The 114,227-nt window shown below is 42.3% G+C and overlaps 1 protein-coding gene and 1 long non-coding RNA gene across 13 annotated transcripts; one reads left to right on the forward strand and one right to left on the reverse strand.

The window, feature by feature from the left end:
* Positions 1 to 7,140: 7,140 nt before the first annotated feature.
* MARCHF8 (membrane associated ring-CH-type finger 8) lies at positions 7,141 to 107,219 on the reverse strand. Of its 12 annotated transcripts, none has more exons than XM_052798500.1 (10): positions 107,028 to 107,185; positions 84,793 to 84,971; positions 62,501 to 62,632; positions 37,819 to 37,992; positions 29,459 to 29,509; positions 18,292 to 18,371; positions 17,140 to 17,985; positions 14,988 to 15,168; positions 10,990 to 11,137; positions 7,141 to 8,511 (listed from the first exon to the last, which is right to left on the reverse strand). In XM_052798500.1, the coding sequence occupies exons 2-10, from the start codon at positions 84,886 to 84,888 to the stop codon at positions 8,207 to 8,209; spliced, it is 2,013 nt and encodes a 670-aa protein (XP_052654460.1). In that variant the 5' UTR covers positions 84,889 to 84,971; positions 107,028 to 107,185; the 3' UTR covers positions 7,141 to 8,206. The 12 variants fall into 12 exon arrangements, with proteins under 12 accessions (XP_052654460.1, XP_052654461.1, XP_052654462.1 ...); XM_052798501.1 differs by lacking the exon at positions 107,028 to 107,185 and adding an exon at positions 106,453 to 106,605; XM_052798502.1 differs by lacking the exon at positions 107,028 to 107,185 and adding an exon at positions 86,650 to 87,400.
* Positions 107,220 to 107,379: 160 nt separating this feature from the next.
* LOC128146775 (uncharacterized) lies at positions 107,380 to 109,342 on the forward strand. Its single transcript, XR_008236835.1, has 3 exons — positions 107,380 to 107,707; positions 107,824 to 108,009; positions 109,205 to 109,342. It is a non-coding gene; the product is annotated as an uncharacterized LOC128146775 (long non-coding RNA).
* Positions 109,343 to 114,227: the final 4,885 nt, after the last annotated feature.

A 114,227-nucleotide genomic window follows, 5' to 3' on the forward strand; every position in this document is an offset into this window, starting at 1 on the left:
GGTACTTTGTGAGTTAATTTGGGATGCTCAGGGGTAAAGCAGTTATGAAGTCATATCAAGAAGTGTATGTAGTCATACACTCTCTAAGACAGCCGTGCTTTCTCAGTTGGGATCAAGTCATCAGCCTGAGACATTTCCTATTCTCTCCCAACCACAAGGATAACTTTTGCTTGACAAAGGAACCTGCTGTCCCCAGCACCAGACACTGTTAGATGGCTCTAACAGTGATGAATTCTTCTAAGCCTCCTTGTCTGGCCTTGTTTGCAGGTGGCCTTTGAGATAGAGGGTGTCAGAGCAAACCAGCACAGCAGGGGGCACTCAGCAAAAACGACTGGGAGGTTAATTTTAGTGAAGTCTTAAAATGTTAGGAATTACAAGCCTGATTCCTTGATGCTTTGGGACTTAACAAGAACACCTTGAGTGGTAATCTTCCCACTCTGCTCTGTGCAGCCTTCTGGTGTTTTATTCAGTTATTTCAAACCCTCCTCTGGCATTAAAGCCTTTGAGACAACTCCATTCATCTCCTTAACACTCTCAAGTAAGGTCTCCTCTCTGTTTTCAGCTTTCAGTTCCTCTGCCACCAATCTTGTCTTTTCCCTAGAATACACTTTAAAAGATTATTCTTAAAGTTTGCCATCACTTGACCCTGTCTGAGCAATATTACATTTCCAATTATTCTACCCTGTGTAACACACTGAACTTGCTTCCTGTTTCCTTTACCCAGAGCTCTTATATTTTTAAAAAAAAAAACTCCCCTGCCTCCTTTCTGAATTATATTCCCCTCTCTCTCCATTTAGCCAAGATGAATGAATTTTTCATCTGTTCAGTTCTTGTTCTATAATGAGATATTCTTGCCTGATTTTCAGATGTCAACCATCCAACCCAAGACTGTGAAAAAGCATCCTCTTCTGACTGTCTGTATTGTGGTAACTCAATACAACCCCAAAACGTCAGAGAGCATCCTACACAACAGAGACTGGAGCCTAGAGGATTTACAGGAAAAACTGTGGACATTGCAGGTGGACACTGAGTTGTATTTGCGCAGCGTCACTTTTGGGTACTTCCGTGGTCATTCCTATGAATCACCTGCCGATTGTAATTTGGTTCCTCCCAGCACAACCCTCTCTGCCTAGCCTTGCCCAGAGGCAAGCTGAATGACTGAGAAATGACAGGGGTGAAAGAGGAAGGGGGGGAAGAGGAAGGAAATGCTTGTTGCACAAGTAGTATGAATGGAAAGGGGCAAACACACCGTGATATGGGTGAATAGGCTGGGGATAGGGACATCTGAAATGGAGGGGGTGGGTGACAGGAGAGTAGTCCACAGGGTGGCTGTGGGAAGAGGGGAATTGGAGGAAGATGTACAGTCCCTGCAGGATGGGCTGAGCAGCAGTGCAGGCACAAGCCTGGCTCTTGAGACTCTTGGGGCTTGGTTCTGAGAGTCAGCAGCTGGAGTTACACCATTTGACACCTCCATAGCCTCCACAGGGCACTCAGGTGGATCTTGCCAAGCCCTGCTGCTGCCCTCCTGCCTCCCGACAGCCTCCCTCTGTCCCGCTCTGAGAGGCAAGTCATGCCCATCCTGCCAGCCAGATGCCAGTAACTACTCACCAGACAGCTCCAGCTGAAAAATCCTATTCCTGGATCCACAGCTGTACCATGTGCCGCTGAGCCACTGCTCTGCTCCACCTTGGAGATGGACACACTTCACACAGTGACAGTAACACTCCTTCAGATGAAAATAATGTTTACAAGAGCGAGGAAGTTATTTTATAATTAACTCGAGGTGCCTGAACCCAAGATGAGGAGCACTTTTTAACCAGCAGCCAGATGACTCTACAGGCTCTGTTCCTTAAACCACCTATCAGCTTTTCATCCCAGAGACTGTCAGTCAAACAGCAGTCCCTGGAAACTATCTTACCATCTCTTCAGCATGGTGTTTTTCTATAGAGGTCTTGCTGGTGGGTTTGCAAACTTCACGTAAGTAGCTTAATTTACTACAACCAGACTTGCTTCACTAAGGGAATATAGGACAGAGCCTTTTGTTTTGCATCAGAGGCACCTCTCTAGGGTTGCAGTATTAAGATTTCCTCCCCTTTCTTACCTAAAAGAAAATTAAAAACTAATCACTCCTTAAAAAGAAATATAAATTACTTTCTTTGAGCTGCCTTGTGTCTGTTACAGACACAACTTTCCAGATCTTATTTGCTCTTCAGCATTTATACTTTTGTTACAAGCTTTCTCACACCATGCAGATAGCTGTTTTTCTTGACCTACTGGTGCTAGAAACCTATTCAAGAGAAACTGCTGAAGACTTCCTGTTCTGAGGCTCGGTCCTGGCATGAAAACATACATAGCACTGCAATCGTGCTCATGCCATCTGCAATGAAGGCTTGTCCTGGTTTTGGCTGGGACAGAGTTAATTTTCTTCTTAGTAGCTGGCATAGGGTGTTTTGGATTTAGTGTGAGAATAATGTTGATAACACACTGATGCTTTAGGTGTTGCTAAGTAGCACCTATCCTAAGTTAAGGCTTTTTCAGTTTCCCATGCTCTGCCAGCAAGCAGGTGTACAAGAAGCTGGGAGGGAGCACAGCCAGGACAGCTGACCTGAACTAGCCAAAGGGATATTCCATACCATAGAACGTCATGCTCAGTATATAATCTGGGGGGTGTGTGGTGTGGCTGGGAGGGGCAGATCGCTGCTTGGGCATCTGTCAGTGGGTGGTGAGCAATTGCATTGTGCATCACTTGTCTTTTCTTGAGCTTCTTTTTTTTTAATATTCCTTTTTATTACAATTATATTATTATTATTATATTATAATATTTTGTTTTACTTTAGTTATTAAATCATTCTTACCTCAAGCCACGAGTTTTACTTCCCCACACCCACCCACCCAAGTCTCCTCCCCACGTCACTGGGAGTGGGGAGGAATGAGCGAGCGGCTGCGTGGTGCTTAGTTGCTGGCTGGGGTTAAACCATGACAAGGCTAAATGCAGCCATCCACCACTCCACACTTACACAAAATTATTTTTCTTCTTAGAGGAGAATCATAGTAACTAGCGTCTTCTGCTCTGCACCTCTGCATAGAAACCGATGTGTGTGAGAATGCTGACTTCAGACATGAAGCATTCATAGCAACACTCGGTGTCGATTCCAGAAGCTCCAGATTTTAAGGCCCACAGGAATCCTCTCTCTCCACTTCCTGCATGGCATAAGCCAGAAAATTCTCCCCATGATTCCTGCATCTGAGCCCAAAGCACCTGCACGGTCTATCTTCTCACTGCATCGAAGGACTTGCCCACTTATTCTCATGGTTACTTATCCCTTTATCATTATGAATCACTTTAACATCAAATTGTCATGGGATGCTACTCTGCGTTGGCCTGCTACACTGAAGAGCCATCAAGTTCCATGTTTACCCCAGTGAAAGTAACTCTGAAAATCATCTTGACACCAGAGAGCTCAATTTTTCTCTCACATGGGCCTCTTAATGCTTTTTCAAACAAAATGGATACTATAATGGTTTTGTTTTGTTCTGGTTTTTTTATAGAAACACTTTATTGCTGCAGTCAATAACCCTGTGTATCACACACAAATAACCAATTACAGTTTAAGAAACTAAAAATAATTCTGCAAGTGGTAATACTGAGAAAACAAACACACATGAAAGGATACAAAACTATACATTTAAGTTACTAGAAATTTACTAACTAAAAAATTCTGCAGAAGTGTGAAGTGTCTTGTATAAACTATACAACACATGCCAGTGTAAAGTTGTTTAACATTATACAATTACCTATCTACAAATGTTTTACCTAAATACAAGATCAGCTGCAATTTTTAAACAGTTATCTTCTATACAAAGACAAGTGCTTTCAGTACTTCATTGGAATATACACACTGCAGTATCTCAAAACTAAAAAATAATCACAAAATAAAACGTCCTGCTTAGAAGTTTTCTTTGCATATCTAATATAACGCTGTGAAAATCCAGCCAGCAATATCCTTGCTTTTTTATTTGCCCTGTTTCACCCACATTTGAGAGGAACCCAATGTAGAGTCACCGACCTCCCTTTCATTGCTGGCCACAATCTCCATAGCAGACTACCCCAGAAATCTGTATCTTAACACACTTCAGCTTTAGGAGAAATTTGGACCCAGGTCCAACTTTGTAATAGATACTTACCCAGCCAAACACAGGGCAGAAGCAACCAGCTCCCAAGCGTGGCCATATCCATGCATCACTATAAAGGTTTCTGAAGAGTGGCACGCCAAGCAGACCCCTTTCTTACAGCCACAAGTGGGACTGATGCTCTGATCAGTACAGGGGATTGGCAGAAGTGGGCTTGGACATGGAGTTACCATTGCTTCCCAGGACCTCCCAGGTACAGCACAGAGGCCTAGCACTTCTCTAACCCCTTGCAGGCTCAGTGTAACCTTCGTCGAATCCCTCCTGCTGAAGCAAAGCCCATCTCAATGATGTTCAACCACAGGAAGCTGTCCTCAGGTCTGGCCATCTCTTCAGAACACAGGGCAACATTTAAAACACCACCCCTGCTCCCAAAATACAGGGTAACAGTTGAAGAAAGTCCTGAGAATTCACAGGAATTTAACATCTCATGATCTCTTAAATGAGATCGACCTTCTGCAGCACACACCTGTATTTCTAACATAATGCATGTTCATGACCTGGCAGATATACCAAATATGACACGGCGGGGAAATTTCCTTGGCACAGCTGGTGCTTTTTTGGACAGGATTTAAGTCAATAGAACGGGAGTCTGGTCAGATGTCTAGGGCATGGGACATACCAGCAAAGGCTCTGGCAATCTAGGGAAGGGATCGTGGTAGATGGCATTAAGCCTATACCCCCTCATACTTAAATTCTGGTCTCAGAAAAGTCCCAAGTAACCTGAACTAACTTTGGCCAAGGAACAAGGACCAAAAAAAGTCAGACTTCTATTTCAGTCATTTCAAAAGCTGCCAGAAGGAAGTGTTGGAAAGCCTGGCCTGACAGGGTGTGGTCATTCCCCTTACTGACATATGGGTGGGAAGGACAGATCTCACCTGAGCTGGCATCGGTGCCTCGCAGCTGGAAGCTGAAAACAAGTCAATAGTATCTCCTTGAGGAGAAAGAAGGGAAAAGCACCGTTCAGCCTTCTCACACCATTTGATGGCACCACGCAGAAGCAAAGAACTGCAGCTCCAGAAGCCCACTGTTAACACCAAGCAAGAATCAGCATGAAAAGTATGACCAGCATAAATGAAAACCCCTGACAGATGGATCTCTTCTGCAGCCCTTTCTGGTATGAGCATTCCTAAGCAGTATAAAGAGTTTAAATATTAGGCCTTAATTTTCCTTCAGAAAAGACCTGCTGGGAGAGGGAATGGTTAGCAGCAACACTGGCTAAAACAGTTTCATCCACAAATATTTTTCCCCAAATGATTTTGCTGGAGATGATTTTTCTTCCTAAATTAAGATACACAGGAGCACAGCAAAAGCCTTCAGCATCCTGAATACACTGAACACTAGCTGGCATGTGCCACATGGAGCTTCCAAAACACCAAATAAGATTTCACAATGTTTCACCAAGAATCATGTGTGACAGTGACAGTGACAGAAGCAGGACCAGCACGCTGCAGTATGCCATATCGGCACTTGTCAGAACATCAGTCAGGCACCAGGGCCTCTCTGGTTTAAGCTGGGGAACAAGCAGGTTTCACACCTGAACTTGTCCATTTTCGTTTCACCTACTGGCCACAGATTGGATGAGAACGCTCACAGCATCAGTCGGCAGCTGATTCTGTGCACCTCGCAGCTGTAATGTGAGCATCTTGCAGACATGTAAGCCTTGTGCACTTGGGCATTTCAGAAGAACATGATGAAGGTGTGCAAGACCTGATATTTAACCCACCTGAGTTTACCTAGTAAATCTTTTCACAGAACAAAATAGAAAACAAAATAAGACAGTGTATTATCTGGCTTCTCGTAATAGAAGAGGCTCACCCACAGCAGAGTTCAGGAAAGGGCCCAAGTAATTGCACTTTAAATTATGGCAGGCATAGGCAACAAACTCTACCTGCTTATGGTCATGAAGACCGCTGCCCCGATACTAGCAGGGTATGCAGGGTTTGTCTGCCTGTATCATGTAAGCATGGGACATCTGGACACCTAGCACAATACACAAACCCATGCCAGTGCAGCTTTGCTACAACTGCCTACAGGTCTGGGTATTTTAAAACATCCCAGGAACAAGGTACCATGTTGTTGTTCATGACAATCACAGCCAGTAAGCTTCAAGCATGAGATGACGCAGAAGCACGCACGCACACACATGTTTTTCCTCCAACAGCTCTTAGAAACCACTGTCGTGTGTTCTCTTACCATAGCCCCTTCTCTGCCTTCTTTTAAAATACTAATGTAGAAATAAATTAATACTACATTTTAAGGAAAAAAAAAAAATCACTGATCTCTTACTGTTATTCTTTGGGAAGTCTTAAAGCAACTACTTTTATTATGAAAAGAACTTGCCCAATGAAAGTTGTACTTGAAAAAGACTAAGTAAAACCTGAACCAAAGCTGGGGATTTAGTTCAGTATCTCAATGAGAAAACTGAAGCTTTTACCTAACTGAGAAGTCCAGGCAACTCCTCCTAAGACCAACCAGAAGATTATCATTGACTTTACAGAGATTTAGATAGAGCTCAGGTAGGGAAAGTCAGCTTTCAGATGCAGAGGCCTCGTGTGCTGACTTTTCATGGGGCTTCATTTCTGCTCCAGTCACACTGAAACTTTGGTTAAATGAGGGCTTGAAGCTGGACAGTGGTTCAGTGAAGCAGATTGGTCAAGCGAATTAACAGCACACACCCTAGGCTTTCAGCAACTCTGTCTAAAGCCCTGCAAACAGATTTTAAAGCTGACCCTCTCTTTTCATTAAGGCCGACTGATTAAAAAGCTAGTCCCAAATTCAAAAGCACAGACAAAACTATTCTCTGACCATGTAATGCATCACATCAGGACTAAAACCAGGCAGGTATTTTTACACTCATCCGCTTAATGCAATATTTATTTCCTAGACTTTGATCTCAGCATCTCCTCTGACAATGTCAAATTCTTGGGTAATTCACACATGACACAGCACTAAAGAAGGAAAACCAATTTCAGCTGTATTGACTAAGTATCTTTTTTTCCATAACAGCTCACATTTTTACCAATATAGCAAGAAACCCTTTGCCAATGGTTTGGAATGAAAGTTACATCAGGTATATATGTGCAGGTGTGTTGATGGTCTGACCTGTTGAAAAAAAAAACCCCAAACCAATCCCCCAAACAGAGCACTGAAACCATTACGCATTGAAAATGAACACTGTACACATCCACTGTTCCCCATACACAAATCACAAGTGCAATATCCTTTGAAAAAAATTGCTCCTCAAAGGAAACCCAAAGAGGCAGAGTTTTTTAGTGTTATGTTTAGTAAGATAATGTGGGCATGTGTTGGAAATCACAGGTTGGAATTTTTTTTAATTTTTTTTTTTTTTATAAGGCAAGAGGTTTATGTTCCAGAAGAATAGAGGGGGTAAAGAATGAAGAAATGTTTTGAAAATGACACATTCTTTCAAGTTTCATTCTCATTTGACACACATATTACAAAATAAAGATTTTTAAAAGTGCTATATGCTTTGTAAGTCTCATCACAATATGTAAAGCAAAATTTTACACCTGCTGCCTAAGAAAAAATGTTAGTGGCAGTGTTAGCAGTAGATTAGACTCTTGCTCTCTCATTTCCCTCAACATCTGGGACAACCGCCTTCAGCATGCTAAAGAACAAACAAACAAACAAACCCCACTCTACACATATTCCAGAATCATTTAGAGTCATCTTCTAAAGTAACAGACTCCATGAAGTTGATGACAGTTCACTAGCAGCTTGCTTGATACCAAACCCAAGGCTCATTCTACCCAGTATCCTGTGGCTCTTTGATCAGCCAGTATGAGAGACTAAACATTGAGAGGTATGCAGCCATGATGACATTGACAGATATGCCAAAGGGATTTTAAAAAAATTCCAACATAAAACAAATGTAAAAAAATTCATCCGCCAGCCCTCAGCTGTTAGCTGATTTTAAAAAGGTAGAGCAGTTTGCAGTAAACAATGATATTTTAAATCTTCAAGGACATACAGAAACAGCCCTCCCACCCAGCAATCAGACGTGAAGGATTTCTGCAGCACAGTCTTCTGGCTCTGTGTAATGTGAAGAGTTTGTGTCTGAATGGTGAACCCCAAGCATTTCTTTACTTTCGAAGTTTGGCTCCATTAGTGCAGGTTTTTCAAAAATATTCTTTTTGCTAGTTTCCGGACAGTTTTGTACATATATTACTCGGTTATAAGCTTTAAGTCTCTTCCACAGCTGTACGTACACTTTGCATTGTACATACATGAACAGAAGTCCTCCAGTGAAACCAATAGCCACAACCACCAGCTTAGTCCAAAATGGCCACTCTAGAATCCCTGGAAGAAAGAAAATAAAAAAAGAAGAAAAAGGACCTGGTCAATATTGGCTTGACTACATTGGATCTCTCAAAAACGTCCTGTAAGGAAACTGTCACAGAGTTTGGGCCACGGAAACTATTCCTGTTTTGCCATTTTTCGTTTGGCCTTTTTTTTTTCCCCTTCAAGTCAAACACATGCAGACTTCTACTTCACATATCACATTTATTCACACCCACCAGAGCAAAACTGAAACAACTGATTCTCTGTGTCTGAGCCCTTGTGCAGCACAATTACAGAGTCAAGGCAACAGCCAGTAATATGTTTAGGTTCTTTTATACCTGTTTTTAAACAAAAATTGGATATGATTATGAAAGGGATTCTATGGCATCATTTCCTCTTCATAGCAGGAGATTCAACTCGGTGACCTAGGAAGTCTGTTCCACTCTGTGATCACACAGTACACAGAGCCGTAGTCTTTAAACTCAAAAGGGAATGATTGTTAACATCTAGCTTGACATGTTTGTTATGCAGACCAGACAATTTTACATGCATCAGACCCAGTAACTTGTAGTTGAACCAGAGCATCTCTTCTGATGCAAAACTGTCAGTGTTGGAGAGACTGAAGCGTTCTGGCAAGCTTACCCTCTGTCATTAAAAATGACCACCATTACTTTTCCTGAATTTGTCTAGCTTGAAATTTTAGATACTGGATCTTGTTACATCTCCATCAACTACTTTTAAATGAGAGACTATTCATTTTATACATCTTCTGCTTACATAGGTTCTGTATTCACGCAGCCTCTCTCCTCTTTAAAGATAAGCGGCATCATAAGATGCATATGAAACCATGCTGAACCACCCACTACCAGGTTTCTCAGAGAATAAAATCACGGCCTTCCAAGACTTCAAAGTTTTTACTGAGATACAGGCCAGTGTTCTTTTGGAAATGCAAGGTAGCATGGGAGGAATGAGAATATTTTAGTCCCAAAATACAAAGGGCACTGCAGCATGACTACTGATGAAATCCCACCCATGATTAATACCTGAACCTCTGATTCACAGGTGAGCTATCTGATGCCATCTGTAGGCAGTGATAGTATATGCTTGCCCCTGTGCAGACATGAGTGTATACCCACACACACTCCCCACACCTCCCAGCTCATTACAGCACTCCCCAGATTTAGTATCCAAATGAAGGGAGCAAAAGAGGCACTATAACACGTACTAAATATTCACACTATTCCTCCTATTCATGTTCATGTAATATTTTTATCGGCTAAAATAACCTGGAGACAATAAATCTTTGAAAGCATATGCCTTTCATTATCATATGGAAACCTTATGCTGAAAGGCCAACAATTTTCACTGTACATGGAAGAGGTGGGGTTGGATGGAACAGAAACTAAAAGATTGCGTTCAAAGCAGCTTCCTGACTGAAGTCATGAACGATCAAACTACAGCCCAAATGAGAAATGACAGCAAAACTGTTCAGTTTGAAGTGTGATTCTGCTCTGAAGAGACTGTCAGAGCTCTGTGGATTTGTAGGTTTATTGATGCTCAGCCACCTCCCCAGATGATGCTCTTCAATCAGCAGCAAAACGTTTTCCACCTGCATGTCTAGTTAGCATGCAATGCTCTGTGAGCAAGGACAACTTGCCCTCTAATGGCTCCCAGCCTTGGTAGATACCCTGTCCCTTCTATCCCCACCTTCAGGGACAGCTCAGCTGCCTGAGAAACAGTTCTGTGATAGCTGCAAATTTGCAGCCCAGCATACCCAGGTAAACAGATTTTAGTTTGCTAAGTTTACAGCTGGCATACTAAAGAAAACCTACTATTCGAGAAGTTAAGTCATCCCTGCGGTGGGGTGGCAGCCACTATGTGAATTGCAGTGCACCTCATCTCAGTTGTGTGAACTGGAGTCCTAAGAATCAACCTGAATTTCTTCTGCTTCAAGCACAACCACTCATAAAAATTTCTCCAATCTAACATGGCTCTCACAGGAAACTTGTGCTAACACACCTCACAGATGACCGAACAGAAAGTGAACTCTGTTGATTTACCTCAAAGATTTCAATTTAGGTTCCTCTTACTTCTTCTCTTTTTAAAAACCATTCTGGTTTTGCCCAGTTAAAAGGTAGCCACAGCAGCAAACAAATGCTTATGTCCTTATCTGCTCAGTAAGTGTTCCAATTCAAAACTAAATTAGCTAAGGCAGAGTAATTTTGTGTCTGGCTACAGTGGATTAGCTCTCATATCTGTGTGTTTCACAAGTGCAAACTAAACTGACTGAAATAGACTTAAAAAGCACCCAAAGATGAATTTACACTGATTTAACTAAATCATTTTAGAACTGTGCTTTTAAAGCAACCCAACCTTAGGCTAAAGCTGACTAGTCTAAGTATAAACATTACCTGCACACTCATGCTCCACATCCTCTCTGCATTCAGGATAAATAATTATTCTGAGAGTAAGTGGGAAGATAAGCAAGTAACATACCAGTAGTCTGTCCCTGTTTAATCTCTTCAGCGGTCCTGTCTATCAGGACATAGAGAGACCACACAACGCAGGTGATGGCAATGATATGGAATGTTACAGAGCACATGATCTTCCTCCTCTCGCTGGCCGTCATCTGCAGCTTCTCCCACTGGCAAGAAACCCGGAAGCAGAGCAAGAAATTAGGTGTTTATTGTAGTTACTAGAGAGTATAAAAAGAGAATGTTAATAAGAACAAAAACCAGGCAGGAGACCAGTTTCCTTCTAACACGGATTTTAAAAGTCAAGACGGCATTATGGCTCTGACCACAGCACGTGTGCGACGGCTGGCAGCTCGCCCTGCTCTGATGGGAGCCATCCTGGCACCAGAGGGGACCCCCAGTGCTCAGCTCCCATCCGGAGCCTCGGCACGATGTCATCACACCCTGCTTACCCACACAGCGGCAGCTCCAGCACAGAGGGACCCTAACGCAAAGCCTTGTGCAGCACAAGCAAGGCAGCTCCTTCGTGTGTTCCCCACTCAACAGTGGGTACCCACAGTCACAGCTGAGCATTGTGAGTGGCAAAGGGTACCCTTGCTCAGGCAGGTGTTCAATAAAACACTGCCATAAAAGTGGTACATGATCTGATTGACCAGTGCGTGTAAGACATCTCACGCTGAGCTCTGTTAGAGTCCCTCGGTGCACAGTCAAAGCTGTTTAGCTCTCAGCTCAAGGCTGTTTAGTTCTCACCTCCTACCTCTGGGGGTTTCATTCAATCTTCACGTATATTTAACACTACTTACAGCAGCGACACCCATACTTTATTTTCAGTGTTTCAAGTGCACTTAAATACATGTGCCCTAAGAATATACAGTAGAACTGGGATGACAGCTTTTGTAAGTGAGAGGATGCAGCAAATTAAATCCCCAGACCTGCATCTATCAATAATGTTTATGTTTATACAGCCCAAATAGAAACCAAAGTCATGTTGCTGTCATTTAAGAAAGATACAAAGAAACTAGAAAATTATTATAGATGCTTCTAATATGCAAGGAATTGTTCAAAACCAGCTTTTATTTTTTTTACCTGAGACACCCAGAAGCTTTTTTTTTTTTTAATTATTTTTTGGCAATTTCTCCTATGTATATTATGAAAGTTTTTGCATGTGGGATATACATCCCTCAGCAGGTCTGCTTGGAACAGAGAGTTGATGGGCTTGTCTCACACTTTCACAAAATATATGCTGGGGCACATGTGTTTCTAGAGAGGTGCATGTGATGTCTCCTAGAATAATTTGTAGAAAAAGAGGACTTTGAAAAGGAGGAATAATGTGGAAGAGAGTGAGGATGACCTGACTAGTATAATTGAGATCACCCGTTATGTTGAATTATTCTTTCCACTGCTACAAATACAAGAGTGATTGAAACATGAAACAGACTTTGTGATCATCTCTGTCTTGCCAACAGTTCTGTGGCAGTCTCTGTCTTGCCAACAGCTCTGTAGGCATCCAAATCTCATCATGGCACATGAATTGAAGACTTCCAGCAATGACATGCTAGACTCATGTCATGCTAGAAAGCTACATTCTTTCAATCTTTTTAAAAAAAGATGGGACAAAACATTCCCTTTGGATGTTTTATTTTAAACAGAAAATTGCTTTGGCATCTAAACAAAGGTGTTTACTTTTGATAAAAAGTATAAATTAATTAATTTATTTTGTCAAAAACTAAGCATGTGAAATGTATTTGTGAATGCTTTTACAGAGCCACGAGGACTTGTGTTATGACTAATTTATATTTCTCTTTTCTGCTCCACACCTTGAGCTCTTCTGCTGGACAACACCTCCTGTGAACTGCTGGCTCCACACCAAACCAACCTGCACCACCTCCTCTCTTCAAGAGATATGACCACACAGCAAAAGAGAAGATATTCTGCAAACTATGCATTAGCCCAGAGAGGAAACTAGAATCTGTAGGTCCCTGCTGCATTATTCCAATGACACATCGTGTGGCATTTTCCATTTAAAATACTCAGCAGTTCTGGGTTTTTGAAGTGTTGTTAAAACAAAAAAATCAGTAGAAAATTTAGATTTAATGTCTTCTTTTTCTCCATTGAAATCTTAAAATGGAGCATCCCTCTCTTGTCTCACCTCATCTTCACTTGAACCGTGACACATTGTTGTTTCTCATCCTCTTCCCTTAGTAACAGCAGTTGAACAGCCCAATGCTGCGATACAACCTCAAGATGCTGAGGAATTTTAATTCCATTTCTACCCTACAGACAAGCGCAAGCCCTATTATTTGTCCCATCCTGTTCATAATCACCAGTTCCAGGCTGTTTTCTCCTGACTGACAGGATACCATAAAGGCTGAGTTGAAGATACAGAGGCAACTTATCTTCTGGCTGCAGCTGAACCTCTAAAAAGACTCTTTAGATATATTTGAGACATAAATTCCTTCTTCTCCTTCTGTTTATGGCTCCGTCCCTACCTTCTGGCATCTGGTCTCTTTCCCACAGGTGACCTGTTCAGATATAACTAATGATGCTGAGTGACTCATTTCTGAAGGTGCCCAACAGCTTTTTCTCACAGGGCACAAATAGTCAGAAAATGTTTCCCGCCCACTCCAGGCAGAGAAAGCACAGAAAACAGCAGCCAATTGCCAATTATAGCAACTTTTTTTACTTGGGATTCTCTAGAGTAATTTTTTTAATGTCCTATGGCTGGGCTGTGCAAAGTATTGTCTGCGCAGATAACAGAGCCTATGACGGCCAATATTGCAGCTCACAGGTACTACACTCCGTGCCAAGGGGCTACCAAGGAAAAACCTGTGGTTCTTAGAAGGCAACGATTCACCGCAGTCATAAGTAGAGGTCGTCCTATCAACTGGATGTGCTAAGCTATATACTTTGCAGACTGTACATCTCTGTAAAAAAATAACAGGTATTTGAAATCTGCTCTATTTTCTGCTGGGAATCACTTCTAGGAATTGGACAAGTTCTCATAACAGCTTTTGGATGGCTGCAGTCCAGACTTCCCACCCTACATAATTTAGGCTCATCATAATTGAATTTAGTGTTTCTCATTTTATTCTAGTTCCAGATGGAGGTTATTGTTATTAACCTCTTCCACTTTGGTAGACATGGCAAGATTTGTCTGTGCTAAGAATACCAGTGACTTCCATCTCAAAATCCTGATGGTAAGGAACAATTGAAATTGAAAGCCCAGAGGATGTGGGAGAACAAAAAGGATACAAGCGCAAAACTGGCCTTACAATACAAGTAGCATTTAATATCTATACTTGTAAGTCACCAGATTTATGAAAGGTACTTTTCTAAAAAACAAAAATACAGGTTCTAGCAACCTGAAGTACTAAAACTAGTCATTCAATGTCTAAGAAAAGGTAAAAATGAAAACACATTTATTGGTGAACCTTCTTCTACTTACACTGTGATATTTTCACTAAAATAGGTTTGCTTTTTTAAAAAGAAAAAATGCTACAAATTTTAACCAAATTACACTCAGAAAGTGTGATTTAAATTAAGTTTAACCTGAAATCCTCGTATTTTCAAGAGAACTTAAAAGCCACATAAGATCTTGGAGCAGCAAACTAAAGCAGGTAACAAAAATACAAAACTCCATATTTAAAAAAAATGGGTATAACTGCAGAGCAAATACCTTTGTGCATCAGCTCTAAAATGTAACTTTAAAGAAAAAAAACAGGTTGCTGCATGCACATATGTATGTATGTGTGTGTATGTACATACATTTACACACAGATTGCTGCCAGGCTACAATAGCTAATTCTCAGAGCTGGATTCCACTGATGTTGAATTTGCCAGGCTGAGTGTTAACTTAAATCCTTTTGCACGTATACAAAACTGACCAGACTTACTAAGGAGCCAGAGAAACATGATAAATACGTGGGGAGTGCTGCAGGCTCATAGGCAAGGACAGCCTCTTTTCGGAGTGGATCTGTGTTTAATAAAGCATTTCCTTGGGGGAGCAGGTCTTGTGCCTACCTTTCGCAAAGGCTTCAGTTTTGTCTCCATGATGAACTCATACTTGCACAGTTCACAACATCGCGTATCTGAGCTCTTGATCCATTGCTGCAGGCAGGCTTGGTGCACAAAATGAAGACTTCCTGTGCAGTGACAGGGGGTAATCAAAGGGCTCTCATCATCTCCTTCACAGTGACATATCCTGAATCAGAAGCAAAGCTGCTCATTAGGAGAAGAGGAAGCAGAAAGGATGTAGAAGAGGCATGTAATATCTGTGATCACACACGGTTGTCCATTGAGGATCCAAAGACATACATATCAAAGGCATGTGTTCCATAAAGGAGCTAAAACTAAAGAACTCCATTGCTGCGCAAGCACACAGACAGGCACAAAATAATTGAGCACAGACACTGCTAACTAGACAGCTGCTTTCTAATAGATGAGGCGGACACAGAGCCTGACAGAAATGCAGTATCCAAAAGAAAAAACAGGGTAAGAAATGACAACGCTTCATCTAGAACAATAGCACTTAACTGAAAATAGCATTTAAACAGATCAGACAGCACTTCCCAAGACAAAATATGCACAGAGAGGTACAGCTACTCATGGATTAGGATCTGAAACAGAAGATAAAACAAAATTCCCAAACCAATGGGGAAACAGCCCACCCCAGTATCATGAAGAGTTAATTTAGACAGCCTGGATTTTGCACAAGAGAAGTGATTATTTCTAGTGCCAATTGCCAGGAGACAGATCCACACTGCAAAGCTGCAGCACTGAATCTCCCCAAAACACACATACTTTAAACAGACTAATGTTTTTGCTTTCCAGTTCTTACTTTGCAAGAGCTGCTAAGGAAGCATCAGCTCTGCAAAATTCCCCATTTCCCTCACACCCTAACTGTGCAGACAGCAAGGACACCCGATATAGTGTTACTAGGAGGTGCTGGCATTTAATTTCCAGCTTCAATTTATACAGAACCCTTGGGTTGCATCAAACATCACTAAGTCCTTCTAACCATGTGGAAGAGGTCATGAATTGAAAGGGGGTGGTAAGGAGCTCAGGGAATGAATGTAAGTTACTAAGCATATGTGAAGTACATCCTGGCATGCTGCCATCCCTGTCTATTACTGAAATCTCTTACTGATGTGTAGCATCTTGCCTCTTGCGACCTTGCTGATAGCTGGCAAGTGGAAATGAAGGTGTGGGTGGATTACAACAGCATCTTGTTGATGACAAGCTGGTACAGAACTAGATTTTGCTGGTAATGAGGGGGAAAACAAATAATATTGGCAAGTACTAACAAAGCCAGCTTCAGAAAGTGCTGTCAGGGAAGAGAAAGGTTAGGACAGTAAAATGCTAGGTAGAGGGATGGGACGTTTGCTCCTGTACTTGCTGACTCCTGCTCCTCAGCCACATTTTGGAGCTGGGATGGGGCAGATCTGCAGACAAGTCACCATGAAGACAGTCCAGAGCTAGCTGTTCCCACCACCTGTGCACATGATTAATCCTCTGTAGTTGGAACAAGGACACCCATCCTTTTTGGATCTCACACTATGGACGTCACACAGGCCCACTGCTAACACCCAGCGCTCAGATCCCCCTGTCGACTAAGGAATCCAGAAAGCCCTTTACAAATAAAAGACTGTGGGATACAAATAAAAGAGCGTGGGATACAAACTGTGAGGAAAAGATGGGAAAAAAAATAAATCTTAAGCTATATTGACCTGATCTCAGAAGAAATTTTCAAACAGTGTTCTCCTGATTCCCCACCCTCCGACCAAACCAGCAGTGACTGTCAGGACAACACATTGCTCATTAAAAGCTAAGACATGTTCAGCTTGGCCTTTAATATGCATAGCTGATTCTCTCCTGATATTCCCAGTTTGGGCACTGATAACAGAAAAATACCATCTCAGAACCCCAAACCTGAAACAAATTGCAAGAGAATTTATTTGACTCCAAAGGAAATTCTTTTGCTTAGTAGCCTTATTATGTGCATCAGAGGGGCGCAGGACAGCAGAGAGAAGGCTGCATGCTTCAAATTGCACATATTAAAGCAAGGTGACAGGGTGAAAGAAAAGACAGAAACAGCACAAAGGCAGGGGAAAGCAGAACGGTCACCACCGCACATGGGAGGGCTTGAAGGTAGGTGGTTCTCTGGTAAACCAACCTGCAGGTATCCCCCGATGTGGACACAGGGGAGAGAGGGGGGAATTTTTCTGAGAGGGGGGAAGGGCAGTCAAGGTCACTGTCCTTCTCAACTGAACAGAGTGGTGCCCGCTGCTCTTTTGTTTTCAATTTCACTGAGGTGCTGTCCTCAAAGACGTCATCGTCTCCCATATCATCAGAGCAGAAGTCCGTGCTTTCCACCAGCACGCTGGAGGATTTCTCAGCTTGGAAGTGACTGGAATAGCTCTCCAGTTCGTGGAACTTATGCAGGCTGCTGGTGCTGGAGGTGTGGGAGAAGGAAAAAAGGTAACGCAACAGTTTTTTGCTCCTTGAGGTGTCATGGTCCACTTTGTCCTCCAGCAAGGGGATATGTACAGCGCTGTGGTTCTCTGCTCCTCCCGATGCACTCGAGTAGTTGGAAAGGGAAGGGATATAGGAGTGCTTAGAATTGCTAAAAGAAAGAGGCCTGAGATTCAGCGGTTTCCTCTCTTTAAGATGAAATTTGTTAATCCTTAAACACTGCTCTTGAGTCGGGGTCAATTTGCCTTCTGAGCGTGTTCGCTCCACATAGTCAAAGCACTCACTGGTGCTCTGCGCCTTCTGGTCCACGTCATTGAGGGACTTGGAGAATTTCAGAGTGCGGGTAGGCTTTACATTCTTAGCAGACCTGAGTGCCTGGCCCCGATCCTGCCCACGGGAGTTTCTCTTTGCTGCATGTAACGTGTCCTGACAGATTACTGTCACAGTGACCCCTTGTGTCAGAGGGCTCTGGCAGTGAGGATTTTTCAAGACAACAGCAGACTGCACTGGACTGTGATGACAACACTCAGAAAACACTGCACTGGAACTGCATGCAGAACAGTGGAATAAAAGCACAGAAAGTAAAAAACAATTACATAAGAGAACACATATAATTAAAAGTGAAGAAATGAGAATTATGGCTAGTGTGGGAATGGCAAACATAGCAGGGCCAAACAGTCAGTGGGATTCAATGAAGCAGTGTTAGACAGCAGCTGAGTCAAACAAATGGGATGCTTCATATGGGAACCCCACATCACTTACTTCCCCCCACACGTGCTTTTTCAGTTTTGTTTTTTTCTTAATTTGAACCTCACACGAGTCTCACTGTAGCCACGCAAACAACACACTTTACCTGCAGATGTCCTGGTTGGATGGTGTAACAGAAGTCCGAGAGAAGCTATGAGGGGCAGAGATAGAGGTTGGACTTCCAGCCTGCAGTGAAATTAAAATAAACAAACAAAAAGAAGCAAGTCACAAGTTGGAAGAGCTTGGTATGCACAGCAATCACCTTCAGGATTAAACACAGCATATGGAGTCAGATATCACTCTACATCAGATATTCAAGGGCTAGTTGCAATAAAGTGGCTTAACTGTCAAATGCTAGAAAGGGAGGTCATACAGCCTCATCCTCGGAAAAGTAGTAATCAGAACAGAAACGTCTTCCCCCAAGGTCAAATGCAGCCATCTCTGGAGCGGAACCTGCCAGCTGTCAAACATTGCACAGAACAATAGCTCAGGAAATGAGCAATGCTACGGTAATTAGAATAATTAGATGTAGGTGTGTGTATAGACTGGTTGGAATTTAGCTACCACATAATAGCTAATCCTTCCACTTATAATGATGACAAGAGATTAGAGGCTTGGGGCTTTTTTTTTCACAAGACAGAACCGTCAGGAATTCAGTAACTCAAACACTATTTGGGGACTTACTTTCCATACTAGCATATGCACATGAGCACCTGCCAAACCAGACCATTCCCTGAAGTACTCTTTGTACTTTGCGACGCCTTTCATCCAGCTCTTACTCTGACAGGGTCTTCCACCTACTTGGAGAAGAGGTGTGGCAGCAGTCACGTTTGTAAGACCCAGCAAGAGCACAGTGAGAAATAGAGTAACTGAAGAATTCAGAATTCAGCTGAACTAACTCAAAAAAATAAAGCTAAGCTCTTGGCATATTTCACACTTACTAGACAAGCCTCTAAAATCAATATAGTAAGAACCATCATTGTCTCAGAGCTGGGACTCGATGGGCTATTATCATAGGCCTTTTCTGCCGCTATATTCTGGGGGTCACTAACAGAAACTTCTCGACTCTTCCTAGAGGTTTTGGCGAGGAGAAGACCTGTGTTGATAACCTCATAATAGAGAATCTTTAAACCTGGTTCTTCCATGTTCCAGAGCTGCTGGATAGGCTGTGCCACTCACCCACTGCTGCAAAACACCACCTGCATTTCAAAATTCAAACAAAGGTTTACAGCTCTTTTGATCTGCAAAGCAAAACCTGAAACCCAGGAAGGAACAATGCAATCAGCACAAGTGTCAACACCACGCGGGGCTGCACAAAAACCTGCAGAGCCAGCACAGACCTGGGCCAGGCAAGCACACAAAGCCAGACTAGGAGAGACCTCAGGTCACGAAAGGTGTGTTGCCACAGAAGCACGCTGTGCCCAGCCCTGTACTTCAGCTTGAGACGCCAGAGCTAGCTCATTCATCACTGCTTTGATGATCTCTGCTCATGGTGCAACACACACACACTGCATCTGTCTCACTTAATTTATTAAAAGCCCCTATGGTATATTTCAACAAGGCCGCTGCAGGCTTTTACATTCTCATAGCAAAAGCAAGGTTCCTTGTCACACAATATACTCTTCTTTCTTTGTGAGAGAAGATGGGTGTACTAGAATACATGTGTTACTTTATAAATACAAATACAACCATCATCTTCCATGTTACAGGACTCATCTGTTAAGGTTTTGCTTCTCTAGCCAACAGCACTACAGAGAGCAATGTATCTGGCCTCACATTGGGATGCCTCAGGTGCACCAAACCTGAAAAAACAGGTATCCATTTACAGCTGGGTCTGCAAGAGTCAAGGGCAAGACTCACACACCTCTTGATCCGTAGCAAGACACTGTAACTTATTTCCCATTCTACCCAGCTAGGTACATGTATAGAATAAAACCCAAGGAATAACCTTGGGCCAGAAAGCAAACTGAACTATGTTATGACTGTAACAAAACAAATTAAAGACTTAAAGATCAATTATTGGCTTTATCCTGGAAACTATGGTTCTTTGTATTTTACACCACTTGCACATGCTAATGATATAGGATGCTGATCATGCAGTGAGGTGAATTCAGGTATTACTTGGAAATTTGCTCTCTATTTAATGCTTAACCTCGCCTAAAAGCAGGTACATCTCTGACTTCAAATCCTATCTTTTAAAGAGTTTGTGCAGTAATTACTTTTTTTTAAAGAAAGACTGGCAAATTAGTGAAAGACCTGACACACTATAATCTGCTGCTATAATTACACAAATGAAAATTAATAAGACTTAAATAATGAATTATTTTAAAAGACACATTTAGCAATCTTCTAAAACCAAAATATTGAATCAGTAAAACAGCATGTTGCGTTCTGCCATGGAAACAGAGCCCTATATTGTTGGAACTGAAGTCACAAATCAATTAATAAATCTGTCTCAGGTTTTATGTTATGAGCAAATCACAGAAGGCAACCTGCTTAGAATGAATCCAATCTCTCTACTCCTTCATTTTAGCAATGAAGCTTTCCAAAAAAAAGACAGCAGTGTATATGATGTGACAATCTAATAGCAGATGACTAGACTCAATGATCCAAAATTTCCCTTCTGAAACCATGTTACTGGTTTCTTGATCCAATTGCCTGGCACCAAGACAGTGTCAAAGTCTCACCACTTGGGATATCAAAAGGCTGCAACAAACAAGAAATTGTGGAGTTTCATTTGCATTTCAAGCTTACTATTCTGTTTCTAGATGCCAGCACTGTTCAGGACACCTTGCGAAAACCCCACATCTGAGGCACATTTCCTTTTCCTCCTATCTTCCTGCTTAAAAACAGGAGGTCCGTTGCTCCATCTTCATACATAATGCAAATGCAACCAAAATATGAACAGAAGTTAACACGCTTGGAAAGGCACCACAATGTGGAACAACAAAACAGTGGAGAAGTTACGCCCCACCCTCAGTTTAAGCTAATGTAAGCTGTGGCTACCACCAAAAGCCATGGTTCAATGAGCCTCCAGTCTCTCAGTCTGTCCTCCCTTCCTCCCATGCTTTTTGCTCGTGAAACTATTTACACAACTGCATTGCAAATCAGATTAGGATAGTGAGGTGGGGTAAAACCACTTCTTTTACTGAGCTTGTTTAATGCCAGTCACTTCCCTAGCTTCAGCTGCTGAAGGAACATCAGTCAGTTAGAGCAATAAGCCTCTAATGGCAAGGCACAATGCACTGACAAGAGAAGAGCATAGTAAAATGCAAGGTGCTGCCAAGAGCCCAAGAAGTAAGTTCTGCCAGTTCTAGAAGCAGAGGTGCATGCAGCTGATGCTGGCCAGTCCACACACCTTGGCTGGGTTTACCGACTCAGATACAGCGGCTTCAGGCAGAGAGGTGCCACAGAAAAGAAGAAACACTGGCAGCCTTGGGCCAGAACAGGGCAAGGAAGAGGCAATGTGATGGCTGAATGTAACAGAGAGGCGGATCCAGCTAGCTCGGAGCTCTGACGTTGCTCCCATCCAAGGCTCAGCCCTGAAGAGGCTGGGAAAATAAGCAATCAAAGCCTTCACCACACTCTAGCTTCTGGCACACAGACCATCCTTAATGCCCCAGCAGCACCTTCACAAGTAGCAGCACCTCTGGTTGAACCAGTCACTTACGATGGCAATAGCAGTAGTAGGTTTTAAAGCATTCCTTGTCATAGGAGGTTTGTGCCATGCTCATTATGTGATGGGTAGCCTAAGCCTTGACAGCCTGAATTTGACCCTTCCAACCCCAGAATCACTTGCTGAATCTCTGTGGACTTTCATGCCTTTCGCATGGAGAAATATCACCTCCAATGACAAGCCTTGGAGCTATATGCTAAGTGAGTTACCCTGTACAGCCTGACTGGTTGCCTAAAGTAGCTCAGGACTAAAGGTCAATAGTTAGTTAATTGTGTATATTGACATTCCCATCTAATGCAATTCAGTGAGGTCACAGTGTGGCCTTCCGCACTGGTGTTTAGATAATCACAGAGACTCTGAAGGTAGTAATCCCTGGAAGCCTACGGCTCTCTGGAGGGCTGCCATCAAGAAGATATCTATCTATCTATCTATCTATCTATCTATCTTATTTTATATATATGTGTGTGTGTGTGTGTGTGCATGCATGTGTGCATATATATATATGTACATATGTATCTATATGTATGTGCTGCCATAGCTGGTCTCATTCTGCCCCCACTCCACAAACAGCGTGATCTGTTGGTGGAGAACTCATTGCCTTTCTGATTACCTACCTGTGATTACAGACTGCACACCAAAACCAAAAAACCCACCCTGCCTCAGAAAACAAAGTCGTCTTTGAAGTGAGCCATAGTGAACATGTCAATGACTTGGGTATATTCCAAGATAACCTGGTTATCTGAGAAGGCACTTCTGGGTGTAGTTGCTGTTGTCTCACTCTGGGCTGCATTTCAGTGCTAGCAATTATACCTCATTGTAAAGAGCAGGGCCTGTCACATTCTGAAAGCCTTATCAAATCATTAATTGAAGGTAAAAAGTTAGAAACAACTTAAGTCCAGAAGAATTCCTCCACTGATTGGAAGTTTGAAGGAAGCAAAGAAAGGTTTTCCTGCACACCTGCAAACTTCATCATTTCTAGGTGCCACATGAATAGGACCAGTACTGTGGCCCTACTATTTGTGCTACAAAAACACCTAGAAGTCTCAGCTAAGGACCTGGAACTAACATACTAAGCACTATACACATTTAATAATAGAGCACGCCTCTCCTTTGGGCAGACAAAGGGTTAGAGAAAAGCAGCACAATTATGGGTTTGCCTTTATTTTACACTGTGATGAACCCACTTCGAAACTATGCTCTTCTGCTGGGCTAAAAGAAATATATATAAAATAAGAGAGCAATAAAAATCCTAAAAGATAGCTGCACTTACTGTCAAAAAGACTGATGCTAAAAGACGTCTCCAACACCACTAGACCATTGCAGCAGTTTCTGTCTGCCTCCATTCCCCGTTAGAACAACAGGAGCACAGCGATGGTATTCTCCGCTGAGCCCACCCCAACCACCACCAGTCCCTCTGGGGATTAAAGAGACACAGCTAACCACAGTTAAGTGTTAGCTAAGTGGAGACATCTCCCACCGCTGCCCCGCAGTTGTCCTGTCCCAAGCACAACCGCTGATTGAGGCCCACTGCCTTTAATCCCCTCCCCTGCCCCTAGCAATCCCCCTCCACTGTGATGCTTTTTCTGCACCGAGATCACAGTGCTGCGATCTGCAAGGGGCCACTGGGAGTTTTGTTTGAATCAGATTTGTCTCTCCTGGTATTAACACATCACAATGACGAACGTGGCGGAAGCACACGGGAAAGACAGAATCAGAGGGACGGTTATCACACCCTGTGTTTTAAAAGAACTCATTGCCAAAGAGCTATTTTCTCTCTCTTGCACAGATCCTATTTACACGTGTATTAAGAATACAAGGCTGCTGCTAGTCAGGGACATGGCAGGCACTTATCTTGCATGGTACATCTCCAGAGGCAGCGGAAGCCCCAGGCTCTGCTCCCACCTTAGTTTACACCACTGAAACCAAGACCAACCACCCCATACCTGTTCCTTTGGCAGGATCTAGGTATAGACAGTGATCTAGGAAAGAAAACAACAGTGATGGGGACCTTGTGAAAAAAGGCCCCAAGTGCCACTGCAAGGCACTCCATAGCTAACCGGGCTAATCTTCAGATAGGCAAAGGACATCTACAAAAAGACCCAGGGAATCTGACTCAGTTTGTGCCACCCCTGCCCTGTTCACCTCCCATCCCTTTGACAGGGGCAGCCCCAGCCCTGTCTCATCCACAGTGGCAAAATTCAGTTCTGCCTGGTGTGCTGAGAAGTCCTGAGCGTGGGCTAAAGGCAGGCAGGGAGGTCTTGATTAAACCCAAGGGACACATCCATCATTTTTCTCAAGCCACTGCAGAACAAATATAATTGCTTGGCTCCAGCCATCCACCAGGACGCAACATATTTGTGTTTTTATGCTTTCAGCAAGTGCTGTATTCCAGTACATGTTGGCTGATGGCTCTCGCTAAAGCGCACTGCAGCTGTAAAGTCTCCAAATCTCATCTGTAGAACAGACGTGGTTGTTTCACTGCACGCATGCCAAAGGAGGCCTCCAGCTGAACTAGCATACCCAGGCAGCAGTGCAACGAGACCAACCAGCCGTGCTGAGTGTATTAACCTGACACTTGAGATAGCCAGAACTGGCCACCTACGGACAGTCTGGATGTTGTGAAGGGCAGACAGCCCTGCTGACAGGCTGTTTTTGAAAGCTTTTCCTAAATACCAACATGGCAGGATCAAATATCAGTAACTTCTGGTCTTATCCATTAAATTCTCCCTACCAGACTTGTGCCATTTTGATTTCCAGTGCATATTAAAATTAAGTGTCTTTAGCTGGGATAAGATGCACTATTAGAATGAAAAGTAGTTAAAAAAACTGGGGGGGGAGCCGAGAAGATATGAGAAAGAGGCATCTGAAATTTTCAGGATGATCAACTCCACCATATAATTTTGGCAACAATTCCATAGGAACCAGCCGTCAGCTGCTGGAAGAACTTTGTTCCATACTTTATATAATGTATATGACTATAATTAAAATTATATCTAGAAACTAGGAGTGAAGCTGAAGTCAGCTTCCCCTCACTCTTCCTAAGGAAATCTAAAGGAGGATTCTGGCAGGAACTTTCTCTAGAGATACCAGAGCCGAAGGCACTAGAGAAAGAAGGCTATCTATCCTTTCAAAATCTCCCCAAGCGTAATTCAACCTGCCTATAGCACAAGATTAATGTTGACTAAACCCAGTAACAACTGCACAGGTTCTGCAGGGAGAAGAAGAAGAAAAAAAATATAGCCCTTTGCCTTTAAAATCTTCCTCAAAATACCTTGAATGGACGGAGGCAACAAAAGAAAAAAGAAAACTCCTGCAGGTTCCTTCTTCACAGGGTGCCCTCATACCTATATGAAGTAAGAATCCAGCCCGAGGAGAGGGGATTTATCACAGCACAGGGAGACTATCACACTTCTTACAAACACGACTGCACCGTGCCCCAGCATGAGATTACTTGCTCTTGTGGGTGGGGAAAAGAGCATACCTTAATCTTCACACTATACAATTTTCCATGTCCTTTCCTTTCCCCAATAGCTCAGTTGAAGGACTTAATTTTTTTAAGCAACTTCTCTTTGCCTACCCCCAGGCTCATGTACCTGAACGGAACACCTCCAAGCAGCAGTTCTTTTCACTAAGCCTTGGTCGTCTGATAGATACAGGACAGCTAAGCTCTGCAACTGAAAAACCTGGACTGCTTTTTTACGGACAAACGTTCACTGAATCCATCAAAGCTTCAGGCAACAGTGGACGTGTGTATTCATATGCTTTTCTAAATCTGTTCCAAGCTGATGAACAGCCTAAATGGATTTTAAATTTCATAGCAAGCTTAGGCTACCACTTTGCATCTGCACTGGCTGCCATTCAGCCCAAGAATAATTTAATACTTTACAGTGTGCTTCTGCTCAAAAGATAAAACTGTACAGGCCTTCAGAAAAGATGCAGCATTTACATTTTTTAAGGAGTGCCCTTTTGATTCCTTTGCTGTGATCTCAGTATTAGCATTTTCAAAGTTTACCCCTTAGAGGGCCGTGAAAATAAGACTACAAAGTGCTTCTCCACTATGCTAAAATCAGCCCTCCAGAGCAATCAGATGACAGGAACAGCACACAGATGACCTGAAGATATTTCCATACGTCACATTATCAGTTTCAGGATATATCAGACACTTTAAAGCTAAACAATGTCACTAATTTGAGGATAACTGTTTACAGACCAGCTTTGTTAGTGACCTCGTTTAATCTGCTTGTAAGCACAATTCCTTTATCTAAGAGCAGAGGGCATGAATTACCACCACTGTGAAAATCCCTTTTTTAGCTGCTGTCAGCGACTACCTGTGTTTTAGGGTCAATTTCATCTATATGTAGAGGATGAAGCTTCTATAAAGTTTAATTATTTCTCTGTGTGGCTTGTATGATGAAGCCACTTACCAGTGAACAGTGGCTTCTTGGCAAAAATGCTGGCTTAGGGTAAACAGTTGAGATGTCGATCTGGGCAGTATACACCTGTGCCAATCGGAGGTGTTTCAATTAGCATCACTGTGCTTCAACAGGACAAGTCAGGAATTGGGCTGTGTCCAAGTCCCATGACTAAATCAATTCAACCTGCCTTCAACACTATTTTTTTTAATTTCAAAACAAACACAAAAAAGATTCCAGAAATTCAAACTTTTCATGTGGAGCAGATTTAAAAGGAGTGTTTGAAATATACACACCAAAAACCCAAAGAAGAGCCTGGAGGAATGCCACATCCCCCAGCGTGCAACAGACTGCACAAAACCTAATGGCACCATATGAAGATCCTCCTACATCTTATTCCCTACTCCTTTTTCTGCTGCTTCTGGCCTCCATCCCCAGTCAAGTATTCAGGTGGTTGTTTTTTCTTGGCCTGGCCACATGTACTAGCATCTCTTCAGCCTCTCTTAGCATCTGCCTCTTGGAGAACTGCCTTTTTGCCCCTTCCTCCCAAGGGACAGCTCCACCTGGCCCCAACACTTGGGGTCTATGTTCAGAGAGGTCCTGCTACCTCTACCAGCTGATCTCATTTTCAGTGGCACCATCTGTCTGCCTCCCTCCTTGCTCACTTTTAGCCCTAGGGCATTGCTTTCCTTGGTCACAACGACTAACACAGCATCCTCTCTTGGCTAGAGGCTGAGTTCTGACTCAATCTTTTCCACTCATATTGCACTGTGCAACTGAGAGCAGTGGAAAGATAAACAGTAATAATCACAGCGGGTTCATAATGACATATCAGCACCAGAAACGCTTTGAATCAAGTGTCAGCACCAAGCATTTGTAGCGATTTGCTACATTGCTATGCTGTAAGTTAAATTTGGGTGGAAAAATAATAGCTGAAACAGTCATTTGCAAGAAGCATGATCATTATTTCTGTACACACACACACAGCCCCCAACATATCTGGAAATGCAGCATGTAATTGATTAAACTCAATTTTGGTTAAATAGCTCCTCTTAAAATGGTGTAGTATCAACAAGCTCTGTGGATTTCATAAAGGTCTACAGAGGCAGCCAAGCATTTCCATACTTTTTCCTTTACATGTATTCAATCTGCCTTATTGGCTAGGTTGTTACATTATTCTAAACAAAAATAAAAGGCACTTTCCTATTAAACCTCAGAACTAATGAAAAATTTTCCACGTACTTAAGCTTCCACGCAGCATCCCACTACTATAATCTTTCCTGTTTTGTCCTACAAATTGCTTGCAACAGCCAACCCACCTGTAGACTGCAAAATAAATTGTTGCAGCTTAGCACTGAACTGCCTGGATGTGCAAGGCAGCATTCAGATGTATGAGGCAAATCAGGGGACTGATTTCACCGATCGGACTTCCACTTCTGGCCCTTATTAGAAGCTATCTCCAGAGTGGAGTAGGTGCATGGAATGGATCAGAGACAGAGGTGACAGAGGAGCAGTAAGAACATCAATACCTCTGGGAAGCTCATGTTTGCAACTGAGAAGTCTCACCCATTGAACTGGCAAAGCTGACTTCTGCTCCCCTTGAGAACTTTAGCTTTTGCAACACACAGCAATCATGTTGAACATTTCAGTGTTTCAAGATGAATGCAAATATTGATGTCTCACTTGCCAGCACTTCCAGGGAGAGCTTTGCGAGCGCAAGGTCCTTCCCACTGCACTGCCACACTACCAGTTCTTGATGAGTTAAGAATGAACTGCACAGCTTCGTATGGGTACCAAACTGCTGCTGCCAAAAGGCTGCTGAATTTCAGACATTCTAGGAAAAGTACAACAACACTTAATGATGAAACTACCATCTCTGCTGAGCAACGCCTGAAAATCCAATTAAGGATCCCTAAGAAGAGAAGATCCAGGGTAAGAAGGAACTGGCACAGTCCCATTTTAGAAAAGCACAAGTGAGAACTTATATTCACATGGTATTTATTTCAAAACCCTTTCTGTGAATGCACATTTTCTGACACCAAATGTGAAACACAATCCCACATCACTCCATGATAACAACACCTTCAGCTTGGTCAATACCTTGTGCACTGGACAGTTCCCCTGCTCATTATTTAAGACACCCAGTAATCTTGTCTTTCTGCTCCAAAGTGAAAGTTGTCTGTGCCCATATAAAGTGTAAATTAAGTGCAGCCACTGTTTCCTCTGCTGGAGATAGGCATGAATAGCTTCCTATACCCTGAACTACCCAGAATAGAAAGAAGAGACTTGAGCTTGTCACAGCTATAATGACTCAGTCTCTCATTAAAAGTCACTATTACCAGCAACATCAACTGTGGCAATGAAGGGTTGAGGCTTATGCACCCCACAAAAAACACTGGTCAACGAGCACAGCCTTGCTTGCATGAAGGCTTGAAGCAATTTACTTGTGTAAGCAAAAAGGTGTCAGGCTTCCAGCTAATTATTTGTAATGCAGAAGTAGGAGTAAGGTATGTATTGTAATAAGTTATCTTGGACAGAAGATACCTTTTTCCTAACGGTATAACAAAGCAATTGTACATCCATCGGCTCTACTGAAGTGTGACTAGAAAGGGTAGAGCATCACGCTTCCCTTACAAGATCACGGCCTGTAATAGCAAAATTTTTATTGTAATTTAAAATTCTTATTTTAAAATGCTTACATAGTCATGCCCTGATGCCAATGCATTTCATGGTACTAACAATAATTCAGTGTTGAAGTGACAATAAAATAATTAACCATATATCCAATACATATTACAGGATGCATGGCTATACATGTCTTACAGAGAACATTACATCAGATAGCTTATGGTATAAAAGAACATAATTGAGTGATGTTTTTTGGAGCGATTTTCCCCCCAGGACAAGATCTCAGGCATCTGTCATCTATCTTGCTACCACCAAGCTAAGGAGGCTGACTTTGTGAAAGAGGAAACCTACTGTAGCTTCCATTTCATTTGACCTGTAAATAGAGTCTGCAAAACACCAGAGAGTTCTAATGTTTCAGGAGTGACTATCAATGACAGACAGGCACAAGAAGCATTTTCTACTGGTCACATTGTCATGTATATCACCCCAGTTTTGAAATGAAAGAAATCCCAGTATCCCCAAGTTTATCAAAGACTGAGTTATATCGAGGAACATACCTTTGAGATGTTACTAGAGCGGCTCACAGAATGCCCCAAAGCCTTCTCATTCTGAAAGAGGAAGAACAGGATCACTGCAGCAACAAATCACAGTTATGAGAATATTTTAAAGCTGATATTAGAAACCAAATTCCACAGAGAAAGTCTTACAGCTGTGGCTTTTAAGGATGTTGCTTCTATTGACATCAGCCTGATTTACGATAATCACTAAATTGCTTTGTTTGCTTAAAAAGATATTAACTTGCTGATAATCACATAGGCAAGACAAGTACAAACTGAGAAATACTAGAACAATGACTTCTCCCTATGAATACTGGAAAGCCCTTTTCTCAGATGGCATCTATTTTGGAAAGGATATTTCTCAGCTCTGCTTCGTCTACATCTAAAGGCAAACGTCCAAGCACTAAAACTGAAAGCTCTTGCTTAAAGAAAAACAAAAGTATCACAGTGATGTCTGGAAACAATTGTGAATAACCACATGCATGTCATTTCAGGAGACAAAGCAGAATTACTGAGGAACTTCCTATTTACCACAGAACTCATAATTAAACTGGAAATATTATACAAGATGGAAATGCAGAAGCTGCAATTCTCAAAACTGTAATCAGTGACAACTGTATCTGTTATTCACTTTTCAGTGTGCAGACCCTGACTGATAAGGATGACAATCTTATCTCCTACCAAAATAAACTGTAGGTTTCACCAAGATATTTTGTCCTCTAAGGGTTCTGGGTTTCTGAACATCAGTTTACCATAGGTGTAACTGGACATGATTGCCCCACTGGGAGGAGCCTAGAAATTGCTCTGCAAAGACTTTTCTGAATAAAATTCAACAAGAAATACTTTTTTCTAAACAAGTATTACAAATAGGGCAAGTCATAACATTTGGTTACAGTTTACCATAAGTGTAACCGGACAGAATTGCTCCACTGGGAAGAGCCTAGAAATTGCTCTGCAAAAACTTTTCTGAATAAAATCCAACAAGAAACACTTTTTTTCTAAGCAAATATTACAAACGGGGCAAGTCATAACATGTTCTTCTAACTCTGTGAAGCTAGGATGTAAATTGGTTTGAGATTTAAACCCTCTGAAAAAAGGGTAAATTTACTACTTTCTCCTATGGGCTCTATGCTGGGTAAGAGTTTCTAGAAGTGCATCTTTTCATCTGGGATTTTAGGAACCAAACTCTTTCACCTTTATTCCTGAAGAGAATGTAACCTAATAGAGACACTTTGACAGCACCCTCTTCCAGTTCTCATTGGCACTGACAGATCAGACAGAGCTTGACATCAGAAGTCCTTCATATATAACAAATGGTGACATAAAAAAAAAGCCCAAAGCAGTCCACTGCTGTTACTCCTAGATCAGCTTGGATATAGCACACTCACTGGTTTCAGACCTCCTGCCTATGGTTTGTTACAATTCAAGCGACCTTCAATGACTAAAGCCCATGTCAAGTCAGCCCGGCTAGTTGGGCACCCAGATGCTACACCCACACTTTGAGACCCCTGAGCTCCCCAACACTTCTTCCGACAGCACATCCCCAGAGCAACTTCAAAGCTTTGTGTTGAGAAAAGAGAAGGCAAGGCAAAAACTTCAGCATGTGCTTACAAAAGCAGGCTGACCCTTCCTTACAACACTGGCTGCCTCTCAACAGAGTCCTGGGCGTCACCTCAGTTGACAGATATAAATTGCACTTCCTCCCTTAAAAACATGAGGAAGCAAATGCAGTGTTCTCAAATCCTCAGTATGTAGGAGTTTGAGTACCCAGAAGACAGTAAAATAGTGTTTCAGAAGAACAGAGGAGAAGCGACCAGGGAACCCCCTGCCAGTTTTGACTGATGGCCAAACTAAAAATCAGCAGGGATCAGTTTAAGGTCTGGAATAGTTGTGGCCTAAATTACCACTGACTTGAATGCCAGATATGCAATGTGCAAGGCTGAGTTTGATTTTCGAGATGACTATGAGCTTTTGTTACATAGGTAACAGTATTCCCGGAACAGAAACAAACAGGTCAAGACCCCCAAAAATATGGACATGATGCTTATGTGAAGACTAACATTGGACGGGATTTCTGCCAGAACCAGTACGGCTAAGAATTGACTCCAACCGTACGGGAAGGACCTAGATGATTTCATCAAAGGCAGTATAACTATAGCAACAGAAAAAAAAAAGTTCATTGAAGCTGTAGAAGGCGGGAGGAAATAAAAAGGGGGCAGGAACATGTTCTCAAGCTATGACGAAAAGAGAGCAACACAAGCTGGCAAGCACAAAGAGTTGTCATTGCATATGTGTGAGGTGTGGGGGGAAGCAGGCTGTGCTTGGCCTTCTAGGGACACGTGGGAGGTAAACAAAGCAAGGCTATATGGGACAAGGAAAATGATAGTGACGAGCGGGACCGGTGGCCAAGAAGTCTGCCTAAAGCAACACATACAGCTCCACACAGGTGACAGTCTCAAACCCAGCCCTAGGTGTCAAAGACTTCTGGGTGAAATTGCTAAAGACAAAATTAAACAGAGCAGAGGTTTCTTCACGTTAACTCAACATTCCCCAAATACTGCTGTCTAGCTGAAGAAGATGCCTGCAAGGGAGCATGACTGAACTTACACAGGCACCTGTATTGAAAAGGATGTGCTAAAATCTAATAAGCACAAACAGGCTGAAGGACAAGACCTGTATTTGCACAACATGGTAAATGATGCAGAGCAAACACACTCTTAGCCATGCCACAGAAACTAGTCTTTCTGCCTCTGCTCCCAGAACTGATTTTATCTGATGGATGCCAGGAGCCTCTAAGAGACAGATGCTCATATTATCTTTATTGATCTACTGTTGGAAACATACCTATCAGAGCTTTCAGTCAGCAGATGACTGCGAACAGTTCGTTTTGTTATTGAAAGAATGATAATTTTTAAACAAAAAAGTGGTCTTGAAAAATATTCCCGTAAGGGTTACAGAGGGCATACACACATATATTTCTAAAGGACTCCTAGCCACCTAAGTGCTTTTTCACATCTCAGTTTCTTTACCAATCACAGCTGGTTCCTCCATAAAGTCAACAGGAAATTCACTACAGCCTTAGCCTGGGTTGGCCAAAATCTGTACTGGCAGAGCTACTTACACCGACAAGGAGGAGAAGCACCAACTCAGCCATATTTTCAAGGAGTCACAACTGACCCAATAGCCACTACTAGATCCAACACAGACTTGCAAATAATACACACAGTCTGGCTGTCCCATCAACTACCAAGCAGCCCCATCACCCAGATAAAATTGCTTCAGCCCTTGGACACCAACTGACCCTGTCTTAGCCTGTCTTCTAATCAGGCACATTTTTTTGAAAGAGTTGCTCCAAGTATCAGAGTTTATATACAAGCAGACTTTAAAATGTGTTGGGCTGAAAACAGATAAACAACTGAGTTTCCCTGTGCAACAGTAATTTCCAGTTCACTATGACCACTCAAGTAGCACCCCTGCCGAAGGAACGTACAGTGCTTCCTTGCCAGCTTCTGCAAAGGACCAAAAAAATTTTTTCTTTTTAAATCATTAAACAGCAACAGAAACACTTCTAAGTAATACAGTTCATGAAGTCTAGCTGTGCTGTTTAATTCTCTTTTACAAATAAAATAATAAACAACTATCCTTCAGGAAAAAGCACTGTGGAAGCCATTAAATAGAGCCGGTGCTTGCTGGTGTTTCCCACGCTGTGATACATTAAGGATGCCTTAAGTTTTCCAGTCATTAAGATAGAAAAGAGCTGTAAAGCCATGGAAGGAGCTCCTGGAATAGGTAGATTTTAATGGCAGGCACAACTACTAAGTGGGGAACAGAAAGGTTAAATGGATAAAAATTATTTTAAAGGCAAACAAACAAAAGCTCACTTTTCACACTGTATCTATCACCGGTACATTCATCCTGGGATCTTTTACCAATTATTCACAAATTAATACTGACATGGGAGTGGCAAGGATAAGCTTCCATTATGGTACTATCACTACCCAACAAATAAAGGTCTTCAGAGGCTTTTTCTAGTATGTTCCCATTGCGCAGTAAAACATATTCTAGTCTAGTAATTACAGCTCCAAACAAGCTCTCCTTCCTTCTTACAAAAGCATTAGTCTTTGCACTTCAGTGAAAGGTCAAGACAAATGCAACATCTGCCAGCATGGACGATACAATTATCACCAGTTAAAGCAAGTGTCACTCTACTTTAGCAGATCAGTCTTTCTGTATGGGATAATGGGAATCCTGCCTTTCAAATCATCCTAGTCAACTAGAACCACCTGGCAGGCACTTAAAAAAAAATATCTAGATAGGAAAAAATTACAAGTGCAACTTGTAACTTCTCATGAGCCACTCACTGCCAGCTGCTGCTCCGAGGTCCCCATCAGAGCCTGGCTCTAGGGAAACAAAGAGGAAGGCAGAAGCAGGGAAATGACTGAAAAACAGAAAAACTGCTACCCATTCCTACAGTGACATGTTTCTCTAAGCTTTGGGATGTACTTGCTTGCAATTGCCTGAATCCCCTCCCAACTTTCCTTTCTTTTTCTATCTTCCCCTTGAATTTGCTCCCTACTGTGAGTGACAGATCTGCCTCCTTCCTTCAGCAGTTGCTTCAGCTCACATCTGCTTTCCTGCAGGGCTCTTCATCTTGCCTTCTCCATCTTGCTAGCTCATTATTTTCCCTTCTGCCACCATTCCTTGGTTACTCTTGCATGACATCTCTCCCTTCTCAGTTCAGAAATCTAGAAGCCAACACTTCCCTGCCATCCTCCCTTTTAACTCAGTCTTCCATATTCAGTACTTCAAGTTACTTTACCCTTGCTTCCCTACCTTAATATACCCATTTTCCACTAAGTGCAACAGCTTAACTTACACAGGCAAACCCAGAACCCTTGTGAGCCACCTGAGCCAGAAGAAGGGTCTCCGCTCACTGATAACAATTCAGGCAGCCACAGCTGCTCTTGTGCACTTACAATACCAATCTAACATGCTGACCTTTCTCCAAACTCAGCTGTAGACTTAATGGAGCCTCAGCATGTGGGCATCCTAAAGAAATACAATATGTCCTTGCCAGGATGGAAGGGGGAAAATACCTTGGTAAAATGGTTTGGATTTTGTGTTTCCAACATTCTGGGTTTCAGTCATTAAGGCAGGTAAATAGAAGACAACAGAGGAAGCAGTCTCATAGCTTGTTCTGGCTACATCCCTGACTACACACCTACATTCAGTCCTAAGTATGGCTAATACTAAACCAGTCTTTATCTCTGCTCATAGACCTGCAGAAGAAACTGCAAGCCAGACCCCAATGGTTTAGCAAGGCAATTTTTATTCTCTTTCCCTCTGGGAAAGGAGGACAGAGGGCACCACAGAAAGGTCCTCCTTCGTCCTCAAGCCACCAATGGCTATGTATGAACCTAGCACATGCCTGCTCCCTGAAGTCTTAATTCTCTAACACACCAGTGACCTGATAGGGAACTATATTCCCCATTTGGCAATACAACTTTTATGTTACATTATCTTACATGAAAAAATGGGTTAAGATCCTAATCTAATGATAAGAGTTCTCCAGCTAAAATCTCAGTAATGAAGAGCAGAAGCAGTTGTTTTGACGATGTTGTTATGGCAATGCCCCAGCCGCATATCCTTCCCTACAAGGTAAGTACTAATGCCTCAGCCCACTAGAGACACAGTTAAACAAACCAAAGCATTCTGGCTAGGGCACTGCCTACTTGTGGTTTTCTACCTGGAATCTGAAAGCTGTTTTGATCTCACTTTGAGCACTACAACTGCATTTTACAATGATAGTTTAAGCACAAGATCAGTATCTAGTAAAATCACTTGCTGTTATCAATGAGTGACAGAGGCACCATTTCAACGAAGCCTTCTGCATAAATGCTTGCTTTCCTTAATAAAAAACTTTGCAGAAAAGAATAAGTAAGTAATAATTGCTCCCATTCATAAAGCAATTCTCATTCTTGGATCTTATGAGAATTACAGAATGGGACACAGAATGGCATTGCTTGAAATGGTGAGGTGCTGAAGTACCGAGTAGCTGAATGACCCTCGCATGGCAAAGCAGCAACTCAGGAGTGAAACTCAGTTCTTCCATCAAGTCCCATGACCACAGCATGAATGCACAGTTGTTCTACAAACACGCAGTGGTACACACCCAGGTATTGTTTCAAGTTTCATAACTGTGTCAGATTTCCTAACAACCTCTTCCCAGATTTTCTGCAAATCTTGCACTGCAACTCTGTATCTGTGTCCTGGTTTTGGCTAGGATAGAGGTAATTTTCTTTCTAGTAGCTGGTATAGTGTTATGTCTTGGATTCAGTATGAGAAGAATGTTGATAACACACTGATGTTTTCAGTTGTTGCTACGTAGTGTTTAGACTAAGTCAAGGATTTTTCAGCTTCTCATGCCCAGCCAGCAAGAAGGATCGAGGAGGGCACAAGATGTTGGGAGGGGACACAGCCAGGGCACCTGACCCAAACTGGCCAAAGGCATATTCCATACCATGTGACAACATGGCCGGTATATAAACTGGGGGGAGTTGGCCTGGGGGGATTGCTGCTCGGGAACTAACAGGGCGTCAGTCAGTGAGTGGTGAGCAATTGCATTGTGCATCGCTTGTTTTGTATATTCCAATTCTTTTATTATTATTGTCATTTTATTATTGTTATTATTATCATTATCAGTTTCTTCCTTTCTGTTCTATTAAACTGTTCTTATCTCAACCACGAGTTTTACCTTTTTCCTTCTGATTCTCTCCCCCATCCCGCTGGGTGCGGGGAGCGAGTGAGCAGCTGTGTGGTGCTTAGTTGCTGGCTGGGGTTAAACCACAACCACCTGAACAGTGGAAAGTACAAAGAACATAAACTTTTAGTTTGGGGAGAGGAGTTGTGGTTGTTGACAATATTGGCACGTGCACTTAATCGTCTAAAGTGGATAGAAGGAGAGGAAAGAAATGGGAGAAGGCTTTGTGAAGTATTTTCTTCACCTGTCAAAAAAGTGCATTGTTAAATTACCAAACCTTTGTAAGCACTAGATCTTGTGGCTGACAGAACCCAACGTTTAATTACTTCAGTAGGAAATGGTATTTTGCATATCAACTGAATATTGCCTTTATTTCTTTGGCAGTCACCAGGTCATCATGGAAGAGCAATAAACTTACTAACCGTTTATAAAGCCAATACTTGGCAAACTTCTTAAACCTTCCTCATTTCCAATTTTTATCCATAAAATATGATGAAATATCATCAAGGTTCATCAATGACTTTTGCATGCAGCTAGAAGAGTAATGAAAGGAAGAATAATGGCACCTATGCCTAGCATCTCTGCTCTTGTGCAGTATTTACCCCTGGACATTGGAAACTGAGGAGGGTGATGGAAATCACACCACCTATTTCCTTTTTTGCTTTCCTAGAGACCCAGTATAAATACTGAAAAAGGAATCCAAACAATCTGCCCCGTCCATCTAGTCCAGTATCTTCTGTTCTTGGATGATGCTACTTGATTCTCTGGGACCAGCAATTCGTGAATGAGTGTGGAAACCCAATATAAGATTTCAGATCTTCCATCACAGTGGAAAATCTATAGCAAGTTCACTGTGGATTACTCAGCTCACTAACTTGCTCATTCACGCTTACATCAAGCTACTTCACATAGTGGGAGACAAATTCGGAAAAACAACCTGAAGGCAAAAAACAAGGCTGGAAGTAAAACACAGGAGAATTAACAAGCTTTATTCCAGGTGCTGAACTTACAGCTGTGCCCGAAAACATCAGCAACAGAAATAAAATCACGAGATCATATGGCTTTAACAGAAAAGAAAGACCAACAAAAGGATGGCTTTAATGGCAGAGTTCAAGGAATTCAAAGAATAGGCCCCTTGGGGGTTTGGGGAGGGGAGTGAAGGAGGCTAACAGATCACAAACAAGAAATATAAATGAGAAAAAATTCAAAGAACAAGGCAAACACAGCAGAATGCTGAAGTTAAGTAAGAATCTCTTGCCTATGTCTGCACCACAGTGTGGTCAGAAGAACAATGCATTTCATCTCCAGTCTGCCTTGTGAATAGCTTTTAGAGCTGGCATGGATGTACCTGATACTATGCAAACCTGACAGGCATGCAGGTCCCTACATGTTCCAGATATGGTCCACCTGTGTATAAGTCCTTACTCATTGTGTATTGCTGTGTGCTTAGTCTTGCCAGTTTGGTCTTAGAAGTATGTGGGATACCAATGCTTGAATACACTCTTAAGTTCAGCAATACACTAGATAAGGTGAGGAGAGCATTCTCTTCAAAAAGGCCCTTTTCTTCATGGCTTTGTTCTCCAGACTTTTTTCAACATACCATTTTTCTGGTTTTTGCATTGCTTTGCTTTATTTCCAAAGGCTCCACGAAGTGCATCTGATGGATAACCTGTGTCTCCAGCTGCCATTTCAAAACGGAGATCTGATCTCCGTCTCCCCTCTTTAGTTGTTTGAGTTTAAAAGCCTTCCTCTTGCTGAGCTGAGGCTGCCTCACCTGGAAGAGCAAATTTTAATTTCTGCACAAGACCATCAGTCTGATACATTTCACTAAAATTACATTCATTTGCACACTCACTATATTCACATGCCACGTGCCCAATTTCTAACAAAGAAAGTAGGCTGCAAAGTTTGGCATCCAACATGTTTTATGGATGTTCTTATCTTGCTGTTGCCAGACAACCTGCCTAAAATGGATGCACGCCTTCATGTGATGCAACACATAAAAATGAATCCTTCCCTCAGGGAACAAATTATATGAACTACAAAAGACATGATCCAAAAACATACAGCTTTCTTGATAATGGAAGAAATATGCATTAACCTTACCTGTGTGACAGCGAAAATGCCGTTTCAAACAATTTCATGTATTTAACAGCAGAGAGATACAAACACTGAGAAAGCCAGCAATTATAAACAGATTAAAGGAATAACATTCTATCTTTTGTGAAGTAACTGCATTTAATGCAACTGCTGGAATTCTCATGGTACACTACACATGTCAATATGCCAAAGCAATTGACTATTTTAAACATTCACAGATTAAAAAACCCTCTAGGCAACTGGCAATTTGGAATTTCTCAAGGTGCCAAAAGACATAGGAAGCCTGCAGCCTAGATGAACTCTCCAAAGAGCTGGCCTTTCTCGGTGTCTACACAACTTTGCTGGTTGAGACGCTTGCTGCTGGCCCAGGCTGTGTGCTAGCATGAGCTCCTCAGGCAGGGTGGCAGGCAGCTATGCAGTTTGCACGTCGTGTGCAACTTGGACACGACGCACGTGCCTGGATCACTGCCTCTGCTCAGCTAAGAAGGTCCACAAAGCCTCTGCGACTTCCAACTCATATTATACCATCGAAGTGTACTGTTAAAACAGTGAATCATCGAATCACCTCCTAGCCAAGGTTACAAAGGCCTCCTGAATCTAAAACCAGATTCAGAACAATACTAGAAAACTGGATGCTTCCCAAAGCAAACTTGATACTTCAAGTTGCTTCTATTTTGCTCAAGGATTTTATCTTCTTTTCTCCCTTTCCATCTTAAGGTATTAAGATTGCTTATTAACTTATTTCTGACTCCATGGACCATAAGGGCAAATGACAATTCCCTCTAGCAATTAGAGAAATCGCTTCCCAAATGATGCTGGGAAAGCGTTCGGGATATTTTTGGTAACATTTAACATGATACGCCCAAAAGCACATGACAAAAGAGCTCTCAAAAGAGCACTTGTAGGTATCAGACCTGTTTAGTAATACCTACTCCATACGGACTAGCTTGGTTTTCCCTGAAATTTCATGTTCCCATTTTTATCGGTGTAGTCTGAAAAATGTTCTGACCCGCAGCATTTCAAACTCACTTAGTGTTAAACGATCACAGAAATTTAGGTAAATGATGAACTGGGCCCTACAGATCCCATTAAAGCTACTTAGCCAAACACTGATTAGAGTAAAAATCTAACCTGTGATGTTCTAAAGAGCTTTAAGCACATTACATTTCTTACAACAATTGTTTGTAAGGTCAGAGAACACACAAAGAAAGTACCTAAGAAAACAATAATTCAACCATCCTTACAGAAATAAGCCAAAACTACTTAAGGAAAACACTGCTCTGGGAAGAAAGATGATTCACAGCTAAGAGAAAGGTACTCTTCATTTAAAGAGTAGTGCATTTAAACTGCAGAACAAGACTCTTTTAAAGCATAAATCTGCTAATAAAAAATTATATTAAGTGACCGTTCAGGGTTCCTGGCTCATTACCCAGGAAATTCAGGTGTCAATTGACTATTTACCCCAAGTCGTTTAAATAACATGCATGTGTGAATGCACACACTTAAACACATGAATTTTTTTAATAAAAAACCTACAGAAAGAACACACAGAGCCAACTACCCTCTTTTCCCCCAAAATACAACCCTTGATAACAGAAACAAAGGCAAAAACTCTCTAGGCGTAGCAGGCTATTCTAACCAGTAACCCAAGAGCATTTTATAGTGTTTTGCCAGGGAAGCACAGTTGATTTCATGTAGTGCCTCACCTGACGCTTTGGGATGCAGCCAACCAGCACGTGTCCAGAGAAGGCTACGTAGGACCAGGCAGAAGACCAGTACTAGAGACGTCATCATTCATGAGCACCTACTGGTGCTATCAGCATTCTGCACTGTTTGGTGCTGTGAACATTTAAAGTCTTTATACTATTAAGAGTACCAGCGTATGGCAGGAACCCAGTAAGGCAGTGCTTTGAAACACCTGGCTACATCTCCAGCCTGCTACGCCATCGCCAACCTCCCACTCCCACAGCCCAGCCAGGACATATTTTGCAATCGGTATTTCAGGGCTTTCTGCAAAATTCAGACCTGAAGAAGCCAATGCATGACTTGCTTTCACAGGTCTGTCTTTCAGGACCATTCCCTTTGCTCACAGTCCTGTGTGAACAACAGTGACTCAAGACGGCCATTTCTCACTGACAAAGCAATTCTATGATTTGCACGGTGCTAAAAGCTGCAAAAGCCTCTTCTCTTAAACACAGAGGATTTAACCACTCTAAACGTACTTCTTTTTTAGCCTAAAAATCTGTAGTCATTAACTTCATTTCCACAGTCGGGGTGCTGCACTTGAAATGTCAACATATTCAGTAACGTTAAAGGAACTGAGGGTCCAGGTTCCCAAGGGTCACAGATAAACAAGTTTCAGCAAACAAGGGGTGTGCATTCTTCAGTCACAAAAAGATACTCTGGCACTCTCTCACTCAGAGGATGTTTAGGACCTGTTACTCATAAGAGCAAATCCTGCTGATTCTGGTTACCTTCCAACCACACAGCAGGAACAGGGAAAGTACAGCACCATACATCACAGATATCAAGGGAAGAAAAATGAAAATGCAGGGAAAGTAAAGGACAGAAGCAGAATTTTAATGTGCTCCATTAGTCTTTCCTGTATATCACTCATTAAGTGGGTCCCTGATATACGAGCAGGATAAGAATTCAGCATCTATCTGCAAGTCAGTTACCACCACCTAAATCCATGTCTCACAGCTGATGCTATCCAGTTTACTGATATTGATCACTGGTATATGTGTACATCATGTTCCCACCTTCTTTGCTACATCTGTCACAACAGCTTATGCCCACAAATGAAAATCGATTAAAGAAATCTTTTTGGTGGAAGACAAATTCTCAGAAGATTTAGATTTTCTACATTTTTGATACTTTTCCTACTCTCAGAGAAGATAAGCACAACTCAGGAGGCCAACAGGATGAAAACAAAATCCTACAGGAGATCTATGTTTGTTTAGGAAGGTCATTTCAACTTTTTTATTTAAAGAAGTTATTGGAGAAAAGATGGTATGGCCATATAGAATGAGGGGAAAGTCTTCCACAATGGCACTGAAAGCAAAATGGTAAGCCCCATTCTGTCAGGGACATCTTTTTTAGTTCTGTATTCAGCAGCAGTGCTTCTTGACAATAAGACCGTATCAGATCTTTTCTCTCTTCAGAATGTAGCAGCACTCAACAAAGCAAACAAAATACCAACATGGAGAAGGAATGGGTGGAAATGAATATTGAAACAGTATAAAAACCAATGGCAGGTCAACAGCTTTTGCATATGGTCACCAGAGGTTAAATCCTGGCTTTATGGAAGTCAGGGGGAATTCCACCACTAACGTCAATTCGGTCAGGAGTTCAGCCTCTGTCAGTAAGAGATGCTGCAGAAATGCAAAGAGTTCAGCAACAGACAACTGGGGCGATCAACATGTAGTGGGTTGACCCTGGCTGGATGCCAGGTGCCCACCAAAGCCGCTCTATCACTCCCCCTTCTCAGCTGGACAGGGGGGAGAAAATATAACAAAAGGCTCGTGGGTCAAGGTAAGGACAGTTTAATAAACTGAAAGCCAAGGTCGCGCGTGAAAGCAAAGAAAAACAAATGATATTATTCTCTACTTCCCATCAGCAGGCGATGTCTAGCCACTTCCTGGGAAGCAGGGCTTCAGAACGCGTAGTGGTTGCTCCGGAAGACAAAAATGCCCCCCCTCCGTCTCCCTTTACTTAGCTTTTATATCTGAGCTGACGTCATATGGTATGGAATATCTGTTTGGTTAGTTTAGGTCAGCTGTCCTGGTTATGTCCCGTCCCGAGATCTTGCCCTGCCCCAGCCTGCCATTGAGGGGGGGGGCAAAAATGTTGGGGAGACAGCCTTGATGCTGTGCCAGCACTGCTCAGCAGTAGCCAAAACACTGGTGTGTTATCAACACCTTTCTAGCTACTGATGCAGAGCACAGTGCTATGAGGGCTGCTATGGGGAGAATTAACTCCATCTCAGCCAGACCCAATACACAACAATAAGACAAGTCTTTATATGAAGACAGCTGAAGCAACAGAGTACTAAAAGAGAAAGTAAATAATTAAGGCAAAGTGAAGGAAAGACGCATAAGCGAAGTAATAATACTTCACAGTTGTGTCCTAGACCTTCAGAAGAACACTGGGAAGCACGTGACTCAAGCCAGCTACTGCAGGCTAAGACACATACACTTTGATGAATTATTTCCTGGAGGGAGCAATAAACCAGCACTCCATGTGGACACAGTGGTCCCACCAAAACCAAGAAGAAATGCCTGTGGTCTCAGGAAGACTCAGACTGAGCCACTATCACCATCCTGATCTGAAAAAAAAGTATTTCAATAACTGCAACTGGTAGTAGGCACACTTTAGCAGATTGGGACCTAAAGTAGTTTTAAAAATACCGATTTGCCTTAAAGCATGAGAAGCAGAGAAGAAGAAATTGCAGTTGGAGTCAGCTAGAAAAAAATGTGTTTGCCTCTGCACATGAAAATCTACATTTACTTCACATTCAGCAGGGAGAAGCAGCAGCACTTCTAGAAGAACCCCTGTGCAGGAAGGGACCGATGTGCAGTACTAACACTGAGCAACACCAAAGCCAAAGGAGCTGTGTTGGCTAAACAAAGCAGGGATGAGCCCAATGACCCAGCACAGTAGGACAGTCAACCCGAAGGCCAACAAACAGTAAAAGCAAAAAAAAAAAAAAAAAAGATGTTTTTTGAGCAGGTGGTGTAAATACAGAGTATGGTGCTCAGAGCACCCCTAACTACCACTCCTCGTCAGGGCAGCTGTAGCTTAAAAGGGACACTCTGTGTAGGCAGCCTCATCTCCCATCACTGTAATCCTAAAATCATCAGATTACAGCAGAAGACTGACTGAGGCAATCAGACGGGTGACTAACAAAACCTACCTGCTGAAAAGAAGCAGCTTTCCAGAAGAGCACTGCTCTTCACCTAGTTGGGAAACTTCAGCGCAGTCACCATCTAATAAGGAGAGTTGAGGTTTTTGTGTGTCTGAATGAGCTGAATGCCAGCAGCTGCTTAAGAAATAAATTTACCACCACAGTCCCAGGAACGCCTGCATTTTCTGCTAAAATAAAATCTCTGGGCCATTAGCCTATTGGAATCGAAGATTTTCCACTTAACTGAAGACATTTACTCATTCTCTTTCCGCAACTCTCATGCCCCAGTTCTAGTAAAATCCTGCTTGGTTTCAGAGTTTTTTATGGAAACGCACACACATCTGCTCAAAAGTACCGATATTATGCGAGTAGTATTAAACAATTCACTCCACTGGGTTCCTCTGCCTCTCGTATTTATTCCTATGGAACAGAAAATGAACTGCAGCTGTCAGAGTGCTGGCTGACCTACTGGGGACTGTACTGCACTCCTGCACACGTGCTGACATAGCATTTTCTAAAGTTTATTTCCCAAGGGGAAAGGTTTATAAATAAGTCTCATTCACAGTAAATCTCCTGCCCTTCATTCCCTAGAGCTTTGAGCGAGGGCAGTTTTTTGTCACAGGAAATTGCATCAAAGTTTTCAGAAAAAGTATATTAGCTTATACAATTTGCTTTTGTCAAACTGCCTTTAAAATGAGCCCCACCAGAGCTAGATTTTAAAAGATCAGTTTCAATCTTCTCTATGCTCACTGCTCTACACATTCATTATCTGCAGAAATCAGACTGGACATCTATGAAATCTGCAGCTGTTCTAGAAGATAACAGATTTTATTAAAATACTTTTTTTTTAAAGTAACTTTTAAAAAGCCACAAAGAACCACTACATGATTAAAGATATTTCTGTATACCTTCTGAAAATACATACAGTCACATCTCTAGGGAGGCTGTTTTCTCTTAGGCTCTCCACTTGTAACTGAGCGAGAAGCTGAAGCAATAAAAGAGGGGCTTCACCACAGGCTCTAGAACCCAGCAGAGAGGATTCACTTAGGAGGCAGGATCCTCAGTTTGCAAGCTTTTCTGCCTGGGGCATCACACTGACAACATGTTTGCCAATCACATTACAACAAGGTTCTGATCCAGAACTGGAAATTCCCAGTCTACACACTCCCTTCCACCAAATCTGTTTCTGATTCCTCTTAGTTTTTAAAATACAAAAGATAAAATTATCCCTAAATGTAAGTACTATCCCTCCAGTTTGAAATGACCACTGAAGTATTTTCCAGGAGATTAAAGAATAAGTAACTGTTGCTTTGGAAATCCATTTTTCTTAAAGGCCAAACCCCGGGCAAGCAATATTGCCTATCTGGACATTACAAGATGTCAACATTCTCCCTGAGATTTTAGTTTTAAAGGGGCGTTTCAGAAGGCATCTAGCAAAAAAAAAAAAGAAATATCAGATAATGTGCAGGCATTCTCTAAAAGATTAAATAGATGATTTGGCCAGATAAGCACTCTGGGGAAAGGCAGGAGTGCGGGGGGAAGGATTAGATGCTGATGAGCTGCATCTTGCAGTGCAGGCAGTGGGACTGATGAAACAGTAGCACAGGATAAGGATGCAACCTGCAAGAATAACTGGATTGAAGAACAACTGGATTGTGCTCTGAAATACAGAGACTTAAAAAGCACAAAGACTCAAACCGGAACATCCCGGTCCACATTCAGACTCCCCCATATTGGAGATTCACAATTTTGGGTTTCAGTACATTTACTAAAGGTGAGTGAGACCAATGTGAATTTGCAAGGAACCGCTAAAGGTAAGATATGGTTTACACCCTGTCTTTTGCATTTTAACCCTTTGCTTCCTCGTCACAATTCCATACATAAGTACTTTGCTTTGAGGAAGTTACAAATGTCACTGTGTTTTCAGAGGCATCCAGGAGGAAATTAATCAATGGGATTAAATAATCTGTTAGGGCAGGCAAGACCTGAGGCAGGTGAACAGGGATTTCTGCAACAAAACAAGGATCATGAACGGAAACCAACCCAGAGGAAAATGCAGGAAGGACTGACACTTAGAAAGGGTAACCACTTAAAAACTGATCAAAAGGTACAGTTCACCCTATAGTTATAACAGCTACCTATTAATCTTACAAATTAATTTTTAATAATCCTCAAAATAGGGAGATGGGGATATTTAAATATCAAGTCTGGAAAAAGCCCATGGCCCCTTGGACATGCTCCCTGTAGGCTCTAAGCTTCCCTTGCAAACTCTTGTTCAACATGCAGAAAGGAAGAAAACATCTCTTCTCTAGTGAAAAGCAGCTGGACAAACCTCTTCCAATCACTTAAAACTCAAAGGTCTAAAAACTCAAAGTAGCAAAATAGGCAGTCTTACCCTGCAGCTAAGAACAAAGCAGCACAGCAGAGAGGTAAATTACAAAAGCAAGAGTTCAAAGGGACAAGTGGCCAATTCTCTACAAACGCACTTAGAAAAACTAATACTTTTCTTCTGAGGTTCCTTAATACCATCTGCTGCTAGTACCCTGGAGGATAGAATGGATGACTTCAAAAAAAGGAGTAAAATTGGAAGAACCTCTCTTAATACAAACATGCATTTAGGTAACACCCAAATCGTCACTGAAAATAAGGCTGTACCACAGGGTTGAAACTTTAGCACACAATGAACGTTCTTCTTCTATATCACCTTTCCTCCAAAACAGTACTTCCTCTCCAAAAGGAAATACTGCAGTTGTTCAGTGCTGAACAGCACTAGGGAGCAGCTCAAGATAAGAGCTGAATAAGACAATATTTAAGATAAACTGTAAGAGGGACACGATGAGGCCAGTTTGCAATTTACTGCCTCTTGCAAAATAGACCCCTGGAGTTTGACATCAGTATCCTGAAGTAGGCAAATATGGTGGTCACTTGGCAGAGGAGAAACCTGAGGCACAGGGAAGTTATGCTGCCCTGAGTGAACTTCACCCCTACTTGTCCTACTCTTATATGTGGTGTTGCTCAGTGCCACAGCCAGCAGCTGTGGCCTGTTACAGGCACATGGCTGAAGAGTGCATGTGGTTTGCACAGGATGAGTTTCACATACAGTGAAGCTGTGCCAAAGCAAGGAGAACATGATCGAGATCTCTCCCTTCCATTCTTCTTGGTCATGTCTGTTCTGGTTTCAGCTGGAATAGAGTTAATTTTCTTTCTAGTAGCTGGTATAGTGTTATGTCTTGGATTCAGTATGAGAAGAATGTTGATAACACACTGATGTTTTCAGTTAGTCTAAACACTACTTAGCAACAAGTCAAGGATTTTTCCAGCTTCTCATGCTCAGCCAGCAAGAAGGCTGGAGGGGGGCACAAGATGTTGGGAGGGACACAGCCAGGGCACCTGACCCAAACTGGCCAAAGGGATATTCCATACCATGTGGCAACATGGCCGGTATATAAACTGGGGGGAGTTGGCCTGGGGTGAGTGTGGCTCGGGAACTAACTGGGCATCAGTCAGTGAGTGGTGAGCAATTGCATTGTGCATCACTTGTTTTGTATATTCCAATCCTTTTATTATTATTGTCATTTTATTATTGTTATTTTTATCATTATTAGTTTTTTCCTTTCTGTTCTATTAAACTGTTCTTATCTCAACCCACGAGTTTTACCTTTTTTTTTTCCCCCGATTCTCTCCCCCATCCCACTGGGTGGGGGGAGTGAGTGGCTGCGTGGTGCTTAGTTACTGGCTGGGGTTAAACCACGACAAAATCTCCAAGCTGGATCTTGTCAGGGCATTGATTTTCACATGGAGTATCAGACTTCGGGATCTGCCTGAAGAGCTGCCTCCCGGAGCCCACCACCTGGCAAAGCACTAACTACACCTTAGCACGTGCTTCCCCCAAGTCAGAAGAACAGTCTCATTCACCCCACCAATCCTCCCCCCTGAAACTTTTCTATTTGTCCCCATCACTTGTAAACGTGATCCCAAATTCTCCTTGTACTTCCCTGACTGTACAACAGCCTTTAGATCTCTAAGCATAGTGGCCCATGAGAATGCAGAAGGTGCTCCACAATGCCCTCATTCCCGTACATGGAGGCAAGCAAACTGCGGGTAATACAAACAATAAATCAACATTCAAAGATGCCTAATTTTTTTTTTTTTGGTTACAGGTGAGGTACTACAGCATCAGGAATATACAGGCTTTTAAAAAAAAGTTGGGATTTGGGATCTTGGGAGTTGTTTAGATTTTGGGATTCAAGATTAAAAACCACTACTTTGGACAATAGTTGTGTGAGGACTTCTCACCTAGGTACTTTGATATTTACATTTTTCAAACCTTTGGCACATGCAGAAACCCTGCTGCCCATGCCATGGTCATAACTGAAGCATAGCAGTGGAACTGAAGTAAGAGGATTACATTTCAGGAGGGACATGTTTTGGTGCGAGACTAGAGGCTTAAGGGGATTAAGAGATAGGAGCTGCTTCCCAGAGTGACAGGGTGAAAACCAGCAAAGCCCACACGTAAACATTGCTTTGTATCCTTCAGCAGCAGAGAGATACAGTGAGCAGAACAGCAAATGAACCAGCGAACACATCAACTGCGCCTTCAGCCACCTCCACTGTCCCCAGCACCATCTTAACTCACATCATACCTGCATTTTCTGTCTCCTTGTGCCTTTTATCACCCTTGTTTCTTCTGAGCTGCTGCTCGTCCCACAGGAACCAGCCCTTTTCTCCTGTTTTTCTATTATTATCTATATTGTCTTTCTCTGTATCATTCCCCATCACCAATGGAAAACAATTTGGAAATACTTTTTAATTCAGTGCAAGGAAAGAATGTTGGGATGCTATATAAAGGAGGGTGACTTCCATATCAAGAAACTAGAATGGGTAGGAATATAGCTGTCTTCATAAAATCTAATCCTGGGTAGAAAGGGGAACTCCTGTAACTTTTAGAAAAAAGGACTGCAATCATTTTTAAATTCAGGAGGATTTTATTTTTCTGCTAGATAACACTCCTCAAAGGTGAAGCATTAGATTTGGCTTCCAGTTCAATATGCCCTTCTAACAAATACTTACAGAAGCGGTGGTTTTATTCCCTGAAAGCTATAGAGTTAAACTCACTAACAAGAGTTACAAATGCCAGAGGGCCTAACATGACTGGAACATGCTATCTGGATATAATTTAGAAATTAGAAAACTGTGCCAAATTCAACTGATGCTTTCAAGAAAGAAGAGAATTCAGGAGCAGGGTTGTGTGGTGCTAAGCATTGTGACATGTGGCTAAAGGCTGGAATTGCTTCAGAAAGCTTATAACTCAATACAAGAAAATTTAACGATGACTACAGCAACCTGACAACAGACACTAAGAGGGATGGATACTGGTGTATTGAGTAAAAGCTGCCAGGCATATTTGTCAAATGCATTAAAATACACACATACATACAAATATATTAAAAAAAAACCCCTACAAACTACATTTTGGTTTCATTTAATAGAAATAAACTGCACTAGACAGGGCTGAATCTCAAGGGCTACAGTAAACTCAGACAAAGAAACCCTCTCAAAAGAGAAGTCCTGCAAGTGTCATCTGAATTTTAATGACAAGGTAGTTGATTTCGTTTGTATCACAGACAGCATCCAAGAAGAAAAGCAAGGTTAGGATGACCACTGAGCCAGGGCTGGGGAACCGGGAGGTGCACTTTCTGTAGTCAGACCTTTATGGCCTTGGATACTAAACTTTCCCAAAGCTCAGTTGAAAAGAATGGGACAGAAAGTCAGAGATCACCTCTGAAAAGCGCTGACAGGTAAAACTGGTTCATATCTATAAATGGTAAAGAAGAGGACAACTTGCAAAAATGCTCACATTACAATAAGCATACTTAAATTCTCTTCCCACTGCTGTTCAGGAGCTCATGCTTCCTCCTTGTTAAATTCACTTCTTGATATTGCAGATGCTCTGCTTTCATTTCAAATATATCTGTGTTCACCTTTCTTTTTCTTTCAGTGAAAAGCATGTTAACATCTTGCCTGGAGTCAGACATGTGAGAAGGCTTCTACTTGTGCTTCCACAAATCAAAAGCAGCTGCTACATGGCATGGCAGAAGTAAAAACTCTTAAATAAAAAGCAGAAGAGCAAAAAGGGGAAAGGAGGATAGAGCAAGTAATAAGCAGTGTACCCTGCAATACAACTGAGGAAGCAAAAAAAAAAAGAAACAATCCTCCCCTCCTCCTAATTTTTTGTTTTGTTTTTTTAATGGCAAGATGACTTCTACATTTCTTTGTTGAATATGGGATGAAAAATGTAGGTCTTCTGATGAGAGACAATTTGCAGAAACCATTCATGGTTTGAAGCATCAAGAAAAAGTGCACTGAAGGGCCTGCTTCACATGCTGCTTCATGGGCTAGACAAGAATATCTAATGGCAAAGGAGAATGAGGAATTCCCTTTCCAACTGTACCCACCCAAGGAATGTCCTTGTCCCTTGTTGTACCTTGCCCACTTTCAAGATAATGGGCTGCAGAAATGAGACTGTTAACATCCATCCTACAGCTGCTGCATCTCAGAAATCCTTTGACAAAAGAACCTCAGCTCCTACCACTAAGTCTCTTCCAGTTGTCATCTGCCATAATATTATAGTGAGTTCGTAGAATACGCAGAGTTGCTTGACTAAAAGACATTAAAGTGTCTTTTAAAAAATTAGGAGACAAAAATCTGCCTTTGGGTCAGATTATCACTGCATTTACCTAGCTTGATTCTTCTATGGCATTATATGAATTTGGCCTCTGTTCTATTTGTTTTTTAAAAAGGCTACCTTTGTTTTATTTCTTGAATTATCACATACATTGCTTTACGCCTGTTGCTCTCCACCCAGGACAGCTAGTGACACTGTATGCTAGATAACTTGGAGATAGTCTTAATCTTACCTCTAAAAGGGCTTTGCTCCAGTATAGCTGAGGGAAACAGAGAAGGAAAAGAAGAGTTCATAGAAATGGTTTATTCAGCTTGTAATGAGCTACAATTCTCATTATCTGTAACACTGGTGCTTACAGTTTATTAGAAGGACTCATGTCTTCTTATTTTTAAACCACACTGGTTAGGTTAAAGCTACCTTACTTAGGAATTGGCTTGGTCCTGGCACCACTCTTCAACTCCCCTTTACATTTAACACAGCATTTTTTGGCAGAAGAGAAAATGCCCAATGCATAATTAAGAGCTTGGATAGTGTTGTAATTCATTTAAGCGTCACAGGTATGCCATGACAAACCACAGTGCAAAAGCAACTCGTACCCCCCACAAAACTCCCTGCCTTGCAAAGCCAGTATTAGTTTCCCAATCAAAAGAAGTTTTATGGACAGGGAGATCTTTCTTAGTTTTCCTTTTGCCTGTCTACAGTGTGTTTGCCATTTGAGTACAGGTATTGTGGTAAACCACAAGCCTTCAAAGTACAGCTCAGATTTTTAGCTCTCTTACCCTTACAGCCATCAGAAAAAATTGATAAAAAGTCTTTTCATTGTGAAAACGCTTCCAGTTGAAATACACAGGCAGCCTGAAACAGCTGGTCAAATGGGGGCAAGCCATTCAGCTGAAATGCTGATGTGGCAATGATGGAGTACAGTAACAATAACTTGTCACCAAAGTTCATTACTTTAAGGTTGATGAAAAACAACACGGACAGTTATAAACCATTGCCCCTTTGAAACCAGCAGCTCCCAAGCTTTCCCATACACAAAGCCATTTCAGAGATGCTGACTGCAGCTAGGCTCATCGTTTCTTAATTGACGAGCTTCTGTCCAACTGTAATAACTGCAACAGACGACAGGAGAGACAATCACCACGTCAACTCCTACTCTGACCCTTGATTGTAACCTGGGAAATGGGAAGCCAGCAGAAGTCAGGAGACTAATTTGACTTGAAACAAGGGATATTTTTAGGGAGAACAACACAGTCAGTGCTATCATGAAGACCAGAGTGGGTGAAGGGCCACAATTATGGGAGAAAGCAGTATTAAAAAAAAAAAACCCAACTTAGCAGAAATATAGTCCCTGAATAACGTTGACAGAGAAAACACAGGGATTATTACTCTAACCACGATGGCCCAGCCTGGATTTGAAAGCAGAGCTGGTGCCTCAAATAGCCTAAGGTATTACATCTGGCTCTTCAAACTAATCTGACCCCTTTGAGACAGACAAATACTTCCTTGGGGAAGAGTGTTGTTACATTTCAGAGTCCTAATGTTAACCACTGACTGTCAATCGATAAAACAAGCACCCCAATGAGTCATAAAACTAATTTTCCATTAGACAGCAAGAGAGAAACTGATGACAAGAAACAACAACAAAATTAGCCGTTAACAGAAACCAGATGGAATAGCAAAAACTATTCAAAGAAAACTATTAACTTAATATCAAGAAAAAGAAATAACAGTGTGTAGTAACCACAAAACGTCTCAATATGGAGACCAACCAACCATCAAGGTCAACATAAGGGAGCTTAAATTGGTTGGTTTTGAGATTGCTTCCTGTTACGCTAGGCTAAGCTGGGAACTTGACGTTAAATTAGAAAGAAAGGGAAAAAAAGATACCCAGACAAGAGAAACACAAAACCCCATGTAGACAGCAGCCCAGCTGCCCAACAGAAAGCGCAGAAACCAGGCCCTGGAAGAACATTTTAAAGACATTTCTTCCTCTTCCCCTTCCCAACCCCTCCTGCTACCTCAGTGCCGCCTTCTCTTTTCAACAGCCAATTTCTATTACTGAAGAGCTTCAGATTCACTTGTACTAAAAAAAAAAAAAAAAAAAAAATTCATATGTCTCCACAGTGCACACTAGGACCTACTATAAGGTTTGCCTAGGAATATGCCAATTCCAGTCACCAAATTGCCACTGAAGCACTACTGACTCTAGTACTCAAATCCAAATTGTTCACAACTTTTTAAACAACTACAATTCAGTTTTGTCAACCTCTGATACACAAAAAAACATGACTCAAGTTTCAAAATAATGAAATTAGCTTAAAATTCATAAGACAAATGCGTACATCCCCAATCACAGAGGCTGAGTACACCAAAATACACATGATAAAAATAAGTCAGCAACACTGCCTAGTAACTGCAAGAGACAGGAAGAAAATCTTAAAAATACACGTTTCAAGCATTAGTTAAAAAAAAAAAGTAAATAAGATTAAAAAAAAGGAACCTTTATCTTCTTTTGGTTATATGCAGGACAGATGCATGGGTATGGTGCTTCCATGCTCAATCCAGAGATCACAAAATTACCATTTCTTTTAACATAATAATCTAATTACTTCAGTACCACTATTTAGATTTTGCTTTTGAAAGCGTTACATCTCAGGAAGAACCAACAGTACACTTTTTTTTTTTGGCTGGGGGTGGGGATGGTGATTTGGGTTTTTTTGTTTGGTTTGGTTTTTTTCCTTTACGGTGACTGAAATTCAGGTGGTTTGTTTGGTTTTTTTTTTTTCACCAAGTGAGGCTGCGATTCACAGAGGCAAGGCTGTCTGAGATTATCACCTAGCCAATAGGTTGAAGTCATTACGTCCTTTGCCACAAGGCAAAATGGAGAAACAAGGGATGAGACAAAGCGGGGGGGTATAATCTGTGTAGTCTGTCAGCCCTGAATGGCTTAACTGAAGAAATGGGAAAATCACCCTCTTGCAATGCTCTTCTACATTACCTCACCTTCCCTGAGACAATAAACTCTTTGGAGCACATCCTATGTCTTTCGGCACTTCTAGACAGCTTTACAGTACCCTTCTGGTGTCTGCAGATAACAACAAAATAAGAGAACTTGGAAGAAACAGCATCTGTGGATATGCTCTGTCCAGCCGTATGATGAAAGGCTTGAGTTGGGCCCTTTTGATTTCCTCATGCCTAGCCTCATAAAGAAAGCACATTAATTTAATTAATTCAATTGAATGAAAAATTATTCACCACCAAGCAGAAGACAAAGTTCAGGGCAAGGGTATTTTAACTCATTTCAAGAAGGGCAGTTCCCAGTCAGACTTTACGGAGCCTGTGAAGCCACACTGGGGGAGACAACTTCTACCTCCTTCAAACCCACTGTGGAACTGCTTTTCTGAGAAGCTAAATCACTTCAGAGAGAGTAAAAGGTGACATGAACCTCACAGGTTTTGCTCCTAAGAGAAGTGGAGGAACTTCACAACATAGTTCTTCAGAGACCTACTTTTCTTCAGCCAATCTGACTCATTAAAGCCTAATTTCTGAGATGACTGGCAAAGGCATTGATTTCTTGGCTGTTCTTGATCATCTGGGTTTAAGCCATAGAAGGTTCCCACACACCTATAACAGCCACCAAGTAAATAAATTTAGCAGCACTAGTTATCTGGTGAGCTTGAAGTCAAGGTAATGAAGTAGCACCAGGAAAGTCCCTAATCATGATCTTTGTCTTTCATCCACGTATTGCAGACAGATGAGAAAGGCACGTTGCTAACAAAGAAACGTATGAATTCTGACACGTTACAAAAGAGTACTTTCAGCAAATGCAACCATAAGAAAGAAATGTGTAGCTTTAGCAACAAGTGGAAAGAATCTGTAAGTGAAAACAACATACCCAGAAGAAGTGATGTTTAACAAAAATTAAATCCTGATGGCAAAAACACATCAAGAAGAAACATGAAAGGGAAGGAGAGCAAGCCACAAAGACATCAAAAAGGAGAGGAGGTGGGAGGAACAGCATAATCTGAAATTCTCTCTGTTCGTTACAGATTTATGATTGTTAAAGAGCCAGATAGAAGAGGTTTGTCTTTTTTCTTTTTTGTATGTGTGTGTCTTGTTTTTCTCAGCAACTCAATGTAATAGTAACTTTGCAAAGTTCAGCTCTGCCTGAATTGTCTATTGACAATTGCCCATTTTTGCCCTTCTCCAAATGCTCTTCTAACATTGTCATGCAGTGGTAGGGTTTCCCCATTGAGGCTGACTCATTTCTGTTGTAGCTGCCAAGACTCCTGATCTTCCAAAACCTTTGTAGCCCTTTGACATGGCTCAGAGTGAAGGAGTCTATGTGGCATGTGAAGCACTGTTAACAAATACAGAAGGTATGGCTTGGTAGCTATAACACTTGTGGCCACGCTGCGTATGACAGACAATTCTCTGTCAAACCAGTCCTATCGCAAAAGCTTTAGCAGTTTGCATCATCTTCTAAAAAGTTACTTCTAGACACCCTTACTGAAAGCCATGGGGGCACGTTTATGCCTTGGAAGAAGAAAAGTGTGGCCAGACAGCAGTACAGTTGAGTAATTTTCATGAAGAGATGACAAATTATGCTAATCAGAATCACCAATGCTAGTTAGGGCCAGGCTGCCTTTAACAGGTGCAGTTAAAATCCACAGACACCACTCAGAAATCAACACATCAAAGCTTTGAGAATTACAGTAATCACATATGATTATTTAACAGGAAGGTTAAACAAGAGCAAAATGGGCAAAGCAGGAGACAAGCCCTTTCCCTGCATTTGCAGGTACTCCTGCTACCTCTGCTGAAAGAAAACATAGGCCTCAGAAGGGAACAGCCCAACAGCAGTTCTAGTGAAGGAAGTGGCCAAGGATACATCACTGATTTCTGAGTCAGGGAGCTGTGCATTCATGGTTTCATCGTTGGTTTCGCACACTCCTTAGGCAAGCCACTTCAATTTATACTTCAGTTCCTCAGGAGGAAAATGGAGCAAGTAAAACTTTTTCTTGCCACGTGAGCTCACTTTTTTAGACTGAGTTTTGAGAGACCAAAGGTGTCCTTTTTCTATGTATCTACAATACCTAATACCTAGTAAAACAGGACATAACATAAGGAGTCTTCAGTGCCACTGTCACACAACGACACCAAAAAATAATGCTTGAAGAGTGAAACCCCCTGTTCTCAAAAGTGACTGTAAGTGCAGCCTTGCTATAAACCCCACAGAGACTCTAAATGTCACCAGAAACTGGAAGTGGAGCAGGCAAGGACCACACTACGAGCTGACCTTGGCTTTCAGAAGTCCAAAGGAATATCTGTGAGAATTTAAAACATAGAGGATAAAAAGTATTTCCAGACAAATCAACAGTAATAAGAATTACCTCACCATGACTGATGCCAAGGTTTAACCTTTTGAAAGAAGCATACTGTCAGACAGGTCTACAGTGATACCCCAATGAAACCAACCTTAGTTTAAGAAGGAAAGGCACTCATACAGAAAAGACAAGTTTTGTACTAAGTCAGAATCTCTCCTAAGCCTGGATTCCCGACTCCTCAATTTATTGGAAAGAGACTGTAATAGGCAAACATGACTTCCAACCATCAAAAGAAAAATATGCTATTAACCTCTCGCTCTCTGATATACTTGAAGAGTGTGTTACCCTCCTGCTGAGATGGTTTGTCAGGCTAAAGTTTTTGGGGCAGCAGGGCAGGCAAGCTACTTCATTTTCAGTTAGAAGTTGAATTTTCTTTTGCGATCTTTACATACAAAGCCCAGGCCATATTATTTTCACAGCTGTTTGACAGACCAAACCTGTACTTATATTTGTATCCCCATAGAAAAAAACTAGACAACAAACCAGCATTACTAATTGATCGAATTCATATTCCAAATCAGACACCAAACATTTTGTGACTAAGGATCAGAACTTTTACTAAAGACATTTCAAGGAGGAAATGAATTTCAAATGGCGTTTTCTAAAGAATTTACTAAATATAAAGAAAGTTTGGTTTTTTTTTTTTTTGAGAACTGCCACTCTGGCTATGCCCATTTTCCCTTGAATTCTTCCAACTTCAGCATGGGAGAATAAACAAGAAATCTTCAACACTCTTATAACTTAAATTCATCTTTGAACCAGGTCTGAAAAAGGCTAGTAGTCTAGGAAAAAAACCCAAACAAACAAACAAAAAAATCCAAAGGAAAAAAAGTCAAGATTTTTTCCAAAGGAAGTTTAGATACATGAAGTTACCAAAAATTTAGCACAGTCATATTGCGTAAATAAGCTGGAAGATTTTCTGTTCTGTTTTTTTGGAAGACAAGTGAACTAAGTTTAAAATAACTGTCAGACACATCGTTTTAGCTTTAAGTGAATACTTGATTGTTGTATCTATGCATACGGATGTTTGGTCAAGAAGATATTTCTAAAATCAATAGTATCTGGTTTTGAAATCCTAAATTCTATTACTTTCTAAAAGTAGCCTGGTCCCTCTTCCCTTGAAAGTATCAATAAGTGCATACTCTAAGACATTTTGGGATGGGATTTTGTCAAATTCTTTCTGTAAACTAGGTAGTGTAGGCTGACTAGTTCTGTGTTTTCTAAGCTAACATAGACAGAAGGAAAGGCTATCACATGGTAAATATTTGACTAAAGGTTAGGAAAGGTGTTTGGTTTTTTGTTTTTAAATAAAATCAGTTTTCACAGCAGAAGGAAGTCACCAGTGGGGTGTCACAGGGAAAGAGTTAATACAGAACAGCCTGCAGAGCAAGGTTAATAATGAGGTGGCAAAGTTTACTTCCCATACAGCTTCCTGTCATTAGCCAAGGCAAGGTGCAGAACCACCTAATTGTACTGGCTAGTAAAATAGCAGATGACATGCAGGCTGGATAAATGTCATGTGACAATCTTAATTTTACATATTCAAGGCTGGGGTCCAGGTACTTAGGAATACAATCTTTGGGTAAAAGTAATTTTACTGAAATGCCAGCTCAGTGCTTGATAGTGGAATAAAAACCCCCAAGTGTTTGTAATTATTAAGGAAAGTACAGAATCACAATGGTCACACAGAAAATAACTAGGAAACAATCTCCTGTCTCTCTAGTAAGAAACACAGAACTTCCAATGAAATGAGCACTTCAGAACAAAACAGACACTATTTTGTACAATCCATAGTCAATGGTGGGACTCTGACTCAGGTGGTTTTGGACGCTCAAAGTTTTATTTGGGTTCAGAAAAAGCTATTGGAGAGATTAGCAGAACAGAAATCTATTGAGAACTATTAAATACAAATACAGAAGAGTCCTTGAGCTATAAATCAGTGAAGGCTGGGAGAGCTTTCTGGGAAGGCATCATTATATTGTTGATGATATGCCTACTTTTAGACATATTACATAATTACATCTCTGTTTTTACACTAGTCCCTAAGCATCTCGTGTTGCACACTGCCACAAAGTGCTTTGGTCCAACATGGTACAGCAGTTCTTATGTTCTCAATTCTAGCTATGATCTTGACTCTGTTGACAACTTTAGCATTCCTGTTATTGTGAGCATAAGCGACTGTTTGGGTCTTTGAGTCAGTTCTCTGGAAGAATCATCACTCATGAGATACGCATTTAGTGCTGAAGGTTCAAGAAAACATTATTTCATACTCCTGTATAGGAGACAATTCTCTCCAGAAGTTGAATTTAGGCCTTAGTGAAAAAATAGGCAAATCAGAAAAACAAAAATGCATGACAGGAAGGGAGCAGGCAAAAAAAAAAGATGCCACTAACTAGCGCCTCAAATACCTATAGTGCATGGATACAGTCAGAAGAAACTACCCTAGAATGACCCTATAAAGAGGACTGTGCTCCGCTCTGCAAGATGACAAAACAAAAACGGATACCCCAAATCCCAGACTGCAATAGCTGCTGTCAGTTCCTTCCTGACCTCCGTTTTCTCAGTGCTTTCAAGCTGCCAGCCTTCACTAGCTTCACACAAACTCCTCCAGAAGCACGGGAAAGGCACAATGGCTAAAGCTCTCTACAGAGTTCAACGTGTAGGTGGTCTGACTCAGAGAGGTCTAACTGGCCTATTCGTATTCATTTTGTATCTAAGCCCAAGGTCATAAGCATCTGTAGGCCAGCATTTACAAACTGTGTTGAAATGTCTTTCTGTTAGCTTTAAGCTCGGATGTTGTCTGCGTCTACAGTCACCTCACTTCAAGATTGTTCTCTAAACGTTGCTGAAAGGCAAATACACGACTGGGGAGCTCCAAAGCACAACTGCAATGACACACTACCATTTATTGTACACAAAACCTTGCAGAACATCAAAACACTACTTTACCTCCAACCTGTTCATTTGATATTACTTTAATATGAATGCACGAATAAACCAGACCAAACCAGAACTGTATAGCCAAGATAGCACATCGCTGAGCCCTTTGCCCAAGATTTGCTCAGAGAGAGGCTATGTGCGGGTTGGCACATCTCCACACTACTGTGCTCGCACAGCTTTTGGATTGGGCTTGTCTGTATCAGCAGTCAAGTCCTGACTGACTTGACTTGCAGTCAATCCCTGGAGATGCACATGGTTGCCTGATATCCCTCTGTCTCCATCAGATCTTACACAGGGTCACATCCCTACTGGAAGCTTTGTATTTCTGCCTGCCCTGCAGTCATTCCCAGGAGGGAGGAAAGGATAGACAACACAGTTTCAGTCATTTCTGCTCAGGTATGAGCACATCCTGTGCCTTTTAGAGAATGAGATCTGCTCAGGTACCAGTGCATCCTGTCTGTGCCTTTGGGACAATGACACGCAGAGGTTTGGGGAGGTGTGGTTGGGGGGAAGCAGTCTCTGTCCCCCCTCTTACTGACCCTCACTTGTCACCAGTGGCCAAGACATGCCCATGATGAAGTGGCCAAATCCATTGCGGTGTTGAGGCTGAAGCACAAGTTGATGATGGCACCCCTTTGCCCTCCTCCACCAGACCAAGGTGCAGAGATCTCCAGCCTGGCACACTGCACTTCCTCAAGGAGATGCAGACGATCCTCCCTCCTGCAGCCCCACTGTTGTTTCCCCCCCAGCCACATCCATCGGAGGAAGCCAGACACCGTCCCTCCTCACTGCTGGCAAAGGAGGAACCAGGCAGAGGGCCACCCCGCTCTGGGAGAAGAGACAACGGCAAACCATAAGGAAGCTGGCCAGCACTGAGAAAAGCCAAATGGCATAGGGCAGGCTGCAAACCTGACATCATGAAAGCACGGTAATATACGCTCTAAATAAATTTTACATCGTTTGTCATCACAAGCAATTTGATTGCAGCCCCACCATGGCACCAGAATACTTCCCACCATTAAGCTTTCTGGGAGGCAGCCTAGTGGCAGAAGGCCATGGACTGAAAACATGTTCATTTTGCACTACTGAAAAATTGATTTTCAATCTAAATTTATTCTTCAGTTATGTTTTTGAATAAAAGACCCCACAAATACAAACTTACATCTGTTCTCACTGTAGACCTACCTTTAAAATTCCTTGTCAGCTGAGAAATAAAAACCCCCAAAGTTTCTCCACCGCTTGATAGGTCCTACAAAGAGGCCACCATGCTTTGCCTTCCCTGTTTTTTACTACTTTTCCCAAGGACGTCACAGCTGCAACCATTTCATTTAAATGTTACAATATGATGCTGCCTTTATATCGGAGAACTAGCTAATAACTCCTCTTCCATTCATTTCTTTAATACCAACATAAGGATACTCTTCATTTCAGTTTGTGTCACTTCTTGCTGCTGGCGAACACTGAATATTTTTATTGTATTTCTGACTCTGCCATTAGGAATCTTTATATTCCATCACACAGAGACACTGAGGTAGGAGATAAAACCGGCAAGGAGTTTTATCAAATAAGTCTCAGTCCTGCTCCCTGCCACAGTCTGAACACAGAGTATCATGTTTCCTGTTCTGGTTCAATTCCAGCTCTTCACAATGATCTACAGAAAAATAACCAAAAATTGGATTTGTGCCCCCTTCCCCCCTTATTCATTAGCTGGGGTTTTTCTGTTCAGTGCAAACTCTCACCTTCCTGGATCTGTAAGTAATGGCTGAAGTGGCCTGTTCAGTTCAAATATTTTCCTCACTCTTAGCTGATAGAGCGAATCTTTGGCAACTTTGGTAGATATTTTGATCCAGAACGTTTCCCAGACATGTGAAAGTTCTTTATTAATAATAATAATAATAACAACAACAACAACCACCACCATAACCATAACAATAATAATAATAATAAATACCACCACCACCACTACCTGAATTAAAAGAATTGTAAACACCAGAATAAAACTCCTCTCCCCAAGAGTGAGATTTTATGATCTACAGTGTCATAGTCCATCCACGTCCCTCATGCTTCAGCTTCATGAGGAGTTTGAGGAATTTCTGAAGCATGGGCATAAGCCTGAGCTCTTTCAGATGGCACATCAAAGATGACACTCTAGGCCCCAGTTAGTTTAAGACAGAGGTGAACATGCTTGAATCCCCTCTGTGCCAATAAGGCTGTAATTGTTGTTTTGTGCTACAGTGATAGTACTAAATCTTATTTGCTTATTAAAAAAAAAAAAAAAAATCAGCTGCGTGGGTGGCAGGAGGCCTGAGCACAGCTAAAATCTGAATGTGGATAGTTGAAAGAACAACACAGAGATGCTTTTCGAAAACTTCATTTTAAACTATCAACACATCCACCTAGTACATTAAACATGCAAGTGCAGAAATAAGTCTTCCTTCCCTATACCCTGATGACTAGACAACATACTCCAGGTGTAACTGAGTAGTAAAGCAGTAAATACACTTTAATGTGGGGGGGGGGGGGGGGGGGAAGACAATCTTAAAAGTTTAAATCACATAATCCCAAATTCACCTCTTAATTCCACTGACTTCAATCAAGTAACTGAATGCATGGGACCTCACAAGTCTAATAAAATTAGATAAAGAATCCTGCTAGCGAGCTTCCATGAAACAAGGATCTTATGCATTGAAAGGTCATACAGTCTGTTGTAAAAGAGTATAAGACTGTCACCTCTCTACCTCACAACAAATATGGAAACATCTGCAAAATTCAAGCAGCAGATCAATTCTCACGGTATGTACAGCATATAAATTTAAAGAACATTAACATGTGAAGTCAAAAGGAGCTTTTTAAGTTTTTAAGTCAACGTTTCAAGTTATTTAGGACTCCCAAAAGTACTGATGTGCCGCCCCCCCCCCCAACCCCACAGGCTGATAGTGACAAAATATTGTCACTCCCAATTGTTAACAAAAGCAAAAAAGAAACGTCACTGAATATTATATTCTTGTACATGCAAATTCTATTTAGGTGATCAAGTCATCTTGGAAGACAACATACTGGCAGGCAGCATACATTTAAGCTTCACCAAAAGCACGTGATCATTAATCTCCTCCTGGGGGATTTCACACAAAGCTGACAATTTCTGCTTCCACCAGTAATGCTTACTTACTAAACCCTGGATTGGACTTCAAGCTATCGTTTTGAAAAGAAAACAATTTGTCTGCACAGCAAAGCATCGTTTCGTCCTAGTTGCCTAGCAGGGACTCTTGATTTTTGCACTTTCAAGTTTGGGGGTTTTAGCAGCCCACCTAAATAAATAAATAAATAAAATCCTCCCCGAACCGAAACACTCGCCCCCCCCCCCCGCGGGAAGTCAGGCAGGCGGGACGAACACACGCACCAGTGCAGTTAGCAGCCAGAAGCAGCATACGTACTTAAGGCACACAAAGCAAATAACATTTGAACATTCTTGCCAAATGAGATTATGTGTTTGTATACCTCCCTCTCTCACACATGCACAAACCCACACATTACACAGCAGCAAATAATGCTCACGGAACAGAACAAAGACCCTTTGTTATTGTTCCATAAGGTTTTGCAAAATCCCCTTCTTTGTCTAAAACTGAACTAATAGTGTTGTTTGAGCCCTGAAGATCTAAATATACAAAGCTTGTACAGAAAAGGAATATAGATTTCTTTTAGAACAACTGATAACATTAGAAAACACAAGCTTTTGAGAACAGAAGCCCCCATTTACAAGCATCTTTATTCAGAAAATTAAAAAAAAAAAAAAAGTAGTAAATACTGCAGCCATTCAAATGCACACATTCTGAATGGACACAATTGGAGCTTAAGGCTTATCACACCCAGCTGTGTTTTAACAGAATCTCTTATGGTTACCTCCCCCCAAATAAAAGTGCTAATACTAATACAATTAAAAAGCCAGCTTAAATAAAAACCACCCCAAAAAATTCCAAAACCCAGCAAGTTCTCTCTCTGCTTTTAATCCCCAGCACCCTCAGAAGGTTCACATGAATGAAGGAAAGGTGCTTAAAAAAAAAAAAAAAAGCAGCTTCACAATTAGAACTGAACAAAGTATAACACTAAAAGGGATCATTCATGTAGCACTCTAATGAGGAGCCTCTACAGCAGCCTCTCTTGACAGGCTGCCCTGACGTATGTATTTATTTTGCAGGGCTTAATAGCATCCCTACAATGAACTGTAAAGCCAAGATACTCTGCTGACAAGGCATTCTCCTACCTGCAGCTTCATTTTCCAGCATGAATGCATGTGTGTATCCTCAGCGTAGCTTCCCCTGGTTGCATGACTCCTGTTATCCAGACTAAAGAGACGGAGCCGTGTAAGCAGAGCTGCTGATTGCCCTACATTTGCCTGCAGATGAAGAGAAAGAGTTGGTGCTGTACTTGCTTGGGCTTGTTTAAGCCCCCTAAATATAATACTAGTGTAGCTCAAACTAGACTAACTACTTCCTCCAGCTGATCCCAGTGAAAAGAGCTTGTGATGAATAATGCATGAGAGCTCCTGTGAACGCGCTCCATTGCTTGCAGCAGCTGATGTCCATCTCTCCCCCCTTCCCAAAAGCAACCCCTAGCAATTTTTGTGCTATGAAGCATAAAAATTCTCCCACTGTCCAAAGAGCAAGGAGCATGCCCCTCCCAGAGCCATTTTCTTTCCTCTACTCATTAGTCAAACCAACAGATCTGGTGATTTTCTTTTTTTTTAAAGATAAAAATCTGTGCAGCTAGAAGTCAAAGAAAGCACAATAAGCACAGAGCCATATCTCTGGACTACACCATACTAGTAAATTCAGTTGCTTAGTAATTAATTTTTCTTATTCTTAAGGGCTGTGATGCAAGAGAAGCTGTATAAAGATGAACACTGAAGACAGAGAAAGAATGTGACAGATCAGAAAGTAATACAGCACAAAGAAGGTAGAAAAAAATTGCTTGCTGTAGCTGGCAAGTTCAGTCGACTGTTTACAGAGAAAAGAGATTGCTTAGGAGAACTTAGTGGGTGGAAGAATATGGGGGATAAATTCACATGCTGCTTCTCTTGAGCAATAAATTCCACTATGTCAATACAACTTTGCAAGCTAACTACACAAATCACTTACTTTCAGATATTCTTCCAAAGAGCGAACAAACACAAGAGTAATTTGCAAGTACTTTATTTGCAAGTGCAATTACTGCAATAGGCAGATGTCACTACACCCCACTGGCGGATTCAGTTCTATTTCTCGGAACTGTTTTGCTCTGATTTCATTGTTAGATACACAACAAATTATTTGACATCTCTTTACCAGTTACCTGCTGCAATCTGTGTGACATAGCCGTCCAAACACAACTGACAAGGCTCTCACAAGCCATTAGTTTCCTGTAAAGGAAACATGGCTTTAATGTATCATTTACAGTGAGAGCCTGTGTGCAGCTTCCTAAATCCTGAACCGTGGCTCTTCAGTTTGGGCATAACTCTACACATCTCTGAGGTCGTATTTCTCAGGTCACATCAAAACTCAGAGACAGTCCCTGCTTTCTACCCTCGCCTCAGGTGACTTAGAAAATGAGAGAGAGAAGGTGAAGACAACTGAGAGGGACCAAAAAGAAAGGGATATTCAACACATTAGAGTCACCTAGCGCTCAGTCACAACTGGTTGTAACTTTCGAAGGACTCCTCTTTCACCTCTGCTAAGGGTGATCCTCCTGCAAGGATCAAAGCTAACCTTAGGACTCTCCAGACGACGTTATCCAGACAGTTGCATTTATTGTCATGCTTTCCCTGGGACACCCTCTGACCTGGGGAATGCTATACACACCACAAGGCAGAGGAGAGGATCTCCTTTCCCTTCAACTGCACTTTTTTCAGACCAACTCCATCTTCTCACCCTCATCAGTTCCCTGCCACATCCACTTTTAAACTGAGGTTTTCAGATGACTGCACCCCATTCAAAATTCAGTTTTTGCCAAAAAATGGCATGGTACAAATCTTGCAGCCAGGACCACTCTGTACATACTTTGTTTCTCATGTTCTCTCTCTCACTCATGGGCAGGACAACATCCTAAGCTAGATGGACCTTTTGTTTCATCCATCACAGCTGGTCCCATATGCTGAGCACTCTGCATAACTCACTGTTTCTCCCTCCCCCCAGACTGAATATTCCCTTTTAAAAAGGAAAAGTCCCATACAAAATCAAATCCATACAAACATTATCAGATCCGTAACAAAGGCTATGGAAATACTGCATTTATCAATATCCTATGGATAAACTTCAAGGAGGCAAAGGTTCTTAACATTTTAAAACCAGGGCCTTAAAGTCTTCCTCCAGCTCCTCCATCATGATTTTAGAAATGGGAACCAAGAAGGTTCCAGAGAATTAGCAGGGCTGCCGAAAGTGAGAAGGCAGGGGCTCTGCATAAACCCAGCCTTGTACACCATGAACTACAAGGTAAGGAATCAGGCTGAACATGACAGATGCAGGAGGACTACTTTATAGAGAGATCTTGTGTTTCTGCAAAGGAAGCCAAGAGGACTACACCTTGTCAGAGGAAACATAATCATATGGCATACTCAGATTCTACACTGTAAACAAACAGTGGCAGATTAAACATCTCAAGTGAATCATTTAGAGTGCAACACACTTAATAGTTTTGAAACAAGGTATGTTATGTTCATTACAACTGACTTAATTCCAGAAACCCCAGCAAATGGTAAATAATAAACTGCACGATTAGCTCTATCGGCGGCAGGGTTCAAAACTCACCTCAGCATTGTCATACCAGATGAGCTTTGGTTAAACAACAGAATACTCTTCCCTCTCCATGTGCAGACTCTTGCACATCCTCAGAGCGGTGTCTGGTTTTGGTTCTTATGGGACTACTGCGAACGAGCACTTTGCAAACAAAATTTCTGCCTTAGCTCAACCTGGGCAACTGCATTGCTATGAATTCACTCTCCAGATGTTTTCTTTAATATCTGGAAGGCAGTGTTGAATTCTGAGATTTTTTTTTCCAGAGGCTCTAACTCTGAGACTAATGGAAATGAATCGCTGGAGCGGAGGGGGACAATCTGCCATAAACACACATTTGTAAGGCTTTATATACAGGAAAGTACGTATCTAGGGTCAGTTAAGAACTTCATATAGCCCTTTGGATATTTACCCTTTTCCTCTTAGTACTTCAGGAGGTTAGGTCAAAAGTTATGAAGGTTGGTTTCTAAATTCAATGGGTGTATTAATACCATTACGAAGAATTATGCAAACACAGCGAGCTGGAAGAGAAATCTGGTTTAATTACATTCTGCACCAGCATTATGCCAATGGACTCTCAGCAGAACTATGTCTGCACTTGGCCCATGGGACTACTCCCATGACACCAGGTGTTATGAGTAAGTTTCTGGGAGAAGCAAACCAGAAGACAAACAGATGTGCATAAGAGTAATTAAATGCTTTTTATTATTTTAGACAGTTCTCTCCGTTGGGTATTCCATTTAAAACATAACATGAGAGAATTAAAGCTTATCTGCCTTCTAAAAAAGGTCCTTCATAGGGATTTAAATTAAAAAAAAAAGTGTTCTCCTAACTTTTTAAAGAATAATGAACTCAATGGGTTTCTGAATCCATCCGTTCATTTAATGTAGCATACAAAGTTTGTGTTTCTTAAAACCTTAGCATCTGAAATGATGGGATTTGCACTAAAAATCTGACTGTCCATTTAAAAACACCCGCCCATACACAAATCCCCCAAGTTCACGTATCCCACCTTCAGAGAAAAAAACATTGGAAACATGGATATTGGAAGTCTAAAGCCACATGGCAAACAACTCCAAAGTGACATGAGTTCATGGACTTTTTCAAGTGACATCCAATATTTGACTACTTTGGGTTAACACACTCTTGAGTCTTGTATCCCCAAAATAAAGCAAATTTTTTTCTCAAATATTAAATATTTGATTATTTAATCACACATTGGAATTTAACAAATATGTTCATTCTTATGTTTATGAGGCTAAAAAGAGCAGTTTAAAAATTAAAGGCATTCTGCTGAACAGCTTTATATTTCATTTAAAATGAACAGCATTTTGTAGCATTCTCCTGCGTGCCTGAACAATCACGTTGCCACCGTGAAAGGAGGAGACGCAGGAGAGGCCTCACCACAGCAAGAACTGTGCATAGCAAAATCATCTTTCATTCATGCGCGCTTATTAGGTGAAACTTGAAATAATGTGTGTGGCGTCAGCTCACAGACACATCACTTTATTACATGCTTATGCTAGGGGCCAAGCTGAATCATTTTGGTTAAGTATTTAGCTACTAGCTGGCCAGTTAATTTTACAGTCAAATTTTGTACAGTCTATTTAGTTTCTCCCATTTTTAAATAACTGCAACCTCCTGGGGAAATTCTCTAGTAGACCATCTGCTCGTTTCCTATAAATCCTCCTTTCAGACCTGACGCAAATTTCCGAGCTGCCAATCAGAACTTCTTTGATGTCTGGGTGAAGAAACCCCAACTATTCTGAACTAAAACCTGCAGTACAAAAAGATAAGTTATCCCCTGATCAGTTAAATAATGATAGCAAAGCAGGTCATTTCTCTGCAGTGCATCTCAAGCAGCAGATACACCCTCAGTGGGATGAGCACTTATGGTCCTCCCTGTCCACAGGTTAGGAAAGGACAGTCACGCTCCAGGGACAATTTATCTCACATTTTTAGCTCGTTATATTCTCTCTCAAGTTTCTGCGTGCCCAAGCACCTTCTTTGCGGCCATCTCAGTTAGTACTGCCTGGGAACAGCTGATGGACATTCCCCAGGTCTAACGCCAAAGGAGGGCGGATGGAAGGAAGAACCAATTTGGATGGCAAAAGCCTAATGGGAGAAAGACGGAATAAGGAGATGTTAAATACCAAGCAGCGTTTCCTGTCTGTGAATTTGTATAATCATGCTTGTGCAAGTGCTGCACTGCTCTTCTCTGGCTTGTGAAACACTGCAGGCTCCACAGATCCAATGTTACGCCAGACTTTTTCCAAACAAACAAGGCTGCAGGGAGTTTCAGCAATCAGGAACACACTGAGGGAGCTAACAGACTTTGATCCAGCAGATGTTTCTCCAAGCCTATGTGAATTTCACAGTGGAAGAAAGAAGTGAGGACTTTAAATCTATTTTTGATGAAATTAGCACCAGTATCCAAATTCTGTACCAAGCATTAACAAATACCACATAACATCCCCTGCTTCCATGAAATAGGCAGAAAGATAGCAGTACCTGCAGGTAGGAGCTGACTTCTGGCTGCTGCCTGTGCCCAGTTCAAATACTTGTCACTGCAACAGTAAATTCACAGTGCTGCAACGCAATATAATGGTGCTTACTCAAGTACTGTCAGTGTCACTAATGCACCTACAAGAGTGGGGTATAACTATATGGCCTGAAGAATTTTTCCAAAAAAGCACTAAAAGATTGATTGCAGAAAAAACAAAATAAAACAGACCCACAAAAAGCACTTCAGACTAGAGAAAATTGGGTGATTGAACAGGAAATGAAAATGCCAAGCAACTAAGGGGCATATTGAGCTTCCTAAATGGTTTTATTTCCCCTCACATCTACAGTTTGGCTCTTTGTTCTGCTTTTGGCCTCAGAAAATACAGCTGAGTTCAGAACAGTGGATTGTACAGAAGTTCTCCCCAACAAAACTGCACATACAGGAACTAGTTAAGACACTTTCACAAACATTTGAGAAATCTAAGAAAAAAAGTAAAAACCAGAACTTTGTTATAAAGAGGAACTGTAAACAGCTTCTTCAGAATTCCCCCCCCCCCCCCCAAAAAAAAAAGAAAAGCAAAAAACATGATCAGATTCAAAACTTGCAACAGCTAAACCCCGCCTAAATATTGCACTAGAAGAATTCACCAGAAAGGGTGCAACTGACATGGGGGTCAGGGCTCTGTGTTAAACAGCCCCAAAAGTTCTGGTTATAAACCAGAACCTCAGACTTTACACTTACTTCTGTCTTAATGACTGAACTGAAAAACAGCAGGGCCATAAAAATGGGTTGATCTCATCTGCCTTCCTTCACTCTGGAATCCACTGAGAACTGTGTGTGCCTCAGCTAGGTTTACTCCAGGTAGCCAGACAGAAGTCAGTCTCAAAAAAGGACTTCAACAATCTACTACTTGTGTTCCAGCTGGTTACCCCCACATCATCCTTGGGGACAGACAGCACAGGGACACCAGAGCACGCTGCCGAATTACCCGTGGTGGACATGTGAGCAGAGGGACCACGGCGGACATTTTCTGGAAAAGGATAATTGTAAGAGTGCATTTCAGAGCCAGCCAGAGGAAAGATACCTGGGTTTTGCTGGATGAGGTCCTGGGGAATGGCACTTTTAATGTAGTTCCTTTAAATGAGTAGCTGTAGCACCAGCTGTAAGGAGAGGTCAAAGAGAAGTCTTTAACGAACTGCAGGGCTCTCATAATGATTAGCTACCTGCTAGGTGCTTTACAGGTGGGCTTGTACCCCGAAGGTCAGACTGAAACCAACCAAAATGCTAAAACATTTAGACCCAGATATCAGAACTCCTGAAAGCAAATATTTGGATCTGGAGATGATGCCTACCACATTCAATACATGTTCCTGATCTCTCCTGGGGACAGTGGGAGGATTCCTGGCAGTTCGGAGGCAGAGCAGTGGGGCCAGGCAGAGGCTAAAACTGGGAATGCTTTCAAGAGATAAGCAGCTGCCACCAGTCCTACTCAGTGTGAGACTGGGTGGACTGAGGGGAGTTCAAAATGCTCATAAACCTAGGAGGAACAGCAGTGCTCTCTGCTGTATCTACAGTCAAAAGGAAAGTGGGGTTTATAGATGATAAGGGGACAAAAATAGAACAAAACAGCATGGCACGGACACAATACAGCCGGAACTGAAGCTTTGAGGGGGACAACGCAGCCCAGCTACCCAGGATTTAGCTTTCTTCCTAGCTGCATTCACAGGGAAGGCCCAGTTTCCCATGGAAACTGCAAGCTCCTTTACTTCAGGCCGTTCATTCCAGTAAGCATTAGAAAGCATCTTTCAAAATGGCATTATTTATTCAGGCTCCAAAACACACAGAACAAACGGTGTAAAAGAAGGCCCTAATACCTGGGTGCGTTTCGCAGTCCCGAAATTCTCCCCACTAACTCTTGCGGAAGAAACATCCCTCACACCAGCTGAGCTCAGGATGCGACTGGGAGAAAGCGCTGTCTTGCAGCAGACATGCTCGCCTCATCTGTTGGGCTTTCTTTTGCCAGCCTATTGTCTCCTATTAACATTTCCCTAGTAGTCTGTTTTAGCTCAGCAAAACTCCCACCCTTACTATGTCTGATACGGTGGACTGTTCCTTTTTATTTCTTTTCCCAAATGTTTCCATCTAAAAATGGAACAAACGATACCGATAGAAAACACGTTAAATGGTGAAGACCCGACTCCTGAGAGATCTGAAGTTGGCCTTGTCAACAGAGAATCAAATGAAGATGTTCCTGCTGGTTCCACAAGATCAGTGCTGAGCCAGGCATTAGTCAATATTTTCAATAATCATCTGGAAATGAATTAAAAAAAAAAAACCAACATAGGAAAGTCGCTGCCAGTTACATTTACAGGTGACACAAAGCTTAGCAGGGTGGTAAAAATGATGAGGCTTACAGCCACTTCACAGACACTGAGCATCTGAAATTGATCTGGGGGAAAAAAAAGAAACAAAAGAACACCTGTACTCAAACTGCATTTTATTTTCACCAAATCGAAGTGCCACAGGCTGGAACTGCAAGTTATACAGGCTTCAGCCTATAAAGCAGGAGTACAGTAAAGGATTTAGGAAGTTGCAGTGAAGTGACAACTGGAGACGAGAACCTGAATGGGGTTAGAGGACAGGATCAATGCCATTCACCCTTGCATTATAGCAAGTAGAGATCAGTTTTCCCTCCAAAGTCCAGCACTGCCAAGGCAGGTCCTGGAGAACTGAGGGGGGACAACAACTGGAACACCACCAAAACCCTAAAAGCAAAAGCGGCACAGCTTGCCTTGTAATTAAGACACTTGCACCTCCAGTGTCGCAATCTTTCCTTTCAAATAGAAAGAGAGGGGGCTGAACGGGATCTCTTTCCATCCCTCACTCCCCCCAAACATTTTCAAGGCTGTAGGAAACACCCTACCGGGAGAGATTCAAGAATTTTATCTGTAAATTTATCTAAAAAGTGGATGACCTAACTTGTTTGTAACACACTGATAGGTCCAAAAGCACAATTTAAGAGCCTGTTTCAATTAATGAAGAAAGATTCACCAACAACTAGCAGCTGGGAGCTGAAGCCAGAAAACCTCAGAATTAAAAAATAAAAAAATAGAAGTTGGGTGTGGTTTCTGTAAACTGTGATGGTGGTTGGCACGGAAACAAACTACCAAGTAAGAAGATTTACCCTTCATCTTCAAGTCAAGGCTGGAGGCTAAAGTGCCTCTTCCAAATACCATGAGTTATGGATTCAATGTATGTTGCATCTAGTTACCCCTGTAACACAGGTCATTACAAGTCAGATGTGGCCATCCCTGCTGGCCTTCAACATCACAGACTTCAAAGGACTCATTAAAATAAACCAAGCCATTCTCAACCAGACTGATGGGACAGGGTATGGGGGTGGGAGGTGCTGCTTTTATGCTGCTGACTTCAGTTAGGAACCAAGACAATCAGCCCTTTATTACCAGTGCCTAGAAATATATGAATATATATTTATTTTAGGTAGCTGTGTTCTGCTTTGCATATCAAAAAATTACATACAAAATAGCTGCCCCGCCCTTTTTTAAAATTGAATCTGTACTCCAACATGCCTTCCCTTCTTCCGCATGACCTTTGTCATTGTATGATGATACAGATTTTTTTACTTTGCTATATGAAGCAATATAAGCCCAATAGTCAAGGTTTTTGTATTAATCACAGAAGAGAACCAGTTCAGTTCTATTCCCAGCTGCAAGGGGAGAGGGTTTCTTGTATTAGTTTAAGCGCAAATTAACACTGGCAGTACCCAGTGGCCCTAATTTGCAAATGTTTCCGTTAAGTCCCCTAGTGCTTCCCTTTTAAGTGCTTAACTTAAAATAGCTATGGTTTAAAGTTTACAGGTCAGGTGTCCAGTAGCTGTGCTTCCCTTTTCCCAAATGTCCCAACCTTGGTGTCTGAAAACAGAAGCATCCTATTTAGGGGTCACTTCCACATTTCTGCCTGTGGATGTTTCAGTAACTCCAGTGTCTCTGGAGTACCTGATGCTTGTCAGCAGCCAAAGGGGAAGTCGCACTGCAGCATTTCATGCAGAATGAAGCTGTTTAACTGCTGTTACATTAACCAGCTTAGGGAAATTACGATGCAAAAATTAGTGAATGTTTCACTTGGTTGCATTCGAGCCTGCCTTGCAATCTTTACCCAAATAATGTGCTTTCAGCCATCCTCATTACAGTAAACATAACTAAAGAGGACTGCAGGGGAAAAAAAACCCCAACAAACAACTCTTTCCTATACACTGGGATCAATCAAATGATTTCACTGTTGTTACGCATAAAAACTGAAACCAAAAAAAATCATGTAACCCACTTGCTGAGGGAAATGTATGGTGATGTTTCAAACTCAACTATCCAGAAACCACCTCCTCTGGCATCTACTGTTTGGGAAGAGTTACTAGAAATAGGCAGGCAGATGATTGCCAGAAAAAAAAATTTACAACTGACGTGGGTTCGTGCATCCAGTCAGAGCTGACTAAAACATTTCCTGTTCTGAAACTTTCCGTTCAGGAAAAGTTACCGCTATGTGTTACAAGACTGTTCCCTGACTGCTTTAAAGGAAAAAATGAAAATCAATTGATTAGTTGGTATTCAAAAGAGCCAGAAGCAGCCCCTACAACTTTTAAAGCATCCTTTTTAGGCTCCTCTTTCTAAATCCTAGGAAAAGGATAATCTCATACTTCTTTTAAGAATCTGATGCCAATCCATAATTCTGAATGATCAACATGTGGTTGTGGCATTTAAAATATAGTATAAGGAGAGAAAAGAAAAGCTAAAGAAGAAAGAACCCAAGTATTGTAGACAAGTCACATCCATGGGCTGTATGGTAAAGTCTGGCATCAACATATACTGCAGAAGTGATAGGACACAACTTCTCTTGTGCGACATCTATCCGTGTAGGGCCTCAGAGGACTTACAGACATGCCTACTTGTATCTGCTCTGGAAAGACTGTACTGAACTATGGAACTACAACTTTCCGTTGTGTAAAACCGCTCCTCAAACACTAGAAGTTACACAGAGATCTGCCTCTTGTTTCTAGCAAGCATCTTTTCCTCTATTTAAGAGAGGTTAACATTCCCCCCCCCAGGGAAGCACAAATCTAGTATGGGAGATGCTTCACAATAGCTCAAACTTGACAGCCACCTCTGAAATGAGTCCCGGTAGTGGCTGAAAAGCTGTCCTGAAATAGCATGAAAATAAGAAGGGACAGCATGGGGTGCCATTCTTCTAACTCATTTATTGTTTTCCTAGTGACAAAGTACAGAAGAAAGGATAGTGTATCGGCTCAGAAAATCCTTAACCTGCCTCCACGCAGTTTTGCGGTATAACATAGGCAAGTTTTTAATGTCCATTTTTGACAGCTCTATAGAAACTAATTAATTAAATGGCTAATACAAAGCTCCACTAGCAGAAGAAAGATCAACTACTTTGTTGCAAAAGATTTCCATGACTAAGGTAAGTTTAAGGAAAAAAATCCATGCCTGACTATATCAGTGTACATGCTTCTACTGCACACAACCTCTCCTTTCTGCACTCATGTCTTCACCAGCCTCAAATCAGGTACGCTTTAATCACACTTTCAGGAATTACAGCCAACTAATCAGCATCCTCAGGAGCCATGATCTCAGGTGTGCTGGGGTGTTTGTTTCTAATATTTATTCCGGGTTCTCACTTCCTTGTACACTCAAGCCTACTACATCTGTTGCTGAAATGGCCCCTAGCCTGGCCTTGCTGGTTGAGGTCACTTCTCTTCTGATCTACCGTCATGGCTGTGCAGCATTCACAACTCAGCCCTCAACATCTACTAGTTCACCACTGCAACTGCGAGACTATACATTTAAAAGTGCACCTGAACTAAGAATAGCATCTCAAGGATTTCTTCCACCTCCTCTGTTCTGCATTTCCTATCTACTAACGTCACCCACTGCTATTTGTATCGTCGGCTGTGAATCTCAAGCCTATTACACATTAGCTAACGTGAACAATCCTCCTGATACAACCATGCAGACAAAGGAACTGAAGCGTGAAGCTGTTAAAGTGGTGACTGCCATCACACGAGCTGGAGAGGCAGACCTGGAAGATATTGAGTGGCATACACACAGCTGGACGCTGGTGTCGGAGGAAGGCAGGGACCCCCAGGAGGGGCTCCCACTCAGTGTCAACATTAAGGGTGCTGGGAAGTACTGCCTTACGCAGTAGCGGGATAATCCCGGCTTGCAGGGAGGCATCAGGTGCCTCCACTCCAAACTTCTTCTGGCGGTCTTAACCTCTAGGTTGGGAAAGAAATTTGGTACATCCTGGAGTGCTAGACCACCTCTTGGATAAATTAAGTGTGTATGTGTGGGTGATAGTATTTAATTATGTGGTTATATACTGTTGCCTCACTTCCTGGGCATACTGAAGCATGTCCCAGAAGGTTGGGACAAAGGGTAAACACAGTACTGTTACAAACAACACTACATAAATATAGTAACATTCACTGAAATTAGCTGACATGCCACATAAACCCACTTTCTTTGTGGAAAGATCAACATGTCTATTAAAGCTGTAGCTATCTTGCACAGACAATCCTGCATGAAGACAGTTGCTAGTAATGTATAAACCTAGAATATGACCTCTGCAGTAAACGTTAAACCTGCAATCAGAAGAATGAATGAATTGAAAGACTAGTCAGAAACACATGGTTCTGGTACTTTCCTCCCCATTGACAAGATCTCTGTGTTTGTTTACAATAAGAATGTGATACAGAGGGGTTACAAAACCACAACAGAATCACAACCAAAAGACAACTCTCAGTCCTAGCTCTGTAGACTGGACGATATACTCTCAAATATTACAGCATATTATCTAAAGGAAAAACATTTGGCACAAACAATGTGCTAAAGAGCCATTAAATAAGGAACAGAACATACACACTTTTTTTTTTCTTTCTTTTTTCCTTGAAGAACGGGCTTGAAGGTGAAAGCAAAGGCAAAAGAAGTCTTTTGGCTTTTATATGAAGATATTGTAGATCTCTAAGGTTTCATCTCATATTGGAAGCACATGAGTCAAGAACAGGTAACAACTACAAATGTTTGCTTATAAGTTAATTCAAGAACATCAAGCAGCAAGTAATTTTTCACACCTAAAGCAATTTAGAGTGTACTTTAAAGATAAAAATGGAGCCAAATATTCCTCCAAAACCCACACAGGGTCACTGAGATTTTAAGTACGATATACTTAACTAAATGAACACAACCACACACTAGTTCCAGTTAACAGAAAGTGAATTTGACTTGAGAGAAAAAAATCTGATTGACTTCTTAGAGATAAATAGCCATAAATAATTCTACGTCTGTGAGATCTAAAGTAGTGATTTTCCAAGGTATAAGTACTTCAGAGTAGGAAATGCAATTATCCTTCAAGGCAGTAAGGCACACTGGAAATCTGTGTCTCCAAATCCAGCTTTGATATAGACTCAAGTTACACAAAAAATTTAGATGTACATCCCGTCTCTTTACTATAAAGTCCCTGAACAACCTAAGCTACAAACTTATTACTGAAAATGTTCTAATGTTAAAACTATACCAAAAACTGTTTCCATGCTCATAGAATCGGAGTATATGAATGTCTGTGCTAAACATGCACGCTTGCAGTTACAGTGACAGATGCATAATGTGCGTGCAAAGCATTTAGTGACATGGTCCCAGACTCTTGCCTCCAGGAACACCATGGATGCTGCACCCCTGAAGAACATGGTGGATACACACAGCGTTCACTTAGCACAGGGGTTAAGCCAAATGCTGCAGACGTGAGGACTCTCCCTGACCCACACAGCCACCTGTTGTTAGGTCCACAAGGAATCAGAGGCAGTCTACATTCAAGCATACGAAAAAATTATAAATGGGCCACTTTTACTCATTTGCATCAACATCAAAGTAGTGCTTATTTACAGGAAGAGACAATTGCATTGCAAATAAACTTAAACCTCCACAAATAGGTGATCCCATTCTTCCCTTTGTCTTTGAAGATGTCAAAATTCAGTATCTGACTCCTAGAAAATGAAATTCTGAATTTCAGGCACTGACCTCATGGAACACACGTTTGGGTTTGCTCAGTAATAAAAGCGTGCTTTGATTTGTGCCTATCATGAATAATCTCCATAAGCAACTTCCTAAAACAGGAGCAATGTCTGCTACCAAAGAAAAACATGTTTAGTAGCAGATGAGAGACCATCACTTCTGGGACCAAGAGAAACTGACTGGATCCCAAAGGTGGATTTTGTTTCTAGGTGTGAGGACTATGACTCAGAAGGCTGTAATCCTAAGAGCTTAGATTTCAGCAAAGCACGGAGGAGCAACTTCTAAAGAATAACTTCCCTCCGCCCCTGTCAAGAATTCTTCATAAATGGCATAAGGCCAAGCAGAATTACCCAAGTTCAGGGGTGCAAATCTAAGCCTATATATAACTTCTCAGAAGTTAAACTTTTAAACCGCTGGGGTGCAGGGTTTAAAAGGAAGTCAGCAACTTGAAAGCTAAACACAGTTCTAAAAACTCTGAAGTTCAAGTACTTTAAGGATACCACACCACAGCATGCCTTCCTGACAGAATTGTTAGTCTTTGTTCTTCTCTCAAAAAAACCCTAAACAAAACCAAAAAAAGCCCAAAACAACCCAAACCCCAACCTACTCTAAGTATTTCACCAGGTAAAGAAACACACCTGTCTGAAAGAGCAAACCAACAAAGTCACTCACTACGCATCAATGCGTGAGGCAAAATATCCTACAGGAGCAAAAACCCCACTACTTCTGGCGTCTCTCATTTACAGAAATTACCTTTAATTAACAAAGAACTTTAAAAATCAGTTTACAGGAACTTGACAGCATCACTTTAAGGAAACAGTATAGCCACTGGGTGATGAAAATCACTGCAAAGTACAATCAGGGCCTTGACTCATGTCTTTGTGGAGCTGCAATGATTTCAGTGTCACTCTGCACCAACACAGATAATTATATGCACATACAGCTCACTGTGGGATCATGGCTGACACACACTTCTCACTAGCAAGCAAACAAGCAAGCATGCTTTTGCCAGGGAAGAACAAATGTAAACTCTGCAATCACGAGGTCAGATCCAGGGCTCCCTTTATGGAAAACTGTTGCACATTAACATACACGAGAAACATCAACAGACTTGCAAAACACCACCACCAAAACATACCTGGCTATCACATAATTAAACAGCACCAGCACTTCTTTTAGAAAATCGTAATTTTCAAAGAATGACTCTCAGCTTGTTCAAGTAAGCTGCTAGTGAAAGCCAGACAGAGATTGTGTTAATACCAGAGAGGTGGTTTAAAAATTCAGGTTAAAGCAACAGCTACAGATCATAATAATTAACTCTAAGTTTCTGGTCTTGAGACACCAAAGCAAGGAGTTCACATGCAATAAGCTGACAAAATCAAAACAGAGATTGTATATAAATGAATCTGATTACAAGCAAATGGCGAAACCAAAGTTTCTTCTCTGAAGAATCACTACATAAAATAAAATTCTGCTGCTGTATCAACTGATGTTAGTTTTTGTAATGTTTACTGAATTTTTAAAATAAAGGGTTTTCTCCTCTTTTCCTTCAAATCCCTTTTAGAAACCACTTCCCACAGTTTGCCTTTCGTAATTCATCTCCACTCAGAAGCCATCTGCTCCTTTCCTCACACACACATGCTGTACACACTCCAAGACAAACACAATGCAGAACCAAACAGCGTGATCCAACTTTTTTTTGTTAGGACTGCTCCAGCAGGAGCAGCTCCCTCCCATCCTGTTCCCTCCCTCCCTCTTCCTGCCTCCTCTCTTCCCCCTTCAACCGGGGTTTGCTGGGAAGCAGCGTGCTCTAGCTTCCAAGAGGGGCTCAAGAGGACCAGCTTCCCATCCTGCACTTAAGCAGAAAAAGAGCAGAACGGATTTGGGAAGGTCACAGCATTTTGCACGTTCACCACGACCGAGATCAAGCGATGCCTATCTGCAGGACGAAGACCCCTCTGCTCTCCACACACCCCGTGCCCACCACGTCCTGCAGCAGAGCTTTGGGCCGCCTCAGCAGAACCGCCTGCAGAGTGGGACTCGGCAAAGCAGTCATCTCAGAGGATCTAGTGACAAACACTTCTAGTGCTCAGCTTTTATCCATATTCCTGAAGCCCTTTACAAGGCTAGTCACCAGTGCTAGCCCTCTTTCACAGATGGGAGGAAGGATAGCACAGGCACCCAAGGGACTTGCCCAACACTGTCTAGCCGGGCAGTAAGAGACAAACAAATCCCAAATTCCAGACCACTGGTTTAATCCAGGGCTGGCTGCACTCTGTGTGCTTCTTGCCAGTTTCCCCAGTACCACACAGAAGGGGAGGTTAGTGGTGCTCTTGCCAGGAACACGTGGGAGAGAAGAAAGCCCTGAAGTCGGCAAGGGGCAGGAACGGTGGCAACTGCCTGTATTGGCACCACACTGCCCATGGGGAGAAGGCAGGCAGGCAAGGGCAGAAGGAGCACCTCAGGCACTCACACCACTGCCAGATGCCAAGACGTTTATAGGAGTAAAGAAATAGGCAATGCCCTGTGAGAGCACGTTCGCAGGGGTACCTGACAGCAACTGCGAAGTGCTATGCCCAGGAAGGGTTTGATGCAAGTAACAGTTAACTTGTCTTGACAAGCACAAGAACAACTCTCCTAATAACCAAATGGAGATATCACAAGCAGGGTGGTGTTCAAGCGTGTACAAATACACCCGTGGAGAAAAGAGATGCGTTTGGCGTGAAGCAGTTTCTCAAGCAATTTTCCTATTTACTTAGTGCTCCTCACTAGACTGTTTACCTGCTAAAGGTAATCAGAGTGGGAGTACATTCAGGCACCTGCTCCTACACAGACATGTACTAAAATGTCTGTTTTAGCATAGAAATCAGCCATAGAAATACCATACTCTCAGCACGACAGCATCGCTGCAGGGATACAGTTCGGAAGGATGTTACAACGGTCTCAGTCATCTGGTATATTCTCAAATGACGAGGTCTGGGAAATATTCCTACCTGCTGCCACACCGCAGAAATGAAAGCATTTTCACTGCAGCTCTTCAGGGGTGCTTCTGTCACAGGTTGTCTGCTCTGTCAAAAACTTGTCTAATTGCTACTTTTTAGAAAGTCGGAAGCATGACATCAACTTTTTCTGAGAAATGCTTTATGATCCATTGAAAAACACGCTAAGTAAAAGCCCAGATTTGAATTGTCAGGAAAGGACTTTGCCATTCCCACTCTGAGGCTAAGGCTATAAGCAGCACAGCAGGAGACATTCTGCTTCCCATGGAAGAGTTACAGGATACTCAGACAAAAATTCTTCCATAGTTAACCAGTTTCTATACAAAGCAAATTTAATAAAGGAAAAATGCCAGGCCCAGTGTTAATATACAACATAGCTACACATAAACACACAAATCTCAGTATAAAAATAATAAGGGGTGGAATTCTCAAAGGATTTGCAGCCTGGCTGCTTAATGAGTGATTTGGTTCAATGGGGAAGCAAAATCAAACACACACACAGAGCCTCAAAAAAGCCTGAGTATTTGGATCAAGTTCAGACAGTCAGAGCCCACATTCACAGCTCAAAGTCCGAAAAGTGAATGGAAAAGGTCAGAGAGTGCTTCTGTATCTGTGCTACTGATCTATGACTAAAAATTCTTGCAAATGCATCTATTGCTTTTTTTCTTATTCTTCAAGGAAGTCCTGCTTTTCCAGTAAGACATGGCTTGTTTGAATCAATAGGCCATAGTGCCTTTCCTGTTATAGGATGCAAGAGATCATTAAGAAGGCAGAAGAAATTTAGCAAGATGCAGCACAATGTACTTCTCTCACCATAATTTCATCCAGACAAATTAGGTGGTCATAGTATCTCCAAGATGACAGCTTTGAGAAGCACCTGGAGATGTTTGAGATGATCACAGCATCTCTGCTGAGCCCACAGCAGCCAGTAATACTACACAGGACTTGGAAGACAAGAAGATAGTTCCTCTAGAGCAGAGGACAGAAGGGAGCTTTGGTCGATCAAGCGGAATTAGCAAGTTTATATTTGACTAGAACATTCATTTGCTTGTGTGACAAATGCTACATGATCTTTGACGACAACTCAGTGTTGCTTCCCAGGTGCAGGCCATTGAGAAGAGCGAGCACTGCGCAGCCAAAATGACTTGCACCAACACCTCATGATCTCTCATTCAAATACTGATCCCGCCCATCCCTGATCTGCTTATGAGATCTGCAGAGATCATAGCACAGTAGAGCACGGTTGGGAAGTTACACATTTTTAGAAGAGCAGTGTAAAAGCTATTGCTCAGGGAGCTTCACTCACTGCAGTAACATTTACTAAGAACTTGTGGTACACATCAGTCTGCTTCAACAAGCGAGGCACAAAGGCCTCAAATAGGCAATGCTGCAGCAGAACAAAACCAGAGCAACACCTCAATCACATGCCAGCATGGGTTCCTCATTTCCAGTCCAAATCCTGAGAGCTGGTAGCTTTTGGATACATTAGGAAACATAGTTGCCAGCGTGTTACCCACCAAACAGAAGCGGGGTGGGGGGGTGGGGGGGGTGGGGGTAGCATCTCACAAACAATAAGAGTGACTCTCCCTTAAATCAGGTAAGTATGAAGCTATTCCTAGTGAAGGATAAGTAAGAAGCTAATGATGGTTATTAATAGCCCTTAAAGCTAACAGTTCATCTGAGTTAAATGCAAGAGTAATAATCCCTTTATGACCTTCCCCATTTTTACTAGGGAAATGGACAAAGTTTCATGAAAGACTGCTGTTAACCACAGTTTTCAACTATTTTAAATCTTGAAAATCACACTAACCTAAATCAGAATCTACCAGGATCTGCTATTTATACATATCACTGAGGACTTAAAACAGAAATGGTAGACAGGAGCTTTGCCTTTTACCACCTCTTCAAAGTCAGTAGATTTTTGCCCAAGACTTCCACAGGTATTGAATCTACATGTTAATCTGCTATGAGGCATGCCTAGGGACTATAGAACACCCAATGTGAAAAACTGGGTTGTAATGATAAAGGTGGTAAGAATTTCTCGCTGTTCTTCACTGTTAGTCACAAATCATTAGCCCAGAAAACCTGCTCTTGTAGCAAGGAAAACTATTACTAAAACCAGTCAAGCCTTAGCCTGAAATACAAGAGCTACATCTTGACCAGAAGCATGAAAGAGAAGAAATAGTAAGAGATCTGAACTGTTCAGCTTAAGAATTTTTCCTCTGCACCTCTACTACAAATGTGGATAATTAAACACATTCACAATTGCAAAAGATAACAGAACAGGATAGAAAGCATCTTCCTTCTGGGGAATAGGACAAACACTGACTTTTCACAGACTGGCAAAGTTCTCTTTCTAGGCACATTGGTACTTCATTTTCTGCTGCTGTCCTTCTTGAGCCTTTCCTCTGAAGGACTTCTTACAATGCAGGATGCAGGTACAGACAAGCCAAAAGTCTAGTTTGAAACAGCATGAACAAAAGCAAGACAAAATTTCATCTGCTACTTGACATTCTACCTTTATTCACTTTGGCTTTAGCCAGACCTTGGTAATAAACAGGGGAGATATGTACACATTGCATCTGCTCAATCTACAAAGCACACACCTAGCAACACACTTGGTCTAAGAACATAGCCTGGTATTACAAAGCAAACCTATATATTTATCTTTGAAGTAGTAATATTGGTTTTGATTGTGGTTTAGGGTTTGTTTGATTTTGTTCAGATTGGCAAGTGGCTTTGTACAACTCAATACATTTTAAGACCACAGTGTACACGGTTGTTTGAGGTACTTACTGTTCTTCCTATGCAGAAAAGGTAAGGGGTGTTTCTATTACATAGTAAAGGTAAGGTAAGAAAATCATAGCACTTGAATCAAACTGTGAAATATTGCACTTGCTCCTGAAAAACTATTATATGTTTTTGCAGAAATCCATCAGAACTGCGTCTAGGCCATCCACAACATGAAGAAATAACTGCGAGCTGTGTTGCATAATGGAAAGTTATGCAACTGAAGTATGAAAATACTGAAGTTACACTTACTTTGTACTGAAGATACAAAACAGAAGTGTAAACGCCTTCTTTCTCAGTTTTACCTACTGTCCTTCTCTTGTACAACAGATGTTACCTAGGGCACAAAAATCATCTACAACTGCTCAGCAGATTTGCTCAACACAGGATCGTACTCGCTCCGCATGCTGCTCTTTATCTTGCAGTGGCTTCCGTCTCAAACAGAAAACAGGCAGTTTGAAGTGATTAAAAATATGGCAGTGATAATCTACAATTTCTTTCTCTTGCACCCTATCTCCCCTTTACTGTATACTTTAAATATAAGCAAAACTCACAGTCATGGCCAGCGGGTCCTGATTGCACCCAAAAGTTGACAGGGACTCTGACTAGCAACTAGCCTTGAATGTCCTAACTGATGTGTAGTGGGTTGACCCTGGCTGGATGCCAGGTGCCCACCAAAGCCGCTCTATCACTCCCCCTTCTCAGCTGGACAGGGGGGAGAAAATATAACAAAAGGCTCATGGGTCAAGATAAGGACAGTTTAATAAAGTGAAAGCCAAGGTCGCGCGTGAAAGCAAAGAAAAACAAATGATATTATTCTCTACTTCCCATCAGCAGGCGATGTCTAGCCACTTCCTGGGAAGCAGGGCTTCAGAACGCGTAGTGGTTGCTCCGGAAGACAAAAATGCCCCCCCTCCGTCTCCCTTTACTTAGCTTTTATATCTGAGCTGACGTCATATGGTATGGAATATCTGTTTGGTTAGTTTAGGTCAGCTGTCCTGGTTATGTCCCGTCCCGAGATCTTGCCCTGCCCCAGCCTGCCATTGAGGGGGGGCGCAAAAATGTTGGGGAGACAGCCTTGATGCTGTGCCAGCACTGCTCAGCAGTAGCCAAAACACTGGTGTGTTATCAACACCTTTCTAGCTACTGATGCAGAGCACAGTGCTATGAGGGCTGCTATGGGGAGAATTAACTCCATCTCAGCCAGACCCAATACATGATGCAATATGAAAATTTAACTGGATTGGTCAAAGTCAGCACATTAACAACTTGACTGCCCTCCAGCTCATTCATTAGATCCAGCATTAAAGGTTAACACCAGAAGCAATGCAGTTTGCAGGAGCAGGCAAGAGCGTACAAGGGGCCAGGCTGCGGCTCACGTGCACAGGAATAGCCGCAGTGTCACTACAGTTGTGCATCAAGGACAGCAGGCAGTTCACCCAGCGCTCCAGCTGTTCCAGTTGTGGTTTTGGCAGAATACAGGACACTTGGGGGATGAATGAACATGCTGACGGAGACAGGAAGGACAAGACTTGGAAAACATGAAGCGTTTCCAGGTTTGCCTAATCTTTTGCTTGCATGGTGCCAGTTCCCATTATTTCCTCTGCAATATTGCACATATTTAAATAAATATTCTATTCTGTTTCAAATGTCCCAAGGCATGAAAGTACAACAGCAGCCTGGCTGCTGGGAGACAATAATCAACATTTCAACTAGTTACCATGAAGCAAACACAGGGGAAATTTGTTAACACTGAAGTCGCTGTGTCAGAAGTGAAGAACAACAGGTTGAGAAGGAGACTTGGGACTCCCACTTCTGGGCTCATTGCATGGTCAGTTACCACAAGTAGCTCTGATCTTATCAGCCTCCTAATCCCCATCATCCCAGGGGACGGTAGTTAATTCACAGCACTGCCCTGCATTTGGCAGAGGGGCTGTTTCACTCTCTCTCAGCAGTTAGTTTCTATATGGGAGGGGGACCGAAGGGAAGAAACAGCAGAGCCCTCTTAACCTAGAGAGCTGCCCAGATGGTGACTATGTGTGACAGGTGGGAAGTGAGAGATTCCAGCAGACTCCTGAGACAAGGTGCTTTATGGATTTAGAGCACCTCATCTGTGAAGATAACTTCTTGCCTAGTCCTGGCAACCAAAAGCAGCAGCATGCCAGCCTAATTAATTACTAGTTTAAGAATCCAAAGGGCTAGAATCCATTTTAAGATGTTACTAAGGAGAAAACTCCAAAAAACCAACAATGGGACAATTTATTTTTACTGACTCACTGGTGACTTTGGGAGGTGCAATTTGGACAGCTGACAGGTGAGAAGGTTAGTCAGGGCAGATGATCCTAACACATCAGAAGCAATTTCTTTTATCCTACCCAGAGTTACTCTTAGTGAATCCCTTTCTGTAACATGACAGTGCCTTTCCAGTCCCTTACACTTAAGCTACGCCCTAACTGTAATCAGTATCACCCTAGATCTCCTCAGAATTAATCACTGCTGAGCAGTCCACAAAACAAGCCCTGCACTTGTACCATAATGTAAATGTTCTCTTGACCTGATTTTATGTTAGAGTAAAGCTAAAAAACCACAAAGAGGTTTCTGTGGAACTGACAGATAATGTAAAATTCAATGCAGTACAGCGTACACTAAAGCATGATGCACGCTAAGGTCTTTGAGCTGGATCAGACACATAGTCCAGGGGTAAATAAGGTTGACACATGAAGACTAGACATAGTATGTTATTAAAAATTGGTAAGTAGCCTATTAATTAGATTCTAATAGACTTATAATCATTATATACTTCAGATATTTTTGCATTTCAGTTCTCATTAGTATCACAACAAGACCTCAAAATTATTCCATTCACACACATGCTCCCAAGTTAAGAATACAAATAGTATCTCCAGAAAACAGCATAGTAAGTATACACATGGGTGTGTATTTTCTTCCTTGTAATATTCCAGTCAATACGAACCACAACATGGCTACTAGATGCTGCCAAGAGCAAAGGAAAACAGGATGCATGGCTGCATATAGGGGTTCATACCCCATACTATTTTTCTTTTAGAAAGGTAGAATATACCTGTAACAGCTTCCATAACAATGGTACTAGACCCATCATACGAAATCCCTACCTGCCTTGAATTCTTATGCAAAATAGAAAAGTCGTAGCTTGCATTTTGCAAAAGTTACTCAACAACAATTTCTAGAATTTTGCAGGTAGCTGCTTTAAAATAGCAAATATGAGAATAAAGAGATAATTCGGTAACATTCATCTTCACTAAAAGCAGCAGTCATGCAAGGAGTTGGGGCTTTGAAACACAATCAGGTCTGATTTGATAACCCCTATCATTTTATACTTACATAACTTCCTGTGAAAAATCAAGCATATCTGACAATACCTGTTCCTCTTTTTCTTTGGTCTTGCTCCTGGAGACTCTGGAAGAGGTAACATCCTGAGCTGGAATGACAGAGATTTGATGCAGTGGCATGTTCATCACACCGCCTTGTTTGGTCCTATCATTTACAGGAAGGAGGCTTGAAGGCAGTGCTCATTCGGTGCCATTGTCAGGCCTTGCACCTAAAAAATAAAAATATTAGATGATGTTGAAGTAGCTTAAAATGCAATTATTTCTAAACTACAGCTAAGCCTTCAATTGGACCAAGATGCACCCCTTATTTTCCCCTCCAGATTCTGAACAGGAGAGAGTTTTGTGCACCAGCTGGGTGAGAAACGACACAGGAGTTTTAAAGAACTAGAACTAGACAGGTCAGAGCACAATTCATGCAAATGAATGAATAAATAAATTATCAACCAGTTCTGAAAGTGGTTCAAGAGCAGAGCCAGAGGGCAGGGGTCACGTGTGAGTCTACATGGATAAGAGAGGAGGAGGAAGAGCAGCTCTCCAAGCTGAGCAGCGGGTGCATGCTACCTGGAGGTACAGAGAGCAAAGCTCGTGCAAGGAGTTTCCCAGACTGCCAGACCCACCACACTGGATCAAACTGCCTCAGGTATCATCCTGAATCAGGCTGAATGCTGTAGCTTTGGTTAAAAACAGTCAGTGGCCTGCATTTGGCTCCTGTCATTCCTATAAACATGTACCAGCTGGCAACAGGAAGATGCATCATGTGAGCTATTCCCTTCTTAAGGCTATTAGCGAATAATATAATCAAAACCCCTTGCTAGGAATCAGGAATCCACTGGACTACACACACTTTATCCTTCTTTTACTAATACAACAGGGAAGCATTACACATAGGAAAGACAGTGATAGACATAAATTAGCCAAAATTGGCAACACTAATCTGAAAGGCAGGCATAATTAGCCATACCTTTTATTAGATTAGCAAAGTTACATTAAATAAAAAGCTTTTTGAAACATGTAGGATCACGGAGTGTTTATTTGGAATGTAACCTGCCACAAATGAGATACAATCAATTGTGTTTAAAGAAAGGATTAGAGGGGAATTAACACAGCGGGGACTACACTAAATAGGGCAACCGGATGATGCACTGTTCTTCTGTTTCCATAACATATCAACTTTTTGTTTTTTTGTTTTTGAATCTGTGAAAGCAGAAAACAGAGAACAGATAGATGCCCTATATATTATGTTAACAATTTGGAAGCAGTATAGCCTAGCACTTGGTGCATACCCTTAACTTATATGGCACACATTTTTTATTGAATATTTAATTAATTGGAAGTTTTAAAGATAGGCCAAGCTTCCTAGTATTTTGATTCTGCAAAAGATGCTGGTCTGGTTCTGTTTCCATTAGACTCCACAGGAATACTGCAGTTGTGTAAAATGAAAAATCCTTTGACTACTTTTGATTAAAAGGCAAAAAAAAAAAAATTAATTACATATCCCAAGGCACTTTATACGAGCATAGTTCAGTATCCTTTTTGCACTGAGGGGGAAAGAGTTATCAAAGGTCATAAAGCAAGTCATGAGCAAAAATAAAAATGCAAGCAATGCCTGCTGCTTCCCAATCACACACTCCATTTGCTGGATGATGCTATCTGCCCATTAGAGTGCTCAGCCAAATTCAGAAGCCTTACTGACACGCGGTCAGCTTTTATATTGCTTCCATAGATACCAAGACGGTGCATCATGAAGCATGCCTGAAAACTTTGAAGGCAATGCCTCCATAACTTCTAGGCATTACTGATTTTAAAAATAAACCACATCCATATGCATAAACAAGCAACAACAAGGCCAATTCCTTTCTGGAGGACAGAGGGAAACACAGGACTTACCAGCACTATTGAATCTCAGCATAAAGAGAAAACACAGAACCTCTCTAGGTCCTCCACACACCTGTTTAGCTGCATCCTCTAAAGGAGCCAAGCCAGAGGAGAGATAAATGTGGGCTGAGACAGGAATATCAAACTGCAATAAACAAAGCAGGAAGGGAAGGTATTTTCCCAAGAAAACATAAGGCAATGAAATCCAGAGAACGTTAAGCTTCAATGAAAATATGCCAGGTCATATGTTCTGTGCTACTGCCAGCGATAGCTGAGCCAAGGGGAAAGACATGGACCCTGCTCTGTGTCCCCCTCAAAAAGGGTTCTGCGCTTGCAGGCAAGGACACGTTATTACCGTAAAGAGAACAAGGAAAATTATTAGAAAACACAGTTAAATGCCTCTGATGATGAGAAACAAGTCAATCCAGTTTTTCTGCAGGTACTTCGAGGATAGCTTGTGTTAGAATTCTTTGAAAGAGCTCAAGCAGCAGATCTAATCCAATTAGATATTCAAAGATGTTGTGGAACAGCCCTCCTCTGGTAAAGAAGCCTGGCAGACGCTCTAATAAAGCCTGCCTTTGTTCAAGGGAGGCTTAGAAAAAGCTCTAAACTTAACCCAGATGTCACACTGTAGCATCCCCAATCTGGAAGGTCCGTAACAACTCACACACTGAAAGCCTGTCCATATCAACCTGAAGCACGTTAACTCCACAGCGCTAATTAAAGGATAAAGTTACATGAAGCAATGGACCATCTGCAGTACCAAGACAAACAGACAAGGATGCCAGAAAAGCAATGCCACTCAACACAAAGCAAGTTACGACGAGCTCCACAGGATGTTTTGCACAGCTAAAGTAACACCACGTGCTCCCTGATCCAGGGGTGAGGAGTTGGGCACCTGCAAAGAGGGATCCAAGCTTCAAGCACATCAAACCAGGGGCCTGCCGAAAAGATCCCCCAGTGAAGAAATGCTAAGGCAAGGGGACCGCTCCTAGGTACTCCCCTCTCTTCGGGATTCCAGTTAGATGTTCAGGCCATCCCTCACACAAAGTGAGGGTTCCTCAGTACTACAGCACCTCCACCCAACAGCTGAGTACACTCACCGAGGAGCTGGCAGATAAGGGCTCAGCTTCCTCCTCTCTTGTGTGGTATTTGGTTCATAAACCAAATGCAAGGGAAGTCCCACAGTCACCGGTGTAGATGCTGTTCTGTTCACGGAGGAAGGACTTTCCAGCTCCTTGCCTGGAAAACTGAAGTAATCATGGGATGGCAGGATAGGGAGAGAGAGGGTACATGCACCAGCCACATCATCTGCCTGCAGAGGAAGAGGAATCCTGTTTTCCTGCCTCCACAGCTGTTCACGTATCATTCACTGGAGTAAAATACTTAAAGAAAACCTCTCTTAGCAGTTTGGCATTCAGCAGACTATAATAAAACTTAAGCCTGTTCTCACAGCTGGACCCTTTAGAAATTTCTTTACTGATGCTGCCAACAGCCAATAAGCCGCAAATACAGACTACTGCTCTTGTCCAGGGAGGTTTCCTGCAAACCTCTCTGGGGCACATGGGAATGCCAGGACCAAGGACAGTCTGAAGCTCTACTGTTCCCCTTATCTATAGCCACAGTGGTTCCTGCAAAATGGATTCCAGCCATACTGCCATTGCGGAGAGCCTTCAGAAACCAATACCATTTCAAAAATGTCAAAATCCTGGCCTCAGAGCCCACAGGAGATCTTAGCTCAATGGAGCTAAGATTTCACGCACCCAGGTAGTGCAGTTTTGCTTTCTGCAGGGCAGGCAAAACAGTAACTAAAAATGCCAGCAGACACCTGGAACCACATCAGCTGGGTCATTACGTTGCTAGAACCATGAAGCTGCAGCAAGAACAGTCAGATTCAGAGGAAATGAGACAAAGTGTCTCTGAAGGTAGTTGAGAAGAAGAAAAAGGGAAGGAAAAGCATGCACATGACTTGGGCCTGGGGGCTGGGGCATTCCCCTGAGCAGTACATCTCCTGCCAGGAACAGAAGCAGAAAATTAGGTTCCCCTGGGTTATCAGCACTAAGTACATCAGAGGGGACAGCTGACAACAACAGGTAACCTCACTATAGCAGAAGCAGGTGGGAGACCACCTGAAACCCCACTTCCATCATCCACCCCATCGGGACCTCAGTTTCCCAAGTGACAAAACAAGAACATAAGTCAGCCATGAGATGAACCTAACAGTCTGTAAAATTGCCGGACTGTTACAGTGAGAAGTGCCATTGGAAGAACCTGGGTGGAGAAAGCTATTTTGTAATCCCTCACCTGCCACCCACTGCAGCTTCTCTGCCCATTACACATTCCAAAATAAAGGCTAAACTGCTCTTTGCTAACGATTCCCAGCTACACTGGGGCAAGCAAGCACAAATCAGGGTTTCCTGTCTACGGTTTGGTATCTACCAGAACCTAAAAACACGCAAGATGAACTGCAGATTTTATTAGGTCATTTACACTTCAGAAAGTCCACCATATTCCCTTGCTGCACGGCATACACTGGAGAACTTCAGCAGAAGCTCTGGAGCTGTAGCAGCACTGGCTGCAGATGTATACAGGCCTTACTAAGAGAAAAGCATCCTGAGGATGTATGTAGGTTATGTATGCATGCTTTACATTACTCATAGGATGGGGAAAAAAATAGCAGTAAAATATGTCAGGTTTTTTTCCTATTTAAAGTACAATAGGTATTCTGGATTATAAAAGAATCTGTCTTTATGTGTGTGTGAAAGATAAACCCTGGAACCTGTGGTAGAAGCAAGATGATAGTCACTAACAGAAGGGAATTGGAAGGATTTTCACCTGTGAGTCATTCCGGTCTGCCCCAAGGCTTCTTACACTTTTCTTCAACTCCCCTAGCCCCCATTAATGACAGTGAGCTGTATCACATAGGTCAATGGTCTGACAATCTGTTGCAGGGTGGGTGGGTTAAAAATAAAGCAACAGATTGCTGCTGTGGAGGTAATCCAGACACTGCAGCACCGTGCATTGCCGTGACAATCCTGTCATGGAATGGACGCAGTCTGTGGACTTCAGGGGACCTACCAGCTGCGGGTTGGAAAGTGCTGCCCCAAGGCTTTGTGGATCACTGCCATGAACTCTGGTCTTCTGAAAATTCCCCTCTACGCAGCATGAAACGTGACCAACCCAAACAGGAATGGAAACCCTCTGAAGAAACCTCTGACTGCTGCTAGATGGTGTAACATCTTCATCAGCTGGCTTACTTTCTCCTACTGAGACTTGAAATAATCCATTAATGCAGATTTGGAATCTGTTTTTCTGCTGGAGGTCTTGATGTAAAATCTCAAAGCCCCATAAAAAAAAAATCCTTTGGTTTTGGCTTTTTGTTGTTGTTGTTGCTCTGAAGGTAACAGAAGACATCACTCAGTGACCTTAGCAAATTCCTGTGTGCATCTTAACTTTCCTGACCTACCCTGACATTTCAGCTGGATATAGCTTATGCCTACTTTCTGTACACTACATTTTCCATATTTGCAAATATTTCCAATCCTATTAGCTTGTGTTGGCTCCAGTTTGAAGCTTTTATTTATTTTATTTTGAGCTTGTCCGGACTCCTCCCCTACTAATGTAACTTACATAATCCTTTTCTAGAGATGACAGATGTGCATTTTCAAAAAGAGGATCCTGCATCTGCATTTCATTTTGTTTTACTGTAGCTTAATCAGTACTTTCTTAACAGCATTATTTAGGAGATGTTATCAAGCCTTATGCACTTCACATACATTTGTTAACTTGACAAACAAATCTATTCAAGGGAGCTTAAGGGAGAGAAACTAACACTTCTTTCCCTGCAGTACCTTTCACATTTCAGGGCGAGTACAACGTTAGAAGTGAAAAGAACCCTTGTACTCAGACCAGGCAGATATAATTCTGGATTACTGCTATTTACAGCTATGCCTCTGCCCATATATCTTGCACTGTTTACTAGCTCAGCTGCAACTTCTCCTTTTATTATCTCAGTTCCTCCTTTCCTCCACCTGTTCGTGTCCTAAAAATAATCAGCTTCAAGACCTAAAAACATTTTTCTTCTAATAATTAAAAAATACAAATCATGTTATTATGTAGTTGAAATCAAAAGAAAGGCTTAGAAAGAGGACAAGAAATCCTTCTGCATATTACCCATGTTCCCTTTGAAAGCTTCTCAATGTACAGGAATATATAGCTGTAGACTACACACAACGCATAGAGAAATAGAGGTATCTGCCAGCTCTGGATGACTCCTCTCAAAATAAGAATATGATTGTTTTTACAAACATAATACAACTAGACAAGCAAGCTGTTAAACTACAGCATCAATCAATAATGGTCCCAGAGCTCTTAGCAAGCCCCTCCCTTGATTTCAATGGAAGCTGAGCAGGACCTGCACCTCCGAAAAACAGATTCCTTAAAATCTGTCCCCTTCAAATCAAATCAGCTGCTAAGTGCAGTTATGAACCAGCTTGGTAGCATTCAGAAGAAAACAAATGTCACTTCCCTCTGTTCTGACAACAAAGTTATACAGTCATTACAGTCCCTTGAGAAAAAAAGAAATTACTTTTGACTGCATATGCTACTAATAGCAACTTACCTGCATTAGAAACATCAGTGATCATTCCTGATGTCCTGTGGAAAGAAAAAAGCACCAGGTGCTCTCCACACACACAGGCAGTAAGCTCCTGCTACAGAAGCAAAACTTCTTTAACTACATCAGTGGTCTTCTAGGTAATACACGTTTTTAAGTACACCCCTTATATGATGTTGATGAAACAGTCCACAGTACCATCAGCAATAATCCCTGGGGCAGTCTCTAACTATAACAAGCAAAAAGAAACAGCGCTAAAGCAGAAGTTTCATTCTCTACTCTGGGAAGCCCTAATGGTGGGGGCCTGGGAGAGGTCAACAGCCAGGGCTGCTGTATCCTCAGCCAGTAAGTTGCTCTACTGAATTTCCAAATCCATTTGCATAAGGTGGTTCCACTAGATAATCACCATTTCACCTCAGCCCTTCACATTAAACACATCGTCCTGCCCCGAGGTGCTTCTGAACAGAGCAGGTCTAGCACATGGATCGCACCACGAGCTGTGAGTCTTTACAGCTTTGCCACAAGAAGGATGCAGTATCACAGCATGTACGGGACTTGCCTTGTTATCACTCTTAGCCATGATCCCACCAACTTCCACAACAAGTAGAGACTGGCTTCCTGAGAAATTAATGCTCCTCTCCAGAAAAGGCATTTGTCCCTCCAATTTGGCACCGAAGCACAGCAAAAATTAGGCTTAATCACATGGCTCAAACGAAATTTTTCTTAAAGATATGGATGATGACTTGCTGCTTCATAATATTCATTGTCAGATAACAACATGCCACAGTACCATGCCTATTGCTACAGTTTTTGAGAAAAGCTGTTTTTCCTTCTTCAGTACTTGTCCAAAAGTATTGCATAGCAGTAACCTACATGGATTCCACCACAGTGTGCACACTGGTGATGCAATGGTCAATGCATCTTTTCCTTACCCACAGAAATGGTTGTAGAGAGCAGCGGTGAGGTTTCATGCAATTTGAAATTCTTAAATTAAAGGAAAATAAAAAAGGTCAGATTACTGTGAACACAGGTTTAGGAATGGCCTACTAAGATTGCCACAGTTAGTCCCCTGCAATTGTAGATCACCCTGCAATCAGCGCAGAAGAGTCCACAGTATATCCATTGGATACAAAAAACACACCCCTGCCCCCTATTCCTGGGCAAAAGCCAAAACCCACAAAATTATGACATGCCAGGGAAAGACAGCAAGTGATGTCAAGGACAAGGCAACACCCCAGACCTCCAGAATAATAGCAAATCTATTGGGAAAAAAGCCCACGTGATCATTATGATTTGGCAAAGCACTCCATATGATGATCAATAGTTTTTAAAAGAAAGTGTTAATGGAGGTTATAATCAAATGGAAAGAGGGACATACTAATGCATGTACAGACCAGTAAGAGAAATCTGCATCAACATATATTTGCAGGCAAATTTCTAGTCTAGTACACAAGTCTACAAGATAAAATGCAACACCTATGGACGATTTATGATCACTTCCCATTCTCTACTATAATCCTTTTGGGGTCCACGAAACTCTAAATCAGTTCTGAAATCCAGCGAAAAATTGCTCCGTATTTTTATCTTCAAAATTAATAAAGACCATTAAAAACAAATGCATAAATTTACATTGAAGACAACGAAAGTCTGTGTTTCTCAAACAGTGTAAATATTTACAAAGCAAGATATTGATGAAACAAAACAATCTCATCATTGTTCAGTGAAGACACTGCTCACATTCTGTATTGTATACAGATAACAGTGATGCATTTTTAGGAAAATCTGTGCTACATCACTTATTTTCCATTACATCAGAGGCTAACAGTTGTAAAAGCTACTTAAGAACAACAGGCGCCTAAGCAACATTCTTCACTATTGTTTAACTGCTACCAGGCAAAACATTCCTCTTAAGCCAGAGTAAAAAGAATATACTATTGACTAAATGATTCTGTGTTTCGACGAAGTATGAAATCATTCCTTCTTTGTCTCTGGGTGAATGAGAAATTTCCAAAGGAGTGCATGTAAGAATGTATTTCTTCTGACTGATTTACAAGTTAAATGCCAGGTAACTCTTTATTCATAGGTTTTAAGTTACAACATATCTTTGCTCTGGAAGTCTTAATAAAAATCTAGATTTCTGGATCATTATGACAAACCTTTAAACTCTTTCTGACGAAACAGCTATAAACCACATTCTTTAGGACTTGCACGATCCAACTGGAGAGCCCAGTCTTCAAAACCCAGGGTCTTCAAAAGTTCAAGCGCAGAGTAAAAAGGGCAATGTACCAAGCATCCTGTACCCAATTTGTCCACAAACTTGCATGACATCACTAAGTTATGTTTTCAACCATAATTTCCCATGTTTTAAAGCAACCTGAACTTCTGATGCAAAACTAGCTACCAGAAGTCATTTGCTATCCCCTGAAGTTAAATGTTTTAAATTTTAAATACATTTCAAATACAGGGGAATACTGTGAGTCATTAAAATACAACAGATTTTGGGTGAGAGCTTTTTATTGGGAAGTATATTCAGGCACAGCACGTCTACTTTATGGTTTTTTTGTTTCCATCTTTTTCCATGCCGATACCTTCTCTATACATTTGCCAATGTATTTGCCAAAGAACCCCCTCTCGAGAGGGCAACATGGAAAGGACCAGTACTGTGGTCCACAGCCCCATAGACATAAATGCCCATCTTTAACTTTATTTCAAATATCACCGATACAGAGGTGTGCTCACTGGCTGTGGTCCAGGAAAGCAAATCATTTAAGTTCTTCAGTTTAGTCATTTCTGTGCAATGGAAGGATACCAGTACTTCCACTTCCCCCCTCCAAGCAGTTTCAGCCACACAGATAGCTTCTGTGGGGGTGGTATTGTTCCTTACCATGGCAATGTATGGTACCTGGTACAACCAAGAGCACAGACCGAAGTGCTACAGTAAGACAAGCAATAAGAGCAGTACACATCTGAGTCACTCCTTTGGTTTCACACCTGCATCCTCACCAAAAATTGCCAGATCTTGATTTCAGACAGTTGCTAGCCAGACAAACATGGTATTTCTCATCAATTTCAACATGAAAATTGTGCTATGAAGAGTTTAAGAACCTCTGTGTCACAGCATTATCATTAAAAAGTAAAGCTGTATAAAGCCTATAGACAGAGTCCAGGTCTATGAACAGAATTAATTGCCCTCCAGTGCCAGAACAAGATGGCCTATTCCAGCTGCAACCTTATCAGGGGATATGTTGCACAGTTAAAAAGGCTGCATGTGCTCTTCTTACTGCAAGTGTCCCTGGTGTAATTTAAAGGTCAGGCAACCAATTTCAGAGGGCAGACAAACAGCCTGGCTTCCCTCACCCTGACTCCCCACGCCAGCGCTGACACCAACAGGCACTGGCAGCGAAGCATCAGCACAGTTTCCCTTCATTAGGGTGTTATTTCACATGAGCATGCTGGCACACGTATGCTGGTTTTGCCCGTCCTCCCCCGACACAGTGCTCTGTGCCACCCGAAAAGAAGGGACTGGCATTACTGAACCCCACAGACAAGGCATTCCTTACCACAGTCTATAAAGGGCCATTCATCCCCACTGTACCTAAAATAGCCACTGGATGCGATCATGAGATGAATACACGACTGTGGATTCCTTTAAATCGCTGCCTTCTTATATGGACAAGAAACCAGCATCCAGTGGTTGCACCCTCACCCATTGTCCTTGTTCTCAGTTTGGTAATCGAGTTTTGACCCTTTCTGTCCCGTCCGGTATTAGTCCCTTCATTTCTACAAATATTTAGAAGTTTAGAGATTTTATAAGAAGTTTAGAGAAACAGCACAAAACTCCACCAGTCCACTCCTATGCACTTGCAAGATCTGTATGCAATCCTATTAAAAATCAAATCCATCACAGCTTTCTATTACCAGAACTGGAGCAGCATTTCTGAAGTTCATCATCATCCACTAGCTGCTCATTGCCAGTCAACCACAGCCAGCTGCAGAAGGCCGCTAATACACAGCGAAGTATCCAGGTACAGAGAAATTGTGCCTGTTCATGAGAAACCCCAAGAATTCCACAGGTCTGTTTCTTGCTGCTGGAGAAGAGGCTGACTTGCAGTGCTCTGTTGCCCTACTGCTTAAATGACTTCTAGTTTTAACTCCAGCAGATGCTTCAAGTGATCTTCAAGTGTCTAGTAAAGGTGAGAAGCTCAGACCATTAGAGAGCAACATGCTGTCAAGACAAAAGATGGTTTAGAAGGAACCTGGTGATAACTTGGGCAATACAGTGGAATGGACTCTGGGATGCCGTTACATATCCACAGGGCAAGTAAAAGAAGTTGATACGGGAAATTGTCCAAACAAGGAAAGGCTTAAAATAAAATTCAGGATCATGGCCGCATCACTGATACCAATTGACATGTCACATTTTCAACCCAGGCACATTCAGAGGTGGCTTTTCTGTCTTCTCCCCTAACAGATGCTCTTTGCTTTAAATTAGTTTAGACAAGAGCCAGAGAGATGAGCCAAGTGTGCTAAATAAGGCCCATGCAATTCTGGGGCACATAAGCACTATTGTAAAATCTGAAACATTCATGAAGACAAAACCTGGAAGGAACAGCAGTTTCTATCAGGTATCAGTTGAAAATGAAGACAAGAAGAAAAAACTTTTTTTTTTTTTTTTAAGATAAATCTCATCAGCCCTGGAGGAAAATGTACTGCTGGAAAGAGGGGAGCATTGAACCTGTTGAGGCCACATCAGAATTTTTCATGAACTGCATTCAGAGCTGCAGTGAGATAAACCCACCCAACCCCACCCTACTCTCCTTCCTATTTTCCAGGACCCATACCTGCTGATCATGTGGTTTCCTTCTCTAAGTAGTTACAACTACAATAATATTGAGGGGTGTTTGCTCTTCCAAAGAGGAGATGATAAAACTCCTACAGACAAATAATTGGAATGTCTGCTGAATTAGGCTAATGGAGAGATAAGGACGTAATTCTTCATTAACAATTTTTACATGGCAAATGCAAGATTTTTTAATTGAAAAAAGAAAACTACTCCCTATTCCAAATGCAACAGATGTTAGAAAATCAAGACAAAATCTCCTCAGTTTTCTCCTCACTTAAAACAGTTGCCATGTTCCTCTCCAGAGACAGTCCCATCTTTGGCACAGGCTCCCACACATGGGCTGTACAGCAGCATCAAGATGGTCATAAAGTATTTAAAGACGAAGGATATGAATTCTGCTGGTTTTGAAGTGACAGGAATCCACAAGTGACCAAAACACTGCTGCTTTCTCCTTGAAGGACCCAATCATTCCCTTCAGTCTCTGGGTGCTAGAGGAAGCAGCACTGTGCTTAGGAACAGGCAGAGACCCCTCTGTGTCACAAGTGACCTGGTGCCTGACACAGTCCTTCTCCATTAGCCTTGCTCTCTCTGACTGAGGCATAAAGCCTTGATCCTGGAGGAAGCTAAACTTCTTGTTTTATAGGGACACATGCTATTCAGTGGATGGTATTACCTGGCGATGGCAAAAGCTCCCACTACCATCCTCTGTCGAAGTAGTAATTTGGTACAATCCCACATCACCTACATTTCTTGCAGAGTTAACAGAAGTTTCACAGCTCAGCAAGGCCAGCTGATCTCTCACTGCCCCATTACAGAGGACAGTAACCGTCTAACTTAGAAACTAAACCAAGAAGAGGCTAAAAAGTATTCAGACCCCAATCTTAAGGAATGTTAAATATCTCAGCTGAAAAGGCTCCCTCTTCCTTGTTGTGTTACTTCTGCAGCAAAGCCAGGCAGCTGTCTTACAATGCTCAACCAATGCTACCTAACAGCTTCAAGCAGGAAACAACATAACACACATATAAATGTTTGCTTGTGTGCTCATGGAATGTTTTTTTGGGGGTGGGCATGTTTTTTTTAAAGAAAAAAAAAAAATTCTCTAGGAAGAAGATGCCCACTAAGGAGGGCATCTTCTCTGCCTGAAAAAAAAACATTGCTTGCAAAACTGCATCAGTACCATCACCCTTACAGCACCTGGTCTTCCCCCAAAATTCCCTTCCCAAACACTGACACTGCCCAGACTTTCCCGACTGGCAAAACAGAGATATCACTTCAGTCTCTGATCTTGTCCTATCTGCAGGTTATGAATTAGAATACTTCTCTAATTAGAGATCAACTGTGGAATTAGAAGGTGGATTATTTTTAGCAATCGTCTGACTGAGCCGGAGCCGCAGTCAGTTGTAAGTCACTGCTTTTTCTAAGACTACATTTTACACACCAACTTCCAATGCAACATTTAGTATCTCTTCAAAAGCTATAATCTATCAGTCATCTTTGCAGGGAAGAGAGGAAAAAGGAAGCAGCTATCATACAGCCAAGAAGAGACTTCTTAAGATCTTCAGGTTTCTCACTCAAAGCCTAGAAAGGATGGCAAGGGAAGATGAAGAGGTCTGGAAAGGCACAGCCGCCTTCACACACCACTGGTGAAGACACTTACAAGCTCAAGTAACCCATCCCTCTGACAGCTGTCATGTTGGAGTGGCATCTTTTATAGGAGTCATAGAAGGCCCAGCGACAGCACGCTGTACTGTTTTATTGCTCACCAGGTTAAAGCATGACTTAGCCTGCCAGTGATTTTCTTCTTTTCTGGCACATTCCAATAAAGGAAGAAGAAAAGGCCCATGGAAGAAAGGCTCAGCTCAGAAACTTGCCAACTCTCCTTGACTCGCAGGGCTTGCTGGAGACTGAGAATAAACAGCATCTCAGAAAAGCAGGTCTGTGTTTCAGTATGTCCATGTTACAGGCCTCGGTGGGATGCGCTGTGTACAGTCAAGCTGCTTTCCACTCCCCATCCCCTGCTGACAAGAATTACTTTCAGACTTGAAACCCAACAGTTTCGTCATCTTATTAAATTCCCTGTTCCTGGCTCAGATGTCTCTCATATGCACTAGTTGGATTACATCAACCACGAAGACCTGTCCATGAGCCACAGAGGATACAGCTCAAAGGAGGCCAGTCTGAGGGCTGTCTGAGTTTCTCCTCCCTTATTCACAGAAGCAGCAATGCAAACTGTGTGACAAAGCATAAGTATATGCTTTGTGGGGTCATGTGCAAAGGGAGATAATACCAAAGCACCAAGATGCAACTGGCAAACATACCTTCCCTGAGCAGAGCATCCACCCTGAAGCAGAACCTTCCCTGCAGCTTCCTCCCACAACCCCTGCACCAGGCAGTAAAGACAGGCTAAGCCAAACCCATGCAGCTCTTACAAACCAGAAAGCCTAAATACAGCAGCTATGGAGCACTTGAAAAGGCAGCTGACAAGCAGCCAACCAGTACGCTAACCAGCAGGATGCCTGCAGGGCATCACAGCCCTACTGAGTCTGTGCAAATCACCTGTAGTACTGCACAGTGAGAACACGCCACCTGAAAAAACCTCCCAGTGGGCATTCAAAGGTGGATAAAACAGATTGAACACATGTCCCAGCTGACACATACAGCTCAAGTACACAGAGAAAGCAAACAACCATAACAAATGTCTAACAGACACAATGGAAGATCACAGCCAAGAATAAAATGCATGATGTATCTAATTCACTTTTTATATAAGGAACTGATCCTGACTCAGCTTCCTTGCTCTCAAGTAGCTGGACGACTCAATGCTATGCTTGCTTCTTGCCAGGGTATCACTAACAAAGGAAAGTGAGTGAGAAATCTTATCTTGAATGAAACGTGTTCAACAGCAGCTGAGCTGGGATCCTTACCTTGTGGTTGGAGAAGGCGATATCAGCACCACTAGTGAATAAAAGTCTAGGCCTGGGTAGATACAAGCGCCTCAGGGTCCCCAAAACACCAAATGCTTACCATGGGAGACTCCGATCCTGGGAAGAAGAAAACCACCAAAAGACTACAAAGTATACATCAGACTTACCCTGCTGCATTTGGCATGTAGGTATGTAGAGGAGATGCTTCCACACTTCACTACGTGCATCTCAGATGCAGCCTTACTGAGCAGGGGTAAAAAGCAAGGAGCACTTAGGCAACACTGGGACAAGGCACAGGGCTCTGGCAGGGTCATCTCCTGCTACTTTGAACATACAACTTTGAAGCTGCAGTTCTAATCTATCACTTGCACATTGCCTTGCTAGAAACAAAGCCACACATTTCATTTAAGAAAGTAATCAGATGGATCAGGAAAGGTCAAAGAGGAATAATTTTGAACCTCTTGCCATTTGGAAAATACAACAGAGTTGCAAATCCCACCTTCTCAGTGGTTTGTCTGGAAAACATCACAGTGCAGTTCTCCTACAGTCCCAGGAAGGCACAGAAAAAGAATCTCATCTCTAAAAGGCCTTGGGAGCTGCAGAGCTCCACAGGTGCACCAGAGCAGGACTCTTTCTCACACACCTGTCAAAGCATGTAGCAGCTGGTACAGAACAACATGGAGACCTCCCAAGCCTTGCAACTTTGCGATGAAAGCAACTTGGGAATATTTCTGCAACATTTGAAAGACCTAACTCTAGCGGTCTCAGTCAGAAGTTATCCTTCCCTGTCAGGTCTGACCCTAGGACGAAGGGTACAAAATAGCTGAACATCGCTGTCACAAGAATCACAGAAACAAAATACACATCTCATGCAAAGGAACTGCTAAAAGGCCATATATAGAGTTTTCATGCCCAAAAGCAATGAGATACTTCAAGGCTACAGTGTTAACACACTGCATAAGAACACTGATGCATTTAGAAGGCTGAAATTTGATCTCATTTTTATTGGCTTCTGCTTTGTTATTCCAAGAGCAAAGATAAAATCCCCTTCCATCTTTTAATCAAAGATGCTACTCTTTTTTGTTAACTCCCAAGATCAAGCCAGCCTGACAAGACTCCTGTAATTTTACAAGGGAATCTCTCCTCCCTCCACCCCCTTATGTTATCAAACATCAATTTTGTGAAGAGTCTGCTGCACCATGCCAGCTCTAATTTAGTAACAATACTTAACCTTTTCCCCTAGGCTCTCAGAAGGCTTTGCAATGGAAGAAGGCCATCCCATGGGCAGAAGGATTAGCACAGTCTGATATCCCCCAGTTTGGTATCCTGTGGTTGCAGGCTTCATAAGGACCACTCACCCACGTGAACTATCTTGTGTCTAAAAAAGTGCTATCTCCACAGGCTTCAGCTCAGGGTGAGGCTGCAGCTCTAGGTCATGACGTTGGAATTTACATTCCCTTCTTCCTGTGACGACTCAAGTTCCAGCAAATATTTTACATTTAGCCAACAGGTTCAGAAGTTACTTGCAGTGTGATTGTGTAAGCCCACTTACCCTTGGAAAGCAGGCTAAAAAATATTTTTTTAAAAATACAAGAACCTTACAAAAAAAATGATGCAGATGACAACTGAGTTGCAGGAAACTAAGGTACACAGAGGTGAAGTAGCTTAAACCAGAAAACAGAGGCCAGAAGCAGGAACAAGACTCAGATTTCCTGTCTCTCACAACAAACCTTTAGCTGCAGGTGAACTTCCTCTTCTTTTTACAGCTAAGCAGATTTTATTTTTCTCTTTGTAACAAGGCAGCATTTAGTTCAGCATGCATTTATGCTGTTTGGTATAAGAAAACCCTCTCATCTAGAGATCATTTGGAATGTCAAAGAGCAGCAGCTCCTCTGCAAGTCTTCAGTCTACTTGTTTGTTACATATGATAAGCACGCATGTGTACACACACATTTTATAGAAGCAGGTTCAATGTAAATGGTTGGTCAAGGATTGTGCTAGAGAAAAAAAACGTTACAACTGTCCTTTCTAGTCCTGGCACTTCCAGTTCAGATTTGGCAGGCAAGCTCTAGGATGAAAATGACCCTGAAAGCTATGATGACAATAATCACATTTAAACGGACAAGATTTTGGATGTAGAACTACGAGAGAAACTCACTTCATTTACCAGAAAGGAATGAAAAAACAAAGCCTACTGTTAAATTCAGAAAGAGCCAGACTGCTCCCATGTGTATTTTCCCCTCTGTCATCACCTACAGTAAACTATCACCTAGTGCTCTTCACATTGTTCTGGTATGTCGGACTTCACCAGGCTTATTAAGAACAGAAAAGCCACTGCCAACTTTCACTTTCTATCTACTGTAGCAGAGTTCATCATGCTGTTAAGTGCAAGTCCCTTAAGAGTGGTTTGCTGAAGGAGGCCATGGGAAACAGGCGAGAAGGGGACAAAACCACACTCAGATAGGGCAAGAGGAGGCATTTGCAAGAATTTCTTGCTATGATGTGGCCCATGTTATGAAAGCATGGCAGAGCCCTATATTGCATCACTCCCTGTATTTCAATCCATCAGACTTCCCATAAATATATATACACACACAGAAATATGCCACATTTTTCCATTAGCCTTCCTCTTCTGACTGATGCATTCGTAGTTACAAGAGATTATAACAAGGATTGTAGTGAATCACCCTCAATAGCACACTGCGCTTTTACAACTAGAAATAGAGGGATCAGAGAGATTAATCCTCTGTCCTGGATGACATGAGGAGCCAGTGACAGTGAAAGCAAATATAAATAGACAGAGAAGACTCTTTGTCTTGCTACAGCCCCCTTTGGTTTCGAAGGAGGCTCTTCCACCAAGAGATGCCTTAAGAGGTCATTATGAATGAAATTAAACAAAGGCATCCCTTTTGTAAGTGCTGCAGTAACTGGGAGAGGAGGAGCTCCCAGTAATAATCCCCATGACATCATCTTCCCTCTCCCAGGAAGGTAAAGGCCAGGCTCAGCCCCACTGCTAAAAGAAGCACTTAAGGTAGCAAGATTTGACCGAATACTTCCTCAGTATTTAATCGGTGCTATAGGGCAAGTTGTACACAGCAAGTCTGTTGCTTCCTGTTCAGTTAATACTACTCAAATGATCCTCTACAGGCAAAATTCACCCAAAAGTCATGTCTAGAAGTCAGTAATCTTTGGGGCTAGGTGTCACGGCAATATATGGACCCCCACTGCTGTCCCTGTGCAAATTCTTGTGTAACAAGAAAGCAGAACTTTGGCGACAAGAACAAGAGCACGTCCACCCCTCCTGAAGCTGCACCATCGGCACAGAGTTATTAGCAGCAAGTCAGTCTGAGTGACAAATTATTCTGGTCATTAGAATCAGCAGATCAGACCCAGGGGAAGCCTATCTGTTTATTAAGAAGTGTTTTTTTTTCCTACAGATGCTCGTCTTTGCAGGCTCAGTACACACAATAAAGAGGAACTGAAAGGCTTTTTAAAAATAAAGTACATTTGAGAGGAAGGGAGTCACCATGGATTCGTATGCTTTTCTAAAAATTAGCAACTTTGTGTTTAACCTTGTGCCCATTTTTTTTCCCTTTTTCGTCTTCTTTTTTGGTTTGTCACCCTAGAACCTTTTATCTTTCTTTTCTTCCCCTCTGTCTTATCCAACTCACCCTTTGATTCAAAGAGAAATGTTTCTCATCCTGTGTCCAAGGACATGACAGAAGTCAAGCTACCTGCTCAGGGAAGAACAGCTGGGAATATTTTTATTGCTTGTAATGAACCTCTTATCCCCAGTGGTGTGTAAACACATGATCTTACCAAAGCCGCAGCCAAACTGAGGGACAAACTTACCCTTAGTGGTTTTCAGTCACCTGTTAAATGACATTCCTAAATCCAATGCCTGTTTTTCCAAGGAGAAACTCTGGCACGGTTGTTCATGACCAGCCTCACCTGCAGATTGGACTGGTGATGTGTATTCTGTCCTCCTGATGACTTTTGAAAGACACACAGAAGCTTTAATGGGCAGACATCAAGGTATACCTGACCGATACATAGGATTTACCTTCCCCAAAATGTACAATATTTATATTCTATATTGATTCTGGCCACACATTCTGCAAGGTTTACAACTGGGATCCTTAAATGAGTCTCCAGGGATAAAGTCCTCATCTACTAGTTGACTTGATTTCATCAAACTATGGAAAATCTCAACCACAGTTTCTAGAATCTTTTAGTATTTTCCACCTGTTAGACATACACCTGGCATCAAAATTTCCAACGCTGTTTTCAGTCAAGTTCAATCAACTATGACATTCTGCCTAGTCTCTGGTTAAATTCAAGATGTGCTACCAAGCTCCCCTACTTGCCTGCAGGTATCAAAGGTGACCTTGAGAGAGGCACCAAACCCAATAACCACCTGGGCACATAATAAAGGCCAGCCTTCCCCCTGGTCCCTGGGGAAAGAAATTGCAAGCACTAGAAACTGCTGATGGTTGAGATATCTGTTGCTGTTTGTGAACTGTCTGGTGATGAGTTACATTTAAGAATAACACAGCTCTCAAAGTGTATATTTAATTGCGAAAAGACTGTGCTTCCAAGGGATCTTGTCCATTTACCTACCCCAGAACCAATAAACATGATGTAATCTGTTATTTGGCTTTTTAATGCTTCACATGAATGTGGTTAGATACCTTGACAAAAGACCCACAAAAATATTGTGGGAAGCAGTGAAAAGGAGTCTGTTTTGGAAATGATGAGTTCTTTGGACAAGTGGTTTTTTTCAGTAAAAGCCAGACAACAGAACTAGTAAAACTGGCCCTAACTTATTGAAGAGGGTTTCAAGGACATGGAGCTGTGAAACTTCACAACAAACAAAGCCCACCCAGCAAGTTTAATGCCAGCTCTGCTATGCCAAAGCAACCAAAGCAAGCTGCCACCAGATCTTTGCAGTCAACACACAAGTCAGCAAAACAGGAGTCACATTAAACCCTGCACGAGTTCTGTCTCACTATGGAAATTAATACAGCGAATTAGATGTGTGGTTTACATGGTTCACTCGGTTCCTGCAGCAGCTAGCACTAGATGCTCCAGAGAAAGAACTGCAGCAGGCAGTAACTGCGTAGCTTGTTCCTCAGGAAGATTTCCCCTCTAATACCTTATGTCCTAGAGGTGAAGTTTTTCCCAGACGTGAAGTTTTCCATTCTTTATAGCCTTCTACAGCTTTACTATTCACTATTTGTCTGCCACATGCAAACACAGTCCAAGCACAATGACATCCAGGGTTCCTGCAAGCTCCTTCTTTCAAAGCCTGTTCATTTTTTAAAGTAGCCCAGCTACAGCCTCTTACAGAATACTAGTTAGACACTTCTACAGGATCAAGAGTTCCTTATATTTTTGGGGGAGGGAGGAAGGGAGGACCAGAGCAAAACAAAACAAAAAGTAAAAATAAATAAATAAGACACTCCATTCCTGTTTTCATTTTTCTTGGCAAATGGCCAGGCTTACTCTTTTCTTCACCATTTCTGAAGCTAGCTATCAGTCACATTAGGCCTGACTGCTTCTGAGGTGTATGGCAAGGAGGACCCATAGCAGGAGACTCTTTTTTCTTAGGCAGCAGAGTCAATTCAGGACTTGTAAGAACCACCTACCGCTCCTTACTTGAGCGGCATTACTACTGGGAGCTGCCACACTCCTACAGTGATCTGCCTCCCCCACCAATACAGTGTTTGGAAGAGCAATAAGGAAATCAGGCTGACAAAAGAAGAGACTTTGATACATTGCCCAAAGTATGTGTGACAGCCTCAGTAGCTTGGAAGATTGAGTCCTTTCACCCTTGAACACGGGAGAGTTGCTTGTCCAAAAGGTTAGACTTAAAATAACAGAAGTTTAAAAAAAAAAAAAACAAAACCCAAAAAGCACCTCATCCTGAAAACATAGAAAGTTCATCCAGTGTGTTGAATTAATGTATCCTCATAACACTTAAGACTGGGCAAAAGCAGCCAGGGAACAGATGGATTTTCTAGCACTGGAATCGTAACTGCCTCATCTGGACACTTCCACCAATTCTGGCCACATATCCATACACCAAGGCATGAAAAAGGTTGCAGCCTTTCTTCCAATGTGACACCTCAAAACAGAAAATCACTTCTTTTCAACTAATTTACCTCTATAAGCAAAACTGCTGACTAGGGCTGGCTGAAAGCCAAATTAAAAAACCAAAACAACAACAAAAAAACCCCAACACCACCACAACAAAAAATTCACAATTCACTAAATATTTGAGTTCATAAAGCCACATGAAGTCCCCAGCAAAGGGACAGTTGTTCAGACTTCTGTAGTCCTATCAGTTTCAGCAACCATAGCAGTATCAAATCCTGGGGAATGTCTGCCTCACTTTCTCTGAGCAGCTACAGGGTTGCTCAGGGGAGTCTGGCACCAAACGGTTTGGGCCACAGCTGAGAAGCTGCCAACACCCCTCAGCAGGTATTATCCTGGGTGCTGGGGCATACTCTCGAGCCAGGACCCTCGATGTTTCCAGCAATCCTGGTCCAGAGGCAGACTTCGCAGAATGCTGCGTCAGTGGAAATTCATCAGCATTGATAGGTTTCAAAGAAAACATCTTAAGTTTGGTAAATAAGCATTTTTCAAAGCAAACTTCTTTCCTCTGAAGATTTTCGACTAGAGCTGTTACTGGATCAACCTCAGCCTCATCTGACATTACTGCAGAACTAATTTCAGCAGCAGAAGTTCATAGAGAGTGCTGCCGCTTCAGCTGAAGTGTTATTATCAGACCAGCTCTCCTCTTCCATCCCCATCTTCCTTCCAAGATCTCTTTCCACCTCCACTCAAGTTCTACCTAAACTGTCCCTTCTATATTTATGCTGCTGGGTTATTTCACAAATTCGCTATGCTTAGAAGTATACAAGACCTTTGCCAATGGCAGAGCCTGAGCTGCATGCCCTCTTGCACCGCAGTTTGAAACAAACTGATTTTGCATTGGCACGCTGTAATTCTAGCTTTGCTTGCACTTCCAGCGTACTAAAAGAGGAAAAGTTAAAGTGTTACAGTTCAGAACAACCTGAGCGTTACTCTCTCTGCCAACTAGCTCCAGGAAGCATGAAGGAATTCAGACTATTTCTCAAGTCTGCCGTGAAAACTTCACGATTCATTACGAACACGTTGTGACCAGCACATCTTACGTGCAGTTTCCTCTCTAGTGTATCTTCGTTCCACATCGCTAACTGAATGCAAATTCGGGTCCTCCTCCTCCTCCTCCTCCAAACCGGAGACCTAGTGCAAACACAGTGCCTCTCCCACCCACCTGATCCGCTCTCGGTGTCTCCTAAGCAATACTAATACTCCCAGCGCCAAGGCGCACACGGACGAGCCAAGGCTGAGCAGACAAAGGCGACGGAGGTTGGAAAGCCTCTTACCGGCGACTTAGGTGCCGCGTCCTCAGCTCCGACAGAGGAACAGCCCTCAACTCTCCGAGCGGAGCCTCCGCACCGACCAACGACGGGAGGCTCCGCCGCAGCCTCCGCCCCACGGGCCGGCGGAGGCGACCCCCGCGCCGCGCCGCGCTCCCTCCTGCCCCGGCCGACACGCCACGCCACGCCACGGCGGCCGGTCCCACGGGAGGCAGCCGCGGGCCACGGCCACGCCGCCCCCGCACAGCTGCCTGTTGCTCGCTGCCGGCACCGACCGGCTTCCAGGAGCCGCCTCACCTGCGGGCGGGCGGTCCTGCCGCCGGCGAACCCGGAGGGGCGAGGCGGTGCCCGCGGGGGCGGGCCGAGCGGCAGCCGCAGGGCAGCGACCCCCAGGGCAAGCGGCCCCTGCGCCGGCCGAGCGGCACGGCGGGCAGCCCGCCCCGGGCTACCCCCGCGGCCCGGCCTCGCTCCCCGCGGCAGCGGCCCCGGCCTCCCCGCGCCGGAGGGGCGGCGGACCCGGCTCGGCCCCCGCCGAGGAAGCGGCGGCGGCTCCACACGGCCAGGGCGGCGGCCGAGCCTACCTTGGTGCCCCGCACAGGGCCCGGGCCGGCGGCTCCTCTTCCGGCTGCGGCGGCTGCTGCTGCCCATGCCCATGCCCGGGGCCGGGAGGCGGCGGGCCGTGGCGCTGGCGGGCTGGGGGGGGGGGGCGCTGGGAGGCTCCTGCGGGGCCCGGGGTACCCCCGGCTCTCTCGCCCGGCTCCTGTTTACCGCTGCTCCCCGGCCGGCCGGGCTGCCTGTCAGCGCGCCGCCCCGCCCCGGCCCGCCCCCGCCGCCATGGCCCGGAGGAGGACGGGGAAGCGAGGCGGCCGCGCCGCCTCCGGGACGCGGCTGCCTCCGGCGGGGCAGGGTCCGACCGCCTCCCGGTTAAGCTTTGCTCCGCGCCCGGGACGCGCGGGGGGCGGAGGGGCATTCCCCCAGCCCAGGTCCTGTGGGCACCTTCCACCCGAAACACGCCGCGCGGGGCCGGGAGGGCGTCTGGCACCTGCGCGAGCGGGGAGGCCGGGGCCGGGCAGCGGCGGCGACCGACGGGGAACCGAAGGGTGAAAAGCGGCGGCGAAGCGAGCGGTCTGTGGCCGTCCTGAGCTTTGCCCTCACCCTCGCCTCCTCCTGCCACGGGTCGTGACGCTAACGTCACGGCCGAGGCGAAAAGGGCTTGCTCTTCAGCAGCATTAGAGGAAAACAGCTAAACTAACTTCCTGAGGTGCCGTTTAACTTTTTTAACCTTTATGTATGCTGTAGGCCTGAAGAGGGCTTATAGCCACCTTCGTAAGGTGTTTTGTATTAGTTATTCACCTGCATGTTTTGATTTATCAGCAGGTTACGTAAACAAAAAGGTTTCAGAACTGAAAGGACGCTAATGAAGTCTGCCCCAGAGCTATATCTGGGTGCCATACTCGCCGTTGCTGTTTTACACTTCCATTTTGCAAGTAGCATACTTGACTCATTTCTTCCTGAAGAGGAATCTCCTGAGATATGCTGGAATAGGTGAACTATGCTATGGAGGTGAATTATACAGGGAAAAAAACCAAAGCGGGAGTTTTACGAGAAAATGCCAAGGGAGAGATTTCCTCTGTCCAGACATGGTATCTGTCCCCCTTGGGAATAAGCAAAAAAGAACAGGAAGACAGGCAGCCTTGCTGAACCGTTTCTGTCAGTGCAGCACAGTCAAGAAAGCAGATGCTATTAAGAGAAAAACCAGAGAGAAGACAAGGAGAGCTCCTGACTTGACATGCAAGTTCATTCACTAAACCTAGTCAAAGTTTTTCATCTCCCGAGTCTGCACTTTTTCACATCAATAATTTACAGGACTCCAGGGAGATCACATTTACCCTCAGAGAACAGTGAGAAAAGCATGAAATGAGTAAGGTAACCCCTTTTGATGCAGAATACAACCACCCCCTACAGAAAAATGACATTACAATAGGTTTTCAGAGCACAGAGAAGCTGAGCTGAAATTCTGTCATTACATTTCAGAGTGAGGATGCAGCACACCCATCTAGCAAAGGTGGGAGAAGCACCACCCACAGAGTACATGGTGTGTCTTCCCGGGTAGAGAAGGGTGCGTCTACATCTCCTATTTAGTCCTACGTAGACTGAAGTTAAAAAACAGATACTCTAGATTGTATCCCCTTGTAAGATAGGGTATGGTAACATGCATACGTGATGATAATCATGTCCTCTTGATAGGCAGTGTATCATAATGCTGGCTTGTAAGAGGATCAGTTTCCATCCTAAGCTGTACTGCTGGCTTACCTTGAGGCCACAGGGATATCTCAGAGGAGGCTGTTCTCTTCCTTCATACTCTCAGTCTGTTTTGTTATGTTTTTTTTTTTTTAAATCATTTTTCAGGCTAGGATTGTATCCCACTGTGGGAACAGCATAGCTCACCACCTAGTACTGTGTGCCAGACTAGGAAAGAGGCCTCTAGACACAACTAGAGTAGAAGTAGAAATTATACAGAAATACAGGTGCATAGAAGGCAGATTTTCCAGGCAAACTAGAATAACTAATGATTAAGCCTGAAATGAAAGAAGCTGCAATAAGCCACCAGTATAACACCCTTAATTCTCAAGGGGAGCAAAGTGCCTAAATTCCTTTGCAGATCTAAGCCTTTGCTGTGTTTTGCAATTATTACTCCAGTCTCTATGCTTCCCCAGAAAGCTTGTCAAGTATTTTAACACGTGTTGCTGTTCTTCAGTTAAAAGTCTCAGCAACCACCTCCTGGACACAGGACTGCAGAGCTAGGACTAAAGCCTCAACGCTGAAGAGTAAGCACTACTGTGGAACATTCTCACTGCATGCCTCAGCCCCCAGCAGAAAATGCAAACCTAAGCCTTTGCAAATGTTCCTCCCCCAAATTTGCAGCTAATTTAAAAAAATAGTGAAAAAAGAATGAACTTAAGCTAAAGGCCATTAGTCAAATGGAAATCTTAAAATTCTTCTAGCTAGCATTGCTGTTCACAATCTGAGTAGGAGATGCAAGGTTTTAAAAAAAATTACAGGAACAGAGTATCTCCACTTTGCTAATTGGATACCTCTGGCTCACTGTTAAGGGAAAACCGTAGTTGGGGAATATGTGCCTAGAAATGCACGTCATGCTTAGATGAAGATACTGATGGGTCTACAGAAAGAGCTGCCCCAATGCTCTGCCCAAAGGATCTGGACTGCGAGCATACACATGTGGCCTTTGTAAATAGTTGCCATCAACAGTGGCAACTATTATTTAAACTGTGTTTAAAGTCACAATAGGAGAAATACCTCTGTGCCCAGGAGACTCCAATTCTCTCTAGAAGCAGCACAGATCTAGCGCATGGTTATTAAGACTATGCTTGTCAGAAACATTTTTACTCCTTTTAGCAGGAAGACCTGAAAAGTTCGGGCAGAAACCCCAAATAGTAAAAACTACTGTACAACTGTGCCCTCTTTTTTTGTCTTTAGTTATGACAATACATACAGTAGTTATGTGGAAAAGCATAATCCATTTTTTCCCAGCTAATTAAAAATGATCTTTTTATTCTACAGTATCAGTCTGAGCACCTGCATGTTTCCATAGCAACTCCACAATAGTTTAGGGGATTTCTTTAGAATTCCAGTGTGGTTTGGGTCTCCAAAGTTACTTAGATTTTCTGGGGAAAATATGTTTCCAAATATAAATTTGAATTACTGCTACCATATATTTAATAAGCTACACTAGTCTCCTATGTTATCATCTTAAGAAATTGTAACACTTCCTTGCAGCTTTTTGTACAAAACCATGCAATATTATATCACTGTAATTAGAATAGCCATTATAGACTCAGGGCTGGAAGCATCCCCAGAAGTTTTGCAAGGGATCAGACTTATATGGGGGACTGATGGGAGACTGTAAATCCCCAAAATCCATGCCCCCAAAAGACTCCTTGCAAAGAATAGGCAGGTGTAAGTGCCTTCATGCACACAAATACACACATGCTCATTCATTTCACATGCATTTACGTGAACCTGTGGCTATTGATTTAAAATGTAGAGAAACACACCTATTAGACTGGATAACAACCACTAAAAGAAAAGAATGTAAGCCTGATGACTAGGAAGCTTTAAATCCAGACATACGCAGGCATGTGCTCGCACATGCAAACATGACATGCATACACACAGGACAGTATGTGCTCCCCAAAGCTTTTTCTTTGCTAGTTCTTCTCCAAGTCAGCTCAGTTCCTTTACTTCTTTCCACCTGCATATCCCGAGCTGGGTGTTCCCCCATCTGTTCACTCTCTTCTATGCACACTGCTGGCAGAGATGAGGGAAATTTCTCCAAAAGTTCTCTCATGACCCCTAGTTTTACTGAAGGCAAGCCCAGGGTTCACTCCTTCATGCACTGTTGCTCTGCTGTTTTCTGCCTGTGCTAGGTGAGTAAAATAGATTCTAGTAAGAGAATGAAAAAGAGCAGCATTAGAGGAAGGTGGAAGGAACTGATGTGAATTCAAGTAGAAAGATGGAAGGAAATACAAATAAAGTTTATGTCCTTCCTGCCTGTTTTCCATTCATACAAGGATGATTTTAGCTTCTGAAAGGAAAAGGAAAGAAAACAACTTACCGCTGCAAGATCTGGAATTCCTGAAAACCTGTTATCAACATGCTTCACACAGCATTGTTTTTAAGGCTGCTCTACAGGATAGGTGGGAACACTTTTTGCCATTCTCTCCCTTAGAACAGCAAGAAAACTAGATGCATCTTTCTTGCCAATTTTAGGAGGAAAATTATTTGCTGAGATTGTTTCAAGAATACAGAAAGTTGATTTCCTGATTCCCTGAAGAATAGGAAAGGAGCAACTACCACTCCCTGTCTTTGCCAGCCCAGAACATCAATATTATAACCAGGAATGTTCAGATATGTGATGACTGAAAGATGCTCACTGTCTGAAAACTGCATTCTGCTACAGTACATGCAACAGCTTAGAACTGAATGAAAGAAGAAATTAGGTGATGCAGGAGAATTGCACGGCAGGCACCTGAAAGATGCTACAATACTGAACACGTGCTGTACAGTGTTAAAGCACTGACCCTTTGTTTGCGAGCTGAGAAGGAAGTCAGTCCAGAAGTGAGGCTACTCATCAAATATATACATGCAACATATCCGAAGAGCTGCAGCCACTGTAAAATGAACCATTTTTCTTTCTCATATCATTTATCTTTGTGAGGCCCATTTTCAGTGACTTGCAAGCAGTGACCCAGCAGAATATACTGTTCAAAGTCTGTTTAAGGAAGCAGCTTTTACCAGAAAAGCGCCAGATTTCAAAGCTTGTATCACCTTTACTAAACAGAGCTCCAAGTAGGTGATTTGCAGACATCTTAACAAGTGTATTTGTAAAGTGCCTGAAATTTATCAAACTTTCTTCAGTTTCAGATGCAGGATATAAATTAGCACTGCAGTAAATACATTTTACTAAAACCTGGCCTTGGAAAATCACTAGGATGAGATCATTTGAAACCCATCTCTGAAACAGAGTGGCATCAGCCATTAAAGTCTCACTTGGAAAGCAACAGAAGGAAAAAGCATTCCTGCCTGCAAACCAGATTGCAACCTTTCTCCCAGTACAGTGATGTAAGACCCTTGTACATTGTGGATTCAGCAGACAATGACTGTAGCCAGCCCGACGTGCAGCAGGTTTAATTTTGCATGGTGCGTGACAAACAGGCATATGACTACACACCCCAGCAGACTTCAGCAACTCTTCACAGTCATGTGAGGGTGCCTTTGAAGGCTGACAAGATTGGATACAGCTTTGAATCTGTCTCAGAGCAGATAAGCTTCCGCAGTCATAAAGCCTAACCCAGGCCTCATAAATACTATCCTCTGTAGAGGTGTTAATAGGGATTTTCTCACTGAGCCTCAAAACTAAGGAAAAGGTTGGCAAATGCAACAAACTGACCTTTTAAGGTAATTTCTCTAGACAAAACTAGTTGTCTAGGTATGGGTGAACTAGCTCTAGGGAAATCCAATCAACAACATTAAGGTGTCACACTTAATTAAGGCTTATAGCACTGCAAGTCATTTAGTATCCAGATAAAAGAAAGGAAAAGTCTGTACCTTAGTCCCTTCTTTGTACTCCAGCAAATTTAATGCTTATTTGAGGCAGGATATGCACTATTAGAAAAAAGTGAAGCTCAGTGACAAGTGATGCATCTCCAGAGGTCAGGTGGTACTGCAGCTGGGACTACAGCTCACCATTTTCTTCCCCTACTTTGCAAAAAAAAAAAAAAAAAAAAAAAAAGTTTCCTCTTCTACTGATCTGAACTTGGAAAAGGGACCTGACTGGTGTGCTGCACTTCCAGGATTGTTATGCAGACCATTAAGAAGTGTACAGAAAGTTATATTAACTTACTCCCCCCAACCCCAAATATGCAGAGGAGGAAAGACATTTTCTGAGCCTACCTCTTAGCAGTCAATATTTCAGCTTTGGCTTTCCCCACTGCAATAAATAGATTGCATGCATCCAACATGCAGATGTGGTGAAGGCGTAATAATAGGCAGCCTGTTTCTGTGTAACAAAACCCACACATTATCTTCCTTATAAGCACAGCTATTGTGCTGAACTTAGCTAGTGTTCCCCTTACAGAGCTTTCCTACATTTTCTCCTCATACCCTTAACTAATGCTATTTATATCCTGTCCAGAGTACAGACAGATTAATAATACTAGGCATTTCTATAGGACCTCCCTTGGAAGAACCCTGGGCATATTTCACCAGATATTATTTTAATCACAATTTTAGAGGCTTCCATTGTAACAGTACTTTGAGCAGCTTAAAGCTAAATATACAAGACAGGAAAATGGGAACCAGGGAACTGAAGAAGACAGAACAATCTCTGAAAGTATACTGCAAAATTAGAGGAGATTCAGAGGACAGCAAGCATAATTAAGGCTCTGGAATAGCAACGACAGTGAATTGCTACCATAAAAAAAGATGACTAAGAGGAGATGTGATACACAGAACACACTGAATGTTCAAGAGACACTTCTCCCTTTCTCATAACACTAGACCAAATAAATTTCAATTAAAAAATGGTAGGAAATTCAAAACTACATTGAAAGAAAATGCTTTTCACATGACACATAAATAGAAATAAGTGAGACTGTGAATCTGTCAACATTCAAAAATAGTTTTAAGACCTTTATGGGCCTCCAAATTAATATCATACTGTATACTGAGACAGCAAGCTCTTCACAATTCAGACCAGTCATTAGCATAGGCAGTAAGATCCAGTGTCGAAAACAGGTTCCTGCACACTTGGTTACAGAAGAATTCTTGCACTTTCTTCTGAAGTGTCCGTTACCTCCTATTCTCAGAGACAGATGCTAGACTGGATAGATCTCAAGCTAATCCAATCTATTTTGATGAGTCCTACGTTTCCCCTACAACAAACTACCTATGATCACTGGCAAGACAGACAATGCTAAGAAGAAATCCTGTCACTCAACTCTCAGTCTCAAGACCATGTTTAAAACCAAAGATATTTCATTATACATCTGTGATGTAACTTCGCACCAGCCAGTACAGGTTTTTAGCAAACCACTACCATATCCCAAATATGGCCCATTACAGGCAACAGTTCCAGCACTTGACATTAAGTACAAATTAGATCCATGCAAAATAAATCCAACTCTACTGTTCAAACATGAGTTCAAGTAAAATAAAAAGACTGTCTGCACATTAAGTTTATGGACAAAAAAGGGAGAGAA

This window comes from Harpia harpyja, chromosome 10 (assembly GCF_026419915.1).
Source record: "Harpia harpyja isolate bHarHar1 chromosome 10, bHarHar1 primary haplotype, whole genome shotgun sequence".
NCBI lineage: Eukaryota > Metazoa > Chordata > Aves > Accipitriformes > Accipitridae > Harpia > Harpia harpyja.

What these genes read in the sequence shown, in the direction of transcription:
- MARCHF8 (XM_052798500.1), bottom strand. Translation starts at nt 84,888, where the DNA reads ATGAACATGCCACTGCATCAAATCTCTGTCATTCCAGCTCAGGATGTT. An exon ending in GCTGGAAAATGAAGCTGCAG is followed by an intron (nt 37,993 to 62,500) that starts GTAGGAGAATGC and finishes TTGCTCTTCCAG; the next exon opens with GTGAGGCAGCCTCAGCTCAG. An exon ending in AACTGAAGCCTTTGCGAAAG is followed by an intron (nt 11,138 to 14,987) that starts GTAGGCACAAGA and finishes GTTTCTTGCCAG; the next exon opens with TGGGAGAAGCTGCAGATGAC.